At 43.2% G+C, this 103,317-nt stretch overlaps 2 protein-coding genes across 4 annotated transcripts; one reads left to right on the top strand and one right to left on the bottom strand.

Moving 5' to 3' along the window:
- The first annotated feature begins 15,329 nt into the window (after positions 1-15,329).
- On the top strand, positions 15,330-62,888 carry atrx (ATRX chromatin remodeler). Of its 3 annotated transcripts, none has more exons than XM_080746347.1 (34): positions 15,330-15,509; positions 18,807-18,865; positions 19,456-19,508; positions 19,591-19,691; positions 19,782-19,862; positions 19,988-20,091; positions 20,222-20,289; positions 20,538-22,969; positions 23,104-23,167; positions 23,418-23,572; positions 23,883-24,059; positions 24,311-24,461; positions 24,814-24,919; positions 25,268-25,450; positions 25,856-25,997; positions 26,564-26,673; positions 27,234-27,380; positions 27,820-27,997; positions 28,508-28,645; positions 29,303-29,478; positions 30,627-30,744; positions 35,112-35,245; positions 35,823-35,920; positions 36,680-36,816; positions 39,591-39,738; positions 41,712-41,812; positions 43,033-43,141; positions 43,544-43,721; positions 44,005-44,202; positions 54,066-54,215; positions 57,061-57,183; positions 58,008-58,103; positions 59,180-59,308; positions 61,112-62,888. In XM_080746347.1, the coding sequence occupies exons 2-34, from the start codon at positions 18,818-18,820 to the stop codon at positions 61,337-61,339; spliced, it is 6,561 nt and encodes a 2,186-aa protein (XP_080602473.1). In that variant the 5' UTR covers positions 15,330-15,509; positions 18,807-18,817; the 3' UTR covers positions 61,340-62,888. The 3 variants fall into 3 exon arrangements, with proteins under 3 accessions (XP_080602473.1, XP_080602474.1, XP_080602472.1); XM_080746348.1 differs by having other exon boundaries at positions 19,453-19,508; positions 58,008-58,100; XM_080746346.1 differs by having other exon boundaries at positions 19,453-19,508.
- A 5,751-nt stretch (positions 62,889-68,639) lies between these two features.
- Positions 68,640-78,977, bottom strand: fgf16 (fibroblast growth factor 16; the record flags this gene model as incomplete). Its single annotated transcript, XM_080746357.1, has 3 exons — positions 68,640-68,885; positions 75,137-75,240; positions 78,704-78,977. 3 exons carry the CDS (start codon positions 78,975-78,977, stop codon positions 68,640-68,642), a joined length of 624 nt encoding a protein of 207 aa, XP_080602483.1.
- Between the last annotated feature and the right edge of the window lie 24,340 nt (positions 78,978-103,317).

The raw sequence follows: 103,317 nt of genomic DNA, 5'->3' as shown, positions 1-103,317 counted from the left end.
AGGAGAGAATAAATTGACCACTTGACAGGGAAGTGGAGGGGATTAGACATATAAACACAAAATTGTGGAGGGATAAATAGACAAGTGTATAGATATACATTAAATCAAATGAAGGTTTAGCGGGGGTCACATAACAGGGAGAGTGGGAGTTAAACACAATGCAAAACCACAAGTCAATAAAATACATGTATTATGTATATTTCTCTATTACATTTTGTATATTATGTATATTTCTCTCTTACATGGGTGCAGAGTGGTTAAGGCACAAACCATCTAGGCTGTTTCCTGTGCTATCAATAAAGGCAGAAAAGGCCACAAAATGTTCTAGAGTGTTCACTTTATTGCCTCTATTGCATTGGATTGTTGCCACCAAAATGAATTGGTTGCACATAAAATAAAAGCCACCTATCTGTATGATCATTGGATGGAAAATAATGAGTCACTGCTAAAGTATATCTCTGACCCCCTCCGGAGGTGGTTTTTGAGATCTTCCAAAGATCTATCTATTATCTTTGCATCTTCCACACACTGAAATACTCAAGGTCAGGTTTATGGGTGTCACTCTCCATTCCGACATGTCGCCACTCCGAAATTGACTTCTTATTGTCGGAGTGGCGACACTCGGACACTTCCATAGAGGTTAAGTTTAGGGTAAGGGTTAGAGATAGGGTTAGTGTCGGAATGGAGATGGGCAATTTGTAACACAAAAGAAAAACATATATTTTTAAATAAATATAAAAATACTTAGGCTTTGAAACTAAGACTACAGATCAATAAGTCTTATTTTGTATCCAAGCCATATTCCATAAGTACGTATGGATTTGTTTGTTATTTCACAAAATGAATTTAGATTTAGAAGCACCTGATTCTGGTCACTTGACTGTGTGCCAAATGCCAAATTCAAGTTCCAGATCTGGAGGGTGGAACAAAACCAACTTGTTGTGCATTAGTCAGGGAATATTATCAGAATACCTGTCAAAGCTGGGAATAAATTCCTTACCAAACAATTTCTTCACCAATGTGTTCATAAAGGTAGTAACATATCTAACAAAGATTGAAATTCAACATCCCTAGGAGAATCTTTGACAGCTAGGTTAATTTTGGGTCTCATTCACTTACTATACACTATAAGGGAAAAAATACTCCCAAAATATGCTTTAAGTGGGATGTGAGGGGTCTAACTAGGTGTTTTAATTATTCTGAATCCATTGCAAGCATTTGTTTTGCATGAAAAACATTCCTTGGGCCAAAAATGGACCCCATACAACTGTGAAAAGTGATGACTCATCACAAAACCATCGTTTTTTGGGGGCTGTTTTTAGCCCAATTAATGTTTTTCGTTTTTTTACGAACACATTGGTGAAGAAATTGTTTGGTAAGGAATTTATTCCCAGGTTTTATTAATATCCCTTGACTACATTGATAGGACTAAGAATGTCACAAACCAGGAAATTCACATGTAATGTAAAACTAATGCAAACCATTCACTGTGTACAGATTCAACTTGATGTCTGTGATTTTCTAGCTATTTGAACTGTGGCTTGTGACCCTAAAAGAAACACATTTCATGGAGAATACAGTAAAAGTCTAACACCAAGATCAGGATCTTTAATTCCATGGTTAAGCCTGTTCTGCTGAAAGCAGAAACCTGGAGAACAACTGTTGAACACCATGAAGAGAATCCAAACATTCAACATCTGCCTTGAAAGAATCCTCAGAATTCACCAAACATAATCAGCAACCTGGAACTACAGTATATGGCAGTGAACAAGAAAACACACTGTATAGAGGAAGACATCCTCCAAAGACGCTGGAGATAGATTGGCCATGGTTGGCCATGCAGTTCAGATTAAGGTCTACTACTAGGATTTAAACTGCTTGTTTACATTGGGGCCAATTGCTACCCCTTAATGCACACATTTAACCTCAAATTCGGTTATTTTATGCATATATATTGCACTCAACTCTCTATCACAATTGATGCCTGTCCGTCCATTTGCATGTGATATGTTTTATCATTTAGATAGCATTTTATTGTATGCAACCATTCATTTATTAACCACTTTCAACATGGCCTCCCTATTTTGGGAATGTCATTATACACTTTCTTGTTAGACCAAAATTGGTGACCTACTGTAACCTATATACAGTGATTCCAGTGGCTCCAGTGCTCACTGTTTGACAGTATCCCCTGCCATCAGCGGAAATCCCATTCAGATGGTTCATCAAGTGAAGTGGCAAATTATAGAGTCACAGGTCACCAATGCTGGTGCAGTGATACCTGCAGTGGCTACAGTACTATGTGACTCATTGTACTACAGAAGGTATAGGAGTCTGGTCTCATACACCATCATGCTTGGGCCTTTAGTTTGCATTTATGTGTGAAACACAGACTGATCAGCTTGTTGGTGTGCTTTGGCTTTACCATATTCATATAAATATCAAATATGAGGGCTGTCTGCTTTAGTTGAAATTCTATACCCTTGCTGGTTTGTGTATGCTTCGTCTATAATAACTAGACAGAATGCAATTCTGGGAAATTGCGAGTGTGCTTGCCTATTTATTGTCTGGATATGTGAAGCCCTGTTGGGCAACCACACTACTCATGTGAGGCTTGACCTATTTATAGCCCAGTAAATGTCCTATTTATAATCTGGATAGTTTATCTAGAAAGAATAAATAAAGTAGCACTAGAACTTGCCCCTGTTGGGCAACCACACTGTTGGGCAACCACACTACTACTACTACTACTACCACTACTACTACTACTAGGGGTGTAACGATATAGTAACTGTATTGAAATATCGTTTTAAAAAAATCGAAGTAAATTGAAATGAAAACAGCTAAAATCGAATCGTATCGTTTTATTTTGTATCGTATCGAATCGGCAGTGCAAAGAATCGATTGTATCGAAACTGCCTACTTGTGCATTGTATTTAGCATTTTTAAGAAGAAAAATTTTAAAGGAGGGGTTTAATTACTTTTCCTTTCCATATAGCTACACTGGTCTATCGATAAATGTGTGTAATCTCTGGGTTCATGTCAAGGTGCAGGTTTGTCAATACTTATTTATAACCATAATAATACATGTTTCCCTTAAAAACCTGCACTATCCACACCTTTCACACAGATTTAATGTCTTTGCTAAATAGTTACTATATCGATTTTAAATCATTGAATGGAATCGTATCGTAACGCCATTAATGAACCAATATCGTCCATGTATCGTATCGTCAACCATGTATCGTGATATGTATCGAAACGCTATTAAAATGTATTAAAATGTATCGTTACACCCCTAACTACTACTACTACTACTACTACTACTACTACTACAACTACTACTAGTAAGGCGCCTCAGGGCGACATGCGCCGCCAATTCTTGGCCATCTGGCCAGTGATGTATATCGGACCATGGAGACCCCTGGTACCCATATATGGAGATCCATGTACTGTAGTACATCCCTTGTATGCCCATGCATGAGATCCCTGCATGAACCAGCCACACAGATATGGGCTGTCTTCCTCCATATATGGGCATTCCCATATGAAGTCCTGTTAGATATGGGCTTAATATTGATGACATCAGGGATCTCCATATATGGGCATGAAAGGGATTATGTTAGAGTGGTTCCCATGACGTCACAACATATAATATATTTTATGCCCATACATGGAGATCCCTATCTGAACCAGCCACACAGATATGGGCCATGTCTTGGCCATCTGGCCAGTGATATATATCGATGACATCTGGGAATACCCATACATGGACTTTTACATAGGTGACGTCACCTGTGATATCACCTGTGATGTCACAGTCATGTGTCAGGGGAACCACAGTGTCAGGCGTGACCTTCAGAGATACACGAATATGTGGACAAGATGTGCCGGACAGCACAGTGACATCAGAGCCTGATGTCAGAGTGGCAAACCCATAGACCGTAAAAATGTGTACACATCTACACGTTCAGACAGACAGACAGACAGACAGACAGACAGACAGACTGTGGCATTTCTCATAGTAAACGTGCGACCTACGGTCGCAACAACTACTACTACTCCTACTAATAATAATATTAATAATTGTGAGTTGCAGAGGGAGGGGCCAGGAAACCAGTGAAGGTCACGGAGGACTCCCATATGATCTTTACAGCAGGTTCCGGTGAGTAGGCGGGCTATTGGAGGCTATTGCAGTAATCGAGTGCTGTGAAGAAGACCTGAATGAATGTCTCTGCAACAGTGTGAGACAGTGTGGGATGAAGGCGATGTGTTTTTCATCCCAGTGTGGGAAAAAAAAAATATATATATATATATATCAGAGTGCTGGGGGTTGAAAGCAGCTTTACAAAGTTGAGTTTTCAGAAGGGATCTTAAGCAGGGCAGAGATTCAGCAAGCCTTGTCTCTCCTTGTCTGCTCGGGAAAGGCATTCCAGAGGGTCAGGGCTCAAAAAGCAAAGGCACAGCATTCACCTTTTGTTTTCAAGTGGCACTTTGGAACGTTCAGCAGTGCTTTGTCCGAAGATCTGAGTTTGCACCATGGCACATACTGTAAGGGTTGAGTAAATCCGAAATGTAAGAAGGTGCAAGACCAGATCTGCACGATAACGCCAGGACAACACCAACGTTACTTGGGTGGAAGCGGTGACAAATAATGTTCAGGGAGACGTTATGAGTGGAGCAGATGAGAGACCCTGGACCAATGATGAGGAATTTCATAATAATAATAATAATAATAATAATTATAATAGCTTCAATATTGATAAACAAAACAAACCTCACAGTCAAAGGCTCTAACAGGGGCTGCAGGGGCAAAGGCTGTGGAGGTAGCTGTCCTTGGATTCCTGGAGAACCCATTACATTGACCTATATTTTATGTTAGTACTGTCTGGGCCTCAGCCTTAGGCGTTTTGGGTGATTCCATCACATACAGTAGGTGTCCAACATAATTGGTTGAAGTCAGTGGGTTCCAAATTGACATGATCGCTGTCCGTGGTGCTGAACTCTTAGGCTGTGTGCGCGTGCACGCTGTTGAGCTGTGCAGGCAGGCATACATTGTGGTGTTGTATTGTTTGCTGTTTAAATTAACTAATGAAATGATCTAAATAGAATTTAGTTAACTTAGATGGCATTTGTGTTTTGTGATGATGTCTCAAATGCTTTGAATATCTGTGAGAAAAACTTAGTAAGGTGAGCAGGCATGTGTTTGTTTGTTGTTAAGTGCTGTAATATCAATCTTTAAAGGGTTATTTAGCACCATAATGTACAGTATATGTATAGTGCTCACCCCTGAGCCTTGCTTGACCACCATGCACAGGACTGTACATAGTGGTTGGGGGTCACGCCCTTTGCCCCTGTACCCAGCCTTTTCTTTTCTTTCTTGGTCTTTTTTTCCTTATCTTTCTTTACCCTTTTTTTCCTCCCAATTACATGTACTGTACTACATACGGTGACAAAGATCACCCTCCCTACCTGGCTTCCCTCTCTCGAACACAGACAGTTGCAGCACAGTGGATTCAAACCCATAGACTACGTGATGGTGGACAGGTACTTTACCTAAATCACTTGGCCAGAATTTTTTTTAGGGCAGATATTATCTTAATACCATCATTGTTGATAACATTTCCTCACATGTTGGGCATGTTGCTGTAAGGTATGTGGTATACACTATTAACACAACACGCTCACTGAACATGTAAATACATTTATTATTGCATAAATAGAAAAATAAGTTATAAAATAAATAAATAAATAAATAAATAAATACATCATTTTACAATAAATAACACGTCATTTTACAATAAATAGTTGTTCAGTGTGAACAATCCTCCTTGCTGATACAGTCTCTGATATGTGTCAGAAATTTGCCCAGTGGTATTTTCTTTTTGGAATTACCCAGCTCACACTTGGTACCCTGCATCTGAAACAAAATAACAATTGCTTATGACAATAGCATGCACATTTGAGACCTTCTCCACAAATAAAGAAAACAAAAACGTGAGAAACATGAGCACACTATTGTACACATATACAGGTATTTGGGGTTTGCATAAAAGCATATTAAAACAGTGTGTGAATCTTGGTCAGCCAGCCTACTGTAGGTAAACACAGACTGCTGCTTACCTTGTTGAACGTCTCCAGGGCACCGGTGAGACGTTTAAGACTGAACAACTGCATTTCTGTGCCGTTCAGAGATGAATGTTTGCGAAATTCTTTCAGACTCTTCTCAACCAAACAGAAGAAATTCTCCTGTGAAGAAGACAGAACACATTACAGAATAAGCTACAATATCCAACATGTTAGTGTCTTAGTGTCAGGGTTGGAATAGACAGGAGTGAAGCTCCATCCTACAACGTGCACACGATGCAACATGATGCTCCTGTGATAATAACAACACTGGATGTTTAATTAAAACATCTAAAAACAGCAGATTAATACCAAACAATGTTAAGAACAATTGGCTACGGTTTGTGAGAAACTTTACAACATACCACGCATGGGTTGGGTCGTTCTTCCTCTGTTGTTGCGTTGATGCGCTCACTCAATAGCTCCTGTTTAGAGATTAGAAGATGATTTTTAAAATCTTTTAGAAATGACACATTTTCAAATTTGGATTGATCATAATGATTTTTTAAGAATACGCAGAAGATTTTGCTGAATACTGAATGTAACTTACCTTGTGAAGTTCTTCTTCTATTAACTTTACATCCTGTTTCATTAGACACTTCAGTTTTTTCAGATCTTCAGGAAGAGGCTTGCTATTATCATTATGGTTGTGAGCAATACTTGCTGTGTAGACCATCATAAATGTCAGAGAGAGGATACAGAGAGTCTTCATGGCTTCAGGGTAGCACAGGTGTCAAGTTGAGATGGAATGCTTACTAACAAACACACTCAAATACTTGTCACTTATATACTCTACCAAATGCTGACACCACTACACATCCTGATGAAGACTGAGATTACAGATTCATGTCATCATCTTCCTGATGGCCAAATATGGACCTGCCATCATTTTGTTTTATGAGTAAGCAATGAAGGAAAAGCTCTGTTAAAGTCCAATTTCTGTACAGTCCAAGTCTATTATAACGACATTTCCTAATTTATATTTTGATTATTTAACCAACCACTTAAAGGGATATTCCACTTTCAAAAAAAACTTTTGGTCATTTTATCATCTAATCAGGCTTTTATGAACACCCTGAACAGTTTTTATTTTTCTTGATTCAATATTTAGATATTTGATGTAAATGTTATCAGGCCCTACACCTACAGGCTCAGGGCCTCTCCACATACACCCATATTTTTTTCAAGTGACTCATATTACCCTCCTAATGCCGTGTTTTTTCAATAACTTTTGTCATTTATTTTTAATAAAATGTTATTGTATTACATTTTTTCCATTTTCCAAAAGAATTATTAAAAATAAAAGAAAAGGGTTATTGAAGTATGAGTCAGGGTAGTATGAGTCACCAGAAAAAAATTATGGGTGTTTTTAATTAATCTATCATGGTTAAAATGGAGTTTGAAGTTACAATGGTGTATGTATGTAGAGAGGCCCTTAGCCTGTAGGGCCTGGTAACATTTACATCAAATATCTAAATATTGAATCAAGCAAATTAAAATCTGTTCAGGGTGTTCATAAAAGCCTGATTAGATGATAAAATGACCAAATGTGTTTTTGAAAGTGGAATATCCCTTTAACCACATGAACCCTACTCTCTGCGTGTCATAATAACATTCTGCCAAAATAGAACATTCAGCAAGTTCTACAAGCTCACAATGTGTCGCAATGACCTGTTGTGTGCTTGAAGAGCGAAGAGAATTTGTGTAGAGCAGGGGTGGGAAACTTTGACGATGGCGAGGGTCACTATTCCTCACTCTCTCCAGAGGGCCACATTGCATATACTGTACTGTCGGGCAGAAACCTCTCTCCATATTTTAACTTTTTTCGTAAATGAATATCCTACTTTGTCATTCTGTGACAAAAAAGTAAGAAAAATAGCGTCGCTATACAATTTTTGAATTGGAATCCTCAAAAGTAATGTATTTATTAAATTTTAAATGCGTTCAGTTATACAATATGTTAACTTCATGAACTTAAATGCAAATACATTGGACATAAAAAAGGACAATAATAACATAGTCATTAAGGGTCGTGTTTGCATGTTTGGAATTGTAGCTGAAATCAATAATACATCATACGATATTAACCTGCGGACCACATTAAGTGAAGGTGGGGGCCGCATGTTGCCCCGGGCGGGGCCACCAGTTGAAGTTGTTGGAAACGTCAGGAAATTGTCAACCTTCACTGGTGGAGTGGTGGTGAAGATAAAATGTGGTCAGATATGTGTCACAGCTTAGCTTAAGGAAAATGCTTGTATTCTAGAAGAGAATGCTCACTTTGCACTTCTTCAAATACTGATAACGTGTGATGTCATGTCATGTGTAGTTATAACCCATATGGGAAGACCCATGGAAAGCTTAGGTCAAACTTATGTCATCCAATTGGAAAACCCTTGGAAAAACATGTTTTGTAGTTATCTATATAATGACGTCATGTCATGTGTAGTTATAACCAGCATCATCTAGAATGAGAGTTATGACACTAGCGTTGACTCCCATTGTGAGAACGGAATGTGGAAATGCTCATTCTATCTCAATGCGATAGTTCCAATGTTTGGAACTTTTGGTCATGCTTCACACACTTTTGTTTAATGTTGTCATGCTTCACATGACATCACAATATATAAATGATAAGATGGAATTCAGTTCCCAGTGGATTCCTTGTGACTCGCGTCAGTGCAACTACAACTACACTTGCAATTTCCCAGAATTGCACCTTTCTATATAGTTTATAATTTATTTCTATTAAATGATATGCACTTAATCTTCTTTTGCATTGGATTGATGCCACCAAAACTTATATTTTTGTTCAATGACAAAAATGAAATCCATCCATCTAGGACTTCATTGAGCAATTATAATAATCAAAGGAAAATAGTGAGTCACTGCTAAGTAGGTACTAGGTATAAATGTTGTCAAATGCATCTCTGACCCCCTCCAGAGGTGGTTTTGCAGATCTTCCAAACCATCTTGTCTTCAATGCATCCTTCACACTGAAATAGTTACATGAAATGATCAAATCAGTTTTCTAAATTAACTATGGTTCCATTATACATACCATTCCATGCAGTACATATCAAGGAATGTTAATGTGATTTATCCTTTATATTATAGCCTCCAGACTGTATATTATCTCAGAAAATGATGTGTCTCTATTCCACTTGGGGGGACAAAAAGCTCAAGATGTTACATCAATAACTAAAGATAACGATATTTGTACCAACCGGAACATTCGCTACGTAAATGCAGTAATTGGGCTACTTGGTGAGAATGAAACATAATATAGGCCTATGTTTCTCTTTCAAACGTGCAATGGAACCATTGACAGAGCAAATGGGACTAATTACTTTGGTGTATATTATATGCTGGCTATTTGAACTATTCGTGGCTTTAAACTCTTATAAATCTGTACTTGCCATTGGCCAAGTAGTTATACTTTAGCAAAACATTACTGGACTCCATTGAAAACCCCTTTGTATCACTTTGGTTGGGGTTAAGTGATGTTATTTTCCCGTCTATTCTTATTACTTGTGGAATCTGAGAGCTGTGGCCTTATACATTTCCTCTGCCCAGATTGAGCACCTGTACCAGCTCCACAATGCTGCAGAAAGAATTCAATTTGGGGTACGAAATGAAATATCAAAAGCGGTCATAAGAGTATAGTCAATAGGCATGCTTGCTATTCATCTTTTACTGTGCTATCATACAATAAACAAATTATCTTTTATTTATTTTTATTTTCCCAACATTGACTGTAAAACCCACCTCCCTTCATGATACTGTAAGCTACAGTAAGGAGCTCATTTCAGTTTTATGGTGTAATGAAAGCAAATTGACTTTTTATTCTATTATACTGTATGTTACATGTTTACAACATCAAACTTTTTTCTTAATTCATCAAGTGGTTTTACATGTTTTATCTCACATCCTCTGTGCCATTTTATTATTATGCGATTCCCGAGCCATGTGGCCCATAGGACAGGAGCCTAGGGGCCCTATTTTCGTCCATTCCTTACCCCTTACACCTAAACTGTTTTACAATGTTTTACTATTTTGATTTTTATATATTTTTTTATATATTTCAAATAGCTGATCCACAAGCTCACAAGGTGTCGATGTAGATCGCCTATTTGATGTATTTTTAAATGTTTTTCAAAATAGTAAAAGGAAAAGAAGTTTAAGGCAAGGCATTGACGAAAATATATCTCTATATCTCCTGTTTCTATAGCATGAGGCAGCTTGATGTACAAGTGCATCCCCTGGACATGACACTATATGTCGCAGAGACTTTGATGAGGAGTGCCAAGCAAGGAGGCATTGTGTTAGTGTTTGTTGCTGACTTGGCCTGGAATGGACCTCTGACATCCCAGTATCAGAGTGGACACTCTGACCACAAGGCCACTGGCAATCCATATCTACCTACAGTAAATGCAGTATAATCTTCAATAATTTAAAACATTTATGGTGTTGAGCTTACTGGACGTATTCCCTTTTATATAGATCACAATAATTGATTGTGAGAAGCATGTTCCTGTTGGCTTTGCAGGAAATTGTGGCGGTGAAGATATAAATGTTGGCAGTGATGTGTCATAGCTTAGGTTGAGGAAAATGTTACTGACAAATGCACTGGAAATATCAAAACCCTCAATGTAAATCTAATTAACATCTATGTATCTGTAAAATGTATACACTTGAAGAGTTAAACATACAGGATTTAGGAGGAGTGTATTAGTTATTTGGGGTTGGTTATATCATGATTGCTTTTTTCCATAACAAAATGAATGTAATATTTCATAATCTCCATTCATAGTAGATAAAGCCTTTTTGTACACCTACGTACAAGGACAGGTGCGTAGGAGAGAACAGCCAAGCCAACGTATATAAAAAAATATCTGATCCCTCTGAAGGTCAATTGACCGAAGCGTTGGTTTCGAGATCTTCCAAACCATCTTCAATATATCTTTTCACTCTGAAATGGTTAAATAGTAAATACATTTTAGAAACTAGAAAAGAAAATTTGGTTTCTTGTTTTTAAGAAATAGGCTCCTCCCACAAGTTCCGCAAGGCGATTACGTTGTCCCGTCGCTCCCGAGATCGTTTGTGTTTCGTTTTGAGAGGGTCGTTCCCCCTGAAAAACACGTTTTGGCATGAAACGGTTACGTTTTGCGCGTTTGTGGTGCCCCCTATGGGTCGAAGTGGAAATGCTTTTGGGTATATGTTCAGTATAGCGCCCCCCACTTGTGGTTAAAATTTGGTGTTGACTGGATGTTTCGTTTGTGATTTATGGCTACTTCTTACAAAACGGGCTCCTCCCGCTAACTTTGGAACCCTGTTACAGAAGAACGGTATGGACTATCAAAATATCGTTTAAATATGTTTATCGCATGAGTGCATAGATCGTGTGTATCGATTTTTGTGACATTTGGAGAAAATATGTAGGAAAAGGAGCAAAAAGTGTGTTTTGAAGAAAATTCAAAATGGCGGAAAATCTATCCTGACGCAAATGGGCGTGGCCTATATGAGGAGATGCGTCATGACCCAAGGAATCCAGGGAAAAAGGAATTTTAATTTTCCGACCCACGGTTCAAGAGTTACAGGCCGAAAGGTAAAGTGGACTGTTATAGCGCCACCATGAGGCCAACTGACGAAATTATTTTTCATTTAATCCTTGATATCATTATAAATCTCCTCTCCAAGTTTTGAAACTGTAGCCCCTATGGTTTGCGAGAAAAAAAATATTGAATGTGAGTTTTTGCGATTCCCATTATAAGTCAATGGGTAAAATTAATTCACTAATAAATTAATATCAATTAAACAATACAACTTTTCTCTTAGAAAAGTAATAGCACACCATTCCCGGCCGAGCCGCACGTTTTGATGTATATATTGCGGTGGTGGCGTAAATCGTGCGGCAGTTATTACGGCTCCAAATTTGTGGGATCATTATTATTAATTAGGGTTAGGGTAACCCTAATTAACCCTAATTAGGGTTAGGGTAACCCTAACCCTAACCCTAACCCTAACCCTAACCCTAACCCTAGAAAAGAAAATTTCTAAGAAATTTTAAGTGTGCCTGCAGCTCGCTAAGTCTGTGCAACCTTGTGTGAGAGAAAAAAAAAATTGAGAAAAAAAAATGTTTGAGAAAAAAGAAATTGAGAGAAAAAAAAATTGAGAAAAAAAACTTTTTGAGAAAAAAGAATTTTGAGAAAAAAAATGTTGAGGAAAAAAAAATTGAGAAAAAAAATTGAGAAAAAAAATTTTTGAGAAAAAAAAAATTGAGAAAAAAAAAATTTTTGAGAAAAAAGTTTTTTGAGAAAAAAAAATTTTGAGAAAAAAAATTTGAGAAAAAAAATTTTAGAAAAAAAAATTTTTTTGAGAAAAAAAATTTTTTGAGAAAAAAAATTGAGAAAAAAAAAATTTGAAAAAAAAAATTGAGAAAAAAAAATTTGAGAAAAAAAAATTTGAGAAAAAAAAATTTGAGGAAAAAAAAATTTGAGAAAAAAAAATTTTTTGAGAAAAAAAAAATTATGACACCAGCCGCGAGTCTGTACGATAAACGGTTCATGAGATGTAGAGGCACTTCCTGTTTGGCAAAGGGCACTTCCTGTTATAGTGGGGGCGGGGCTTAATCAATTACAGCTCATCCCTATTGGCTGGAAAAAGACCAAAGTTGTGTGTGCATTTTAAAGTTTAAATCACGTTGCTAGGCAAAAGTATGGCAGAGTTATGTGGCGCCAAAGTTTCTAGTTTTTTTTCAGAGTCCCCCATTCTAAGTCAATGGGGTTTTTGGGCGTCGTTTTTTGCGAATTACATCGCAATCGTATCGCGGATCGGAAAGAAAAGTAATAGCACACCATTCCCGGCCGAGCCGCACATTTTGATGTATATATTGCGAGGGTGGCGTAAATCGTGCGGCAGTTATTACGTGCCGAAATTTCCCCCATTCTAAGTGAATGGGGTTTTTTGGCGTCGTTTTTTGCGAATTACGTCGCAATGGTAACGCGGATCGGAAAGAAAAGTAATAGCACACCATTCCCGGCCGAGCCGCACGTTTTGATGTATATATTGCGGCGGTGGCGTAAATTGTGCGGCAGTTATTACGGCTCCAAATTTGTGGCGTGATTATTAAGTATGGCGGATTACAATAAGTGTTTGGCCATTGCTTTGCATGGCAGGCACACTTAACTAAGACTATGGATCCAAATCTTATTGAGCTTATACTGTAAATGCCATTCCATCAGTAGCCACATATCGAGGAATGTGACCCTAAATGATCGTTATTCACATTCTAGATGTAGATGTATTTCTTGGATGCTGGTGAGAATGAAGCATCATTTATATGAGTTCCCCCTTCATATGTGCAATGGAACCATTGACTGTACACTACATGGCAGATGCTCTCAAACATTTTCATGTCAAGGACTTCCAAATTGACATTGGCTACATATACCCATTTAAGAAGATATTGTGTCAAGATGTGTCAACATTTTTCAGAAATATAAATATATAAAGTAATATAGTGTTTAAACTGTTCCTCGTTTTGCTGGGGACCTCTGGAAGGCTGTAAGTCGGTTCGTGGACCCAACTAGAGAACAAATGTACACCATTGGTCCTGACAAGTGGATCGTTGTCCTGGTGTTTTTAGCAAGGGTTCTATCAGCTTCCCTGTGTTGGTTGATCTGAGTGAACTGGTGGGGTTGTAGGGATCGATCAGACTTTGAAGGTATGGTATGGAAGAAGACCAATCGTGCTGAGGCATTCTGGGTCAATTGGAGAGAGGCTTAGAGTGAGGAGAGAGTTACAGTAGTCAAGTTTTGATATGTCTGGATGAGGAGCTGGGCTGACTCCTAGGTTATAGAGTGTGAACCTACAGGACCTACTAGGACAACACCAAGGTTCTTAGCAGTTGGAACCAAAGTCACCAGGGTGTTGTATATGGAAATAGTGAGATACTGCATGGTGCAAGACTTAGCTGGGAAGAAGAGAAACACTGTCTCGTCTGGGTTCAGGCTCAGCTTGAGGTGGTGGTGGGCTGACATCCACTGTGAGATGTCAGCCAGACATGCAGCAATGCGCTCTTCCACCTGGGTGGCAGAGGGGGGGAAGGATAAAAACAGCTGAGTGTCATCCCCATAGCAGTGATAGGATATAGACTATGAGCAGAGATGACAGCGCCAAGGGATTTAGTGTACAAGGAGAAAGGGAGGGGCCTAGTACAGATCCCTGGGGGACTCTGGTTAGGAGGGTGCGGGGGGATGAAAGCAAACCTTTCCACAGTACGGTACTGGTAGGTACGGTCAGTTAGGTAGGAGGAGAACTACTTTAGTGCGGTCCCAGTGATGCCTAGGTCAACAAGGGTGTCCAGGTAAAAACTTCCATATCCAGGAGCAGCTGGTGGTTCATGGCAAGGAGTGCATGCCGTTTCCATGGAATGGGACGGTTTAAATCCTGACTGGTTGGGATCCAGCAGGTTGTTCTGTGAGAGACAGAGAGAAAGCTTAGACCACACAAGTTTTTTTTAAAGAAAGGAAAGGAAAGGAGTGATACCGGTCTGTAGTTCTTGACTTCTTAGACAGTTGTTTTCTAATTTATGGATTTTTTTTTCATGTTTTGAATAAAAAACAAAATGTAGGAATCCAAAAATTAAGGGACCCATAAAAATGTGTCAGTGACGCGTGATTACGGGTCCAACTGGGAAAGATGGATAACCACGCCCCGGACTCATTTTTGAAGCTTGTGATTGGCTGAACCGGACGTAGGGAGCGCTCCGTTGTAGTAACTTGGACCGCGCGAGGTGCACCAAAACCCAATTATCATGGCGTTTATCGTGCGCTTGCCCAGGCCTTACGGCCTGGGCATAAATATAACGATTGCATTCACCACGGCTTCGTAACTCGCGCGGCGCTCCGCCGGCCGCTTGCAGTGTCGTGGACAATAACTGTGAAAACGAGCGCTCTATGCCGTTTCCATCCATCTTTCCCAGTTGGATCCGTAATCACGCGTCAGTGACCCACAAATGGGTCCCGAGTGTTCCAGGTCTAGGTTTATTATTATTGTTATTATTGTGACCCTCCCACTATGGTACGGACCTATCAGAACGCAGTGCTCTCTGGCGTGGACAACCAATGGGATGGCGAATAGGAATTGGACCAGATGCGCCATTTTCTCGCGTCGGCTGCACACAGCAGACCATCCGGTAAGATGGTCCCCTCGCTTTGTCTCCACTAAAAAAAAAAAAAAGAAACCCCGAGTTTGTTGACTATTCCTTCTCTACCGGTTCCAAGACGGCCACTTAAAACGTCTCAAAGAGGCTCTTTGAACCGGCGCGGTCTAATATCCGAGTGGTCTTCTTTCAATCAAGAAATGACGACGTACAAAAGCAGGTAGGATTGGGGAAAAGCCAAAGCATCAGTTCGGCTGTGTTTTATGTGGGGAGAACGGGAGGAGAAGCCTTGTTTTGCATTGATGCTCTGGTGTGCTAGGTGCTAATGCTAAAGGCTAAGCTAAGCGGCTAGTCACAGTGAACGGACTAACGGAGATGGCTTGTTCGCGGCACTCTCGTCTTGTGGAATTAAAAACAACAAGGATGGGTCGTTGACGTCATAAGCAACATAACTCGCAATGGTGGAAAGTAACGAAGTACATTTACTTGAGTATTGTAATTGTATTTAAGTACAATTTTGACGTATTTGTACTTAATTGGAGTATTTCCAATTTGACTTCTATTCCACTAAATTTGAGAGACAAGGCTATTGTACTTTTACTCCACTAGCACTAGCTACATTCATTTGAGAACTTCAGTTATTTTGTAGGTTTTGATTATTATTCAAAAACCACCACTTGAGCAGCCCTATATGCATTTTGGCCATTTGAAAATAGCCAAAAAAGTACCAAAAGTAAGTGCAGTACTTTTGGTACTTTAAGTACATTTTTATATCAATACTCTTGTACTTGTACTCAATTAATTACATTTAGAACTTCAGGACTTATACTTGTGACAGTATTTCTCCATTGCTGCAGCCAGTGATACTTTTTAAATCAATACTTTCCCCGTGTGCGAAGTATCAGAAATATCAGATCTACAAGCTCACAACGCGTCTCCGACGCGACGCGTTTGAGCTTGTGGATCTGCGCTTTTCGACGCGCGAGCGGAAAGCGAAAACGGCGCGGTGGAGAGACGCCACTTCCTTCCGTTCCGTGAGACGACGCTTTGTTGTTACGTCACGGACGCATCCGTCGGTGCTCGGTCAACGCAGAGCGGCAGCCGCCGGTAATCTTTTTTCCCCCCTTCTAAACACCAAGAGCACCTAAATGCAGTAGTTTCGTAATTAAGAGCATTCTTATTAATTAAGACTATTGGCCGTTGCCACGGCACATTGCACTAAAGTCGTGGAACGCGTGTGGTAAAACGTCCGTGTTTTCACCCAACCTTTATTTTTAACATTAAACTGAACCATCACCCGGTTTTAGTGTGAGATAACGTTAGCCAACGCACGCTAGCAAGGCTTAGCTAACTAGCTTTTTAAACCCCCGGGTTGCAGACAGTTAGATCATGATGCACCGCTGCTTCTATTACGCTAGTAGCTGCTAGCTAGCATGGATGGATGTTGTGGCACCGCTGCAGCAGCAGCGGCAGCCGCCACGGGGACCTCTGATGCCAGTGGCAGCAGGCAGGCCTGTAGTTGTTGCATGTTTTAATGCATGGGAGGGGGAGGAGGAGGGAGGGGGTCATGCATCGAAGCATGCACCGACCGGGCAGAACTGCAGGGTTGCCGGGGAAACCTACAGGATGTCGGAAAGCAGAGCGCGCGGGAGGGAGATACTGTAACTCACTGTAGATGATAAGCCGTGCTAATGAACACCGGGGATAATAGCAGAATGGTTATAACAGTATCAATGCAGGCTCCAGCTCGATCTGTACAATGAAAATGGTATATAAAAAAACTATTGAACATGGAGGTAGGAGGACTCCCCGGCATGCTTATGACAAGACATTAGGTTGGCGTTGGTGATGGGAACAAAAATGGCGGAAACGCTACGATTCGTATAAATCCACAGAGAAGAATCACTTCTACATGCCTTAGTGAGTGTGTGTTGGATGTTTCGTGTATGATCAATTTACTAATAAATAATAAGCTTTACATGGCAGACAAAATGTGGCGTCGGTTCGCATCATGTTCCCATCGCTGCTTCCTGTTTGCATTCCTGGGCTGATGGATAAACATCTAATCATCACGCGCACATTATGATGACGCAAAATGTAAACAGTGGCCTGTCCGCTGCCATATTGTGTACCCTTAATTGATTGATTGATCCGGTGAATCTTAATTTAAAAAATATTGGTTTAGTATATGTACATTTTGATGTGTGCCTGCATGCACGCCTGGCTATATTTGTTCATCTTTGGGAACAATGGTGACACGTTTTATAGGCCTGGTAACCGATAGCCTACACATCCTTGACTTTGTTATCAAAGATGGTATGACTGTTACTGTACTACTGCACACCCAATACACATTATGGAATATGCACTACGCTTATCATCCTCACTGCTAGTGTGTAGTCTACATTAATTATGTGCCCTGGTGTACATTTAAGTTATTCATGCATAAAATGGTGCTATTTAACATTTCTAGATCCTTTATTAACATGATGATACCAATGTAATTAATAATGGTGATGGAATACTGTCAGCAGTAATGGCTTTTCCCTGACATTCTTATTTATTTTCTACTATGCAAACTGTACTTTAGTGGCACCCACTTTGTTTGTATTATAAAGCCTTTTTTTATAATTAATTGCCTAAAATAGTATAAACTAACATTACCTAATCGTGTCCTACTGCTTTTACTGATGATCAATAAGAATAAGTGTCATCTGATCTGTGTTTGATTCATTCAACCTTTATTTTTCTCGGGGATACATTGAGGGCAGGCCCTCATTTTCACAATGATGCCGAGATTACAATAAGATTAAGCAACAACAATAGTAAAAATAAGAACAGCAGATGGAACAAGTTATGTTATATAAAACCAAGCAAAGAACAATAAGAAAACAATAAAATGGACAGCTTAATTAAAACAATGACAATAGAAAACAATAAGGTTTGAGAGCAGGTTTTTAAATTGTCCCAATGAAATCATAGATTCTAATTTTAAAATGCATTGTAATTCGTTCCAACTAAAAGAAGCAACCAAAAGCTGTTTTGCCTAGTTCAGTGTAGGCCTTGGGAACTGTTTGTGGGATTTAATTTTGAGAGCTTGTATGGTGAATGGAGGGGTTTGGTATTAACAGAGATGATATATATATAATGGTGATTTCTTTAAAAGAGCTTTATTAATGTAAATGATTGAATGAACCAATGATGATCTCGTCTCATGGAGAGAGTGGGCCAACCAACTGTAGCATATGAATGAATTAACAGATTCAGAGCATGTTTACATGTTGTTTGATGACATGAAAGTTTACATTTCTGCAGGCTAATAGAGCCTGCCAATGCAATTCACCAGTAAAACATGACCCAGTTTTAGCTGTGTCTGCCTCTAGATTATCATTGTCACTCATCACTCCCCTCTTCCCGATCTTGGAAGGAGTTCATTACTTAAACATTGTTGTCTCTTTCTGTGTGAATAAAATTGTCGGTTTGAATATGACTCATGTCTTTATAATTTTCTTCTCAGGTAAATTGTGTATGGCTTCTTCTGAAATCCCAGATAAAATGGCAGACATCAAACAGGAGGTGAGATTTTTTTTTTTTTGTGGTGAAATGTTTATGTATATCATTATCCTTGCACGTTGAATTTCATAGTCATTTTGTTGTTCCTGAAATTAACAAAAATCTCTGTCATAATAAACTATTTTGTATGGACACATTGTATTTGATGTGTGAATTCATGTTGAAGAGCATTGAACCAATGTTATTTATTTTTTGTCAGTCTGTCCGTCACACTTTTGCCCTACTCATAACTCCGCCACCGTTGCCCCTATCCATGCCAAACATTGCACACACACTCCTTGGCTGCCAACATGGCTCTCACATGGCCCTCTTCTAGCACCACCATGAGGCCGATTATTGCAAAACAAATTTTTGGACACTGCTCCTACAGATCTTACCCTAAAATCACACAAAGCGGTACACAGTATTTCTAAAGTCATGTCATCAACATGGATCTATCCCATTTCCCATATTCCCTCCTGATTGGCTACCATTGCCTTCTAAAGTTTGGGTATGCGACCTGATGGTCGCTTAGCTCCCGATTAGGGAGTCTTACTGGTATTGCTAAGCTACATTTTCATGCTTGTCCTATGCCTCCCCTCTCATCCAAGCAGCCTGGGAGCTCAACAGAAAGCATGAAGCCTTCCTCCTCTTCTCGTACTAAGAGGTGGGTTGGATGTGTATACATTTCCATATTTATTAATCCATCATTAAGGCAACCCCAAAGATACAATATTTATTCATTTCAGGAAGTCCACTGCTGTAGCTAAGCACACTGATAAAAGCAAAATGGACACTTCAGGAGAGAGTGAAGATGAAAACATGTCTGACAATCTTTCTGATACTAAAGGTATGAGGCATCCGCTGTGGCAGAGATCAGTTATATAAATGTCGTGTTGGTGCTGTGTACAGTCCTAATTTGTAATTTCTTTGCCTATAGGCACTTTGGTGATGAGACCAGCTGGACATGAAAACAAAGGCGCTATGAAGCTCAGAGTGGATTTTAAACCGAAAGATACAGGTTATTCTATATGTGTATTTTATCTGTATTTATATAATTAATTACACCAAATTAAATGTATTATACAATTAACATGCTGCACTTGACTCTCTGACCTCTTGTTTCTCGTTTTTTCTTCATTGCAGATTTACACAAGAAAGTAGACTGTTCTGCCTGTGGACAACAAGTTAACCACTTTCAGCGCAAATCTGTCTATGAGCATCCTGTGCTCAAAGTACTCATATGCAAGGTACACATTCTTCATGACATGGCAAAGAAATAATAATGAAGAGAAATAATGTAATTTCACAATAATTGTTTTAACCATGTTAATTTCAATTCCCTCTCATAATTCTTAATTTGATTTCTCCTGCCTCTAGTCATGCTACAAATACTACCAAAGTGATGACATAAGTAGAGACTCTGATGGAATGGATGAGCAATGCAGGTGATTTTTTACTACCAGTCTTGACACACAGTGCCTTCAGAAAATGTTCTGCTCTCCTGACCTGATAAGAATAGTTGAAAAGCAATGATGTGATGCCACACATGAGTCATTGCTCTTATGAATCTTTGTAGTTAGTCTTTACTTGTAACTAAGCATTCACAATATTTTTTATGTACAAATAATTGATCAATTATGAAGTGATTGAGACCTCAATTAACATGCTCTGTAATTTCTTAACCTATTGCCAGGTGGTGTGCTGAAGGCGGCAAGCTTGTTTGCTGTGACTTCTGTAACAATGCCTTCTGTAAGAAATGCATCCTGCGCAACCTGGGCAGGAAGGAATGGTCAGTCATCAATGATGAAAACTCAAAGTGGCGATGCTATGTCTGCTGCCCAAAGCCCCTCCAGGACTTGACCTCCAAATGCCACCGCCTCATTGAAAAACTGGAACAGACCTGGTCCAAGGAACCGAAGTCAGCTAAGAAGGAGCACGATGCACAACACAAGGACAAGAAAGGGCACAAACCAGTTGTTAATGGAAAGGAACATGTTGAAGGCTCAGGGACCATGACATTCTCCTATAAGAAGCTACAGGTACCAAAAGAAATGGTAAAGAAAGTGAAAAAGCTAGTGGAAACGACAACTGGGCTCAATAATACTTTCATTCAGTTCATCCAGCAGACAACAGAGCAGCAAGGAGACAACAGCATCAGGTATCGGCATTTAAAGGCCTTCAAGGCTGTACTGGCTGATTTGAAAAAAGCTCATAATGCATTGGAGGAGTCTTTGGACCCTGAGTTCCAAGTCATGGAGATGCAGAATGGTGACGGGCCACACATTCAGAGGAAAATCTCTGATGAGGTTGCACCTAAAACTGGTGGCCACATGGACTCTGACAGCATGGACATGGAGGAGGCGGCTGACATTGAAGAGCCTAATATGGACAATGTTGCTTCATCAGATGAGGCTGAAGTGAAAGGTAGCCAAATAAAGACTACGTCAGCCACAACAACAAGGATCAAAATTGAAAGACGCGACAGTGAGCCAATCACAACTGAAGACGGCAAAGCTGGACCAATTAGAGGCAAAGTCTGTGATGGTGGGCCAGTCAAAAATGAAAAGGGTGTTGTTGGACCAGTCAAAGCTAAAGGTGTTGTTTTCGAAGATGACGAGGATGGTGGACTGGCCACAACTGAAGACGAGGATGTTGGACCAGCCACAACTGAAGACGAGGATGTTGGAGACGTCTCGGCTGAAGATTGTGATGTCGGACCAGCCAAAACCGACGGCTGTGATGATGGGTCGTCCCTGGATCATGACATTGTCTCTGTTCCTCCCTCGGTTCCAGAGGAGCTCTTTCAGATGGTGGAGAGCCTTGCGGATTCCTCCCTGCTGTTACAAAAGGATGGCACAGACACTGATGTACAGACCAATGGAAAGTTACAAGATCCTCCACAGTCTCAGCCAAAGGTGAAAAACCTCACCATCAGACTCACTCCTGTGCCAGTGGTGACACGTGGGTCCCGATCCAAAAGCAAGCGAGGGAAAGGAGAGCACGATAATGCTGAATGCAAGAAAAAACAGGAGGATGGTTCCGGTGACCCCGCAGATGACTCTGAGGTCAATGAGTCATCTCGAGGACAACGTCGCTCCGCTAGAGTGAAGACCACTCCTCTGAGGAAGCAAGCCGAAAAAAAGAACCAGACTGACTCTTCAGAGTCTGACACCCAAGATCAGAGCCATGGCAAATCCGAGTCCTCCAAGAAATCCGCCAGTAACAAGACTGAGGAGGGGAAGCAGACCAAGGAATCCAAGGCTGCTTCTTCACAGCTTGAACCGGAAGACGTGGACTCAGATTCTGATGAAGTCCCTGACATCCTACTGCAGACGACTGCAGGACATGGCTCCGATTACGACCAGGGAGGCAAGAGTGTTAAGAAATGCTTGTTTAAGCTCAATAAGGCATCTTCCCAAGATGAGGAGAATAAATCTTCCAAGCGCAAACACGATTCAGACTCGGCTGACTCTGATTCTGACTCGGAAAGTAAAGGCAAGAAGGCCTCCAAGAAGAAGAAGCAGGACGGTGCAGGGTCAGATGACTCTGACATGGAGGATTCCGAAAGTAAAGGCAAGAAGACCAGGGCATCCAAGAGGGTGTCCAAGAAGACGCCGGATGGGTCAGGGTCAGATGACTCAGACGTGGAGGACTCAAAAAGTAAAGACAAGAAGACTACCAGGGCATCCAAAAGGGCAGCCACGAAGAAGCCAGACGGGTCAGCGTCGGATGACTCGGATGTGGAGGACTCAAAAAGTAAAGGCAAGAAGACCAGGGCATCCAAAAGGGGATCCAAGAAGAAGCAGGACGGGTCAGGGTCAGATGACTCTGACCTGGAGAAGGATACGAAGGGCAAACTGAAGAAAGGGAAAAAGAACCCTGCCCGGGGAAAGAAAAAGGACAAAGATGAAGACAAAATAACCCCCAAGAAAAGGTCCTATGAAAAACGCAGGTCGAGGAGGGGCAAAGGAAAAGCCGAGCAGGAGTTGTCCGCTTCCAGCGAGGATGAGGAGCAGGAGAAGCAAGGTGGAAGTGACTCTGGGGAGGACAGCGATCAGCAGAAGATCAAACGCATTGTGGAGGAGGATGTAGCCGTAGGAAGTGGAGCTTTCCATCAGTCGTCAGGTATTCCTCAGACCGTTGGAACAACTGTATTTTTTTAGCTGGACAGATTTTCACAAGACTCATATACAGTACTGTATGTAACTTGCTCAACAATTCACAATTGTTTTTAAAACTTAACTCTTGTGTGTGTGTAGGAGATGAAGTTGACGGCAACGCTGAAGACCTTCCGGGATTGGAAGAAGATGATGCTGAAAACAGGTAAAACCAACAGAAGAAAAAACGCTTAAAGCTGTATTTCATTTTAAAACACCAGTGGGTTGATTTTAACGTCTACTTTGGCCTTTGTGTACTATCTCCCTTAAAGACAACCTTAACCTTCATCTTAATTGTTTAAAGCTTTTTGTTCTCTTAAGCATGTGATTGATAGCGAATCAACAGCTCCTGTAAAAAAATATGTTTATCAACCCAACCACTGATTTCTTTCCTCTTTCCTCTTCACTGCCTGAAGAATTGCCAAGAAAATGCTCCTGGCCCAAATAAAGTCAAACTATTCCTCTGGAGGGGAGAGCTCATCTGATGATGAAGGAGGTGATGAGGAAGGCACGAAGTCTCCCAAGAAAGCAACCAAGAAGGACAAAGATGAAGAGCAGGAAGATGAAGATGGTAACTTTATTATTTTAACTATAAATGTTGAAAAGCCAGTATGACATCATTCATTACCTATTGTCACTCTCGGCCACTAACCTTGTTTATCCATATTATGTTATGGGTTTTTATATAAATATTGAATCAATGAAAAGAGCTTGTGACTAATAATAGCTACTTGTGATCCACAAAGTAAAGTTTTTTGCAAAGTTTTCACCCGACAGCGTGCGTGCGTGCGTGCGTGCGTGTGTGTGTGTGTGTGTGTGTGTGTGTGTGTGTGTGTGTGTGCGTGCAGTATGTACTGATGTGTGTTCTCTTTCTGTTGCAGACGACGAGGATGAGTCTGAAAACTCCGGCTCTGACATGGAGGTGAAGAAAGGCGGCCGGCGCCACCACTTGCTTCGCCATAAGCTCACGTTGAGCGAGGGTGAATCAGGAGACGAGAAACCTGGTGCCAAAGACAAGAAAAACAAGAAGGACACAAAGAAGAGATCCAGAAGAAAAGGTATGGATATGTTGACCTGTTGCCTGACTGCCCACACACAGCACATTCACACATAGCACCCCTCACACACTTAATACCCGCTCTCCACACTGTCACTTTACAATTGAGCAATGCACATATATGTATACTTATAATTTCTTATTGTTAGTGTTGTTATTGCCGAGCAAACATAACTGAAGGATTCTACTTTTGGGTACTACTTTTTGACAATAATTGACTGGTTCTCACTACTTGTTGTTCCTGTTTGGCAGTTGGCAGCGACGACTCGGCAGACTCCGACTTTAAGGAAGATAAGTCGGACGATGACAGCAGCGACGAGGAGTCTGGGGTCAGCGAGAACGCGAGCGGCTCAGAGAGCGGCTCAGAAAGCGCGTCGGAGAAAGAGGGGAAACGCAAAACCAGGTGAGGCTACGGGGGGAGAGAGAGTCACCCAGTGTTTATTTTGTCAAAAGATGTTGGGGATATTTCGATTATCGCGACAATATCCTAAATCGCAATTTCTTTGGTCACAATCGTGAAATTCATGATATGAAATGTTCATATCCTCCCATCCCTAGTCAAAAGATTTGGCATGTAACAGTTATTACATAATCGCCTGGTCACTATATGGCCTATTTTGGCCATACTATTATTATTTATTTTGATTATTGGTACCGGCCAATTTCTTCATTTATCTGTACATTTAAGCGATTAATCTACTTTTAGATATTTTTAATCCTCATGTTAAATGTCATGATCCCGTTTGTGTTTGCAGGTATGCTAAGAAGAAGAAAGAGGCGAAACAGAAGGGTCGCAAGAAGCAGCAGAAGCAGAAGAAGCGACGTCGCATCAAGGTTCAGGATTCGTCTTCAGATGCAAAGGTACAGAGATTTGACTGCAGGGAGCTCATCTTCTCCAAACTCACCGTGCTTAGAATCTTATGGGTTGTATACCACTGTGGTGGAGGGATCTGTGAGTATTACAAGTATTGGGCATCACAAATCAATCTTGGGGTTGCTTGCTACGCAACAAACCTAGGTGTTGTTGGGTTCAAGTTTCAACATCACATGACTGGACCTATGCCCTATATACTTTGTCGTATGAGAGATAGTAAAACAATAACTGATCTACAAGGTCACAGTGCATCACATTGCACCACATTGTGAGCTTGTATGTCAGCTATTCTGGCTATTACTGAAGATAAATAAATAATAATTGGGTTTTCACAGAGCGGAGAGGAAGATGGCGAGGGAAAAGACGAGGACGGAAACACCCCCAAGAATCGCAAGAAGCTCCGCAAAATCCTGGGGGAAGAGAAGCTTCGGACGGAAACAAGGGACGCTCTGAAAGAGGAGGAGGACAGGAGGGCACGCATTAGGGAGAGAGAGGACCTGAGGAAAAAACTCAGAGAGGTAAAAACAATATTCTCACCATATTGACCAAACTTCAATATACAGTAGTATGATGTGTCAAGTATCGATTACATGTTTGAGACATTATCTCATATAATTATTATTTTAGCAAATACACTGTTTTTCCTCATACACTGTTGAAGCGTATGGGAAGGTAACAAGAAAATCTTGTGAAACTAATATCACCATCCAATCATCATGGATGATGATGCACGAAAGAAGAAGGGCACTAGAATTATAAAGCCCTTCTAGGTATTGCATACAGGGTGTGTTCTGGGTTTGGGTATGTCCATACCAATGTTAAGTTAGTGAGAATGTAGCTTGATTGTGCACTGAATAAAAAGTGAATTTTAATGCTGGAAATGAGCCTAAATGAAGTTGTCCGTCTGTCCTGTCCTCCCTCAGGTCATTGAGGTCAAGGAGCACTCTGCGGTGGTTTGTCCTGTCACCACCAAGCTGGTCTTGGATGAAGATGAGGAGACGAAGGAACCGCTGGTGCAGGTGCACAGGCACCTTGTCACTAAGCTCAAACCTCATCAGGTCGACGGTATGGTCCCCACTGGCTGAACGCTCACATTATCATTCTCTGTTAAAACCGTGATTTAGAAATTGATGCTGAACATTTATGGTGGTCTAACCCAGTGTTTTCCAGACCTGGGGTTGGGAAGGTGCCGAAGATCACTGGGAGTGGGGTGGGGGTCTTCAGGACATGTACATTTTCATTTTCAACATGTTGTATTTTTGGGTCATTATAGCGTCAAATATAGTTTACATTTTGCAAGATTTTAGAAGTAAAAAAAATAGCTGATCTATAAGCTCTGCTATTTTAGATTTGTTGTACGAAAAGTTTATAAGATATAAATAAAATATGTCGGGAGACTCGGCTTGGGGTGGAGGCGGGGTCCAAGGAAAAAAAAGATTAAAGTTAATTGCAATAATTGGAATAATTGGTTAAGTTTAACTGCCATGAGTCTTATGTCATCCTAGGTGAATTGATATTACTACTACTTAGACCTAAGACACCCAAGTGAAAGCACTTGTAGATAGAAAACCAATGTTACCAGGCATGGAAACAATTGGTCTAATAAAACACACCTCTGTCTGTGGTTCCAGGGGTGCAGTTCATGTGGGACTGCTGCTGTGAGTCTGTGAAGAAGACGGAGAGGTCTGCAGGCTCTGGCTGCATCCTGGCCCACTGTATGGGCCTGGGGAAAACACTGCAGGTACTGTCTCTCTCTCTCAATCCTATTAGGCTTCAATGCTGGTCCAGTGTATGCGGCTGGGGAAAAGCCTGCTTGTTCTATGTCCTTCACAATTGGGCCGTGTTCAGGGGGAGAGTGATAATTGGCACTGCACGTAATCCTACAGGCTGGGACGGCACCTGTCAACAGGGAGGACGAAGGCTCTACTTCCCATACCGCTGGGGGCTCCTCACTGGAGTCAGTAGGCTTACAAAAGCAGTGATGACACAGAAATGTGGTTGGGGAGGAATCAATTGGCATAAAGACTATATTGGAGAGAGAAATGTGTATAGAAGAAAAATAATTGAAAACACTTTGAAGGGAGTGGGGTCACCTGATGTGATATATATGTGAAAGCCTGATTAAATGGAATCTAGATGACTGTCCTGTTTAAACGAATAAAAACTGCCTAATTTTCTTTAAAGAAAAAAACATGTACTCTTATTTAGAGCCAAACTGTAACTAGCAAATAAGTACTTGGGAGTGGTCTTAATCTTGATTCTCTTCCCATGATTGACTGCAGTTCTGTGTTTGGCCTGTAGGTGGTGACGTTTCTCCATACTCTGCTGCTGTGTGAGAAGCTGAACTACAGCACTGCACTGGTGGTGGCGCCCCTCAACACCGTCCTCAACTGGGTCAACGAGTTTGAGAAGTGGCAGGAAGGCATGAAAGATGAAGAGAGCCTAGAGGTGTGTTCTTGATCATTTCTCCCTTTACCTGTGGTAGGCGTGTGTTTTGCATTTGTTCTGACTGGGCCACATAATGGAGTCTGACGATGGTCGATGCTGATCCCGAATTTGGAGAGCCCGACCGAAGTTTTGACCGAAATTAAAAAAAGTTCGAAATCAGTTCTAGTCAATTAGAATGATCTAGTTTTTCAAAAATAGGGAATTCTAAAATATCCGTTCTATAAGCTCATAACAGGACGCTTGTAGATCGTCTATTTTTCTTTTTCACTTTTGAAGGTTTCTGCCTATAATTACATGCATAAAATGGCAGTTTGAAAAGTGGTTAACAATCGGGACACATGGGCTGCATAACTACTGACACACAGATGTCCTCAAGGAATTTGAATAATGGCTCCAACACACAACTATGCTTCAAATCTTCTTGCTGCGTGTTTGCCAGGTGACAGAGCTGGCCACGGTGAAGAGACCTCAGGAGAGGGCGCAAATCCTACAGCGTTGGCACGAGGACGGAGGCATCATGATCATTGGTTATGAGATGTACCGCAACCTCACCCTGTGCAGGAACATCAAGAGCAAGAAACTGAAGGAAGCCTTCCAAAAGACTCTAGTAGATCCAGGTACTGTCACACGGGAGGCTCTCTCCATTCCGACATGTCGCCACTCCGAAATGGACTTCTTATTGTCGGAGTGGCGACACTCCCATGGGCCTAAGGTTTAGGGTTAGGGGTAGAGATAGGGTTAGTGTCGGAATGGAGACATGTCGGAAAGGAGACATGTCGGAGTGGAGAGACTGACCCCTGTCACACACAATACTTAAACAGTTGTTGGTAACTAATAGATTTAATCCATAAAAGAATAATTGATAATCGACAATTTAATAAATCCATCGAAGATGTATCCTTTTGTTGATCCTTGACAAAAATGTAAATGAATTCCAACCATAGTGAAAATGGCAGATACTGTACATGCGAGCGAGTGCAGTGAACAAGCAAACTCTAAACTACTCTAGATTAAAGTGCTTAGAACAGTTAAATTAAATCGGTGAAGAAAAAATAAATACATTCTGATGCAAGGCATCGTTGCATCCAATCTATGAATGTCCTAAATAATTCCTTGGTTGTCCCCAGGTCCAGACTTCGTGATCTGTGACGAGGGTCACATCCTGAAGAACGAGGCGTCTGCCGTGTCCAGAGCCATGAACTCCATCAAGACGCGGAGGAGAATCATCCTGACTGGAACGCCTCTGCAGAACAACCTGATTGAGTGTGAGTCTGCCGGCTACACAGAGAAGGATATTTCTGAAGCTAGACATTTCTTTGTGCAATTGGGGCTTGCAGCCACACAAAGCTGGATATTTCGGCCGCGAAACTGGATATTTTTGAAACCGGATAAATAAGTGAAGACATTGAAAAATATCCACTGGATCCGTGTAGGCATGGAACCTGGATATCTCCGAAGACTTTACTGTGTGTGTGTGTGTGTGTGTGTGTGTGTGTGTGTGTGTGTGTGTGTGTGTGTGTGTGTGTGTGTGTGTGTGTGTCTAGTGGAGGTCTGGGGACTCAGATTATTTTAGACCTAGATATCTGAAAAACCGGGATATATGAAATATCAAGCTCCGTCTGACCTAGGCCTCAGCCTGATCTATGCCATGATTAAAACCACATTTCATGTTGTTAGTCATGTTAATATGTTGTATGCTATTGTTCCTTATGTTTTTCTGATAGACAGGCTGTAAAGTCTAATCTGTACAAAATCTTGGAAACTGGAAAGATGTTTACAATCATGAACTTTATTTATTTGACACTCAAAGTTAAAGTTTATCCCCACTGAAAAGTAAAACGCTTTCGCACATTGAAGGTTTCTGCCCGACAGCAACGATATCGGTGAGTAATTCTGTCTCTCCCTCCCCTCTCCCTGTTCAGATCACTGCATGGTGAACTTCATCAAGGAGAACTTGCTGGGTTCCGTAAAGGAGTTCAGGAATCGTTTCATCAACCCCATCCAGAACGGCCAGTGTGCCGATTCGACCGCGCAAGATGTCCGCATCATGAAGAAGAGAGCCCACATCCTGTTCGAGATGCTCAACGGCTGTGTCCAGGTAACACAGCAAATGGACTTAACCCATTTAGAACGGGTACACATTATTGCGTGTCATTATTTTATGCTTTAACTACCGAGTGCCGCGCTGTGAGCTTGTAGATCTGCTATTTTTGAAAAATCGTGAAAATTAGGATTTTGACCCGATTCTATAAGTGTCTTTTGAATCCTTCTAAGATTTTTTGAAAAACCAATGTTTCTATGTCAGCAATCTGGCTAGTCATCGTCAAAGAAAAGGTCCTTTTCACTCAACTGGAGCTCAGTTACAGTAGTCTGACTCTGTTCTTGAGAGACTACTATGTCAGTGGTTCTTTTTCATGTGAAGGACCCCCGAAAATGTATTTGGCAACAGACCTTCCATCTCAAACTGTTTAGTTCCAGGGACCACCCAGAAGCAAAATTTTAGTTACAAATGTTCGCTTTGAAAATACAGTACATATATTCAAAGATTTGCACACATTTTCATGACTTTTTCCAAAAATAGCAGATCTACAAGCTCGCAGCGCGGCACTCGCGCTGTGAGCTTGTATATCTGCTATTTTTCACTGGTTAAAGCATTCACTAATTCTAGGCCTAAATGGGTTAATTAGAGACATACATGAGGGCTCTATACTAGTCTTTTCTGTTTTCGCTCTAAATATTTTAAATGAACTTAGCCGCTGAATGACATGCCGTATTGGGACACGTTGTGAGCTTGTCGATCTGCAATTTTCTGCAGCGATGGTTTTCCCAGAATACGGATATTGGGGTTTAAGTGGTTGAAGTCGATGTTATTTTTGTGTATTGAAGTTCAATATATACTAAATTCAATACAAGATTATCTTTCAAAACTTGTTAGAGAATATTGCACCTTTTTGACAGCCTATCGTTCAAAACATCGGTAATCGGTGCTCTGGGACTGCCAAAACTAGTGATTGGTTCTCACTGTGTTTTTGGAGCTGTGTGGAACACAAGCTCCCTATACGTGGCCGTGTGTGTGGGTCTGTCTGTCTCCGTGTCTCCGTGTCTGTCTGTAGCCTGCAGTAACCTTTTCTGACCACACATGTTAAGGGAGGGGCGCTGTTGCACGCACACACACACACACACACACACACACACACACAGCTCCACTTCGAACAGAGGTTCGATTTTTTTTTCTCCTTCCCACAGAGAAAAGATTACACTGCGCTGACAAAGTTCCTGCCTCCCAAACACGAGTACGTGCTGTCGGTGAGGGTGACCCCCCTCCAGTGTAAACTCTACAGATACTACCTGGAACACTTCACAGGTAAGACCCCCCACTGCCCTAGCCTGGTTAATAAACCAAACTGCACAACACCACCCCCTGTTGGTAGTGTTAGTATGAGCAACGCCAAGCTACCACTGCCCCCCCCCCCCCCCCCCCCCAGAGAGACACCCACCCAGTGTAAACACTACTGCAGTGGTTTGACATTTGCATGTCTAGTAGGGATGGCACCATGTGAAAATGTCATGTCACGATTATTGTGACCAAAGAAGTTGCCGTTTTACGATCTTATCGCGATAATCGAAATATCCCCAACATCCATTATCCTGGGGCGGAACATTTGCCAAAAGAATAGCCGATCTACAAGCTCTTGTAGGTCGGCAATCTTTTGCAAAGAGATTTGGTAGAGTGAAAAAAAGACAATCATGTACGTTAGTCAGTTTTTACATATTATACAGGGTTTAAGTGCTACCGGAAATGCAGCTTGGCAAATAAAAGGTGAATTGATCCCAGAGCATGACAGAGGGTAATTTGACGACGAATGTAAATCTCCACGATATGATTATTGTGAGTGTTTTTTATTACGATAAACAATAACCGTTATCGTCCCATCCCTAATGTCAAGGGCCCACAAATTCATATGCATCTGAAAAGATTTTGTACCGCAAGAGAAGATTTGTTTAAATTTGACCAAAATTGTTACTATTTCTAAGTGTTTAAAAACCACTTCACAGGCAAGAACACCCCAGGCAGTAGAACATGTAAATGTACACTTTCTACCAGGTCATGTTTCTTCTTGGACTGTGTATATCATTAACATGAGTGTGATTTTCTCGAAGTTCTGGAGGTCTCTCAGCTCTCTGACTAGTTGGTGGTGCATTGTTAAGTCATTGAGTGGTTGTGTGTGGCAGCTGGCAGCATGCCACAGGTTGGAGGGGGGACTAAACCCCGTTTCCCACGTCTCTCTCTCTCTAATGAAGAGCTTTGGGAGAGACGGGGAGGGAGGGGGAATGAGGGGGAGGGAAAGAAAGAAGAAAGGTGTGTGTTGGGGGGTGGGGGTAGTTTTTACACAAAACCGAAAAGGGAAGAGGACAGTGGAAACGGACAGGATTTGTCCTCGTTTGTTTCGCTCTTCCTTTGTTTTTTTCCCCCTCTTGTTCATGTCCTTGTTTGTGGCTCCAACAGAGCCCAGAGCCCTCTGGCTTTGAGATGCCTAAAGGCCTCTGTCCAGTCCACTACAAGACATAATCCAATGTCATCATTATTTCATCGGATCGTATTAGCATTTACGTAGCGATAAGGCGGTGTAGCGATAAGGTGGTGTAGCGATAAGGCGAACTGTACTAAGGCTTCATCCCATTCATCCCATTTATGCGTTATATAAATATAACGATTGCATTCACCACGGCTTCGTAACTCGCGCGGCGCTCCCCTGGCCCGCTCTTCGCGGGCACTCGCGCCTGTGGCGCTCGGGCGTGAAGAGCAGGACCAAGGTCCGCTGGCCATCGCGCCGCTTGCAATGTCGTGGACAATAACTGACATATAACCATTGTATTGCTCATCAGTACGGTAGGAGAGCCCGTTGGTACATTTGCCCCTGTTAGTCCACTTCGCCTTATCGCTACACCGCCTTATCGCTACACCGCACAAACGGGATTTTCCCAGCATTTACACTACACAATCCTCTTTCTTGAAGATTATTGGGTCGTGCGTCACACTGTGCAATAGATCGTTCACACTACAAGACTTCTTCCCGACAGCCCTGTGGTGAAATCTGACGAGGAGAGAGAGAGGGAGGGAAAGAGAGAGAGGAGGGGTTGCTGCGTCTCTGTGTTCGCGTCTGTGATGATGATCCATGCTCGCTCACTGGGTGGGACGGTGGATAGAACTTTGTTAGTAAAATCCATCAAAAGTACTGTACAACACAACGGAACGATGCAACGTGACAGCAGTTAACTTGTGTGGTTATAACGACACGTTGAGGCACAGTTGTTTACAATGCAAATGGCTGCCATTTCATGCTTCCATACTTAAGCTTTTAATTTAGCTGGTGGTGGATACATCTTTTCCTTCTCCTCTTCCATGTTGCTGCACCAGCCGCCTGCTGTGGGTGTTGTGTTGTAACTTGATCTGACTGGCATCATGGCTTGTGCACTGCACCGGCACCAGGTGTTTAATTGTCAAAACAGGCGTCACCCGCAGAATTCACTCCGTATCGTATCTATCACAGATTTGCTTGTGAGCAATATCTTGCTACCCGTTTCAAGTACAAGATTTTTACCCCGCTGTGCGCTGATTTTCAAACATGTCAGATATTTTCTAGACCGTCGGGAGGGTTGTAAAAAGGCTATTAACATAATCGCCAGCCATTTCACACTATGCAAGAAAGACAGCTCATCATGAGCGATTTTGGGCTGTTGATTGACGAGGTCATAAATTCCTCAAATCCCACAACATCGTGCACAAACTCTGTTAGTGGGTGGAGGCCTTAAAGTGCTTGCCATGACCGCATCATCTTCAAAGTGTTGCTTGTCTAGTAATGTCTACCACGTTTCTTTTTGGCCAGGCATCTGCTGTCCTATATATCCGGCAGTAGTGTAAGGGAGCTCCCTATGGTATGCTCAGCCAAACGCGCCACCTTCCGTAGTAGAGTGCCTATTTTGACAGTGGTGCCCCATGCCATTAAGCTCTGGGTGGTAGCGGAGTAGAAGGGCTTCTGCGACACCTAACGTTTCCTGCTGTCTGAGGTGATGTAGTGCGGCACTACCTAAACTTTGCCACAGTCTCTTATGTGCATACTAGGGGTCAGGTCCTCAGTGATGTGCACAGCAAGGTACTTGAAGCTGCTCACTGTCTCCACTAGTGTCCCATCCATTGAGAGTGGCTCGTAGGACCTCTGCAACTGCTTCAGGTCCACAACAATTTCCTTAACTTTCCTGTCGTTTTGTTGGCATCATTGCAACAAATTGAACATGGTGAATTGTGTCGTTAAAATAGGTCCACTTCTTGAAGTGCAAAAAGAATGGTGGTGGATCTATGTTGGTGTTGCAGTAGGGATCAGTCTCTTCAACCACTTATAAGCCCTACTTGTATCATGAATGGTGAAAATAGCAGATGCGTTGTGAGTTTGTAGATCAGCTCTTGTTTTTGTTTGTAGATTTTGAAAGGTGTTCACCGTATACAGGGTTTGACACACCCACAATGGGGACAGCAGGTTGAAAGTGTTAACGCTTTCAGTGCCACCTTTTCACCACTAGAGGGCACCCAATGGCCATAGAAAACACCATTGACAACCGTTGTATATGCACAAGCCGTGCACAGCCATGACATTTTACCAAAAAAAAATGTTTTTAAAAAGCCGAACTAGTTCGGGATAGGCACCCAGGACGGTCCAAATTATAAGAGTTAAGAACAGCGTTAACAGAGTTAAAACATGGTCTAGTCTCCCCTTGCCAGCAAATTTGGAGCGTTTTTACTAACCTTTGAAGATCCAGACGTTTTCTTCCCAACACGGAACAAAAAGAGGTGACGTTGGAAAGACGAATTCTTTCTACCGAAAAAATTACATAACCGTGATCATCCGTTCTGAAGTGAGGGAAAGCATCTGGGGAAATAATCGAGATAAATGCATTTTTCGATATCCTTTTACATGGAGGCGAACGGAGTGGAGAATTTTGTGGCGATGTCATTTCCTGTTGAATTCTGGGATTTGTAGTCCTGGGATCACTCATAGGTGCAGGAGAACGTCCGCTATCGCAAACCGCTGAAAACCCAACAATGACGAGAGTCTTGTCTTTGGCGGTATGGACAAAGGACAAATTGCCGAGATTTCTTGCCGTTGCCAGATAATGAGTTAATAGGCATGATGTTGCATTCCACGTGACAAGAGTATCGATGCATAGGCCGGAGCTACATCCACAGAATTATTTTGGAAAGAGTGGATAATGTTCCTGTCTAGTTTTTGAGATATACGAGATGACAACAACGCCCCAACTGGGTGATAAAAAGGGGCACTGGTGATATTTCGGATTTAACCCGGAGCCAGTAATACAGCTGTGGCAGTGGTGTGTTTGGCAAATGGGAGGCAACACATCGAAGCTCTTCGGTTAAACATCCAGACCTTTTCAAAGAGTTCATAAATGGACAGTGATGGGTGACTGGTTAATTCCTCTGTTATGTAGTGAGGTATAAATAGAAACGGATTGACACTGGGCTTTTGGGTCCGGTACCGATTGGGATCAGTTAGGATTTTAACTCTTCTGTGTTTCCCTTACAGGTTTGTTATGGGTCCTTTTGGTTCCATTTGTTGCCATCTCTCATATCTCAAAAACTCTTTCTCTATCTCCTCCTCGCTTTCTCTCCACCCCCCTGCCCTCTCTCTGTCCCCCGCCCTCTCTCTCTGTGTTCAGGTTTGGGGCAGCCGGCCGTCGAGGGCCAAAAAGGGCGTGCAGGGACCAGACTGTTCCAGGACTTCCAGATACTGAGCAGAATCTGGACTCATCCCTGGTGCCTTCAGCTGGACTACATCAGTAAAGAAAACAAGGTGACAAGTTGCCCTTCAATCGTTTTTCATTTGTTTTGTTTATGAATTTCTTAGATTATTATGATGAAGTCATAATACTCCTTGAATATGAACGCACTCGGCCTATGAACAGATTGTCATTCAGATTGGATTACCAGATGAGGATGCAGGAGAGCAGTGTATGCATACACACGTTGTTTCAGCTACTGATGGTGCCTCTTTCTCAGTGACATCACCAGGGATGCAACTATCGATTATATTCTTTGAGATTATTCTATCGATTTCTTTTTGGATTTATCAAATAATGGAGAAGCAAATTTCTTTCATATAAAAGATTTTCTTTCACTTGTCAACAAATCCATTTAATTTCAAATCACTATTTTATACTTCGTCCCACTGCAGTGTTGTGCAAAATAGAAGAACAAGCTCACGTGAGCTTGTAAAAAGAAAAAGGGGTTTTCAAGTATGATGACATGCCCAAAATATAGATGAATTACCAATAGATTATTAAATGATCAATTATTGATAATGGATTAGTTGGATAAACTGTTGCACCCCCAGGCATCATCACCACACTGACGTGCGCTCTCTTTCTCAGGGGTACTTTGACGAGGAGGACAGCATGGACGAGTTCATCGCCTCGGAGACCGAGGAGTCCTCCATGAGTATGACTTCTGACGATGAAAGGACAAAAAAGTACGGAATACGGTCACCCAAACACCCCCCCCCACCCAAAAAAAAAAAAAAAGAAACGCTGTCCTCTTTCGTATCGTCACGGTCAGGTGGAAACACTGTATGTCCAAAACCTTTAAAGAGGTGGTGCCATAGTTTTGGACTTTTTCTGTTTTGTATGTGTCTATGGAGTTAACATTATTCTAATAGACCACCGGGTGGGGTTATAATGTGCAAATTTGCCTTCCCTGTGTATTTTTATTTTATTAGCCATTAAGCAGTGGTGGAAACATTTTTTTTTACTTGATTAAAAGTATCAATACTACAATGTCCAGAATTCAAAAAATATTTGAAAATAGCAGATCTACAAGCTCACAATGTGTCACAATGTGACGCATTGTAGACTTGTAGATTGGCTATTTTCCATGGCCGAATGTATATTGGGCTGAAGTGAGTAACGTCTATTTTGTAATAATAATCCAAATATACAAAGTAACTAAAGTTTTCAAATAATTGTAGTGGAGTAAAAGTATAATATTTGCCTCTGAGATGTAGTGGAGTAGAAGTAACAGTACTGAAAATTGTACATAAATGTACTTGGTTAGGGTTTACACCACTCCTTATCAGCAATGATAAATAATGTCAATATGACACATCTTCCCGCCCAACTGAATAGTTTTCAACTCTCTTTCATCTCTCTCAAATCAATCAAATCATACAGTTTTTCATGTATCATGGTTACACTCACACTCTCTCTCTCTCTCTCTCTCTCACACCTGACAGGAAGAAGAAAGCAGCGAAGGGTAAAAAGAAGGGCTCTGAGTCGGACAGCGATGACCTGGAGGTGATAAAAGAGTGGAACACTAGCTCCCGGGGGGGAGACCCATCCAGCCGCAACCGTGCCGAGCCCAAAGAGGACCGTACGTACTTCAAACCTTTCCTGAGGGGCACCCGCTGGCCTAGCGGTCCAGGCGCATACCACATATAGGCTTTGTGCAGCCTGCAGAGATTCATGATTTTGAATCCTGCTCCTGACGACCTTTACTGCGTTTCTCTCCCCATCTCTCTCTCCCTGTTTCCTGTCTATCTTCACTATCCCCTATAAAAGCCGAAAAAGGCCCCTCGAAATACCTAAAGTTAACCTAAACAAGCACTTGATGCTTATTTTCCTGTGTCATCAGTGGCACCCTATATAGAAGTTCCATTAATGAATGTTGGTGGAACAGTAGGCCCAATACAGTCATGTAACTCAAGTTGTGAATATTAAGCAGACCAGCCAACCTGTACGCATTTTGCGTAGTAAGCACGCATTTTTAGTCTCTGTACGCAGGTACGCAAACTCCTCTAACGGATACGCATTATCGGGGGATGGTAACACAACACATTCTGCGTTGTGTTCGGTTGTGTTGTGGCTTAAAGTGAGGCAAAAAAAAAGATCTCCCTGCCGTGTAGTTCCTCCCAGGCACCACATGAATGGTGTGTGAATGGGGCGCATGGCGCTGGGGAGCACTAGAACGGAAGCGATGCTCGTTTTGTCGATAGAAGAAGAATTTAACCTATTGGCGAACAGAGTCTGTTTGTTTTGGTCATAGAGTTATAATAAGAAGGTTTTGGTTTAGTTCAGCATGCACGCATCTCACAGCGGCGCCGACGAGTTATCGATCGGATACATAACGGCGATATTAATCAGATTAATGTATAAAGAAGATGATACGGAGAAGGGCCGTGGTGTCGTGCGAGTCGATGCACATCGACTGTTCCCCCCCTCAGTGCTGCCAACGATCTAACAGGTAATAATAAAGTTTTAAAACCCTCCTCTGAGGTGAATTCACATGTCATAGCAGCCACGATGGTGAGAATTGGTGACATCTTGTACTATGCCTAACCTAAACCTATCTTGCGACGCTGGTGAAACGAAACGAGCGGCTGCGGCTCCGCCTGGAGCTGTTGTGTATGAAGTCTGTGTTATACTTCGTCATGCGACGGTGTTGCAGCGAGCAACCAGTCGGAAAATGTCAAAACGTGTGACCCAGTTCTTTCTTAGTACAATGAACTGAAGCATACATTGGCCACGATTGGATAAAATACTGGGCTGCCTGTTCCACTTTAACTCGAGTATATGAATTATGCCGATGTGTATTGTCAAAAACATTAACAGTGAACAAATTATGTATCACCTGTGAATCTATGAAGATATTAATGGTCTATCAACAATGAGTAGCCTGCAGCCTATATGAATGAATATACAGACTAGGCTGTATGTGATCTATACACAATTTTGTAGGCCTATTATATCAATTAATGGATGGAATAGAAACCTACATGAGTTGAATACTTTCAACTTCATGATGCAAATCATGCACAGAAATGTGGATTTATTTAGGCTGCTCAATTAACAAAGACACAGGTTTATGTAAATAGCCTACTTGACAATGAAAAGCTATTTTGCAATTTGAATAACATGATTATATTGATGTATGTTCATTCATATAGTCACTGGTGATAGACTGTTTTGCTAGTCTATTGTTAACTAACTCTGAGCAAGGGCAGTTAGTATATTTTATTGAAGATTTGTCAGAATTGCTAATGCAACATTATTGTATTGCCTGGTAATACTAGCCTACTTTTTCTCAGGACCAAATGGCATTTTTATTTAAAAGGTTGTTATAACATCTTGCCTCCATTATTACTAGTGTAAGTCAAGACATGCAATGTGCTACCTTTCTGGTGTGAAATTTCGTTAACATAGCTGGTAAAGGTCCCACCCAAAAAGGTGCATGGAACCCCCCAAAATATACACTGTTTTGTGCGGGAAAACAACAAAAATTGCACCGCGGGCGCTGCGCGGGCGCTGCGTGCCCGCGCATGAGTACTCAAAAAAATTTGCCAGGGTTGGCAGGTCTGATTAAGTCTTTTGTCACTGAATCCTCAGATTGTAAGTATGCAGTGATTTTACATATCTTTGCATTATTCTCCGTAGTTTAATCCAGTTTAGCCTTAACACATTCCCCGCCATTTAACAATACCTTCGTACTCTATGGTGCCACTGGTCTCCATAGACTTCCATGTAATTCATAGTGCACGGATCATGCACACCCATGCCTAGATAATGCACCATGTGTGTCCACATTGCTCACAGCTTTCAAACAAAAAAATCCGAATGGAAATCCGTTCAGGCATTCATGAGATACAAGCCATTATGTTTTCCTAAAATGTAAACAAAGATGGCTGCCATGTTTGATAGATGGGGTTGCTATGGGGGTTAAACATGCAATTTCGCGATTTCTATCATGCCTACTACATTTTTTGGGGTCCAAAAAAAATTTTGAAAAAAAAATTTTTTTGATTTTTTTTTTTTTTTCAAAATGGCGGAAATTCTCGGGACTATCGGGCCTGGCAGGGAAAGACATTGAAAAAATCTCGGGACTATCGGGCCTGGCATGCAATGAGTTAAGGATACATTGGAAGGGGGCAACCCAATAGCCGAATGATCAGGTTTTATACCACATGGGCTCTAATACCTGACGGTGTGTCACTCTCCTGTTCTCAAGAATACTTTGGAAGGATTCAAACTGAAAAGGGCTTGAAGGAAGAATTATAATTATACTATTTGTGTGCATGTTTTTGAATGAGAAACTGATTATATGGTCCATGTAAAAGTACTGAATAAGCGTTTTTTTATTGCCCCCAACAGCACCTGAACCTAGTGAGAGCACCACTCTCACTCCAGAATGGTACAAGGAGTTTGTTAAAGAGGCCGACGGCGAGATCCTGGAACATTCTGGCAAGATGTCGTTGCTGTTTGAAATCCTACGTATGGCAGAGGAGGTCGGCGACAAAGTGTAAGAATGAAAATCCAACTCCACTGACCGTTAGTCTTTACATGGACTGCAAGGTGGGGGTGCAACAGCTAATAGTTAATAAGTAATTTTCTTTTATTCTTCATAAGAATTTAAAGCTATACTATGTAACTTTTTTAATAAAACAAATCTTAAAATTGTCCTAATTATTAAATCGCTGAGGTTTTAGAACACCCTAAAAGCCTTTTCTTTATATGTTTTCTACTGAGCCCGTGTGGCCGTGACCGGGACTGTTTTTCCGGCAAAATTACGTCATCTTCATCATTCCGTATACGCGTCTCCCAGATCATACACTACCGGCCAATCACAGCGCGGATCATACACTGCCGGCCAATCACAGCGCGTCTTGCTGTCTTCTCAGGAAGTAGCTTGCCTCAACATAACAACAGCATTTACTCTGGTGAAGGCTGAGTGAAGGAGTCCGTAACTCCCGAACGCCTGATCGGAGAGGGATGCGGGATGCGGTGGTCTGAAGGCCCGGTCCGCGGCGAAAAATGGCCGAAAATCTGTGTTCCCTGCCATGTTCATTACAGAGCACCAAGCCTAACAAGAAAGGCTTTATTTTTCCCAACATCCCAATTCTCATGAGTCTCCCGACTTTTTGTGAACACAGATTGGTATTCCTTTTCCAGCCCTGCTTCAAGCTCGTTTTTACTTTTGCGTTCTGCATCATCCTGCATAGCCTAGCTGTCATATCTCAGTGTAGCGTCTCATGGTGTCGTTTGACTTTGTGTTCCTGGGCTTCAGCCACTTGTTGCGAGCATGCCGCTGAACTCCCAGAACAAAAAACCTCCTCTCCCAATTATCTTATGAAAATATTCAACCATTTGACGTCAACTTTACTTTTCTTGGACAGCGTCTTGTACCACAACAGTAAACAGTCTCAGCTTGGTTACAGGTGATGTATGTGTTTACACTGTCTCATGAAGTAGTTTATGCAAAGTGGCGCGATAACTGCCCGTCTATTATTGTGCTATTTATTTATACAACAAGGCACTTTAGTCGCCGTCTTTTCTTTTTCTCAAAATCATCTGGCGTGCCAGATTTGACCCCTTTGTGGTTTGTTATGTGGCCAACCGGCTGTCAGTTTGACACCCCTGCTTTATAACATCATGGAAGTGACAAGTTCAGACTCGGCTTGAAATCCCGGCTCATGTGCCATCAAGACGATAATTAACAACATGATAAAGGAAAAAAAGCTGAATTTAGTATAACTGAAGAATAAATAAAAATAGACTGGCATCATTCTCCCTCAGCATGCCCTTTATGGGCCCCTTAACATCTGTACTGAAGCTCTTGTGTTCACCAGTTTATAACCTTTAAACACACAAGAAGGAGAAGAACATTACACAAACACGCAATCAACTCAATACATTGTGGGGTGTCCAACATGGAGCTTTTGGTTTAATTGGACTGTGACCGGATCTGGCTTTGTAAAAGTTAAGCGATCAAATCAATGTAAAAATAATAGATTTGAATTATATCTGTTTTATTTTCTTCAGATGTTTGCAAAACTAATTTGATGTGGTTTGTCAGACTCTTAAGTCAATTCTAAAAATGTACACATTTTGAAAGCATAAAAACACGCTTCAATATTATTCAATTAATCTTAAAGTAACCTACAGAATAATCACTTAGGAAAGAATCAATAGGGGCGCCTGCTGGTCTAGCGGTCCATGTGCAATTGTGCATACCACATATAGGCTCTGTGCTGCCTGACCGTGGGATCGAATCTCGTTCCCGACGACCTTCGCTGCGTGTCACTCCCCTCTCTCTCCCTGTTTCTTATCTCCACTATCCCCTATCAATAAAGGCAGAAAAGGCCCCCAGATATTCTTAAAAAAGAGAAAAGAATCAATAGTTGGCAGCCCTATAACTAAGTGACCCTGTTGTATTTTCTTATCTTATTTTCCTTGCCCCCTCCCCCTTCTTCCCCTTCCCACCCCCACCCTCAGGCTGGTGTTCAGCCAGTCTCTGATCTCTCTGGACCTGATTGAAGACTTCCTGGAGCTGGCTGGAAGGGCTAAACAGGACGACAAAGTTTCGCCGTACAAAGGTGGGCTGATGATGTGAATATGGCCTTCATTAACCCAGGAAGGTTCCCACTGACTCCCCAAAACTGCAATCTGCCAACCATAAAGGACGTTGTGGGGTTCCTTATGGAGCCTGGAGTGGTGGAAGAAGTATTCGGATTCTTTTCACTTTACTTTTAGAGTAAAAGTATCATTAACACAATATAAAAACTGTTACAAGTTAAAAGGCCTGTATTCAAAATTTGACTTGAGTAGAAGTACAAGTACTCAAATATAGCAAAATTTGTCTTAACCTTTTTCGATAATAATTGATCTACAGCCTAAAACATATGAGCTTGCTCTTAAGCTGAACGACAAGTATAAAATGTGGTTATTATGTTTGGTTTTAGTAATGTCAATCTGCAAAGTCACTATCTAATAGGCTGTCAACTAATTGTAGTGGTAATTTGTAAAGTGGCAATACTCAAAAGTAATGGTACACAAGTACAGTACTTGAGTAAGCATTCTTAGTTGCTTACCGCCACTGACTATGGAGCCCTACGTTTAAGCCTCCCCACCGCATCTTATGATGTGAAAAGCTGCTAAAATCACCAATCAGTGTTTAAATATTATAATCCCAGTGCTGAGTGGATGGGGCTTGTAGCTGATGTTGAACTTACAGTTCTGTCTCTTAAGGCTCATTCTTGTGGTTTTACACCGTTGTCTTTGAACTTACTAAACCATGTGTGAGGTATAAAGAGAGCGCTCAAGTACTTTCATATGTAGACGTAGGTGTCACACTCGTAAGACAGGCCCACATGCATCATGTATACTAGTACACTGGCGCGCACACACACACACACACACACACACACACACACACACACACACACACACACACACAGCCTCTGGCGTAAGGTCATGTTCCTAATTAAAATTCACCAGCTGCTTTTGCTTTCATTTTGAAAATGATTAGACCATGACTTTTTTTTTCCTTTTTTTTTTTTTTTTATTCTGCAAAAAAATGTTTGCTTAGGGGTTTGCAATTTGTAATGAAAAGATCACAGTGGTGTAATTGGAAACATACTGAAATGTTAGTTATGATGGCTGGTGGGGTGGGGGTACTGGTATTCAACCACGCCACAGAAACTAGCAAGCCGAAAAAAAGAGACCAGAATTTGGAAGAGTGCATTTTTGTTGTGATTTCATGGTGGTGTTGGTGAACAACCATATCATTGGTCTCTTTGTTTGTCTTGGTGGAAAGGTGAGGGCAAGTGGTTCCGGAACATCGACTACTATCGCCTGGATGGCTCCACCGCCGCCCCCACCAGGAAGAAATGGGCGGAGGATTTCAACGACCAGACCAACCCAAGGTACCGTGCAGTGCACCGCCTCTCAACTAGAGCCCGATTCGTATATCAATTGTTATACGACTTTCTTTATATTCTCATCCGATTTCCGATTTCCTCACTATTTGGTTTTGTTAAAAATGCCAAGATGTTTGGGGTGCATGCCCCACCGGGTTATACAACCCCCGTTGTACCTGTTGTCTGTGTAACTCGCTGTACCCGTTGTTCAAACTACAGTACCCGCAGTACCTGTTACAGCAGTATTAATGTGAGATATTACAGTCGATTCACCACACTCCTGCTCTCAAGTTTGTGGAGACGGTGGGCGGCTCTCGAGAGCTGCGAAGGACAGTTATGCTCACACAAACGCAGCGATTTGCATAAATGATATAGTTATGGCCCTCCTCTCCCTCCTATCTCCCTTAGGGGTCGTCTGTTCCTCATCTCCACCAGAGCCGGGTCTCTGGGTATCAACCTGGTGGCTGCTAACAGGGTCATTATCTTTGATGCTTCCTGGAACCCATCCTACGACATCCAGAGTATCTTCAGGGTTTACCGTTTCGGCCAAGTCAAGACGGTTTTCGTCTACCGGTTCCTAGCTCAGGTGAGTTTTCCCAGCTGATCGGGGGCCGGGCCTGGGGGGGAGCAGTCCTTCACCGTGGCGCTTCATAGCACCAACTTCGTGCCACTCTGCGAGCTTGTACATTATTTTTGAACATGTAAAAAAAAATCTTGAACATTGTTGAAAATAATTGAATTTCTTAACACAAATCTTCTCTTCTGGGGGCCCCTGGGGGTCCTTGTGGCACGAAAAAAGTGTAAGAACTAACTGCTTTGGAAGGAGTCTGCCTCAGGTTAACAGGTTAACGGGACTGTCATTTCCACAGGGAACCATGGAGGAGAAGATCTATGATCGGCAGGTGACCAAGCAGTCGTTGTCGTTCCGCGTGGTGGACCAGCAGCAGATCGAGAGACACTTCACCATGAACGAACTGGCTGAGCTCTACAACTTTGAGCCAGAAGTGCTGGACGACCCCACCGGGAAGAAGAGCAAGAAGGCCAGTGTCACACCTGTGCTGCCCAAGGTCAGTGTGTGTGTGTGTGTGTTTAACGATTTTTTAAAAATAGCATATAAAATGGCATATACAAGCTCGCAGCACAGAGTGCCACACTGCGATCTTGTAGATCTCCTATTTTTCAATAGCTAAAGCATAAAATAATGGTTAAAGCGGTTCAAGTCTAACGTGGCATATGCATGTGTATCGTTGCTGTCGGGCAGAAACCTCAGTTTGTTTTCTTAATCAATGCTCTGCTTCGTGCCTCTGCTACAAGATTGTCCTTCAAATGTAGCTTAAACAGCTGATTTAGGCCGACGTGTTGTGCGCTTGTAAATGAAACCAATGAAAAGTATTAACAGCAGCTTCTGTGAAATAATTGTTATGGACATAGGTTTCCACCCGACATTGATGATATACAGGATGTGTACACTGTGTTTGTGTGTCTATCTGTGAGCACATTTGACGAGTGTGAGAGTAAAATGCGCTTTTCATCAATGAGAACTATTATTAGATGAAGTTAATTGATGAACCCATCAATGAAATCTTGGCAGTTCTGTTATGAACCCATACCAGAGGCAGCTTAATACCGTTTAACGATTGCTGCTGTAAAATTGCCGTTTCAATTTCCTTCACCAGAAACGGCACCAAATTCCACTTTAAATGCCAATCTCCTTTTCCCTGAACCTGCTTCGCGGAGCGTGCACTGTGCCTTTGAACTGCAGTGATAAACATTGTTGTTTTAAAGCAGCATGTCTCCATCTCACAGCCTCTTCTGGCTTCCATCGCTCCTCATGTTCCTTCCTTGTCCTTCCAATCTTCTCCTCTCTCCTGGGTGCAGGTGCTGTGTCACTAGTTGGGGGCCCTCTCCAGGCCCCCTGTGGTTTAATGGGAACACACGGCCCTTTGAGGGGCTATCCAACCGCACACAGCTGCACGGATTCCTCTGTTTACAGCTATTTACTAAATAGTGCTCACATTAGAACACAACCTGCACTCTTCTTTTGCTTTCCTTCTTCCTTCACTGTGTCCTTGCCGTTCCTTGCCTCTTTTCCTTCCTCTCTGAAGAGTCCTTCCCACTCCCTCCTACTCTGCAGTCCCAGGGTTCATCCTGGTAATCTTAAGTGGTTTTTCCCTCTTTGTTTTGGTTTGACTTGGGTTTCTCCGCTGAGGTCTGTAAACAGAATGGGATAAAAGCAACACTGTAAGTTCGGCTTCCACGCTTTCTTTTCTTTTTTTTCTTTTTTTTTCAAAACCGGACAGGCGAGAAGCATTTCGAAGCACCTTGGAGGAAAATCTGTTTTCCGTCCAAAAGATCTTTATCTCTGCTCCCCTCATGCGCATTAATGGGGAAGGAACGCGCTGTCTCTAAGAGGCTAACTTCGGGGCTGTGGCGGTCCTCCGAGCCTTGCAGCGTAACCCACCGCCGGTGAAATCGACTTTTTCAGCGCAGCTCAGCCGGAGATTTGAGAGAGGAAAGATGTGCCGGGTTGAGCCACCGCCCATTCAGATGTGCATGATCTTTAACGAGCCCGGTGACATTTATGTGACACGGTATTAAAAGATGGAGAGGAGCTTTTGAGGAGCTGACCCGTTCAGCTGTGATGTGGCAGCGCTGTACTACGGAAGGAATTTTCGCCGTCTGGAATAATGAGAAGATGAGTCAGACACCCTCCATTACCTTGAGCCAAATATCCTCTGCACACGAGGAGAGAAGGAGTTTTATCCATGGCAGACAGCTTACTGGGCTCCCCCTGTCACCCTAAGCATTACAGTCCTCTCTGAGACGGGGAGGCTAGTTGTTGCTTTCATGCACTTGGGTCGTATGAGCAAGCAGAGTCAATGTATCAGTCAGAGTGTAAAAGGTTATTTTACGGCCTTTCCCAATCTCTTTAATCTGCCCTGTGTACAGACTAGTAAAAAAGAAAATCAACTAACCGCCCCCCACTGCCTGGAAGTCCTGTGTATCCCCATGGCCTGCAGCCGGCATCTTTCTACACCTCCCTCTCGTCTTTCTCACCCCTTCCTTCCGTCCCCTCACCTTGTACCCCCCCCAGTCCCCCAGTCCTTCCCGTCCCGTCTTGCCCCTCCGATCCCTGTCGTCCGCTCATACCCCCCTACCCCCATCCCCGGGACCATCTGTTGGCCTGACTCACCACTATGCCTCTGAATGTTCAAAGAGACCTCAGTAAAGTTGTTTTTCTTTTTCCCCTGCCTGATGGAGGGTCATTATTTAAAGCCCTCTCTTAAAGACATCCCCCCCTGCTCTTCAGAGAAACTAATTGGAGACAAAGGAAGCAGGCGCATTTCCCCCTAATGATAAAGGAGGACTGCGCAACCCAGACATGAGATCCTACCGCTGCCCCAATGGCCTCAACACACCCTCCAGCCTGTGTTTGTGTGTGCTTGAGCTCGTGTATGTGCACTTGGCAGAAGGCATGCCTATGTGGTCGCATTGATTTATCTCTTGTGTTTGACATGCATTAGGCCACACACCCTTGCTTTTATTTTGAAAAAGTAGGAAGTACTTCCTACTTCGGCATGATTGCAAATGGAAATGCATGTTCGACCACGGAACAACTCTACTTTCTGTTTACTTCCTATGTAAACATAACTGCAGCTATCTCATGAATGCCTGAACGGATTTCCAAGCAGTTTTTTTAAGAAAATCGCAGGAGTGAACCCCGAAAATCGCCTTTTTTTTTTTTTACAGTAAATGAGTTAAGAATGTTCACTCTTCTGAGTTAAACACCCATAAGGCTCCATTTGAGTCCTAACTATCAATCATTCAGTTGGGGACCCCCTGGAACCTTCCCACGGTGAGAAGCACTTAGGCACAGGTCTGTATGTTGAACTTTTAAGCGGGCTGGGCACGCTTGCAGGTGAGCTGGTGAACTGCACACGGCATAGAAATAAATGGACGTACTGTACATATTGACATACGTTATTACATTTCCACTGATGGCACTGCTGTACATCGCACATGGTACAGGAAGTCATCGATCCATGGTAACCTCTATGATGCCTTGGTTTGATATGATGATTTGTTAATTATATGGTATCCATAGCAATAAGGACCAGCACGTGGCCTTTTCTAGTTGGGAGTGTCCGCCCTGAGACTGGGAGGTCGGGGTTCATTCCCTAGTGGAGTCATACCAAAGACTATAAAAATGGTACCCTGCTTGGCACTCGGCATGCGGGGTTGGATTGAGGATATGTCCCTGCAACATACTAGAATCGTGTCCAGGGGTATGTACTTGTATATCACGCCACCTGACACAAAAGAACCAAGAGAATGGGCTCCTGAACTAATAGGCCACATGGCTTAGGAACTGTTGGTTCCAAAGGCCTCTTACTTGTATGTATTTAACCCATTCAGAACGGGAGCACATTTTGTGTTTCATTATTTTATGCTTTAACTATTGAAAAATAGCAGATATACAAGCTCACAGCGCGGCACCGAGTGCCGCGCTGCGAGCTTGTAGATCTGCTATTTTTGAAAAATCGTGAACATTAGAATTTTGACCCGATTCTATAAGTGTCTTTTGAATCCTTCTAAGATTTTTGGAGAAAACCTATGTTTCTATGTCAGCAATCTGGCCAGCCATCGTCAAAGAAAAGGTCCTTTTCACTTAAATGGAGCTCAGTTAGTCTGTTCTTGAGAGACTACTATGTCAGTGGTTCTCAAACCTTTTCATGTGAAGGACCCCCAAAATGATATGTATTTGGCCACGGACCCCCATCTCAAAATATCTAGTTCCAGGGACCACCCAGAAGCAAAATTTGTGTTACAAACGTTCGCTTTGAAAATGCATATATTCAAAGATTTGCGCACATTTTCACGACTTTTTCAAAAATAGCAGATCTACAAGCTCGCAGCGCGGCACTCGGTGCCGCGCTGTGAGCTTGCATATCTGCTATTTTTCAACAGTTAAAGCGGTCAATAATTCTAGGCCTAAATGGGTTAATAATTTACCTATCTATACTTTAATATCTGTGATTTGTATTTTGTACCCTCAGCAATTTACTCATTAGACCCTTTTCTGGTTACTTTACATTGCAGTAGCGCAGTAATACAAGTAGAGCAGCCTTGAGCTACATGGTATCTTATCCTAGAACAGTAACATGGTACAATATCATATCCTAGTACAGTAATGGTACAGTATCTTATTCTAGTACAGTAACATGGTGGCTTATTCTTACCCCACACGTCAGACTGACTGTCTCTCATTCTGAGGTCTCTAGGAATAGACTCCATGCCCCTACTAGCTGGGGCTTGTTTTAATGGGAATGTGTGCAGTGTTTATTGTCTTTGTTCAGCCTTTTGTGACACATGTGATTTAGTTTCTTGTTTAATTGATTGACAGCCAGATAAACCCTGGCACTTGTCTTCAGGCCCTGGAGGGTGTAAAGACCCCCCTGTCGTCGGGGCAGGAGTGTTCGCCTAATGTCAGGCACAATGCTTCGCCACAGAGGAGCCGGCTGTTCAGTGCAGACCAGTGGGGTTCTGTGTATCCCTGGGACCGGGGAGCGCAGATTAGAGCACTTGTTGCAGACAGATGACTCGGGATCCCAATGGTACCTGAAACATTGGATGTGGAGTGTGTTTGTGTTCACAATATCCCAATTTGTGTATCAATTCTGCTTTAATGACATGGCAATATGGCTGTGAATTCTTTTGAGTTTTTATGAAAACTTGCTTTTCTGGTGAAGATATTGTTGTTCCTTGTGTCTGGAGATTCTCCCTCCCACCCACTCACCTGCCCACCCACTCTCTTTTACACCTGCATTATGTTCCATCCAGGAGTGTTTTTCCGTTCCCATCTTTTTTTCTCCTCCATCTCTCCCTTCCTCCAGACCTTCATCTCGTACCCCCCACTCTTCATCACTGGGCAGAATGCCCCCCCCCCCACCGGCCCCCTCGTGAAGTGTTTCTCTGTTAAATAGAGGTTTATTACAGCGGTAATGAGGGGAATAAAATAAAAGCAGTGAATACGGTTGCCGCATTCAAAAGCTCAACACAAAAGGCTGCAGTTTAGAAGCAGGAAATTGGGCTAACATGATCGAGGGTGTTCTCAGCTCTCCCAAATATCTGATAACACGGCCAAAAAGCCTGCTACCCGCACAGCAACCGCAGCTATTAATGCATGGGAGGGTGGGTGTTTAAATGCATCGCAGCCTTTCCAGTTAAGCACCATCTAAAGTCTTAATAGTGAAGTACAGGCGGACGCCGGTTGCCAAGTTGTAAAATATCGTTACATGGGGCCCGTTCATAGGCTGAAAACCCTGTTTGCGTCTCGGTTATGTGGGAGCTACCTAAAGATTCAGGTCAGCCATTTTTATAATGTACACTTGCATACACAAGCCGAGCATTTAGGTTGTTCTCTGAATGGAAAGAATGGAGAGGTTCATACAATGTTTGAATTCCTTATATGTTTGATGCCTTGTTGAATTACCGCAGTAATTCGATGATTTGTAGTTTTTATTACGAGCTCCGTCCCGTCTCTCGCTCTCCCTCGTTCTGCCGTCACCTCAAGCCAAGATTTCCATCAGAAAACATGCTTTACATTAATAGGCCATTTGCAGAACCTTTGTCCAGTAAAATGCACTTTCCTCTCCAACGTGCTGTTCAGAATCAAGATGGCAGATTATCAGGGACCCCAGAAAGAGTTCTTCTTGGTCCACAATGGAGGTCTACCTCTTAAAGCGCACGCGCGCACACACACACGCACTGTGATCCAATGCCAAAATTCTTTTCCAGATTTTCGTCCTCTGAAATACTTACTTTCTCAGAGTGCATTTGAGTGGAGTAATTTACCTCTCTAAGCATCTGCCCACCCATTGGTTTCTCGCTCTCTTGCTCTAACCCTGCAGTAAAGTGATAGGCTTTTCCCTCCTCCTTCAGGATGACAATAGCACAGGTCCAGTCCCCCCCAGCAACCCCCCCAACACACACACACATGTACATACACACTCACAGAGCACCAGGATGGAAGACGGACTGGACCACCCCAGAGCCGTTGCTGGTGGGGATTATTAAAGGCATCCCAGAATGCACTGGTCCCGGGGTGGGGGTGACCTGTGGTTCTACTGACTGCGACCACTCTCCAGGTCTTTCATTTGATGTACATTTGTCTTTATATAGTATTTTTTAATACTGAATGTCGCTGGCATATCAATTTGGGGGTCCTGTACTTGAAAATGTTTGAGAATACAAGTTTGCAAATCAAGCCCAAGTCGTCATCCAAGTTAAGTTGTCCATCAGCCGTCTAGTCAAGAATAGAGTGGGGTTTATTTGTCACTCACTCATACAGGTACAAGCAGCTAAATGGGGCATGTTGGGACATGTTCCACTAAGACTCGACTAACACAACCACACTAGTTATCTATTGCAGTGATTCACACCCTTTTTGTTTCATTTCAAGGACCCCTACTTTTTTATTTTTCTGCCTTTATTGATGGGGAATAGTGGAGATAGATAGGAAACGGGGAGAGAGAGGGGGGGTGACACACAACAAAGACGTCGGGAACGGGAGTCGAATCCGTGACAGGCTGCACAGAGGCTATATGTGGCATTCGCAAGGAATGCTAGGCCAGCAGGCGCCCAAGGACCCCTGCTTTGATATGCATTAAGGCACGACCCCATTTGGACCCATTAGGGTTTATTCGGATGCATTTGTGTACACTCGTTACTGCCCCATAAGGGTCCGTTTCGCTCCTAATTATCAGTCATTTAGTTGGGGGCCCCCTGGAAACCATCAGTGGGCCCCAGGACCAGTGAGTATATTGCATGTCTAGTAATGCCTCTGTGCTAAGACTCACCATGATGTAATACTTATGCCTCAATTGCTATTAATGAACTATTATTTAATATAATAATCACTTATAATTAACGCTTTGTGAGCATGTAGCTCATCTATTTTCACTATTTTGTACACCATTTTACAACAAAGTGTAATGCACTAATAAGTGGTTAATCAGACTATTTAGTCTATTACCAGTAAGACGCCCTAAGGGTGAGAAGCAACATCGTCGTGCACATGGGTGCGTGCACATGGGTGTGTGCACATGGCTGCTTAGGCATGTATACCCTTCTGCTGAGCTGTTCGAGTCATCACTGTGATGTCAGAACAGGTCAGCTATATCCATATATGGGGTCCGTGAGGTCAGATGTAGAGGTATCGACCAGCTCTATATATGGTCCTAAGTGATGATCCATTCGTCTCCCATGTATGGATATCCAGGGTTTGATGAGGTCTGTGTAGTGATCTTCATATTTGGATATCCAGGTGATGATAGTCAGCATTCTTGATTTGCAAATTAATTCTGTCTTGGCCATATGGAGTGTCCATATATGGGCATTGACAAATATGGGCTTAATATTGATGACATCAGGGATCTCCATATATGAGAACAGGCTTTCTTGGTTATTGAGTCAACAATGTCGTGTCACAACAGATCAGCTATAGACATTGAGGCGTTGCCCACTGACCCACTTACTGACGGCCAGGTTTCATAGTAAACTGCGACCTACAGTCGCAATAAACTATTTCATTTTTCTTTCGTGTCGATAAGAACAAACATCTATATTGCTTCTAAATGGTTCAAGGTTGTACTTTATTGTTACATCTGTACAGGTACAATAGAGTACAACATATTTTGGTTTGGCTTCCTTCGGATATCGATGCGTTTTCGGTCAATTTCCCAGCGCTACTCCCGTGGAAGCATGAAACGCAAACACAACACTGCCCGACTCGACTGGGACCTTTCCTTTACCTCAGTGGAACAGAACTCTCTGGATGTCTTCTCTTCAGGGCTTTTTTATGTCCTAATTAGCAAGTGAAGCGGCAGTTTGAGCAGCCTGGCCGGTCTCTGCTGCTCCAAGACGTCTGGCTGTTCCAGGGTGGCCTGCTCCTCACCGTCGCCTTGAAACCCTGTATGTCTAAAACAGAGAACTTTTTACAGGGGAATAAAATAGATGATCAACAAGCTCAGAGTTGTAGATCGGATATTTAACCCATTTAGGCCTAGAATTATTGAATGCTTTAACCAGTGAAAAATAGCAGATATACAAGCTCACAGTGCCGCGCTGCGAGCTTGTAGATCTGCTATTTTTGAAAAAGACGTGAAAAATTATGTGCAAATCTTTGAATATATGTATTTTCAAAGCGAAACGTTTGTAACTCAAATTTTGCTTCTGGGTGGTCCCTGGAACGAAATATTTTGAGATGGGGATCCGTGGCCAAATACATATAATTTTGGGGGTCCTTCACATGGAAAGGTTTGAGAACCACTGACATGGAAACATAGGTTTTTCAAAAAACCTTAGAAGGATTCAAAAGACACTTATGAAATCGGTGCCGCGCTGTGAGCTTGTAGATCTGCTATTTTTCAATAGTTAAAGCATAAAATAATGAAATTCCGAGATATGAGGTTTCTGCCTGACGGCCACCATGTCCTGATTGGACTCCACGTTACTTGCCACATGTTTCTGTTTTAGCAGCCATCAGACCCGCTTAAGTCCCCAGGCCCCAGCGTTCTGCAGGGTGTCGTGAGAGTGCGTGCGGGCAAACGGAGCACCGTGGTCTTTATGGGGGCTGACCTCCTCACTCCAGCCCCCTTTTCTGCCTCTCCCCTACCTGTCCCAGCCACCTTATCTCACTCCTCCGCGGCGGAGAAGAAGAAGGGCCTAAAAATAGACTCTTCATCTGGGCCCACTGGCGGCTCTGGCCTCTCCTTTATGAGAGATCCAGTTTCTCCCCCGTCTGGTCGGCTGTTTATTTTCTGTTTATGCAGCGCAGCTTTGCAATCACTGCTTAATTTCTTAGAGGTCGGCGTTCCCCTTTTTTCTTCGTGCCGCCGACGTCTATGATTAATTTTGTTTTGTCACCGTCCAATCAGAGAGCGAGAGAGGGGCGGGGCGGGGGACGACGCAACCCCGCCGCGGTGTCGTTTCCACATTTGCGAAGGTCCATTTAATGTAAAGCAAAGGCAAGACAAAGAAAAGCAAACACGGGCTGTAGAGAGGGTAATTTAAACCACGTTTGTGTGACCGGGGCCTGGCCCTCAGCAAGCGGTGTAAAGTAACAAAGTACTGTACTCAGGTACAGTTTAGAGGTATTTTTACTTGACTAGAATATTTCCAGTTTTCAGTACTTATACTCCACTACATCTCTGGCAAATATTTATTTTACCCACTTTATTAGAAAACTTTGGTTACTAGTTACTTTGTAGATTTGGATTATTATTATTGTAAAACATACATTACCCACTTCAGCCCCATATACATTTTGGCTATTTGAAAATGGCCGATCTACAAGCTCACAATGCATCGCGATGCTATGTCTTCACATCTCTCTCTACCCAATGGTCGCTCCCTTCATTTCTCTCTTCATGTTTCTCTGTTATTATTTTGGAGCCGTTCTCTCACATGTAACATTGATCTCTTGATCTCTCCAATATGATGGACGTCTCATTTTGTGTAGTACAGTACATTAGCAGTATGTAGCAACATACCGGTATTTGTTTTTGTAATTTCTGAATAATACTTGATGTTTTTCAGGCCTGTTAACGTGCCTAAAAACAGCTGTTATCAGAAATGTTAACATTTTAATTATCTTTCAGCAATATAAATGACCTTTCACTCCGTTATTCAGAAATCTGATTTAAGTCAATGAAATCGAGGCACGATGTTGGAGTACATTGTTAAATTGTGCTATTAAGCGACTTTATAGAAAATGGAAGACATTCAATATTGGTGTTTTGCCCGTGGGTATTCAGCTATTCCTTTGAAGTCATATTGAACTACTCTGGCCCTGATATAAGACGCTTCCAGAAGCCTCTCCCTGCCGTCTGCCCATGGTTAATATCTGCTTCAACCATCTCTCCTGTAGGATCTGGTGCTGGCCGAGCTGCTGCAGACCTTCAAGGACCACATCGTGTGTTACCACGAACACGACTCCCTGCTGGACCACAAGGAAGAGGAGGCCCTGAGCGAAGAAGAACGCAAGGCGGCCTGGACCGAGTATGAGGCAGAGAAAAAGGTAGCGCACAAAAACAATCACCACCTTTCACCCATTAAAACCTGAGGCTACATATCAGTGGTCCTCTGACTTTTTCATGTCAAGGACAATCAAAATGATATGTATTTGACCGCGGACTCCCATCTCAGAATATTTTGTTCCAGGAGCAAAGTTTGGAGTTAAAAATGCTTTCTTTGTTCCAAAACTATATTTTCTTCACCCCGGAAATAGCAGTTACAGGACGTTAATAGCTAGCCAATGCAAAAATCGAAATGGACACAGATGCTTTCCCAAATGTAACGGGTTAAAGCCTGTGCACACGCACACACACGCGCGCGCGCACGCACGCACGCACGCACGCACGCTTAAGTTAAATTACTTACACACAAAGAACAAACACTAGAGACAATACCTCTATTCAAAAGTAACACAGACTACTGAAATTACTCGCATAAGAGAACATAAAATAAGGTTTAAAAAGATCAAAACAATAAAATGCAATATGGCTACACATCAAAGCAGAAACAGCAACTGTTAAGTAGAGCTTCCGCAATTATCTTTTTAAAACTCCTTAACGAAATTAAGGAAGCCAGTTCAAGTCGGGTCTGAATATCATTCCAAGACCCAAGGTCCAAAATAAATAAGGTAAACTTCTTTGCCGGCTCAGTCCGCATTACAGGTACTGTATAAGGCAACCAAACTCTGAGGTTGAAAGGGTTTCTAATTAAATTGAATTGGTGCAAATATAAGCTCGGAGATGACCAATTAAAGGTTTGTAGATAAAGACATAATAATAAAGACACATACCAGTGCTGTAACCTGTGTAACAATCACAACAGGTACATACCAGCAGCTCACGAACAGGTTAACGGGTACATACCAGCAGCTCACGAACAGGTTAACAGGTACATACCAGCAGCTCACTAACAGGTTAACAGCTAGAAAGTTAAACATGTTGGACTCTCCTCCTCCAGCTCTCCCTCTGTTGACCTTTTCCCTCTGCCCTGCCGGCCCCCTCCCAGTCGCTGGGTAATTAGTAGGGTTTATTTGGACAGAGAAGAAGCTTATGGACAGGGTCTAATTCACACTAATGATTATTTTTCCAGCTAACTCTGTCTCCTCTGCCCTCTCTGAGCCTTAAGCAGCTTTCCCCTGCAGCTCCTCTGCTGTTAACCATGGAGACTCCATCACAGTACAGTTAACCATGTAGCCTCGCTCCCTTCATTAGCCTAACGTTTCGTTTTTGTAATATGGTACAAAGACAAACGAGAAAGTCGCACACTGATGAATGGCTAATACGTTGTGTGGGTCTGAGATTTGTCAGGGGGCACCTGCCAAAGTTACTGTATGTGCTCCTCTTAACAATAATATGTGACAACAATGAACATTTATCTAGTTATTAGGAAACTATATATTTTTGCAGTATTACTATTATATTAAACAGAGGCCCTCGGTTTGTCCAGGAAGACGCCACACACCACATAACAAGTCTACCTCTTTAAAGTTACATTAACAAGGATTTGAGGCTTTGTGTGTATGTGCACGTGCATGTGCATGTACAGCCTTCAGTCATAAATCGGCACACACACACACACACACACACACACACACACACACAGTGTCTTGAGATTGAAGTTGAATCGCTACTTGACTGTTAATAGTCCTTTTTGTACTTCCCAAAACAGAACTGTGTGCAGCTGTGTGTGTGTACTGTTTTGTTTAGGCTTGCACACCTGCCTCTGACCAGGTCCAAAGAACCCGAAATTGCAAACACACACACACACACACACACACACACACACACACACACACACACACACACACACACACACACACACCGGATGTCCAGATTACAGGGCAAACATGGGAGCATCTGCAAAAGAGGTTTAATTACACCAAATCACTTGACATCCTGCTGTCCTTTACTGGGACGAGCCTTGTTTACTTCAGGTACATATTGTAAATACACCACATGAACCCTCTGGACGGAGGCTTTCAGGCCATATCCATTTGGTCTGGACATGAATTTGTAGGAAATGGTAATTATAATGAACCCACAGCTGAACTACAGTAGGTGTCAGAGTGAACTGCATTATCAACTTGAACCCTACTGTAGTCTTTTTGGAGGCGGGGGATTCGCCAGAAATGGCCGATCTACAAGATCACAACGCTTGTAGTTTGGCTATTTCTGGCGAAAGGACTTGGTGTAGAAGGAAACGAGCAGACAAAGTACAGAGCCGACTGAGGTCAGTTTTGACCAAGTAAGAGGGTTCAAGTGTGATGTCCAGAAACGGTTTAATAACCACACGGCAACGCATTGTGAGCTTGTAGATCGGCAATTTTCAGCAAAGAGATTTGAGAGGGAAAAGGATTCTAAATAGTACAGAGCTGTGAGGCACCCTGGTCAACTAAGTATTTAGGGTTAAAGTTGTTAAAAACACATCAGTTTCACCACATTGTGATGTACAGTCAAATATGTTTTTAAAGCTCATTTCATACTCTGTGAATCTCAATGCGATCCACATTAAAGGACAAACAATAACAATATGTACATATATACAAAATATACAGATATACAAGGTGCTCTTTCTAATTTGTGCCCTTCTACATACACATCATGACTCTTTAATTCACATGTCTAATTTGTTATGCTTTTGCATTTGTGTCTCCTGCCCTCTTCTATTTTTATGCTCTATCTTGTAAGTAACTGCACAAGTAATAATTTCACCCACCTTACTTGTAATTTGACAATAAAGATTGATTCTAAAAATCAGAACGATTGTAAACCGCAGCTATAAAAAAAAAACAGACTGACTGTCTGACCTGCTCTAATCCCACTGCTGCATGCGTGTCGTCCATCTCTCAGGGTCTGACCATGAGGACCAACTACCCCGGCATGCAGGGCGGCCAGATGGACATGGGTGTCCATGGCTACCTGAATCCCTTAAATTTGGCCGCGCTGACCAACATGAGCCACGTGCAGCTGGAGGTAAGTAATGAGCTCCACATGACACCCCCTCCCCACTCCCAGCAGCACTGAGCCCCACATTCCACAGAGCCCGCTGCTAATTGTGACAGCAGTCGCCTCCACTATAGCCGTGTCCCGGGTGCAGCGCAGGCCGGCAGCCCCTGCTCCCTTACAGAACAGTTGGTCGTCCTGTGGCCGTGCCAGCTGCTATTTATACATGCTGGGGAATGGAGGAGAAATCCAAGAAGGAATGTTTTTAGATGGTGACAAAAAAAAAAAAAAAAGAAGAGTCCTCTGTTGTTTTGAGTTGCGTGTTCATGCCCTCGTGTGCGTTTTTGAGTTGGTTGAATTTGTGTGCGCACGAGTGCATGCATGTGTTTTAACCGCTTTCTACCTGGCATCCCTATTTTGGGAATATCATAGGCGACAACATTCAATATAAATGATTAACAAATTTTTCAAAGAAATGCTAAAATAACCCATATATATCGTCGTTGTCGGGTGAAAACCTTGTATGTCCAAAACCGTTCGTTTTGCATTCATCATTTTAAAAATGATTTAAACTAGTGAAAACAGCTGATCTACAAGCACACAACGCCTCGCGGTGCGAGGCGTTGTGTGCTTGTAGATCAGCTGTTTTCACAACTTTTGTGCGACAGCCTTGTATGATGAAGCGGTGCTTTACTTTGCGAAAGAACATCCAAATTTGAAACTTGGGAGATACGAGGTTTCCACCCGACAACGACGATATGCTAGTTTTGAAATGGGACTGTTTTATGCACTTGTCTAAGGATTACATTCTCATGACGGTGAATTGCTCTTGTTTTTCTTTTAAATGTGTGCAGGATCTTATAAACCAGGGTCGTCAGAAGGTTCTAGAAGCCACTAACGCGCTGAAGGCTCTACCACGGGAGTCCTATGAGGATATTGTTGCCAGAGTGGTGAGTGTTGATGACTGCAGACAACCTTCTAGTTGAAGTAATGTCACTGTTACATGTAAATTGAGGTTTAAGCTCTGATAGACCTGAAGTCTTAAAAATAAAGTGAAACGCTGCATGCATCTCAGTGTGTAGACATCTCTTATATCTGTTAATGATTGATTGCATGCATCCCATGTCTATGCATCCCACTATTTCTCAACCATTGAGACGTATAGTGGTCCATGGCGTAATTGGCATAGTGGTTTTATAATGTAAATACAAAAATAAAATACCATTGTTAAACATTAAAATAGGTTTAAATATTTGTCCATCAAATATAAGAAAATATTTGAATTTATGGGCATGGTGTGGGAGATAAAAGCTTGAAATTAAATAATGACTGTTAAGGCTTGACTAATTTGTTGCACGTTATAACAAATTATATGAAGCTCAGGCATTATTTAACTGAAAAAAAAAGGTTCAGAACTGATCTATTCTTCTTCTTATTGTTATTAGATCATCTTCTATTCTCTTACTTTATCCAACCCTCCATTAAACTCATGCTGATATACTGATTTGTATCTTATGTATGAGTATGATTATTCCTAATAATTATGACTCAACCTGGCAATCCGGGTGAACTTCCCCTTCTGGAGATTCTAAATCCCTTTTCTGTGGAATTTCTTGACCTCTGACTTCTCAGTAACTGACAACATTGACATGTCATCGTAGGCCAAGAGTTCATTCATGCACTATTTCGTGGAATAAAAATAAAAATCTTTCCTTCATTACAAATGCATGGTCAGGGACAGGGACCACATGCAGTACCTTCACGCCACCTGTTGAAAAACCCTCCTCTACACCCTCTTCAGCAACATGATGGAATTGGCTTAACAAAATGTAGACAAATGATTAAAAATATACATAGACAGATAGATAGATTTTAATATTTAGGTCCATTGTTGTGAAAGAATTTGCCAGTGCATGTTGAGATGGGGAAGGTTGGAAGGTTCCCCTTATTTGTTTGTGTTCGCGTTCATCGTTTGACATCAATCATGTATTTTTTAGCCACCCTTGAATGTTGTCTTTCCCCGCAGTGGAAGGAGAACCCGTCTTTAACAGAGAACCAGGTCCAGGCCATGGCTATGGGCCGACAGGCCAGCGTTGAACTGGAGCAGAAGAGACGCGAAGCCGTCTACAGGGACGTGCTCACCAAGCAGCAAACGGTACGTCTCACGGAACTCCACCGGTGCTTTCAGCTTGACGTCCTTATTGTTAATGAACAGATTTACAAGCGTTGTATGCTTAGACATGGTGCTGTTTTGCCATTTGTCATGATGAAGTATATAGGGTTTAATTGCTTGATCTATTATTATTTTCATCTTTATTTCATATAGATCAGTGTAGAGAGACGGGAAACCCAAGGGCAGAGAGAGGAGAGACATGACAGATAGACGGCTCGGGATTTAAATTGAGTCTTCACGCTCACAAGGAGCATATGTTCTGAGCCACTAGGCCCCCCGCCTACTTTTGAAACGATAGAATAAAAACCTCCAAATGAGTGTTGGCCAGCAGCCAAATTGGATAAAATGCAATAAAATGTTACTGGTGATCAGTTCCCAGCCTTTTTAAGGCTCCAACACTCCAATACTGACACCCATGTTCGTGTTTGTAATACAATGTCTTTTTAACACCGCCCATTTCCCTGAAAAAACTGCCCAGAAGTATTAATGACTGCCTGGAAAATCTGTCGCAAATAATTCTGGGAAATTGAGTGAGTCAGCAACTGCAGCAACCTTGTGTTGTTGGAGGTCCACAAACAATGAGAACATTGCAGCAGTGGAGTGGATTAAGCATCAAAAGATTGACACCTTGTAGCAACGGTACAGCATCTTTAATTGGAAGTTTCCTTTAATTGTGTCTGTGAGTGTATCTTAAGATGGAATTTCCTTTAATACTTAGCTCACAATTGTAGATTTCTTTTTGAACATTTGCGTAATTTTTTGTTATTGTCGGTTCAATTCAATTGTCTCAAGCCAGACAATTGCATCTTCAAATGCAACAGAGTCTGTAATTACAGCCACTAAAAGTGACCCCCACACAGGAAACTGTTGTTTCTATTCACAAAAACATATTTTAAAATGTATTTTGGAATTTCCATGTCAGCTAAGCAGTAGAGGATGACAAGGGAGTGGATTTTCACTCCCGTCACGTTCCACTCCGTGCTGCGTGAATCACGTAGTTTTGACTTGAGATATCCAAACAAACCACTTCAATATGATGGACGTCATGTAACATTTTGTCAACAATCTCCGCACCTTTGGAGTAATATAAAAGTTCACTTTGACACTTGTTTCATGTCCATCGCTATGTTCAACTCTCTCCACTGCAAAACGCTTGCGGAGTCATTTCTGATTTATGATTAGCCGTAGCAATGTGTCACGTGTATATTAACATAGCAGATCTCCTAGATTACAATGTGTTGCTTCCGCACCAGCTTGTAGGCTTATAGATCAGGCTTCAGGATAGGAATGGGCGTGTACTTTGACATGCAAGAGTGTGAGAGACCAAAAGCAGCAGCTGTGACTGGCGCCGTTTATTTCTGCGGTTTGATGAACTGGTCAGGGATGATTCCCACTCCTGCCCGTTGATTTTCATTCCCGTCACATCCCAATCACGGCAATGATACAAATTGGACTCCCGTCCCACGGGAATCCCGAGGGACCCACGGGAATTCCTGTCAAATGTCCTCCTCTACTATGCACTAGTATGCAGCAAGCTATGTAGGCCTCTGCCAATTAGATTTCAGTAGGAGTTATTTACGCGACTGCAAAACTAAAGTTTGGCGGAGGCGGGACATCCACTTTATTTTCTGCGGCTTTTCAGCACTTCTGATGTTAGCCAGAAGTATTTAAAAACTCTGATTAACACTGAGTATTTTACAGTTTAGATTAGGGTCCCGGGGTTTTAAAGATGATGTGTATCGCTGTCCTCCATCCGTTTCTTCACCTCTTCCTCTCTCCTGTCAGTTGATGGTCTACGTGCAGAGGGTCCTCAACAACAGGAAGGTTCGTGAGCAGCAGCAGCTCATGGCCAACCAGCTCAGCTACGTGCAACAGCTGGCCGCGCAGAACGGCATGATCGGAGGAGGAGTGGACGGCGCCCTCAGCCAGACACAACTGTTGAATTTGTACCAGCAGCTACAAGGCAATTTCCCCTACGCGAACATGAACCCGGGGCCCTCCAAGGGCCTGTAGGGCCCCCTCGGAAGGGGGAAAACAACCCACATCCCTGTGTAACTTAGGCTCCAGAGCGGCCCAGTCCAAGTGGTGCCCTTCTCTACGCTTAATGCACCACACAGGGTCCTCTGGCGTTTGATGGAGGGCGAGGGTTTTGAAGGTGGTGCACTCAAGCCGAGATGGGCCTCCTTTGAGACTTGGCCGCTGCCCACTGTGGCCTCCAGTAGGACGGAAGGGCGTCTGCGGCCCTTAGAAGGAGTCCACCCCGAGTCCACAACGTGGCTCTCAGGCACTGAGAGGAGAGGAGGACGCAGAAAAAGTCATGTACAAATAGACTGTATGAAGGGGGTTTATTAACAATTTCATCTGAAATTATTGTATATACCGCCTTAATGTTATTCAAGTTCGATATCTTCATTTTTCATGTATTTAATGATAAAAAACAGGTTTTACCCCCAATGCTTTTGAGCATTGCATTGTTTTCCCCTTAAAGGAGGGCTTGTTGATTATTTACGTGAAACTCAGTTGTTTTTATACAGTTTAAAAGAAAACGCCTAACTAAACCTGAGTGGGACCAGTGTTTGTGGATGACTGGACTCTATATGATGTGGAAAATCTAGAGGACTTCATCCCTGATCGATTCCTCCGCCAATACCTGTTCATGGGCAGCTATTGGTGCCGTGAAGTCCTGCTCTTTTTGGGAGACAATTGACGATGTCAAAAAAAAAAAAGTAAAGAAAAACAAAGTTTAGGCCTTATATAAATTTCGTAGGAAAAAGATTATAATTCTGTAAAGTTCTGAAATTTGAGATATGTTGAACTCCTGTTTTTCTATTCTGCTTTTAGGCATTTACACATTAGTTGTCGCTCCACATGTTAATGGAATGCTGTTGTCGTTCAAAATGCCTGCCGGGTTCCTATAAACTTTTTGTAACCTCATTCATGTCGTCTGGTGTTGTCTAGCATAGCACTTGTGCGTCCCGTTTATCGTTTAACCCACTTGTGTTGACCCCACCCCACCGCCTCCCCACCGAAAGGCTGAATCTCACAAAGCGCAGTCCAGTTAGCCAGCGGCCAAGAGACCCCCAAGCAACTCCACACGTTTTTATTTTATTATTAATTTTAGTTTTGTTTTATTTCAGATTTATTTCAACTCACATTTGAATACCTGTGTGTTTTCCTTGTGGGTGTTAATCCAGGAGAAGGTGACTATGTCTCGTTGGTTACCAGGCTAACTCCCACAGTCTGCTTTGTGAGAAACTCTCCCCACCCTCACCCCCCCCTCCCCTCACCCCCACCCCGGGTTACTTGCATTCTTTTTGGCACATCCTTGCTTCTCAATGCTTTCAACTGGTGTAGCTGTTAATGAGGAGAGAGATCCACGCATTTCTCGTTAGGGGGCTGCTGTCTCCGTTTTTGCACAAGGTGTACTTAATAAATGTAGAGAAAAGTTTCTGCCCTACTCAGAATGTTCATATGTTAGCGAATACACCAACTTGATTTGCCATTAATCTGATCTGCTATTATCTTGATAAGTACCGTATTTAATAACATTTAATAAAGTGACCAAAAGGATGACCACCTTGTGTTTTCAGACTCCTTTCTTTTTCCCCCCCTCCTCTGCACTGCTTCCAGACGGTAAATGTTTAAATTCTTGTTCTATGTGGGGTTGGAGGGGAACCCGGGAGACAAACTTTTGAAGATTGGCCTTTGTGTTAAAAACACTGTTCTGCTTGGCTAATGGAGAGTGCAGGCAAATCTCATTTATTTCTCAGACATCATTGACAAATCTGCATTGGTTGCTGCTAACCAATGCATGTGTGAGTAATGCTCAGTTTATCGTTGCCGTCGGTTGGAAACTTTGTATGTCCAGAACCGTTCCTTTTTTTTATTATTTTTAAAATGTGAAAATGGCAAACAATGCCTGGCACCGTGAGGTGTTGTACGCTTGTAGATCTGCTATTTCCACTACTTTTTGTAACACTCTTCTATGATGAAATGGGGCTTTAATTTACAAAAGAACATACTACTTTGAGACGTGGAGATACAAGGTTTCTGCCCGACAGTGACGTCATACCCTGTCATGATGAGATGGTTTCTCAATGTCTGGGCCGGGGGTCTAAATGTACCCTTAATAAAATCCTCAGGGTTCAAATAAACCCTGAGGATTTTAAAGTGTAGATCGGGATCCCACAGAATGAAAAATAAAATGGGGGTCCGTAGTCCTAGTGCATATCAAACTAGGGTGGGGACGGGAGGCACTGTCGTATGGCACAGTTTGGGTGCATCCAGACACGAAGAGACAGATGCATTAACTCCCATCCACTCCCATGTTAAGGGAATAACCCGGAAGTGGCGCTGGGACTGACCGAAGCAGCATTTCGCGGTTGCGGGATCACAAGCGCAGTACAGGTAGTAGAGATGGTCACTAACAGACCTAAACGCTGGAAGAACGGCACGTTGTTGACACTCCCATTAGCCGATCAAGTGTGAAAGTTCAAAGATACGGCAGTAATGCTGCTGTAGGCAGCAGAGTTCTAGCTCCTTCTAGCTCTTGATATGTGGACGCTCCCTTTGGGCGACCAGTGTGAACATGGCCTTGATGTCTGAGGCGATCAGACATGGGTGTCCTCTGGCCAGATAACTTGGTCTGTCTGCAGGGGTGTCGCACCAAATTCTGGGCCCTGAGTACAAGGATTCACTGGGGGGCCCTGTGCTTTAACTATTGAAAAATAGCACATATACAAGCTCACAGCGCGGCACCGAGTGCCGCGCTGCGAGCTTGTAGATCTGCTATTTTTGAAAAATCATGAAAATCTTTGAATATTTCAAATCCTTCTGAGGTCTTTTGAAAAACCTATGTTTCTATGTCAGTGGAGCTCAAACCTTTTCATGTGAAAGGACCCCCAAAATGGTATGAATTTGGCCACGGAACCCCATCTCAAAATATTGAGTTCCAGGGACCCCCCAGAAGCAAAATTTGAGTTACAAATGTTCGCTTAAAAAATACATATTCAAAGATTTGCACACATTTTCACGACTTTTTCAAAAATAGCAGATCTACAAGCTCGCAGTGCGGCACTCGGTGCCGCACTGTGAGCTTGTATATCTGCTATTTTTCAATAGCTAAAGTATAAAATAATTAAGGCCCCTCCACCACCTTGGGCCCTAGTAACTCAGTCCCACTTTCCTACCCCTTGTGACGCCTCTGTCTGTCTGAAGCACTGCACTACCGCTGGACACCCAGAGAACTACCTAACCACCTAAGCCCACTTTTGTCTAAATATCGCTCTCCTCTCCCTTCAATCTCTCATCTACCCCCGCACACACATACCCCACACACTCCTCGTATTGTTTTCATTTCTCAGTCTACCAGGGTTTTTCCCCCTGCATGTCTTTGACTTTTCCATTCCCCAGTCCCCGGGGGAGCCCTGCTCTCGCAGCTTATAGAAATTTGCCATTGGAAGGAACATTACAACTATTGCAGATGTTGAAATGTTGATCCCGTCCCCTCTTAGCCCTGGATTACCACCACTCCAGGTTTGCTGCACATCCCCGCTGGCGGGCCGACGGAGCAGGCAGCTGTTTCTGTCTGTTTGACGAAGAAGGGCCCCGCGCAGACAGTATGCTGCGCTGCGCGCCCAGCCTGTGAGGCCCCTGTCTTGGACAACCAATCATTGCACTCTAAATCCGTGCTGATGTGTAAAGCCAATTAAGGGTGGGGATCCAGTTGCATAAGGAATCACATTTTCTACGGTGGATGAAGGCTGACTAAGACCTTCTGGAGACGGAACAGAGAGGGTCTGTGCGATAAGGCTGGGTAAAGGGTTTAGGAGGGCAAATTGCCATGAGATTGTATGGGTGTTCTCCCCTGGGAAAAAGGTCTCCTCTATTACTTGATCCACATTTGCTGCCCGCTGTTCTTCTAGAGCTATGGTTCCCAAAGTGGATTCCAGGGACTGTGGGTTCCTTTTTTTGGGGGGGGGGGCCGGGGGGGCTAAATTGACCCTTACAAGTCTGTAACACTGACAGTGTACAAAAGGAACCAAATTAACCCAGTTAAGGGTAGACCTTGGAATTTGAAAGTTTGAGAATCACTGTTTTAGAGATGAGGACAAACCCACACAGAGGGTATTGCTTTTTAAACACTTTGCTTTCTATTAATGTAAACAATTTCTTTCAATTTAACCACTTAAAGGCTCTATACTTAATGAACCTGTACTTAGTTGGCTGGGGTCGGCTCTGGAATTGGCGATTTTTACCATCTAGAAGTCAAAAAATCGAACCTCTGTTCGAAGTGGAGCTGTGTGTGTGTGTGTGTGTGTGCAACAGTGCCCCTCCCTTAACATGTGTGGTCAGAAAAGGTTACTGCAGGCTACAGACAGACAGACACGGAGACAGACAGACAGACCCACACACACGGCCACGTATAGGGAGCTTGTGTTCCACACAGCTCCAAAAAAGAAGAAAAAGAAGATGATCTATTGCAAATGCTCCCCCCAAAATAGGGATGCAAGGGTTCAAGTGATTAACACCACAGGCTTGTAAGAACTTCCCTTACATTAATATGTTCTTACATCAACAGCAGGTCCCAAAACATTCTTTCTTTCTGTTTCTTTTTCTTTTCTTTTTTTTTTCAGGGAAGAGAGTGAGCCACTGAATGTTTGAAAGTTGTGGTGGTTTTTCTGGAACTTAACCTCAACCGCTAACAGTTCTTCTGCCAGCCCCCATCACAGGCTTCTGGCTCGCAGGATGGTTCTCAGGCTATGGCGAAGTCTGCTTCAGATAGGAGGCTGAGAAAAAGGTGGACAAAAACTCTACATAATTCACATATGATCCATTTGTGGTTTTAATAGGTACATTAGATTAGGTCCTTTACCCAAGCAAAATCAGTCTCACAATGAGCGCTCAATAGCAGGACAATTTTATTGTCAAATTCATCACAATTCTTTTTTTTGTTGCTTTTTTCTATATAATTTCAGTAGAATCTACAGTTCAGATAACTTCAAGTTCATTACAAAATAAAGTCTTTGCAATAAATAAATATATAGATTTATATTTAGATTTTTATATGTAGAAAATAAATATATTGTACATCTCATAAATAGGATCACCCATATGTACACCTCCGCTGCTTGCATTTCTTTTTCTTTTAATAATGTTCCTGAACTCTGAACATTACAAGTCGCCCTCCTTTCAAAGTTCATCACAAATGCAGATTTACTTCTATCATAAACCACAGTCAGCCCCAAGCTTACTCACCGGCATTTCATAGAACTATAAGATCATTGCTGTCGGGTGGACACCTTTGTACGTTTTAACCCTTGTTCCAATGGATCCAATGGAGTTATTATTTAGCCACAAGTTCTTGTTAATACTTTTCATTGTTTAACCTATTTAGGCCTAGGATTATTGACTGCTTTAACCATTGAAAAATAGCAGATATACAAGCGAGCTTGTAGATCTGCTATTTTTGAAAAATAATGATTTTTCTTTGCAAATCTTTGAATATATCTATTTAAAAGCGAACATTTGTAACTCAAATATTTGCTTCTGGGGGGTCCCTGGAACAACATATTTTGAGATGGGGGTCCGTGGCCAAATACCTGTAATTTTGGGGGTCCTTGACGTGAAAAGGTTTGAGAACCACTGATTTAGAGGAAGGATTTAGAAGTCGGGTCAAAGATATTCAAAGACTTGCACACATTTTCACGATTTTTCAAAAATAGCAGATCTACAAGCTCGCAGCGCGGCACTCGGTGCCGCGCTGTGAGCTTGTATATCTGCTATTTTTCAATGGTTAAGGCATAAAATAGTGGTTAAAGTGGTTAAAATCGAACGCGACTCGGGCGCGTTCCAGGTATTTGAGAGTTAAATATTTATAAACTCGATCCACAGACTCAACCACTTCCATCTCGCGTACCGATTTTGGGCACAACGTTATAGGCATAAATTGTCTAAACAATGCTTTACATTGTGACACTGTCATACAAAAATGTATAAATTAATTTATGAAAAGAAAATCTTAAAGGTGAAATCTTGAGATTACAAGGTTTCTGCCCGACAGCAACGAGATGCTACTTAAAGGTTTTCATTTCAACGTGATGATCAGACAGGAGACCGTGGGGCAGTAAGTGCTCTTTGATTTGCCAATGTCATACATTGGCAAACACTGGCAAAGATATTGCCCTCTTCCATATTCGATTTAGAAGAGCATTTAGTGAACACAGGACCCCCATAATAGTTTGACCTCCTGTTGTCTCATAGACATTCCCTCAACGAAACTATGCAATCGCTTCTCAGTATACTGGAGACTAGTCTTGTAGCTCGAGTAACTGTCATAAACTGCCCATTTGACACACTTAACAATGATCTGTCGTCATGTCTGCTCTGACCTCATGTGGATTGCACCCTCAATCTGAACTGAACTGGCATGCTAGTGTTAACACCCCAGATTAGAATCCGGGTCTCCCGCAAGGGAAATGTTCTGCCGCTAGGCCAAAAGGGAATCCCCCTGGGCCAGGGTAGATAATAGGCTTTTGCGCTTCAGGCTGAGCTACTCTGCTACATTCAGCCCCCTTGACCCCCCTCCCACCGCGGGACCCGATCCGGATCACGGCACCAATGTAACACCTGAGATTCTAACCCAGGTCTCCCGTGTGGGAAAACAAACATCTACTGGTAGGCCAAGTGAGAATCCCCTTGGCAAGGGGAGATATTAGGATATAGGGCTTCAGGTTGAGCTACTCTGCTACACTAGCATGTTGCCATGACCGACCATGATAATGCATGACAAATGCTCGTTGGCGTCCCTCTAACTTTCAGCCATTCATTCATCCATTCATTCATTCCGTGGGTAACAGTCTGCGCTACTCAACAACCATCGTTCACTTCTCATAGTGGTTCCTCAGACAACGTGAGACCGCGGCACAGATTTGGTGTCCCGGCCCAGCAGCCGAGCGGTCCTACAGATCTGAGGTCAGCGTTCTGTCCTGTCGGACCTGACCTCCTCTCTCCGTTTCCTGCCTTCGAAGATGAACTTCCCCTCTGATCCGTGGTCAGAAGCCTGACGCGGAGAGTGGCAAAAAAACACACGCAATGTTTATGTCTGCGCTGCGCCAAGGTGTGGGCTTGCCGCGTGGACCAGGGGGGCAAATGTAAACACCTCTGAAGGGAGGGGGGGAGGTGAAGGACAGAAGGAGGAGAGGAAACAGAGTTCTGCCCCACGAAGAGGAGACTCAAACATCCAAACCCTTCCACCGCAGCTCTCCATCTCTGCCCCGTCAGACTGGGGTACCTCTCCCAGCGTCGCCACTGGTCACCTGTACTGGAAGGCGTCCCGGTACGCCTGTGGGATCTTGTCGATCTCCACGGGCCGCGGCAAGAAATGGGTGAGTTTCTGGTGCTTTTTAGTCCTGCCTCCCTCTCGCGGCGAGCCGTCCTTGTTGAGGGCGACGTAGTAGAAGCGCCCCGTGTCGTTGTGTTTGTACATCGTCGACGAGTACGTGTTGTACCAGTTCTCCTCAAACTGCTCCCTGAACACGCACTCCGCTGTGAGCTTCTTCTGCCAGAGAGCGAGAGAGAGAGGGGGACAGACGGAAACAGACAGAGAGAGAGAGACCAACATCTTAGTGATATGATACACTATATACGGCTCATGTGGTGGTGGTTACTAAAATGATGTTGAAGTGCCCCAGCCAAGAGATGGAACAGAGATATACAGTATGTATAGTCGACTTATATGTATTTTTGAGTTGTATTATTACACTCATAAAGACACACATATGGTTGCTGTCTGGCGGAAACCGAAGTCTGTTGTCTGCAAACCCACAGACAGACTTAACCACTTTCAACCTACTGTACATGTAGCAATACAAGCTGATCTAGAGCTACTACTGTAAATGGGCTGTTTTCACTAGGTTTGCGTGACACCACCATACGGCTAAGTATAAAATAAGCCATTAATTTATACATGGATACAAGTTTCTGTGCCAAGAGCGATGATATCGTGCATCACTTCGCCCTGCGTGCAAACCATGTCCTCATATAGTATTAATACATTTTCTCCTATGCGTCAAACTTCTTTCAAAGCACCCGGAGACTTGCGCCATTTCAACGGCTGAAGTGAACCGGTAGAAAGTCTTTTCGGCAGGTGCTCGTTATGACAAACGAGGGAAAGTCATTACCGGCAGCTTTATACTTTTACACCCAGAACCTCACTCCTCAGCCCTGTTAACCTCTCAGTGTGCGTGGAGAATTATGTTACTCCCTGTGATGCAACGAGAACAACGTTCTCTCTCTCTCTCTCTCTCATGCATACACACACACAAGCACAGACACACACAGACACACACACACACACACACACACACACACACACACACACACACGCACACACACACACACACACACACACACACACACACACACACACACACACACACACACACACTCTCTCACAGACATTCTCTCTCTCTCTCTCTCTCTCTCACACACACATACACACACAGCAGCTCCCAGAGCCCAGGCCCGTCTCTGACAGCGCAGCATGAGCGATGGCTGCGGGTTCAGCAGGTGAGAGTCTGTTGGCTGCGAGAGCGTGTGAGAACAATGCAGGGCACCGGCTCTGCGGTCGCGTTCCTGCCAAGACCAGTCAGTCATGCGATGGCTGCGCTACAAGGGCCTCTGCTCCTGGAACTGCTTTTTAAGAAGGCCCAACCTCAGGGGCGTCGTTAACGACTGTAAAAGCTCCGTCCCGTTGGATTGTTTGGGTCTGCCTTTGGCAGGGGGGGAGGACGACGGCCTGGCGTTGCCGAGCGATAGCATAAGTGTCTGCGGTCGCTTAATCTCGGCTTTTAAAAGGGCTTATGGCTCTAGGATGTGTTTCACCAACGAGTCGCAGCGGTTGTCCCAATGTCCCAAACCGTGCGGTTTCTTTTTCTTTCTTTCTTATTTTCCCAGTGATTCTCAAACTTTCAAATTTCAAGGTCTCCCCTTGACTCTGACCGTGTACAAATGGAACCAAATGGAACCAAATGGACCCGTTAAGGTCCATTTGTACACTGCCAGAGTTACAGGCTTGTATGGGTCAATTTAGATCCCCCCTAAAGGAACCGAGAGTCTGTGGAATCCACTTTGAGAAGCACTGAATTAGGCCAGTGATTCTCAAACATTTGAGTTTCAAGAAACCCCAGATGTGATGTGCATTTTGGCCACAGACCCCCATTTGATATGATCTGTTTAAACTCTGGGACCGCAGTCTACACTGTGAACGCCTCAGTTCATTTAACTCTTGAGACCCATGACACTGTCTGGGGCAGTGGTTCTCAAAGTGGAATCCAGGGACTCTGTGGGTTCCTTTAGGGGGGGGGGGGTCTAAATTGACCCATACAAGTCTGTAACTCTGGCTGTGTACAAATGGAACCAAATGAACCCGTGACTGTCAGCGTTAAGGGGGGCGATTGAAATGTGAAAAGTTTGAGAAACGCTTGTCTGGGGGGACCCGTATTCTGACGTTGAGAACCAGTGTGAATTGGGCCAAGGCTGTGCGGTGGTAGGATGTTGTCTGTAAACACAGCCCGGAGGTCACATGACTGCTCCTGCTCCACACACACACACACACACACACACGCACACACACACACACACACACACACACACACACACACACACACACAGACAGAGAGAGGGAAAACCTTGAAGGATAAAAAAAAAATACATGTCGCGGTCTCAAGACGGTGGGATGGAAGCACTCGTCTCCTCTGATGACGGTCTAGCTGACCCTGGCCCGGGGCCCCTGGGGGCCTCATGGCCCTCAGTCCCAGACAGACATGTCTACATACTCCCCTCTGTCAGTCAGGTGACTCAGTCAGGTGTGTGATTACCAGATGACCCAACCCCCCCCCCTCCCTACACACACACACACACACACACACACACACACACACACACACACACACACACACCCCCCTCCCTCCCAGGGTCAAAGCTGCAGGATACCAGACTCTGATAGGACACAGTAATGATATCCGCACAATTATTTTCCGACATAATGGGCTAAAGCTTAATGGCAGCCTCTGTTCTAATTGTTCAAAGCCAGGGGCCGTCGGAGCCTTTGGAGGCCCTCAGGTAGAACCCTGGGACACATGATATGAGTGACCCCCCCACCCACCCCACCCCAACCACCAAACACCCACCCACCCTCTTTTTGCCTTTATCCCTCCCCTGTTCTTAAAGGGCTATTATGTTATTTTTTCTTTTTACCTGTGCTCTATTTTTAGATCATTTGGACCACAAGTGAAGGGTTTAAACTTGATTGGAATTGGTCCACGCGTTCACTACTGGATTTTTCGCGTCCAGAGTAACGAGCCAGGAATTCAAATGATGGTATTTCTTTGTCAAATTCAGGAAAATTTGTATATTTGTCTGAAAACATTATGTGTCTCCCCAGGTAAAAAAAATAAAATAAAACTAAATAAAACTAAAACAAGTTTGAACTTCCAGGACCTGAAACGTCGACTCATCCAGAGTCGAAAGAACGGATCAATTCCAATAATCTTCACACCAACCCTTCGTTTGTGTTCCTAATGACCTAAAAATAGGGTCCAGTTTTAAGAAAAATCACACTCGTGTGAACTGAGCGGTGGTGTGTGTGTGTGTGTGTGTGTGTGTGTGTGTGTGTGTGTGTGTGTGTGTGTGCAACAGCGCCCCTCCCTTAACATGTGTGGTCAGAAAAGGTTACTGCAGGCTACATACCCGGAGACAGACAGACAGACAGACAGACATACAAACAGACAGACATACAAACAGACAGACAGACAGACCCACACACACGGCCACATATAGGAGCGTTGTGACCACCGCTCAAAAATCACACCCAGTGTGAAATGAGCGGTGCTATTTATGAGTTAATTACTTGTGCCAGCAGAGCGAGCAAGTACTATCTATGTTCGGCTGCGTATGTAGGTAGGTAGCCATGTGTGTTTAAGCCCGTAGCCCAATCAGAGACCAGCATTTCTGGCAACGTTCATCATTAACAGCCAATGAGGGACCAGCATTCCTGGTGATGCCAGTTGTGAGTGCGCTCTGCTGGCGCACAATAGGCCATGTACTGTATGGCCTACTTGTGCACAAGTCGCAAGTTGGCGCCTCGACAGAGTGCAGTTCTAGTTTCATTCAGCGTCCCGCGAAGCTTGGCCAATGTGACCCTGGCCATACAAACAACAATGACAGTCTGGACAGACATGGGACAAACGGACAAAGCCAGATGTAGGAGCGGTTAGCACCGCTCAAAAGCTATGTTCCCCTTTACACAATCCTAGTGTCCCTGTTCTGGAGTAGCCTGGATCCAGCCCATAGACCTCGCCCAGTGGTGTAAAGTAACTAAGTACATTTAAGTACTACGGTACTTAAGTACAGTTTTAAGGTACTTTTACTTTACTGGAGTTTTTCCAATTTTCAATACATTTACTTCTACTCTACTACATTTCAGAGGCAAATATTGTACTTTTACTCAGTTATTTGAAAACTTTAGTCACTAGTTACTTTGCAGATATAAATTATAATATTATAAAACATTAACCATTTTGTCCCTATTTTATACCTGGGCTATTTGAAAATAACTGATCTACTGATCTGATTGATATAATTACTTTCATACTTTTACTCAAGTACATTTTGAAGTATGGAATTATACTTGTAACAGAGTACTTCTACATTGCAGTATTGCTATTTTTACTTAAGTAAATAATTGTAGTACTTTTTCCACCACAGACCCCGCCCACTCTCTGAGCGGACTGCACAGCTTCAGTCTTATAATCAGGCTGTTCTGGAGGTGAATATTTGGCAACAATGGCAGATCTACAAACTCACAAAAAAAGAAAATAACTAAGTACAGAGCCCTGAGGGACCAAAGTATATACAGTAGAGTTTAAGTGGTTAAACTACCCTAACCGAGGCGGGGACACAAAGAAGAACATGATGCACCCCCAACAGGGATTAAAAATGGTCTTCACTCGCGACTTCTGAAAAGCATTCAGTCCGGAAATCTGCACGTCGGAAAACCGCATAGTTTGGTTTCGGAGAGACTATGGACAGGCTTTAAGGGTAACCCGTAAAGGAACCCAAATGGTCCATTTGGTTCCATTTATACACTCTCAGAGTTAGATTGACACTGAGGATTTTACACTGTATGTCCCAGGGGTAAATAATGGTATCAAATGGGGGTCTGTGGCCTAATGGTGCGTCCTTTAAATTAAACAGGTTGTGAACCAACTGCTATAGGCGATATAAAGACTTGTTGTGAGTTCTACATGTGTATATTAATCGGCCGTGTCACGGGAGGGACGGTCTGAGAAGCCCTGATGGATTCACCTAGAACCAGATGCTGTCCTCTCGCTCTACTTGTGGAAAATATGTAAATATTTTCGCATATCCCAAAACGCAGTGAAGAGACCAGTTTCCTCTCCTGTGCCGCAAATAGAAGCTCTCCTTCAGAAAGATGAATTCCTCCCAAGAAGAAGCTCATGTCATGTCATTGAGTTTGTGTGGCCTTTTCAGATATAACAAGTCTACATCAGTGGTTCTCACTCTTTTGTGGAACAGGGCACACTTGACACGGCAGCCTTAAATGGTTGACCGCCAACATTGTTTTTCAACTTATGTTGTTCCCTGAGAGTTTTTCACTAACCTTTGAAAAATCATAGAATAGTCAGCGTCGTCGCTTGCAGGAGCCATCAAAACATGGGTGTCCTGGAGTTGGAAAATTATCCCTGTCCACTCGCAATGATCCACTCCAAAAATAGACGTTTCCGTGTCAAGCTTGTGCCCAGCCCCTTTCCCCATACACTTTCATTATGGCTATTTTTTCTTTTATTTTTTTCTAAAAAAGGGAATCGCTGTTATTGTTCCGGTGGCGTCATCAACGTCTGGGGTAACTTCCGGTTACCCCAGAAATAATTGATGACCTATAAGCTAGCAAACAGCGACAACCAGTGTGAAAATAAGGAACTCGTTAAACTCGTCACATGGTGGCCTGGACCATTGAAAATAACTAGTGAAACTTGTCATGGATGGGCCATGTACATGTTCATTATCGTTCAAATCTTAGTGTTTTGACAATTGTTTGGGGAGCCATACACTTACGGCCTGGCCCACAGGTTGAGAACCACTGATCTACAGTCCGACGATGCCCGATTTTGGGACCAGATGCCGATTCTGATTTTGGAGAGACCTAGCCCTTCAATTGAAAAACGTAGATTTGTTAAAGGTTTTTTTTTTTTGTACAATTCAAAAATAGCATACCAGTATCTACAGTGTGCTTGTAGAGCGGCTAATATTGAAAACATTTTACAACTTTTGAAAATGTTCAGAAATGCCCAACATAGGGCTGCATAACTGCCGATAGCGATGACATTCCAAAAAGTAAAATATGTTCATGGCCGATGTATCAACCAAACCGGTAAATCAACCTGGCTCTACACAACGGTAAAATACCAGACAACGAGAGGCGATGAGATGTGTGTGAGACGTCGCCACAAACAGCAGCCCTTGTTTTGTCTGACTATGTTTCTCATATCTGTGTTCTGGAGAGAACTCCATAACAAACTGACCTTCTAATACGCAATGTTTTCTCACAGGATCCTCTTTCCAAATAACAATGAAGATACACCCAGATACGCCAAGCTGCTTTGACACTGAGAACCTGCCTTGTGCCAATTGTCTGCAAACCTCCCTTCGTAGATGCAGACGCACCCTGGCTCCATTAGAATGAGTGTAAGTGATGTGTGTGGTGGGGGTGGGGCGTTTTTGACTTACCGACCCATAGAGCTCTCCTTTCTCGTTCATGCCCAGGTAAAGTCCAGCATCCACGCCTCGGATGCTGACCAGACCCACGGCTAGACTGATGAACTCCAGGATACCTGTGAACACATGAATCAGTGAGTACCAAGTGAACCAGTGAATACCAAGTGAACCAGTGAATACCAAGTGAATCAGTGAATCTGTGAACACCACGTGAATCAGTGAATAGCAAGTGAACCAGTGAATACCAAGTGAACCAATGAATACCAAGTGAACCAGTGAATACCAAGTGAATCAGTGAATCTGTGAACACCGAGTGAATCAGTGAATAGCAAGTGAACCGAGTGAATCAGTGAATAAATAGTAAGTGAATCAGTGAATAGCAAGTGAATAAGTGAATACCAAGTGAACCAGTGAATACCAAGTGAACCAGTGAATACCAAGTGAATCAGTGAATCTGTGAACACTGAGTGAATCAGTGAATAGCAAGTGAATCAGTGAATACCAATTGAATCAGTTAATGGAAAGTGAATCAGTGAATAACAAGTACATTTCACTCTATACAGAAGACTTAACAATAGAACGATAAAGAACATTGAACTTTGAACTTGAACCATGAATCAGTAGGCCTAAATAAAAAGTGAACCAGTGAATAACAAGTGAACCACTGAATGAGAACTGAAACCAGTGCAATACCAAGTGAATCGGTAAGTGAATGAGTCAATATCCCAAACACACAGTGGAATGGCTGGGTGGGAACTCCCAGGTCGAGGGCTACATCATTTGTTGTGTCGTCACACACAATAAGCTCTATAAGGGCCCTCCTCCTCTTCCACTTTTGGCTTGATTTAGAATTATGAGTAGCCAAGTTCAATATTAGCCAGCGGCTGCCAGCTGTTACGGCTCTGAAGTCAAGTTGCTCGCTGTGTCAAGGTCATGTAATGAACTTGGGGTATTTGGCTTCAACCGATGACAGATCACAACTGAACAGACAGATGTGGACAGCGCTGATCACTGTTTTTGTAATAAATATATCACAGCAGACTATGTTTTAACTGGTCTAGACCAGCGGTCCTCAAAGTGCGGTTTGGTGACCCCGAGCACAGCAGTCCTTGCAGGGTTTCCAGGGGGTCCCCCCAGGTCCTCAACCAAATACATATCAATTATGAGTTCCTTAATTGACTTGACACTGGTGTGGAAAGAAGAGTAACAACACCATCATTCCAGTGGTGTGCGGTCCAGGGACCCAATCTGGGATCCTTGAGAGGGTTACAAATGGACCCTTACAGGTCTTGAGAGTGTAGGCTACAAATGGAACTAAATGGACCCGTACACTCTCAGAGCTGTGGGTGTCCTAAAAACAATAGTTTGATAACCACTGACTAGGCCATCAGAACAAGCTAGAATGGAGCTGAAATGTGGACAAACGTCTGGTTCTGTCTACACTGCTGAGTCAGAGGAAGTCGCAGTAAAGTGAGCAAGTCGTCTACTTCAAAGCAAAGAGTAAAACCTGTGTAATTAAAAGCTATTGGCTGTTTATGAACTCCTTCACACTGCGATGCACACGTTAGTCAGTTCGAGAGAATGCAGCTGGGGTGTCTTAACTGGCATTGGCCAACTCAGCCACCTGGTCCCCATCTTTCTGACTCGATCCGATGCCAGAGAATGACAGAGAACATCCCTCTAATTTCTGGGGGTGAGGAGCGTGTTTCATATCCTTTAATCAAAGCCATGGCCTCTCCTTTTGCGGCACTGACAAAGACCTTGCATTTTAAAAGCTAAGTGAAGCCAGAGACAAACACAACGGACCACCCAACCCTGTAAACTGGCTTGTTTTGGCTGAAGAGTGCGCATTAAACCGTCCCTGAATTCCACAGTGGTCATGCTTTAATTTAGAGCTATTCCGCTCTTTTCCAGCGCGCGAGCAAAGAAGGGGCTGCACCTGCGAGATGACTGCATGGACGCGAGGCGCAAGAAATGCGCATATCTGCCCCCTGACCTCATTTGTTTATCGTTCTCATCATGCAAACCACACCTCGCATGATATTGAGTAATAATGATAATAGCCTACAACTTTTTCATGTCAAGGACACCCAAATTGGAGAAAAAAGCAGACAAACAGCCTAAAAAACATGCACATCCAAAGCCATATAGGCTGGGTGCTGGACTAAAAGTAATCAACAATACAAAAGAAAAAAGTCCGCACACCAAATTTGCAGTTCCCAATATAGAGCTTTACTGTGGTAACGTTTCGAGCTGTATGCTCTTCCTCAGACCTGGTCTGAGGAAGGTCTGAGGAAGAGCATACAGCTCGAAACGTTACCACAGTAAAGCTCTATATTGGGAACTGCAAATTTGGTGTGCGGACTTTTTTCTTTTGTATTAAGGACACCCAAATTGACACTTATTAGCCCACGGACCCCCATTTGAAAATATATGCCAGGGAAGATTTTTACGGCTGGCTCTAGCAGTGATTCTGAACTATTTTCATTTCAAGGACCCCCAGTTTGACATGAATTAGGCTATGGACCCCCCAGGTCCATTTGGTTCCATTTGTAGGCTACTCTCTCTGAGTTACACACCCATAAGGATCCATTAATTTAATTGGTTGCTAACTATCATTTAGCTGGGGACCCCCTGGAACCCCCTCAATGACCCCCAGGCCCAGGGGATCCCCGGCCCAGACCCCAATTTGAGAACCAATGAATTATAATCAGGGGTGCATGCATGTGAGCGCGTGTGTGGGCTGCCGAACCCTTTGAGCGGGTGCGCAAGGATCGCGGAGACGCGCAGACCCCTGGCTGTGCGCGCAGGCTTGTTTTCGAGGAGAGACACCTGCGCCCCGTGCGCAGCGGCCAGCGCCGACGGGAATGTCACTATAATAACCACTTCAACTCTAGCGAAACGGACCTGAATCACCTGATCTACAACTGTACTTGGTCAACCATTGCCACGTGTTGTGAACTTGTAGATCTGCTATTTTTTGGAATAATAGGCATGAAAAGGCATGCTGGCTTGGGCCAAGTGGGTTCAAAAGATGTGTGCGTCTCTTGTCCTGCAGAATGAGTCGCTGAAAACACCCCTTAAGCCATTGGTTCTCAAAGTGGGGTCCGGGGACCCCCAGGGGTCCTAGAGGGGTTTCCAGGGGGTGCCCAGCTAAATGATAGTTAGGAACCAAATGGACCCATGGGTATGTAACTTGGAGATAGTACAAATGGAACCAAATGGACCCGCCATTTGTTTAAATTAAATTAACATTGGTTTTACAATATAGATATAGGTCTCAGATATAGAAATATAGAAATGCCATTAAATGGAGCTCCGTAGCCCTAATGCATGGGGGTCCTTGAAATGAAAATGTTTGGGAATCACAGCTAGAGCCGTAAAAACCTTCTCTCATGAGGTCCCTGGCATATCTTTTCAAATGGGGGTCCGCGGGCTAATAAAATGTCAATTTGGGGGTCCTTTACACGAAAGGGTATGAGAACCAATGTAACTATGCTACTCATCTTGCGCTGTCAAAAAAAAAAGAAAAAAAAAAGAAAAAAAAAGAAATCCCAGTGCAGAGTGAATGAGTCTCACCGAATCTGCTGTGGTCCTGTCTGGTTCCGTGCACTGTCCCGTTTGGGAATATCTCCAACTGAAAGCCCGTGCGACAGTAGAGCTGCCGCCGCCGCAGGATCCCCTTGAGGTGGGCGAAATCCGTGGGCGAGCCCCGCTGTAGCCTCCCTTCAATCTGTCCCAGGCGCTCATTCAGACCCGCCGGGGACTCCGGTAAAGGCATATTTCCGAGTGCAGGGAAGCTTTGTAAATCCAAATCGAGTTGTCCCAGGAAACTAGTCCCGACCTCTGCCATTGTGTCTGTCACGGCCCGGGCAACGTGTTTTTGCAGATGCAATCAAAAAAGATTTTATGTCGATTTAGGGAGAATAGAAAGTTTTCGGTAAGGTGTAGAAGTCCAAGCCATAAATACGCACAAAGCGTCGCCGGCGTGCCGTTAGTGCTCCTCCTGATCGGTACAGTCCGTTCAGTTCATTAATCGTCCTTCAGCATATTCATCAGTTTGATATCTGTTTATCAGATGGAAAGACCCTTATTATATACATACTCCCCACGCATTCTCACATTGGATATTCAAATGCAAGCCACGCCTGGCTGGCATCCCTTCTTTTACGCGCATCGGTTTTCCGACCGAATGAGTACTTTCAGTCCAACTTTTCTTGTTAATGATGCCGCGGTCGTTCACCGTGTCACCGCTCCGCTAAAAGCTGTGCGTGTTGACCGAGCGAACAAATCCAAGTCGACACGAACGTTCACATGTTGCTGCTGCAGCGCGCTGCTGTGGCCTGACCGCTCCTGACTGCGGTTCGAGGGTTTGTGATGAAACCACACAGCGGACCCGAGGGCAGGGAACTCTGGGAACAGTTTGCGGTGCATTAAAATGCATTGCAGATGCAGAGGCAAAGACGATCATCGTTAAAACGCAAATGGAGGCTGACACAAAGCTGAAAAGCTACATGTCTTATAAATCTGCTGTACCAGCTTGCGGCATCACCAAAAAGACAATCGATGATTTATATAAATGTTTTGGTCACACCGCGCTCTCCTTGGATCCCCAGTATGCTCTCCTTAAAAAAGGGGGGGGAAACGACAGAAAAGTAGGTCTACCAGGCGCACATTTTCCACAACATTATCAAAGGAACCTGTGCGCAAACGGGGAGCCATCCAAACCCCTGCGCAAAGTGTTTCGACACAAAAAGCCACTCTGCGGTTGGAGGTTTTTCATGGAAGCATTTCTCTCCACCTCCTGGTTGGAAGCAGGTGCTTCCTCGCCCCTCTGTTCAACATTTATAGTAGCTATGTTCCAAAGCAGCAGCAGCTTTAGCCTAACCACTGCTGGAACGTTGCACACAAGGAATTGAGAAGAACATCTTCCAAAAAATGTGCACTGATGCGCACTATCACCCAGACGGTGGAACCTGGAACAGATGGTCAGAGCAAGAAGAACTGATGCTCCTCAGGTTGACCCGAGATGATTCTTGACCCCAGGTATTCAGCATGAATCAGCGTTTAACTTTGGCCCTCGTTGTTAAAAATCACCTGGGCTGCATTGCCTTTGTTGTCCAAAAGTGACTACGATTTCCTCAGAAACGTTGACTTTTCCCCACTGACTGTCTGACTCTTTGCTTTACTTCTCTGGGAGCTGTGTTGCATTGCTTGGTAATCAGACTCATAACTCCCAGAGGGAGCGGAACCAAATGCTCTTTGATCAGAGAGATGATCCATCAGTAATGACATCTCTTTGTGCTTCAAACAACAACAAATAAAAAAGAGAGGTATTAGCCTCACAAATAGGTATTACCTTACTTAGTCAGACAATTAGTAGTCTTTGTCTGAGCAGCTTCAGGTTGCCACCCCCAGGGGTTGAAGATGTACTTTTACTTAAGTAAAAGTAGCAGTACCACAACATAGGCTCTCTAGGAATAAAAGGCCTGTATTTACTTTACTTTAGAATTTGTCTCTCTTCTTCGAAAATAGCTGATTTACAAGCTTAAGTGTTTAGAAGCAATGCATTTTGAGTTTATAGAGCAGCTATTTAAAAAAAAACGAAGAATAAAATAGGGCTTAAGTGATTAATTGTACATTTTTGAGCAGTGGTAAACCGCTCCTAAGAGTGGCTGTGCGTGTGTCTGTAGCCACTTTTCCTCAGCGTTTTGCCATAGCAATGTGTTTTCCTCAGCGTTTTGCCATAGCAATATGTGTGTGTGCGTAGCCATATTACATCATATTACATCACCAATTATCTGTAGCCACTATCTGTAGCCACCTTTCCTCAGCGTTTTGCCATAGCAATGTGTTTTCCTCAGCGTTTTGCCATAGCAATATGTGTGTGTGCGTAGCCATATTACATCATATTACATCACCAATTATCTGTAGCCACTATCTGTAGCCACTTTTCCTCAGCGTTTTGCCATAGCAATGTGTTTTCCTCAGCGTTTTGCCATAGCAATATGTGTGTGTGTGTGTGTGTGTGTGTAGCCATATTACATCACCAATTACATCCTAGACTTATATCCTAGTCTTTTTCCTCAGCGTTTTGCCATAGCAATGTGCGTGTGTGTAGCCTGTATTACATCACCAATTACCAATTGAAGACGTTATGCAAGCACGACCACCGCTCACTTCACATTGGGTGTGATTTTTGTAATAATAATAACTAGAGAAGATGCAATTGGAAATTGCAAGTGTGGTTGCTGACGGTTGCTGACGTGACTATATTCTGCATTAAGCTAACTGTCATGTGAAGCTCGACCAATTGATTCCCTATTGATTACCACTCCCATTGATTCCCTACTGATTCCCACTCCCATTGATTCCCTATCCCTGTCAGACAGAATTGTCTGTCTGTCTGTCAATTTCCAATGGCAGCGGAAAGATTACCCTAGAAATAAAGTTTCCCCAGGACTATAATGTGTTGCCCTGTTGGGCAACCACACTAACTAATAACTTGTAACAAAAGTTTCAAATAACTGCAGTGGACTAAAAGGTTGCCTCTGAGATGTAGTGGAGTGTGGGGGAGAAGAAAATTCTCAAGTAAAGTCAAAGTATCTCAAAACTGTACTTAAGTGCAGTACTTGAGTAAATGTACTTAATTACATTACACCACTGGCCACCCCCTGCACCCCACAGGAAACCTCAGAGCACCTTCAGAACGGTGATGTCAAGCGTTTGATATCTCAGGTGCTCATGTGTGTGTGTGCTGTGCCATCATGCTCAAGTGGAGGACTTGAAAGGGAGACACACAGCCAGCGCCATAACCTGAGAAATGAATAATAGGTTTTTATTTATGATTGAATGGGGATTTTCTACCATTTGCGTGCACAATGGCACGGCGGGCCCCGACTTGCCACCACCTCTGCAGATAAAACAACAACAAAAAAAAATACATCACAGTGTCAAGACTTTATTTCTCGCGAGGGATGAAATGAAAACAAACTCCGGGAGTGTTTTAATTACTTCACTGTTCCTGAGATATCAGTGACAGCGGGGGGGTGGGTGGCGGTGAGCAGCACAGTCACATCCACAACATGATTTAACCGGGAGACTTGTTATTTTAGACTCTTACCTTCAGACTGGGTTTTTCGGAAACCCCCTTCCTCGGGGGGAGTTCTCACATCAGCCCCGCTCATCGCAGTCAGGAATCATGTGATTAATGACAAGATTCAACAGAAACGTCTTGCCTTCTTCGATGGTGGGCAAAACAACCACGTTGTTGCACACAGTCAATGTTGAGACTCCCACAGACTGAATGAATGTCCCTACACCGATTGTTCTTAATGTGGGGTCTGGGGACCCCCCTCCCCCAGGGGTCCTTGAGGAGTTAAGGGTCTGTAACTCTCAAAGTCAAAATAACACTGAGGATTTGATCTTGTAGATTGGGGTCCCAGAGATGATTCTTTTGACCAAACTGGGGGTCCTTGAAATGAAAATCGAAAAAGCCCTTTTTTTGGTCCCTGACACTTGTCACATTCCTGCAACGCTGGCTGTGTGATGGGGAGGGTGGTGTCTGCGTGATTAGTATGATGATAGGGTAAAGACTGGCGGATTTCATGGTTCCCCGTATGAAGAAGACATACAATCAGCGTGTGTGGGTTTGGGATCTCGCAGTACAGTATGTACAGTTTGGGGGCGGCAGTGGCTCAGGAGGAGGTATAGAGCGGGCCGCTTGGGAAACAGAAGTTTCCTGGTTTGTGGTTTCGTTCCCCGGCTCCCTCTGACATAATGCCAAAGGGTCCTTGAGCAAGACACTTAACCCCTTAACTGCTCCCGATGAGCAGGCTGGTGACTTGCATTGGTTTCCTCTGCCATCGGTTTGTGAGTGTGTGTGTGTGTGTGTGCGTGCGTGCACGTGTGTGTGTGTGAATGTAATGCACATTATAAGGCACATTATAAATGGTACATGGTGCATTTCTATAGTGCATTTATCCATTGTATTACATTCAGCCATTCACGGCAGAAGAAACCATGCAAGGCAGTGTCTTGCTCAAAGACACCTGGGATCGAACTGGGAACCTTCTGGTCGACGTGGTCGTCAATCGGCCCTCTACCCCCTGAGCCACTGTCGCCCCAGTGTGTGGGGCAGTGGGTGCCAGGCCAAGGAAGGGTACAGTACGGCTTGTGACCCTTTTGGGAGCCCGCTGCCTGAGGAGGGCAGCTCTCTCTCACTGTTACTAATTATGCCTCTATAAATCTTGTTGGGCGTGTCAGGGCTGTATTGAAGTCGGCAGAGGGACAGTGGCTTTCAGCTGGTGTTCGATATGAAAGGTGGCGGGCCCTGATGAATGTACGGTGGGCCTCCGGGTGATGAATTGGGCCACGGGGTTGATGAGGAGTCAGCGATGGTCATCCTTTGTGCGAGCAGACACCAGGGCCCGCTGCGCCGCCAAACAGGATGAAAGGAGGATTCGTCTCAGCTAGGGATGGAAGAACATTCGAGGATTAAAGAAAGAGAGGGAGAGAGAGAGAGAGAGAGACTGGACAAGGCTAACAGACAATTAAAAAAAGGCACACCCCTCCTCATGTTGTCTGGAGTGAATGCTATCGTTTCTCCTTTGTGGGCTTTCTCTGCTGTACATGCACTGAAAAACGCCGTATTAAGAGCCTTTGTTACACGTTAGGTGTCAAGCCGAAAGTCTAGAGCTGGTAAAATGTAAGATTTTTATGTTTTTTTCGCAGCTATTAGAGCTACATCTGTTGCTGGTCAGCTATATTTTATAGTTGACATGGCAGATTTATGACTGCTGACAAAAAATGTGGAGTTAAAATGTTCCCATATGCTGTGAACCTGCGGAGGACAGACATGAAGATAATGACCTCGGGTGCAGAGCTGCGGCTTTGAAGTTGCTCTCCTGTGAGTCACTGAGTCGGGGAGCCCAAAATTGAAAATGAGGTTACACTTGCGACGTGAATTGGGGGCTAATAAGTGTCTCACCTGTTTATTTGGATTAGGGCGAACTTCATACGCGTCCTCTTCAGAAAGGGCTGAGCAGAGGTTTCCTTGGCCAAACAAAAAGCACCCTGCTTTTAGAGACAGGAATGTGTGTGAATCCTACAATTGGAACACTAGAGAAGATGTCTGGCTGCTTTACATGTAGCCATCAAGATTATCTCAGCTTGGTGGGTAGAGTCTGGCAATCAAAAAGTCACGGTTCGTCTCCCAGCCCTGAGCAAGGCATTTAACACATTCATCGCCAGGTATTCATTCATTCATTCATTCATCTATCTGCCTCTGCCAGGGTCTTTCATAGATTTTACCTTATTTTGAAGACCCACAAAGTCACACGACGTGACTATGATGTGTAAACAGGCTTGTAACATCCAACAATATTTTTTTCTTTCACCCGGAAAAAGAAAATTGTGACCGTGACGATCCATTCTTTGGTTATGGTTAGTTGAAAAAAGTTTCTTTTGACGAAAACACAATCTGCGATTAGAAACCCTTTTTCTGGATTTTCTATCATTGGTATGGGCGGACAAATGGATATCCGGGTGACATCATCTCCCAGTGGATTACGGGAATCGTAGTCTCTGCATCACTCCCGGGTGCAGGAGACAGTAGTTGTTATAGCGTCAATGGCACCAATAAGTGCTCATTATAACCAACCATCTGAGCAGCCATCAACTGGGTGAAGCTGAAACTGAATTTCACCCGTGGAACTAACAAAGGCCTCATTTTCCAGAATCAAGATGGTTTAGTTGTCGCTCACTCATACAGGTAGCCTACAGTACAAGCAACAAAATGTTGGTGTGGCATGTTCCGCAAGACTGTGCTAACAACCGCAATGCAATATAATATACACAAGATAATCACTGCGTTTAGGCCTCCAGATTTGACCAGAAACCTTTCATTTGCATTTTCTTTGCTGGAAAGAAATGGTGTGGACTGGGAACAGGACAATGTGAATATAGACAGATCCTAGGACCCTTAAATAGATACTAGTACTAATTTTAGATAATAGATATATAGTATTTACAGTAGATACCAGCCATGCTCTCTACACAGTCAAATCCTTTCACTTTGTAGATAGTATATTGGTGGATAGGGAGCTTGTGTGATGGAGGTGACCAGGTTGGGAAGACGCCAGCAGAAGGCCTCCCGCTGTTCCATCAGATCTGGGATCAGATTACTCCAGACCTTCTTAACCTCAGCCAAGTGAGGGCATGCAAAAAAATATCGGACTCCATGTCAGTGGCTATTAGGAACGAGAACTTGTATCTCCTATCTGATACCACCCAAGTTAACAAGGGGGTCAAACCGTTGCATCCCTGGTTCCTGCGGGGTCCGAGATGCAAAGTGGTTGAGCTGTAAAAGAACAGTGTGTAGCTTCAGCGGAGAGCAGCTACAAACTCCCAGAGAGGCAGAAAAGGATCTCATCTGTTCTTATTTTACCTTTTGTCAAGCGGCACGCTGAAAATGATCTTCGCTGTGAGTTATTTGCAGAGCTGGATTCCGTGTTATTTCATTCCCTAGCAGAGACATAACAGAGAGGGTCTCCACTTTCACGCAGGTGGTCCCTCGGCCTTGTTCAAGGGCGCTCTGCACACTGGGGCGGGGGCGGGGGGTGGGCGTCTAGGAGGGGAGGGGGCGTAGAAGACAGACAGATGCATGCGAATTTAGGTAATGGTGTAACATTTCAGCGCTGCTTTCCTTGGCCTCTCCATGTAAAGATAGTGTTAATTAATTTGTTTGCTTTGCTTTCAAGCCCTAACGAATGGAGTCCTCGAGGTTTGCGAGAAGCCACTAGTATGCAAGGAACACAGTCTAAAACCAACATTTGTTGTACAAATTGCTTGCATATGTTCTTGGGAGAGGGGGAAAAAATCTCCTTGTCATGACACACCAACAGAGCTGTCCCACTACAGGGAAAACCTCAACCGCACTTTCTATCTTAACCGCCAAGACTTTGGGCTTAGCAGTTAATTGTCCATACTTCTAACCTGTGGTTTTACTGTTGCATGAAATGGATGATTGAATTATAAACTGAAATGTTGAGGTCCATATTCCATGGTCTATAACTCTTATCAGCAGCACCAGCGAACAAGGAAGGTGCAGCAAATAATTCTTTTGCTGGTTTATTGTGGGCTCGCCTGGAAGGCGAGCACACGTATGTTATCTTCATTATTTATAGTCAGTCAGTCAGTCAGTATCTCCTCAAAACTTTGGCGCGCTTCATCTCTTAAACGCTTACACCTTTCAACACCATTCAAATTTTTATGTGTTCAGCTTACTGAGGACACGTGTGCTTGTACTTTTGGTTTTGAAATGTTTTGTAGTATAAATATAAAAAAATAAAAATGTTTAACTTTAAGCAACTTTAAGCATTTAGTGAGTGGGGACAGAGTGGAGAGAAGGATAATAGACCCATGTTTATGTTAAGGCGCTGTGGCTGCAGTGTTCACACTTCAGATATGCTATCTATATCATTGCGTTCACACAGGTCTGCTCTCTGATTTGATCCAAATGTCTAAGCTGTGTGATGTATAAAACTATAGTTATAGTTAAAACTATAAATAAATGTCCCTCTCCACTCTACTGATTACACAGCTGTGATCAAGAATCAAGTCCGGGCGATGGGATGTAAATCCCATAGCCATATATCCTAGAGCCCGCAGGGACAGTCAGCCATATTAGTGGTTGTTGTTGGTTGTCAGGGAGATATCAAAACCAATGCATTTCCAAGTCAGATCCACAAACACAATAAAAGCCATGCTCCACTCCTCAGTCTGGAGTGGCCACATAGAAGAACGCCTTGGTTATAGACATAGTGGAGGACAGATGTGATCTGGGATTGTTAGCCTACAGTATATGCACTCAATATACTCCACTACAGTTGGAGTCCATTTGACAGTTGCTGGTTCCCAAACACAGAATCAAAAATGTAGATCTAGAACACATAGAATATGTACAGTACAGTAAGGTTCAGTAGAGTACAGTAAAAGTACAGTAAGGTTCAGTAGAGTACAGTAAAGTACAGTAAGGTACAGAAAGGTACAGTACAGAAAGGTACAGTAGAGTACAGTACAGTAAGGTACAGTAAAGTACAATACAGTACAGTAAGGTACAGTAGAGTACAGTAAAGTACAATAAAGTACAGTAAAGTAGAATAAAGTACAGTAAGGTACAGTGGAGTACAGTAAAGTACAGTAGAGTACAGTAAAGTACAGTATAGTAAGGTACAGTAGAGTACAGTACAGTAAGGTACAGTACGGTACAGTAGAGTACAGTATAGTATAGTACAGTAAGGTACAGTACAGTACAGTAAGGTACAGTAGAGTACAGTACAGTAAGGTACAGTAGAGTACAGTAAAGTACAGTAAGTTACAGTAGAATACAGTAAAGTACAGTACAGTAGAGTACAGTAAAGTACAGTAAGTTACAGTACAGTACAGTACAGTACAGTACAGTACAGTACAGTAAGGTGCAGTACAGTATAGTAAGGTACAGTACAATACTGTAAGGTACTGTACCTTACAGTACCTTAAAGTATCCTATTTGTTGGGTTGGAATCGAGCCCACACTGTTTCGAAGGAACAGTATTTCTAGTTATCATTAATGCTCTGTACCTGAACTATTCCACACATTCGTTGAATGATTGTTATCTATCAACTGACCTGATTACAATTATTCATACAGACAATAATATATATATTTACTTGCGCCAGCAGAGCGCGCAAGTACTGTGTTCGGCTCCGTATGTTCGTATGTATGAATGTATGTATGTATGTATGTATGTAAGTATGTACTGTATGTATGTATGTATGTATGTATGTCAGTGTCTGCTTGCTTTGAAGCCTGTAGCCCAATCAAGGACCAGCATTTCGGGCAATGTCATAATTAACAGCCAATGAGGGACCAGCATTCCTGGTGATGCCAGTGGTGATGTCAGCGGAGTCTGGTATATAAGAGCATTCCTGGTAATGTCATCATTAACAGTCATTGAGGCCGGCAGGGCACACCTCATGGGGCGTTCTGCTGTAGGCCATGTATGGCTTACTTGTGCGCAAGGCGCAAGTTGGCACCTGGACAGAGTGCAGTTCTAGTTATACTTCATTGAACTGTGCTCCCCTAGGGATCTATACTGTGCCCCCCACGTACCTTTTCCGCCCTCTACACCAAATCTCTTCCTGAGAATAGCGCCGAATGTTCACCCCATGATACAGACACGAGGGTTCAAGTGGATAACGTGTTGCACAAATTGCAAACCCTATGCCTATATGTGGTTCACCAACAAACACAGCCGACCACCACCGCCACCCCCAGCCCTCTATATCTGTGCTGACGGACGCTCCACCTGTCTGTCCGCAGCGCTGATTGAGGTGTGGCAGTGTAATAACAGCTCTGGGAGGGCTGTGGTCTGACGTTAGCGCTCAGGCCAGGGCCAGAGAGGAGTATATATGCGCGCTCATGATCCAGTCTGATGAGGGAACGGTCCCCGGCCCTCAGAAACGAGACTATTATTCTTACTACAACACAAGAGCGGGGATCTACCCTCAAACAGATGTTAGCAGACCTTTGTAGAAACCTTTGGCAAGGAGCCCAAACCTACCTATCTGCACAGCTATTTACATGGCAACCCAGCTGCTTAGTCTCTCTCTCTCTCTCTTTCTGTTCCCTTCTTCCCTGCCCTTCACCCCTCCTCTGCTTCTCTCTCTCTCTGTCTCTTTTTCTTTCCTTGTGCCTGCCCCTCACCCCTCCTCTGCCTCTCTAACTCTCCCTCTCTCTCTCTCTGTCTCTTTCACGCTCTGCCTCTTTCTCTCTCTCTCCCTCTCTCTCTGTCTCTCTCTCATTCTGTCTTCCTGGGTTTAAAACCTATTTTTTTCCCTTCATATGCCTCCACTCCACCATGTTCCCCACCTCGTTCTCGCTCTCTCCCCGTCGCGTTTGAAACAGAATACCCGTTCCCATATAAACTTTGATCAATCAAACTCGCTAATTTGTTTATCTGAGGAGACAAGAGACGGGTTCACCCGCCGAGAGATGAAGAAGGCCAGACGTTCGTTATCTCAGAATATCTCCGCGCTGACTCAAGGCGTTATTCCACACGCTTTATATTTAGTCATTCCACTTCACACAAAAGCCAAATATATCCCCATAAAAAAAATGTCTTGCTACTACGTTGACTTATTGTCCCCTCTAGCTGCAGATTAGACGTGGGGCTGGGGGGGGGGGGGACAATTCCAAATGATTACTGTTCTTGGAATGCAAGTTTATATTTGGTTTGTCACAAATCATGCAAGGTGTTATACAAGGCTTTACGCTTCTATTTCAGTCTGCCTCTGATATGTGTGTGGCTTGAGGAAAGTCCTTTATTACATTATCAGCAGTAGAGAGAGCCCAACGGCCCGGAGCCAAAACTGTGGTCGCTGGAAGCTGAGAAGGAAGTGTGTGGATAGTCTCAAAGCTTCCATTTCATCCACTTGTCTCGGGCCTGATGTTGGCGTTCACGCACACAAATGTGTGACACTTTTGTGGCTGTGTCCGTTCGGATATAATTGTGATTTCCATAAATCTTGCGGTTTAATAATGGCTCCCTGTTAGGCAATTGATGCTAAACGTTCCTGGCGTATCTGAAAGCACGCTGAAAAGCTCAACGTGTTCAGAGGATTATGTGTGTTTTACAGTAGCAGACAAGTCAGTGGAAGCAATATCATTAGATGATAATTATATAAACAACCTTGATGTAAGTAAGAGAGGACTCACATCCAGTTGAGGCCCCATGGTACACTGGAGGACCAGTCAGTAGAGGGCGCTGATGCTCCCCCCCTCTTTTTTCCTCCTAGAACTCAGCCAGCATCTCAAATTGCCTTGGAATCATGCAATGTCAGCTATGACAAATGGAGATACATTAGTTAATTACTGAACCAAGTTCAGATGGAGGTGATGTAAGTCCGTCTTTTCAAAGTCCCCCCTCCCCCCCATTTATTTTTTATTTTTAGACATTCCAAAGTATCATGATGCAAATGTGAAAGACGAAAGTCAAGTCCAATTTGCTGCCTCTTGGCCTCTGTCTCCCGTCTGTCTCTGTAATCAACCTCAGTATCTGACGCAGGTCTTTTGTTTTTCCCCCTGAAGTTCTCTGACTGCTGTTGACACAAGTGAATACCTGAGGCTGCGATGTGGCGTGTTATTGGTGGTAATTTAGCCTCTCTCGAGTGATTTACAGTTTGGGAGCAGTTATTGTGGAGGCCCGCCTGTGCATGAGAACCTGAACGCTTCATGCGTGTTTACCAAATAGGAGCAGCTCAGCCTCTCGCGTGCTCACAGACATGAAACAGTTCTTCCCGTTGACATCAATAGCTCCTATCAGGGACATTTTAATTGGCTTTAAGTGATTTTTGGCATTTGAGGAGAAAATGCCAAAGCGACTAATGGGGCCGCCGGGTTCACTACTGATGATTCGTATTGTTGGGAGGAAGGTTAATATGGAAAAGTGGGAGAGAAAGAAAAAAGACCCCAGTGTTGTTTTCATCTTAAGACTTCAGCTTTTCTCTCTCTTCTCTCATGTGTCTTTGATGTTATTGGGGGCAAATAGTTGTTGGGTTGAGGCAGTTTCTCCTCTCTTGCCAGGAACACGGTGAGGCTTGAGACAGGTGCACAGCGTTCATCACATCCTGATGGAGTGAGCGGCGTTCAGGCCAACATGTTGTTCTCAAGCATATTGGAAGTGTTTGTTAACAGATGTAGACATGTGCTGGCAAAAACCCTCTGCCTGCTTTCTGTCCGCAGATGAGAGCGAGGGAGAAAAAGGATGAGGTGGAAACAGCGGAGAGGCAGCGGTCCTTTAATTTCTGAAGGCACGCATCAGGAGGAGAAGAAGAAGGGAAACAGAGTGAACGAGACAAGAGCAATCAAGTGTAAGAGTAATTATTCTACATGTTCTCTTATTTCATAAAGGATATTTGGATACAGAGATCTCTGAGTTGGAGCCGGTGTAGGCCAGTGATTCTCAACCCATGCTGGTCCCCAAACCTGATGTTGAGAAAGAACCAGTGTAAGCTACATATAAAATGTAATAAAATATAGATGATAACTGGCAGCAATAAAAAGAAAAAGCACAAAAACAATACAGCTTATTTTCAGGCTGTCAGTCCAGAGAGAAAACGGTCTAGACTTTATTTACTCGTAGCTTTTGGGTATAAAATCCAACTGCAAATTGTGCAAAACCACAAGTGGGGTTAAGGATTTTCCCCCAGGAAATCTTTTTTATCCAGTCTGTCATACTTTTCAAGCGTGGCTTAGTGGCATACCTCTCTCCCTGTCCGTTGCTCCTATCTGTGTTTGTATCACGGCTTTCCTTCTCTTGTAAGGTCATACAGCTGGCATCAATATGGCACAGCTCTCTCTCTCTTTCTCTCTCTCTTTCTTTATTTTAACGTCTGAGTCCAGCGCTGGAAAGTTATATTCATAGGGGTAATCAGTTTAAAAGATAATGAAAACAGAGATTGTTTACAGAGATTAGGCCCTTGGAAATGGAGTAATCAGTGCCTTGAAAGGGCAGTGACAGTTAGAAACCTAGTAACATTCCATTTGACTTTCCTCTTAACAAACCCAGAGCTGTGATGTCATCACAGATAGAAGATACAATACTATCTGCTCCTCTCCTTCTCTCTTCTCTCCTCTCTCCTCTTCTCTCCTCTCCGGCAGAGTGAAATTACTCAACGCTTAACAGACGGGGCACCTGTCAGCCAGATGTGTTTTGGTAATGAACAAAGTGTAGGGGTGAAGTAAGCGTTTTGACAAAAATGTTGGGAGAAAAATTAATCACGGACTTCATTTCTCCATGACCCTATTGTTTTATATGCATGATTTATGTGGCAATGGCTTGATTCGTATTAAGGCAAAGATGCTGTGTCAGTCTCTTCTGATGCAACATCAAAAGAGCCTATAGTTTGTAGTTAAGATCCAACTCTTGCAATAATATGCAGCATTTGACGCCATCATAAGCATGCATGCATTTTAACACATAAAGCACAGAGACAGACCGCTATACGTTTTTTTTTTCTTTCATTTCTTTCTTGCATGGGATAGGTTTTAATTTGTGCGGCTCACATAGTGTTGTTTGTTGGCAGGAGGCTGCGCAATTCGATCCCGTTTCCATTTTATTGATCGGAGAGACACATGGGGCCCCAGTTTAATTGGGGAGGGGTTCCCTCATAAGTGCTCACCCCGCAAAGCCCACGTGAAGTAATGATCAGTATCTCAGATCTCATCGAGCATGGGGAACATGTGTTTAGGATTTGGATCTGTGGTGGTTGCCCCTCACCAGCCAGAAGAGAGCTTGTATCCTCTGATCCCTCGCTGGACACCAGCCTGGACGGAGCAGCGGGTCCTCAGACTCTATCAGATCTAAGAGTGATGGATGAAGGCCATCTCCGTCTGCCAGAGAGGAGATAAAAAGATCTGATGTGTAAAAGGAGGGTGCCAGCCAGGGGTGGCTGTATAGAGGAGCCAAAAAACTGTAAGTCAAAGAATTGTTACTTTAAAATAATAATGGCTCAAGTACTGTCGAAGGAAAAAAAGCATCGTCATCCAAGCCATAACTTGAGTAAGAGTAAGAGAGTGTCTGGTGAAAAGACTGCTCAAGTACTGAGTTACTTCATACCATGTGATTTATTGTTTAAGATAATCGGAACATAACTGGAATGTCTGGGATGTAAAGTGATAAATGATTGTCCAATCGAAACAAATAACGTAATATAGCCTTCAAATATTATAGCTGAGTTCAAATATGCCCTAAACCTTATCACTTTAACCACTTTCAACCTGGCATCCCTATTTTGGCAATGCCATTCTAAAAAGAATAGCTCTTCATGCTGACAATGCATTGTATCGTGAATCGTTGTGAGCATGGTAGTTTTGCAAAAACATCATCGTATGTATGATAAAGCATCAAATAGAGCTTAAGACAAGTGGTTAAATAAAACAATATACAATAAGACATTTACTCTTCACAAATATACTTACTTGAGTAAAAGTGAAAAGTATGTTATCTGAAACTACTCACAAAACAGTGGTTCCCAAACATTTTTGTGTTAAAGGTATAGTTCACCCCCTAATTATTTTATTTATTTTATTATTATATGAGACTTGAATTCATGGTTATTTTTTAGTTGTTTTTTTCACTCACTCACTCACTAAGTCTAAGCCAATCATTTGAGGAGACTCTTTGTGTCTCCATAAGGAACAAAGCAGGCTCCTTGAGTCTCCATAGTGAACCACTGCTGGTCATCAAATTATTGGCTTATACTGCGTTCAGATGGGCTCAGGCAAGCGGTAGACGGCAAACCGGAAGTCATTTTAGTGGACGGGAGTAGAACGGCAAACGGTACGGTAGTCCGGCATTCGAAACCGGTGACGGTAAACGGCAGACGGCATGACGTTCAAAGTTAAATTATTTTATCTTTTTACCGTGGTACAGGACGGAATCTGGAACCGGATGTTACGTAGCTCCATCTCACGGGACAAATTCCAGCAGAGCGCCAACACACACAGAACACACATCGCTGACACAAGCGCGTGTTTTCATTTTGCACTAGCACTTTAAATAATTAATTCATGTTGCCGCACCGTTCTGTCGGGTATATTTTGTTCTACCTTGCCGTACCGTCCAGCAGGTGGTGCCGTTTGCCGTCTACCGCTTGCCTGAGCCCATCTGAACGCAGCATTAGGAATGCGACAAAAACTAAAAGATATCCATAAATTCAAGTCTCTATGGGGTGAATACGGTAACTGATAGGAAAAAAAGTAATTTTTTTGGGTGAACTAAAAAGGACCTTAAAGGACCCCTGAATTGGTGGCTCCCATCCCCATCTGAAATGTATTCCAAAAATATCAATCATTTAATCAATTGATTAGTAAGTGATCCCTTGGTCATGTCATAATAGACGAAAAGTTTAATAATATTTCCCAAAAATGCGAAACTTTTGAAAATAGCAGATCTATAAGCTTGTAGATGGGCAGTTTTCAATATCTTTGAATTACAGCGTTGTGCGACAAAGTATGAAACAGGACTCGAGGGGTTAAGGTTAATCAATTATTTGATTAATCACAAATAGGTCCCGACCCAGTGTTTGGGAAACACTGACATACTGTACAGCAGGGGTCTTCAACAGGGGGTCCGGGTCCTCAGAGTTACTATAGGGGTCCTCCAAATCATAGAAACTTGTTTCTCCTTTTTTATATTAACCACTTGAACCCTAGTGTCCTTATTCTGAGAACCTTTGCCAAAAATAGCAGATCTACAAGCTGCGAGGCGTTGTGAGCTTGTAGATCGGCTATTTTTGGCAAAGAGCTTTGGTGTAGAGGGGGAAAAGAGCAGACCCAGTACAGACTGAAAGGTGAAGTTTATTAAGTATTGATGGTTCAAGTGGTTAAATATCTGAAAACACAAATGTAATGATTCCAAAATACACTGATGATTGTGCTGTCAAATGGTGAAATTATATGGAATCTATGAAAAGGTTGTGGGGGTCCCTGCTTCATCTCTCTCTCAACTAAGGGGTCCTTGGCCTGAAAATGTTGAAGACCCCTGCTGTACAGTACATGTGAATAGGGATGTTAGTATGTCAGTGTTTGGGAAACACTGACATAGTGTACAGTACATGTGAATAGGGTGTTAGTATGCAGGAGGGTCAGAAGAGGGAATGCTCCTGGACAGGCCGTATGGGTGTGAGTCCATTGTCTCAGCCTGAGTGCACCGTGGCCAACAAGCAGCCCGGCCAGGCCTCTCTGACCAATGACTCTGGCATCCTCCGCTCCGACACAGAGCCTTCCTAAGGGAACCTTTATTCTGGTCAGAATACAGGGCAGGGACCTCCTATAAAGTCACGCAAAGAAAGACAGCGAGAGAGAGAGAGAGAGAGAGAGAGAGAGCAGAATGATATTTACCTTGTTCTACAGATAATACTATCATTATTGCTCTTCTCTAGGGTTGGATATCGTCGTTGCCGGGTGGAAACCTTGTACAGTATGTCCAAAACCATTCGTTTTGTATTTATCATTTAAAAAATTATTTAAAATAGTGAAAATAGACGATCCAAGCCTCACATCGCGAGGCGTTGTGTGCTTGTAGATTGACTATTTTCACTAGTTTTGTGCGACAGTCTTGTGCAGGGCTTACTTTACGAAAAAACTATTCATTACGACTCAACTATTTATAGGGTTCATTTAAACACCAGTATTTTCAGAACAAAGAGTTTCACAATTGCCTCTATCTCAGGTAATGGTAAATGCTATAACATTAGTTAAGGCTTAAAGATAACGATATTTTTGTTATTTATACTTCAAACAATCAATACCCATCCCCACTCTGCAGTGGAGATGTTCTTCTGTATTTCAGATATAACACATCAATATTCATCCTCCTCCCCCTGTGTTTGTAATAGTTTTGGACCTGAACTTTGGACTAGTTTGCTGCAGTACACATATCACATTATGCAATTTGCAAGCATTGTTTTAAACACTATATGTCTGGTCGTACATTGTGTTAAAAACAAGGAACCGTGCCACATCTGTTGCCATGGAACCATTTTGAAGCTGCCCCTAATTCTGTTTGATTGTAAAGGACACTGGGCCGGCGCACTTGATACAGATTTAGCCGATCCATTTCCTCCCCTCCCCTCAGGGGATTGACGGGGGTTTGCGTTCGCTACAAGTGGCCCCGCTGTGGCCCCCGCAGTGTGCCTGTAAGAGCCCAGAGTTGGGTGGTCCGTCCGTCAACGGCAGATTTGGGGTCAGGCCTGAGAAAAGCAGCTCACCCGGTATCGCTTTCAAAGGCTGAAACCCAAAGCGCTCGGCCGTCTCTGTACTCATACGTACAAAGACACCTGTTGTTCTGCTCTCGCAAGAAAAGACTAAAATCAATCTAGGTGTTTGCAGCCAAACAAACACAAACAAAAATGCCACCTCAGATTCGGTTTGCTATTGTTATGTTTTCTGTGATTGAAACCATGCTCTTTGTGTGTGTGTTTTGCTGTTGGCCTGTCACTGAACGACTATGCCAAGACACTGATTACACAAAATATTTAAAATCAGGCCTTTAAGGCTGATTTGAATTTTCAAGGCTATTTGAAACAGATATGGGGTTTCATTTTCATGCAGAGCTAGTCTGCGGCGGAGACGTATAGACTATGAGCGATAGAGTGCATTATCCCTGTAGTAGTTGAGACAGCAACTTGAAGCTGCATGGGCTGTAGCTGTAGTAGGCTACTGGTTCCCAAACAGTGGGCCGGGACCCATTTGTGGGTCGCGGACAAACATGGGTCAAAACATTTTCAAAAAACATTCCCAAAAAGGCAAACAGTTTCATGATTGACAAACAAATTACATTACGTTTTTTTCAGTCATTTCATTTCAAGAAATCAAAGAAGAATCAAAGAAATTCCATGAATTAGAAAACCAAAGTTCAAGATTCGCGCCGCGTTTGCGAGCTTGTAGATCTGCTGTTTTCACTAGTTTGAGTCCTGGGCAAAAATCGAGTCTCTCTTTTGCGTCTTGAGCTAAAAGGTTTGGTAACCACGGCTGTAGGCTGTAGGCTGTAGGCTGTGTCCATTGTAAGGCTGTAAATCTGCAGGGCTGGGGTAAACTCCATCTCTGCAGGATGCCAGGATGTACACATATACGCTCTCCTCCATCTCACAGCTTTGAGGAACTGCTCACATAGATTTTCAAGCTGTTCCATAACACACGGCAGCTCACGCTGGCCAAGCACAGCATGTGCCAGAGATATCTGTCAATGCAAGTTGCAGCCCTGAACCCTTATTTTAAGGATGTTAAGCTATGGCGAAAGATTGATTTTGAGCTCATGTTCTACTGAAATGAGAAATTATGGCCCTGAGTTCGAGTTGATTCATTTGTTTTCTTGCATGTGAATGGAAATGACAGCAGATATATTGAGCTGATATGTATATGATAATGATATACAGTGTGTATACCGTGTTCATTCCTTCTTGTGCCTTGTATCTATTAAAGGACAACTATGTTTTTTTACAACAAGGGTTCCTATTTTAGATTGCAATTAGAGAAAAAAAAATATGAGTGTTAAAATGTTTTCATTTACTGCTTTCTATCGTTTTAGCGATTTGAATTGCTTTGATTTCAATGGTTGGGGCAAGCGTGCAAGTGGCTAAATATGTATTTTTAGACACAATAAGCCCAGTCCCAAGATGCACCACAATCTTTTATGGTCAGATGTGACTTATGGGGGCTAGTGGTGTTACTATAAAGAAATCGCCGGCTTATCGTGTCTAAAAAGACATTTAGCCACTTGCCCCAACCACTGAAATCAAGGACATTAAAATCACTAAAACTATAGAAAGAAGTAAATGAAAACATTTTAACACTCATCTTTTCTTTTCTCTAATTACAATCTAAAATAAAATATTGAACCCTTGTTGTAAAAAACTAAAGTTGTCCTTTAAGGGAAACAGCTGTTTGTTCAGTTACTTCACTGTTTACTACTGAACATAGCTGCCTGATGTACTATATTAACATTGTTGTACTTAATTAGATTTTGTTCAGGGTGAGTTCCCACTGTGTAATATCCATTTTAGTAGTCTTTTTAGCAACCACTCTGCGTGCACTGCTGTCTGTAGGAACTGCGATTCCCAGAAGTCAGTTCAAAACAGTAACATGCACAGACAGGGTACGGTCACACAGTCGGCTCTTCGGCTCCTAACCCCCATCCAGCCCCATGTTAAGGAGAAAAAAGGACATGACGTATCACGCTCCACCGGGGACGCTCGAACGGCGTTTCCCGTCGGTCGTTTCCGGCCACGCGCCGGGGGTTCATGGTTCAGCACTGCTCTACTATCACCCGGCAGTGATACACACTATCCAATGGGACAGAACGTCCTGTGGAGCTGGTTTTTACCTTGTAGTTTTCTTTCAGTCACCCAGCTCTCCAAATACAGAGGGAATGTATGGAAGATATAACTCAAAACAAACGGCCAGACACATGCATGAGTGTTTCAATAAATGTAAACATCCTTATTGTTGTTGAATTGCCAGACCAATTTCCACTCTTTCTCCCCACTGAATAGCTTATGTGAGCATATTAGGAAGAACAGCAGAATGATATACAAATATATATTTGTATTAACTCTGTCTCCAGTTACACATAATCACCCACATGTCTTTGCCTGCTTTGTTTATATAAATCTTTACAAAAAATAGCCAATCTACAAGCTCACAACGCAACGCAGAGCGACACGTTGTGAGCTTGTAGATTGGCTATTTTTGCTTATTCCCCCCCCCCCCCCCCCCCAGAATATGCATAGCTGGGGTTCATATTTGGTTTGATTGATTGATTGATTGAAGAATGTATTAGAAGGTTGCATAGGAAACAGTACAGTTCATGACAGTACAAATCACTGGTACAAGGCCAACTAAAAGGATATCATTGTAAGCTTTTATTGAAGAATTTATTAGAAGGTTGCATAGAAAGCAGTACAGTTCATGACAGTACAAATCACTGGTAGGCCAACTAAAAGGATATCATTGTAAGCTTTTAGGCTAATTTACACATGAACCACTTTATGTATCTCATATAACATTGAAAGAGCCGAAAAGAACACTGTACTTTGCATAGTGAATTGTCAGTAACAAAGGGGGACACATAAAAAAGCAGGGGAAAAAATAAATAATAGTAATACATTGAAATAGGAGAGATGGTCTATAGTTTCAGGTTGTGCACTAATGTTTATATTTGCTGGATAGGCCTACTATGGAATTCATGTTATTGTTATTGCACATGCATGTTTATGGGGATTGATATAAGTGTGTGAGGGCTATTAATAGCACCCATTTATACAGTTCTCCCTCATCTGAGTCATCACACTCATGCACATTCCTGCTACCTGGCCGATCGATTTTCACACCTTTCTCCCATAGAAATGCAAATGTTGGCACCCCATTGAAACGCCCATGATTATTGTTCTCATGTTGAGTACTGTAGGGTATTCCTTGATCTGTCCTTCTGCAAATCGCGCTAGTCAAAAGAACTACACGTCCTTCTGACCAGCGCCATGTTGACTCTCCCATAATGCAGCTCGGGGCTCACAGGAACAGCCGAGGATGATAGGATATGGAATTACACCAGGCGCGAGTACGAGATCTCAACGAGCCGAAGAGCCGACTGTTTGACCGTAGCCACATGCCGCTCTAAACCGAATACTGCAGGGTCCTAGCACCAAGGTTATTTTGGAATGCAACAAGTGTGACATGTTGACAACGCTGTTGTGAACTTGTGTTCCAAAATGAGCATGTAGATCAAAATGTGAGCTTGTGGATCTACTATATTTGCTGTGCAACTCAATATAGGGTCCCTTAAGAGTGGCGAGGAGCTACGGTTTTACAAGTGGGGTCAATTGGGTTCAACCCCCATCCTAACATGAAGGTACACAGAAGATTCTGCGGCAATCTGGCCAGTAGTTTTTCAGATATGCCAGGGACCAAAGCATTGGATGGACCAACCAGCCGACTGACATGGCCATTCTTCGAGCCCCACCACTATAGCCGTGCTAAAAATGAATCATAAATGCCAATGTCTGGTTGGAACCTCTCAGAGCAGCTTGTTGAGAAGTTCACTTCTATTAATCATCCATCCAGATGGAATGACATGACTGCTGAGGTGTTTTGGAAAACCTGGCGTAGAGGGTCACGTCGAGGCCTTTGCTCTACTACTGGCCTAAGTAGAGAGGTCTGTCTGAGTGAGCAGCAGGGCTGTAATCCACAATTACACTTTTGGAAAGTGGTTGTGGACTTTTTTGCCGAAGTCCAAATCTATTTTCCACCCTACTTTTAGGCCCGTATGAGCTTCAGCCTGGATGACAACATGGAAAGACCAAAGCCGAAGACAACAGAGATGGACTTGAGACAGAGACATGTATGGAGAAATGGAAAAGAGACGTAGATTAACAAGCCACGGGCAAAAAAGAACAAAAACGCACCTCACAATCTAAGATATTCAGATGTTTTCTCAGCAGAGATGTGTGATGGTTTCCACTGTGCTAGCATTCATCCTCACTTCCACCAACACTAAATGTAGGCCTACATCTTATGTAAAGGGTGCAACAGTTAACTAATCGATTTAATTCATGGGTTGCGTTTGTAGTCCTACACCGGACATGTTGAGGACCACAGGAGATACACAGGTGTTCTGATGGCGTAGAACATTAGTTCTGTGCCAGTCAGACACATTGAAACACATGTGTTGGTCCTCAACATGGCTGTTTAGGACTACAAATGCAACCCATGAATAAAATAATCGATAATTGATTGATATTGATAAAACTAATCAAGTTAGCCTTTTTTCCTTTTTCTACAAGCGATGCGGCTCGCTGTGGGCTTGCACTGCAGTTTTCTTTATTTTTGTGCAACACAAGGATACGCCGAAGGATAAAATAGGGCTTAAGTGGTTAATCCGACTAATCAGTGTAGTTGATTATAAAAGCTATATTAGAATAGTTTTGTGTCTTTTCATTGGTATACTGTAAAAATAAAACAAACTATCGAAAAACATGCCTCTCAATTATTCGACAAATCGAAAAAGTAAACGATACAATAATGGGCAAGAAGATCATCGATAGTTTCAGCCCTAATCTAATGCAGTGGCTAAACGGTGAACAATTAAAAGAGTCTGTGGGAGCGTGTTGAGGAAAGATGAGATTGGTTTCCTCCTAAGCCTTTCCAGTAGGGACAGACACATATGAATAGCGGTGGTAATTTGATGAGGCGTTGCCTCCTTTTGGGGAACACACACTGAGAGAGGGCTTTGTTTATGTGCCAAATGGGATTTATGGAATCAAATAGAAGTTTTCATTTCCTTGTTCGAGTCAATGTGCAGGGGATTAGAGGAGGGAAAAATGTGGGCGAAGATAAAAGTAGTTATCAGAAACGCCAGCCGGCGAAAAGGATTTTAGGTTGAACCTACCCGCTTGTTATTCGTTTTTTCTGCGGCTCTGCTAGTTGTTGGTAGTTATACAAAAAAACTCCCTCAAGCGTTAACCACTTAAATCCTTTATGTACTTAGTTGACTGGGTTACTCCAGGGTTCTATACTAGTCCACCATTCTTCCTCTAAACCTAAACTCTTCAACTTTCTTGTCGGGAAGGGAAGAAGAATAGAAATAGATGGAAAGAGCAAGAAAACAGTTCAGACGTTTAAATGATTCTTGATAGGAGTGGAGTGAATATATAATGCTCAAGCTGGTCACATAATTCCTAAAATTAGCAATGGTATGAGGCAGTTCAAATGAATCGCAGAAAATCGACAGTCAAAGCTCACAACACATTGTCTATTTTCACCAAAATGTTCTCCCCCAGAATAGGGATGCTTGGGTTCAAGTGGGTAATTGCAAAGTTGGCCTGCAATGAGTTTTCTCTAAGTGGTAACACTTGATTTATCTTCGACAGCCATTGTGATCAGTCGCATACAAAAAAGTGGATCTCATCGCTATGTACGTTTTGTATTTACTGATAGATGAAGAACAGGTGCGCTTGGGACAGAGTCTGCAAATCCTGACATAAGGACAATAGCTTGCTCAAAGCCTGGAAGGCTTAATTGGTCACATATTGTATAGATCGAATGCTGACCACAACAGTAGGTTGGCGGTTTGGCTCACATGTACCCGTGTCTGCTCGACAACATTCCTCTGTGCTGCCTTTTGAGGAGTTTCATTGTTTTTGTCTTTGTGCATGCGTGTGCGTGTGTGCGTGCGTGCGTGCGTGTGTATGTGTGTGTGTGTGTGTGTGTGTCCATGCCTAACTCACGGCAATGCCTTTTCATCATTGCTTTCACCACGAGGGCCAAAGATCATAGTGCAGTGTGTCTGGGACAAGGAAAGAGGATGGGACAAGAACAACAACCCTCACTTGCAAGAAGCTTTGCTTCAAGCCTGCAGAACTCTCTGCAGAGATGCTGCACAGACTGCTGTAAGGACAGCAGCCCTAGACAGACGCAGCATCCATGTGTTCTTCTGTAACACTTCCGAACACATGTACCGGCCTGTAGCATACCTACACTACACGCGGAAGACGAATAGGGGCAATTCCACGTGGCCTTCCTGGCCGCAAGACCTGGAGATGTGCCACGGTTGTCAGTACTGTGATTCTGTACAGACTGGAGACATAATTGCGACCGCCAGGTCACAGTTACTATCAAAACCTCCACCGGCTGTCTGTCAGTCCCTCCGTCAGTCAGTCCCTCCGTCTGTCCGTCACATCACACTTTTGGCCCTACTCTTATCTCCGGCACTGTTGCCCCTATCCATGCCAAACTTTGCCCACACACTCCTTGGCTGGCAAACCAAAACCTCCGCCCCTGATTTCTCACATCCCACTCTTCTAGCGCCACCATGAGGTTGCTTTTTGCAGACACCATTAATGTGTATACATGCGACCTGGCGGTCGCTTATCTCCCGATTAGTGAGTCTTACTGGTAGTATTTTCTTTGTCAGGTCAGAGTATATGGAGTTGCAGTTATCTAGACGGGGGAGATAAATGCATAATCCAGGCAGTAGTTGTGGAGATACCGGTATGTTGTTTGGGACCAAAGTGTTGGACTGATTGACCAACATTGTCATCCATAGAGCCCTGGCGCTAGCGGGGCTGAAAATATGGTGGAGGGTAATAACAGCTTGGTCCTGTCTTGACATCAGCTCTTATCTGCTATCAGGTGTGACTGACTGGCCTCTCCTTCCACACACAGCAGAACAAAGGCTGCTTTATACAGGAGTCTTCAAAGGGTCATTGTAGCGCTCATTATTTGATAAATAACATATGCTTTAGTTAGTTAGTGTGTAGCGAAAATCAATAAATGAAGCTATATGACTTTTCATTATCGTTTTTTCCATTATCATTTTTCTCCCAAGATAGTCCTTATGACTAGGAGGAGTTTGACTCGTAGGAAAAGCTATCCTTCATAGCTCCCTTCCCAGAAGTCCCGGCTGAGCTGCTAGTGAAGCGTCAGAGTTCGCTCTCCCCTACCGGCTTCCCACCCGCGAACACGGCCAATCGTGTTCGTTTGAGCGTCCAGCCTGTTTTTTTATTTTTACTTTTGACTCTGGGTCTAGCAGTCAAATAGAGAGTTCATCCTGGCAGGTAGTGGATGTATGTTTTCAATGGCACTGGTTCTCTTG

Source organism: Nannobrachium achirus (assembly GCF_963921795.1).
Source record: "Nannobrachium achirus genome assembly, chromosome: 17".
In the NCBI taxonomy this organism is placed as follows: domain Eukaryota; kingdom Metazoa; phylum Chordata; class Actinopteri; order Myctophiformes; family Myctophidae; genus Nannobrachium; species Nannobrachium achirus.
Note: the sequence above shows the minus strand (reverse complement) of the source record. Positions and strands in the feature narration are given on the sequence as shown.

What these genes read in the sequence shown, in the direction of transcription:
- atrx (XM_080746346.1), top strand. Translation starts at nt 18,818, where the DNA reads ATGGCTTCTTCTGAAATCCCAGATAAAATGGCAGACATCAAACAGGAG. An exon ending in AGCTTTCCATCAGTCGTCAG is followed by an intron (nt 22,970 to 23,103) that starts GTATTCCTCAGA and finishes GTGTGTGTGTAG; the next exon opens with GAGATGAAGTTGACGGCAAC. An exon ending in CAAACCTCATCAGGTCGACG is followed by an intron (nt 25,998 to 26,563) that starts GTATGGTCCCCA and finishes CTGTGGTTCCAG; the next exon opens with GGGTGCAGTTCATGTGGGAC.